Source organism: Mobula hypostoma, chromosome 29 (assembly GCF_963921235.1).
Source record: "Mobula hypostoma chromosome 29, sMobHyp1.1, whole genome shotgun sequence".
NCBI classification, from domain to species: Eukaryota; Metazoa; Chordata; class Chondrichthyes; order Myliobatiformes; family Myliobatidae; genus Mobula; species Mobula hypostoma.
Genome location: NC_086125.1, coordinates 29798726 through 29942904, shown reverse-complemented (window position 1 = coordinate 29942904; position 144179 = coordinate 29798726). Strand labels below are relative to the sequence as shown.

The following is a 144179-nucleotide window of genomic DNA, read 5'->3' as shown; positions in this document are numbered from 1 at the left end:
AACAGATAGAGTTCTTTGAGGAGGTGACCAGGCATATAGATGAGGGTAGTGCAGTGGATGTGATATATATGGATTTTAGTAAGGCATTTGACAAGGTTCCACACGGTAGGCCTATTCAGAAAGTCAGAAGGCATGGGATCCAGGAAAGTTTGGCCAGGTGGATTCAGAATTGGCTTGCCTGCAGAAGGCAGAGGGTCGGGGTGGAGGGAAAACATTCAGATTGGAGGATTGTGACTAATGGTGTCCCACAAGGACCTGTTCTGGGACCTCTACTTTTCGTGATTTTTATTAACGACCTGGATGTGGGGGTAGAAGGGTGGGTTGGCAAGTTTGCAGACGACACATAGGTTGGTGGTGTTGTAGGTAGTGTAGAGGATTGTCAAAGATTGCAGAGAGACATTGATAGGATGCATAAGTGGGCTGAGAAGTGGCAGATGGAGTTCAACCCGGAGAAGTGTGAGCTGGTACATTTTGGAAGGACAAACTCCAAGGCAGAGTACAAAGTAAATGGCAGGATCTTGGTAGTGTGGAGGAGCAGAGGGATCTGGGGGTACATGTCCACAGTTCCCTGAAAGTTGCCTCACAGGTGGATAGGGTAGTTAAGAAAGCTTATGGGGTGTTAGCTTTCATAAGTCGAGGGATAGAGTTTAAGAGTCGCAATGTAATGATGCAGCTCTATAAAACTCTGGTTAGGCCACACTTGGAGTACTGTGTCCAGTTCTGGTCGCCCCACTATAGGAAGGATGTGGAAGCATTGGAAAGGGTACAGAGGAGATTTACCAGGATGCTGCCTGGTTTAGAGAGTATGCATTATGATCAGAGATTAAGGGAGCTAGGGCTTTACTCTTTGGAGAGAAGGAGGATGAGAGGAGACATGATAGAGGTGTACAAGATAATAAGAGGAATAGATAGAGTGGATAGCCAGCGCCTCTTCCCCAGGGCACCACTGCTCAATACAAGAGGACATGGCTTTAAGGTAAGGGGTGGGAAGTTCAAGGGGGATATTAGAGGAAGGTTTTTTACTCAGAGAGTGGTTGGTGTGTGGAAAGCACTGCCTGAGTCAGTGTGGAGGCAGATACACTAGTGAAGTTTAAGAGACTACTAGACAGGTATATGGAGGAATTTAAGGTGGGGGGTTATATGGGAGGTAGGGTTTGAGGGTCGGCCACAACATTGTGGGCTGAAGGGCCTGTACTGTGCTGTACTATTCTATGTTCTATGTTCTATATTCTATTCCATTTCCAATTCCAATTTGGATTTTGATTCTCCCAGGTTGTTTTATCACTTTTGTTTGTTTATCCCTGTGAACCCTGCGTAATCACTTCTGTCTGGTGTTGCTGTCACCCTTGACATCAGAATGCTCCCTATATCATCTCTATCCCCATAAATATACGGTATAAGTCCTTGCCTTCTGCCTTCTGTTTCTTTGCCGCTCACAGAAAAACACTGGTAACACTGGTCAGTCGGTGATGAACCTCAGAAACACTGGGGTGGAACTGACGATGTTGTAAGTGAAAACCATTTGAAAGAAGCCTGGTGGGTTCACAGGGTTTGACAAGCCCCATTGATCTGGAGTGGGTCACATACAGAGAAATGCAGTGGGGTAGGAGAGAGGTGGAGCAGATACCTTGAGCTTGCTGCTGTCGCATGAGACATTTCAGAAGGAGGAACAGAGAGGGAATTGGAGGAGGAGGGGAAACGGACTGGGACAGTCACAGGAAATGGCACCCGTGCCCTCAGACTCACCAGCCACAGCAGGTCACTTTATTAGTCCAAGCAGCCAACCAGAGAGGGCTGCCAATCACTGTGGGCTCCCAGCAAGGTCCAATACTAATGAGACAGAACTTTCATCACTTCGCACAGGATTAGTTTGACTAAGTTAGCTATTCCCCTTGATGACTGAGATGAAAGAACTCAGTCCCTCAGGGATCCTGTGTGTGTGTGTGTGTGTCTGTGTGTGTATGAGAGAAAGAGGGAGGGAGGGTGCGAGATAAATATATATATATATATATATATATATGGTAATGAAAGAATTCAGTCCCTCAGGGATCCTGTGTGTGTGTGTGTGTGAGTGGAGAGAGACAGAGAAAGAGAGAGAGGTGGGGGGAGGAAGGGAGTGAGGTAAGGGCTGCATCCTGAATGGTTGCCTGGATTGTTTAAAGATTCCTAACACCTGGCACAGAGCAGAGTTTCACAGGACATTCCCAGTACATCCCGGTCCCAGCACTCTTACACCCATCTCTCTGCCAGATGCTTCAGGTGTTGATTACTGAGCAGCTATCCACCTTTATCAACTCTCCAGAGGGTGTCATATGTTATGAGGGTTCCCTGCCCATCAGGATGAAGCGTCCAAGGTTAATGTTTGGGTGGAGTAATGAGTCCAGATGACTGTGAATGGAACAGGATTCCAGGAATACTGAGCAGCAGGAGAGGGGAGCTAAACACATCAGGTTTTATGTACAGATCAACATTGAAAACAGGAGCAGGAAGAGGCAACTTGACCCCACTCTGCCTCCCTGGACAGAAGCTGCCATGCTTCAAGGAAGACACACCAGGAGTAGGAGGAGGCCACTTGGCCCTTTGAGCCATGCTGTTCAGCATGACGATGGCTAATCTGTCACAAGCTGCACCACCTGCCCTGTGTGCGTCCACAAAGCCCTCTTTCAGAAATATATTTACCACGTAAGACCATAAGACCATAAGATCTGGGAGCAGAAGTAAGCCACTCGGCCCATCGAGTCTGCTCCGCCATTCAATCTTGGGCCGATCCAATTCTTCCAGTCATCCTCACTCCTTTGCCTTCTTCCCATACCCTTTCATGCCTCGCTAATCAAGAAACTATCTACCTCTGCCTTAAATGCACCCAATGACTTGACCACCACAGCCACTCATGGCAACAATTTCCACAGATTTACCACCCTCTGACAAAACTAATTTCTCCGCATCTCTGTTCTAAATGGACATCCTTCAATCCTGAAGTCGTACCCTCTTGTCCTAGACTCCCCTACCATGGGAAATAACTTTGCAAAATCTAATCTGTTCAGGCCTTTTAACATTTGGAATGCTGCTGTGATACCCCCCTCATTCTCCTGAACTCCAGGGAATACAGCCCAAGAGTTGCTGGACGTTCCTCATACAGTAACCCTTTCATTCCTCGAATCATTCTTGTGAATCTTCTCTGAACCCTCTCCAATGTCAGTATATCCTTTATAAAATAAGGAGCCTAAAACTGCACACAATACTCCAAGTGTGGTCTCATGAGTGCCTTACAGAGCCTCAACATCACATCCCTGCTCTTATATTCTATACCTCTAGAAATGAATGCCAATATGGCATTTGCCTTCTTCACCACTGACTCAACCTGCAGGTTAACCTTTAGGGTATCCTGTACAAGGTCTCCCAAGTCCCTTTGCATCTCTGCATTTTGAATTTTCTCCCCATCTAACTAATAGTCTGCCCGTTTATTTCTTCCACCAAAGTGCTTGACCATACACTTTCCAACAATGTATTTCATTTGCCACTTCTTTGCCCATTCCCCTAAACTATCTAAGTCTCTCTACAGGACCTCTATTTCCTCAACACTAACTGCTCCTGCACCTTTATTTGTATCATCGGTAAATTTAGCCACAAATCCATTAATCCCATAGTTCAAATCGTTGACATACATAGTACAAAGCAGCGGTTCCAACACCGACACCCGTGGAACTCCACTGGTAACTGGCAGCCAGCCAGAAAAGGATCCCTTTATTTCCACTCTCTGTTTTCTGCCAATCAGCCAATGCTCCACTCATGCAAGTAACTTCCCCTGTAATTCCAGGAGCTCTTATCGCGCTAAGCAGCCTCATGTGCGGCTCCTTGTCAAAGACCTTCTGAAAATACAAGTACACCACATCTACAGCATCTCCTTTGTCTATCCTGCCTGTAATTTCCTCAAAAAAATTGCAGTAGCTAACTCAGGCAGGATTTTGTCATATGCCTCCAGGTACACCGTAATCTCATCCCTAACAATTGATTCCAATAGTTTCCCAACCACTGATGTCAGCCTAACAGGTCTATAGTTTCCTTTCTGCTGCCTCCCACCCTTCTTAAATAGCGGAGTAACATTTGCAATTTTTCAGTTATCCGGTACAATGCCAGAATCTATCAATTCTTGAAAGATCATTGTTAATGCTTCCGCAATCTCTCCATCTACTTCTGAGGGCGCATTCCATCAGATCCAGGAGTTTGATCCACCCTCAGACCATCAAGCTTCCTGAGCACCTTCTCAGTCGTAATTTTCACTGCACATACTTCACTTCCCTGACACTCTTGATTGTCCGGTGTACTGCAGATGTCTTCCACTGTGAAAACTGATGCAAAATACACATTCAGTTTCTCTGCTATCTCTGTGTCTCTCATCATAATATCTCCAGAGTCATTTTCTACTCGTCCTATATCTACTCTCAACTGTCTTTTACCCTTTATATACTTAAAAAAACTTTGATATTAGTCATCAGCTTCCTTTCATAATTCATCTTTTCCTTCCTAATGACCTTCTTAATTTCCTTCTGTAAGTTTTTAAAAGCTTCCCAATCTTCTATCTTCCCATTATCTTTAGCTTCCTTGTCTGCCCTCTCTTTTGTTTTTACTTTGGCTTTGACTTCACTTGTCAGCCACCATAGTGTCCTTCATCCATTTAAAAATTTCTTCTTATTTGGAATATATCTGTCTTGCACTTCCCTCATTTTTTGCAGAAAGTCCAGCCATTGCTGCTCTGCTGTCCTTCCTGCAAATGTCCCTTTCCAGTCAATTTCGGCCAGTTCCCCTCTCATGCCATTGTAATTTCCTTTATTCCACTGAAATACTGACACATTGAATTTTAGTTTCTCCTTCTCAAGTTTCAAAGTGAACTCAATCATATTGTTATCACTGTTCCCTAAGGGTTCCTTAACCTTAAGCTCTCTTATCACCTTCGGTTTATTGCACAATACCCAATCCAGCACAGCCCATCCCCTAGTGGGCTCAACAACAAGCTGTTCTAAAAGCTATCCCTCAGACATTCTACAAATTCTCTCTTGTGGTCCAGTACTGACCTGTTTTTCCCAATCCTCTTTCATGTTAAAATCCCCAATGTTTATCATGACATTGCCCTTCTGACAGGATTTTTCTATCTCCTGTTGTAATTTGTAATCCACATCCCGGCTGCTGTTTGGAGGCCTGAATACAACTGCCATTAGGGTCCTTTTACCCTTGCCATTTCTTAACTCAACCCATAGAGACTCTACATCTTCTGATCCTATGTCATCCCTTTCTAATGATTTAATATTATTTCTTATACACAGGACCACACCACCCCCTTTGCCTGCTAACCTATCTTTATGATACACCGTATATCCTTGGACATTCAACTCCCAATGGCAGCCATCCTTTAACCAAGTTTCAGAGATGGCCACAACATCATACTTGCCAATCTGTAGCTGAATTTCAAGGTCGTCCATTTTATTTCTCATGCTGGGTGCATTCAAATACAACACTTTCAGTCCAGTATTTGTTGCTTATCTTTTAACTGCTGACACCTCTATTGCCCTGTAACTCATCCCACTAGCTGTGATTATGCCTCATCTCCTGCCTGTTCTTTCTATCATCTCTGATCCACGCTACCTTTGATTTATTTCTGTTTTCCCCTTCCTCAGCCCTATCACTCTGGTTCTCATCCCCCTGCCAAAGTAGTTCAAACCCTCCCAAACGGCTCTATTAAACCTCCCTGCTGGGATATTGGACCCCTTTGGGTTCAGGTGTAACCCATCCCTTTTTGAGCAGGTCATACCTCCCCCAGGAGATGCCCCAGTGATCCAGGAACCCAAAGCCCTGCCCCCTACACCAGTCTCTCAACCACACATTAACACTGTATGCCTGATCATGCTATTCTTGCACTCGTTGGCATGTGACACAGGCAGCAATCCTGAGATTACTATCCTAGAGGTCCTGTTTTTCAGCTTCCTACCCAACTCCCTGAATTCTCTCTTCAGGATCTCTTCCCTATTTCTACCTATGTCATTGGTACCAATGTGTACCAAGACTTCTGGCTGTTCACCCTCTCCCTCCAGAATACTCTGCACCCTATCCGAGACATCCCGTACCCTGGCACCTGGGAGGCAACACACCATGTGGGTATCTCTATCAGGCTGACAGAACCTCCTGTCTGTACCCATCATTATGGAATCCCCTATGATTACCGCATTCCTCATCTTCCTCTTTCCCTTCTGCACCATGGAACCAGGCTCAGTGCCAAAGATCCGATCGCCATGGTCATCCTCTGTCAGGCTACTCCCCTCAACAGCATCCAAAACGAGATAACGATTACTGAGGGGGATGGCCACAGGAGTGCTCTCTACCATCTGAGCTCTTCCCTTCCCTTCCCTTCCCTTCCCTGACAGTAACATCTAAAACTCCTTCTCAGATCGAGCCTCCAGCACCCTCTGGGCAAGAGGATTCTAGAGATTCAACCCCTCTTTAAGAAGTTTGCCTTGTAAATAATTGTGCTCTTAGCTTGTATCTGTGCCTGCATTCAAGACTCTCCCACAGGGTGGAAACATTTCAACATTTCTGCTGTCATGTTCCCCTAGTTTCTTACACAGGTTAATAAACTCACCCCTCATTCTTCTAAGCTGCAAAGAATACAGCTCCAACTTTTTTAAGTCCTTCATAGTTGATCAACCCTCTCTTTCCAGGAATTAGCTGAGTGAATCTCTTCTGGACATTCTCTAATGCCGTTTCCCTTTTTTCAAAATGGGCTTCCAACATGCATTCATACTCCAGGTGTAGCCTCACCAGTACCTCGTACAGTACCAACATTACTTCCCAACTTCTAAACATGCGATAAAGGCCTACATGCCACCTGTCACTATACCTGCTGGCAAACTCTCTGTAATTAATGTTCAAGGACAGCTGGATGCCCTGATCTCCACTCATTTTCATTCTCTCCATTCAGCCACAAACTTTTCAATTTCTCCAAATTCTTCAACTAGTTAATACTTCCTCAACGTGTGCTAGACATACACTGATATAATTTACAATAGTCCATAAGGCTCATATGTCTAAGGATGAATTAGCTTGTTTTTACTGACATATAAATCCTGTGTGTGACAGATGTAATTCTGAGGTGGCCTCTCTGACACCTATGTTTTGCTCTTTTAGATAAATATTGGAAAGATATTTTTGATATTATTCCAACAGTTTTGCATATTAATTTAAAACCTCACCCTATTACTGCAATTTTTGGATTACCAGTGATAGATGCTGGTCATTTATCCCTTTCAGCTTGCCGTCTGATTGCATTTGTTACACTAATAGCTAAAAGATCCATCTTACTTAAATGGAAAGATTCTGATCTTCCAACTACTTTTCAATGGTTTTCTCAAACTATATTATGTTTAAACCTGGAAAAAATTAGGTGTGGTATGGGTGATTCTTCAGTTAAATTTGAAGAAACCTGGAGACCGTTTATTCAACTTTTCATATGATGTACATTGTCCGTTTCAGAAACCTTTTTAAAAAATAATCTTTTGTTTATGGAGGAGCGGAGTTAATGACAAATAATGTTATTATCCCAAGGAATAGGACATCCCAGTTTTGTTTTGTTTTGTGTTTTTTTTTAGTTTAGGGGGTTCTTTACAAAATACTTTTTTCATGTTCAATTACTTAGAGATTGGGAGGCTTGAATTATATATTTTACTCGAATTATGCTTGTATATGTTAACCATTATCAATGTTATACTGATCTCTTTGTATCATTAATATTGTTATGTATATTAATCTGAAACTTAATAAAAAGGTTGAAAAAGAACTTTTCAATTTCTCCAGCTGAAGTTCATGACGTCACACATTCTTGTGTTGAACTTAATTTTTGCCGTTCAATCTCCCTACCTCAATCCCAGTGCATAGTCCAATCTGCTCATCACAACAAGCCTTCCCCCCAATGTCATGTCATCAGCAGTCTTGGGTACCCTACACTCTGACACCTCACAAAATGCAGGGAAAATATTTCACTTAAATCAGCAACACAAGAGATTCTGCAGATGCTGGAAATCCAGAGCAACATGCATAAAATCCTGGAGGAACTCAGCAGGTCAGGCAGCATCGATGTAGAGGAATAAGCAATTGGCATTTTGGGCCAAGACCCTTCATCAGTACTCAGCCCAAAATGCAGACTATTTATTCCCTTCTGTGGATGCTGCCTGACCTGTTGAGTTCCTCCAGCATTTTGTGTGTATTCTAAAGAATAATAACCTTTCAGAAAAAGAAATTGCTATTGACTGGGTCCAACTCTAACACTGAGATGATAGGTTGATAAAATAGGAAATTGCCAACATCTCAGGACAACTACTCAGGGAGTGTGCACACCAACTCACTGACATCTTCAATACTTCACTCATCCAGGCTGCTGTCCCCACACGCTTCAAATCAGCCATTATCATCTCTGTACCAAAGAACTCTACACCTTCAGAACTAAATGACTACTGCCCGGTGGTACTATTGACAATCATCATAAAGTGCTTGACACAGCTCAGAAGTTCCATTCCTGCCACATTGGGCATGTAGGGTAGTGTAATGGGTGGCAGATGACACATATTTCTCATAACAGAAATTCTTCTACATAATTTACATCACCGTCATTGAGTTGTGCTCTCTTTAAGAGACAGGGTCTGACGGAATGGCGTCAGTGTAAGGAGACGGCTTTTGGGTTTGTTCGTAATGGAAGTGAAGGGCTGCGGCTTTCGTTAAGCACATAAAAAGGTCCTCGCACGTTTTATTCAGAAAATCCTACATCGGTGACCCCGACGCCCTCAGACAATTCCACAGTTACTCAACGACACGTCGACCAATGTAGTCGCTTTGAGGCTGCTGGAGTTTTGGGAGCAGCACGCTCCTGCAAGGTTTGTACAGGCGGAAGCCCAGTTCGCGCTGTGAGAAATCACTGCCTCACACATCCCGATCCCTTTAGCCACAAGGGTCATATCTAACTCCCTCTTAAATATAGCCAATGAACTGGCCTCAACTGTTTCCTGTGGCAGAGAATTCCACAGATTCACCACTCTCTGTGTGAAGAAGTTTTTCCTAATCTCGGTCCTAAAAGGCTTCCCCTTTATCCTCAAACTGTGACCCCTCGTTCTGGACTTCCCCAACATCGGGAACAATCTTCTTGCATCTAGCCTGTCCAATCCCATTAGGATTTTATACGTTTCAATGAGATCCCCCCTCAATCTTCTAAATTCCAACGAGTATAAGCCTAGTTCATTCAGTCTTTCATCATATGAAAGTCCTGCCATCCCAGGAATCAATCTGGTGAACCTTCTTTGTACTCCCTCTATGGCAAAGATGTCTTTCCTCAGATTAGGGGACCAAAACTGCACACAATACTCCAGGTGTGGTCTCACCAAGGCCTTGTACAACTGCAGTAGTACCTCCCTGCTCCTGTACTTGAACCCTCTTGCTATAAATGCCAGCATACCATTCGCCTTTTTCACTGCCTGCTGTGCCTGCATGCCCACTTTCAATGACTGGTGTATAATGACACCCAGGTCTCGTTGCACCTCCCCTTTTCCTAATCGGCCACCATTCAGATAATAATCTGTTTTCTTGCTTTTGCCACCAAAGTGGATAACCTCACATTTATCCACATTAAATTGCATCTGCCATGAATTTGCCCATTCGCCTAACCTATCCAAGTTACCCTGCATCCTCTTAGCATCCTCCTCACAGTTAACACTGCCGCCCAGCTTCGTGTCATCCGCAGACTTGGAGATGCTGCATTTAATTCCCTAATTCCCTCATCTAAGTCATTAATGTATATTGTAAACAACTGGGGTCCCAGCACTGAGCCTTGCGGTACCCCACTAGTCACTGCCTGCCATTCTGAAAAGGTCCCGTTTATTCCCACTCTTTGCTTCCTGTCTGCCAAACAATTCTCTATCCACATCAATACCTTACCCCCAATACCGCGTGCTTTAAGTTTGCACACTAATCTCCTGTGTGAGACCTTGTCAAAAGCCTTTTGAAAATCCAAATATACCACATCCACTGGTTCTCCCCTATCCACTCTACTAGTTACATCCTCAAAAAATTCTATGAGATTCGTCAGACATGATTTTCCTTTCACAAATCCATGCTGATTTTGTCCGATGATTTCACCACTTTCCAAATGTGCTGTTATCACATCTTTGATAACTGACTCCAGCAGTTTCCCCACCACCGATGTTAGGCTAACCGGTCTATAATTCCCCGGTTTCTCTCTCCCTCCTTTTTTAAAAGTGGGGTTGCATTAGCCACCCTCCAATCCTCAGGAACTAGTCCAGAATCTAAAGAGTTTTGAAAAATTATCACTAATGCATCCATTATTTCTTGGGCTACTTCCTTAAGCACTCTGGGATGCAGACCATCTGGCCCTGGGGATTTATCTGCCTTTAATCCCTTCAATTTATCTAACACCACTTCCCTACTAACATGTATTTCCCTCAGTTCCTCCATCTCACTGGACCTCTGTCCCCTACTATTTCCGGAAGATTATTTATGTCCTTCTTAGTGAAGACAGAACCAAAGTAATTATTCAATTGGTCTGCCATGTCCTTGCTCCCCATAATCAGTTCACCTGTTTCTGTCTGTAGGGGACCTACATTTGTCTTAACCAATCTTTTTCTTTTCACATATCTTTAAAAGCTTTTACAGTCAGTTTTTATGTTCCCTGCCAGTTTTCTCTCATAATATTTTTTCTCCTTCCTAATTAAGCCCTTTGTCCTCCTCTGCTGAACTCTGAATTTCTCCCAGTCCTCAGGTGAGCCACTTTTTCTGGCTAATTTGTATGCCTCTTCTTTGGAATTGATACTATCGCTAATTTCCCTTGTCAGCCATGGGTGCACTACCTTCCCTGGTTTATTCTTTTGCCAAACTGGGATGAACAATTGTTGTAGTTCATCCATGCGACCTTTAAATGCTTGCCATTGCATATCCACTGTCAACCCTTTAAGTGTAATTTGCCAGTCTATCTTAGCTAATTCACGTCTCATACCTTCAAAGTTACCCTTCTTTAAGTTCAGAACCTTTATTTCTGAATTAACAATGTCACTCTCCATCTTAATGAAGAATTCCACCATATTATGGTCACTCTTACCCAAGGGGCCTTGATGCCTCTGAATATGCTGTGGGTTCTGTGCACAAACAATTAGCCGGAGATGTGTGGTAGGTTGCCTTCTGTCATCATGAGGTTCTGTCGGTAAGCATATTGAGGAGAGATCAATGTGGCAGGAATGGAATTTTTTACACGTGCCTTTTAAAGCATTTCATGATTATTGGTGTCAGTACCACCAGTGATAGAGGTTGAATGTGGTAGAGCTAGAGGTCCAAGGTTAGGGTGAAAGGTGAAATATTTAAGGAGAATCCAGAGGGAACTTCTTCACTTAGAGGGTGGTGAGATCTTGGAATGAGCTGACAGCAAAAGTGGTGGATTTGGGTCTCAACGTTGAAGAGAATTTTGGATAAGTACATGGACAGGAGGGATATGGAGGGTTTTGGCCCAGGTGCAGTCGATGGGATCAGGCAGAATGACAAATGGGGTTTGGACACCATGGTAGTACAGCAGTTAGTATGATGCTGTTACAACTCGGTGTCGGAGTTCAGAGATCTGTGATGTCTGTAAGGAGATTGTACGTTCTTCCCGTGGCCACTTGGATTTCCTCCAGGTGCTCTGGTTTCTTCCCACAGTCCAAAGACATACAGGTTAGTAGGTTAATTAGTCATTGCCAATTGTCCTGTGATTAGGCTGGGGTTAAATATGTGGGTTGCTGGGGAGTGTGGCTCATTGGGTTGGAAGGGCCTGTTCTACGTTGTATCTCTAAATAAATAAATAGTTTGACATGGACTAGATGGGCCAAAGGACCTGTTTCTGTGCTTAGTGCTCTATGACTCTGTGAGACAATGCTTCTCAGTCTCGACTCTGCAGCAGGTTAAAGGAGACTGGACCATGCGTTGTACACATTTCAGTGAGGCTGCCTCTTGCACTTCTCAATTTAGGAGAATATATGTAGATCCGTGAACTGACTTAAAGTATGTAGCCTTCTTCTATAAACTGAGGAAAGCAGGGATCTCTCAACAACAACAGAAGCTGCTTTAATCTTTGCTCTCTTCCAATTACAGCCTTGTGCAGTTGAGTGGTTGTGGTGGGGTTAATAGGGGGTTGGAGCGGCCTGCAGCTTTATCTTTGCTTTGTGACCACACTGTGCTGCTAATCGGACTGGACACAGAGGCCAGGTGCATCTGACCAGCCTGCGATGACTTCAGTCATCCCTGCCAGTTTCCATGTCAACACCCATAATTATCTTTGGTTACACAACAGCTTCACAGCTGCTCAGAGTGTGTGAAATGCTTTGGGGTGTTTCTGAAGAAGGGGAGATTTCACACCATAAACACAAAACACAAGTCATTCACAGCCCGCTAGCAAGGAGAAAGATCACAGGGGGAGGCACACTATTCAATTAGACCTGACTGATTGGTATCTTAACACTAGCAACTTCCCTTAGTTCCCAAGTACCCCAACTGGACAACTTCACATCTACAACTTCCCACAAGTTTATTGCAAGAGAGTTTCTGGAAGACACGTGGTGCGAAGAGGTATTACCTGACACTAACCCTAAGCTTCTGTTGTTGAGACCATGCCCACCTGTTCAGGGTCCTTTGAATCTCACTTTCTATCCAGTGAGATTGTGTCAGCTGTAGCCATGTTGCAGTGCCAGGTAAATTGCGCAGGTCCAGGCCCTTGCTCAGGTAGGAGTTAATTCTTGCTATGACCAGCTCTCAAAGCACTTCATCACAGTAGATATGATTGCCACCGGGTGATGCAACAGACGGGGTCTTCTGTTTAGCCAGTCCATGCTGTCCTTCTCTCAGCTCCCACCAAATCATATTCACCCCCTTAACTTGTAATCAATTTCTGGTGAAGAATCCTTGTTAAGTTTTGTCATTCAAGCCCCTACATGGTCTCAGCATCTCTGCAATCCTCTCCAGCCTATAACCCCAGAGTCCTTTTAATCTTGGCCACTTGGTCAACCCCAGTGAAAGTCCATCAGAGGCAGCAACTGCTGAAGCCTCGAGTTTCGTACTCCTTCTCTGAACCTTTCTGTTTCTCTGTGTCTGTCTCCCTATCTCTCTGTCTCCGTCTCCGTCTCTCTCTGTCTTGTCCCTCTGTCTCTGTCTCTCTCTCTGTCTGCCTCTTTGTCTCCCTGTCTCTTGCTACTTTTGTCTCTGTCCCTCTGTCTTTGCTCTCTCTCTCTTTGTCTATCTGTTCTCTGACTCTGACTTCCTGTCCCTGTCTCACTCATTTTCTCTCTGTGTCTCTCTCTGTTCCTCTCTCTCTCATCCCTCTGTCTCCACTCCTTTGAGTCTCTCTGTCTCAAGATTCAAAATGCATTTAATATCAAAGAATGATAAATTATACATCTTGAGATCTGTTTGCTTACAGGCGGCCACAAAGCAAGAAACCCAAAGAACCCATTTAAAAAAATAGAAAGACCCCAACCACTGCACCGAGAAAGAGGGAAAAACACACACATCGTGCAAACAATTGGAGCAAATAACAGCATTCCGAATCAGAGTGAATCCATAGATCTGCTTCCCAGAGCAGCGGGAGTAGGCCCAAGCCTCACATCAGCGGGGGAAAATACCATGAAACTTGCAGAGATGGCAGCCTCGACACCGCAGAGTGAGAAATGAACATCGCGGGAGAGAGATCTAAATTAGCCCGACCCTCACCTCCAGTCCTGGCACTCCAGTATAGTCTATCTGGAGCAGTGTTTAAACTGTTCAGGCACCAGGTAGTGCCTCGCTCCAGGACCTGGATCCTGGTGCATTGACACATGGAGCAATCTCTGTCTCCATCCCCCTGTCTCCCTATCTGTCTTTTTAGCTGTCTGTGTCTCTGTTTCCCCCCCTCTCTCTCTATCTCCCTGTCTGTCTCGCTCTCTCTATCTGTTCTCTGTCCCTCTCACTCACTCTCGCTCTCTCTATCTGTTCTCTATCTGTCTGTCTGTCTAATTGATTACCAACCAGTACATCTTTGAGAAGTGGAGGAAACCAGAGCACCTAGGGGAAACCCACGCAGTCACGGGGAGAAACCGCACACAGACAGTTCTGGAGGTCAGGATCGAACTTGTGTCTCTGGAACTGTGAAAAAGCACTGCACCGCCTGGACCTGGTGTACTGTGACCAGAGCTCCTGAGATCGGGCCTTCCATCTCCAGCTTGTTACCAGAACACTACACTATGATCACTCGAAAACTTACTATCTGCCGGGAGCTTGAGCGGGACACTTGAGCCCGAACTTCTACCTCACACTCCAGTGGAGGGCTGAGGGACAACAGCACAGTCAGAGGGACTGTCCTTAACCTGAGGTCCCCATCCTCAGAGGGACAAGTAAAAGGACAGGGAGGTTTCCCTGGTGTCCAGGCTGCTCTTTAATATGATTCAGTCCCTGAAACTCACAGGATTCAAAGTTCCCATCTCATTCCTTCTGCTCCAGTAACAGATCTGCTTGCTGCTGGAAGTTTTGGGATGTCTCAGAGTCGTGGGAACTGAAACCATCCATTCTGCCCATCTGTCATCTAATATTGGAACTGATCTCACCGCTCTGGATCCATAACTTCTCCAACCAAAGAAGGATTGACTCAATAGTTTGGGCATAAATATTTTGAAAGATGAACAAAAGCAAAATCTACTGTTGTGCCAGCCAGCTGGTTCAAATCCACCAGTCAACTAGTGTGAGGAAGTGAGCAATAACCTGATCACTGATATAATGATTAAGATTTAAAGATTAGCTTTATTTGTCACATACATCAAAACATGCGTACAGTGAAATGCCTCATTTGCGTCAATAACCTTTTACTGGTTATCCAAGGATATCCTGGGCTATGCAAGTGTCACTACGTTTCCGGTGCCAACATAACAAAAACTCACTAGCCATAACCCAAACATTTTTGGAATGTAGGAGGAAACTGGAACACCCAGAGGAAACCCACGCAGTCTCAGGGAACAGAAACAAACTCCTTACAAGCAGCGGCGAGAATCAAAACCCAATCAGTGATATTGCAAAGCATGATGTTAACTGCTACTCTACCATGGGAATTTTATCCTGGACATTTCATCGGGAGGTCAGATGATGCCTGTTCTCTAGAGAGAACGTTTAATGTTAAATAATATAACCTTGGGTCTGTCATAATGGGGGGCACTGGGAGCAGACCCAAATGCAAGACACAGACACTGACGTACTAGGAACAGGACCAGGACTAGAGTTAAGCAAGCAAGGGAAGTGGGGAAGTGGGGAAGAAAGGACGCTGGACATGACACAGGCCCTGGACGAGACAAGGATTCAGGGCCTCGGCTAGGACTTGACTAGGATAACAGAACCAGGACATGGAACTGGGAACAAGGAGCCCGGGCTTGGACTCCGAGCCAGAGACTGGACAAGGACCCGAAACCTGGATCTTGACTCGTGCTCAGACTCCAGATCTAGGGGAGGACATGACGTGGCTACAAGACTGGATGAGGCTTGGGTTCCTCGAGGCGAAGACGTGACAAGGCTTGGGTTCCTCGAGGCGAGGACATGACGAGGCTTGGGTTCGGACTCCGAGCCAGAGACTGGGCAAGGACCCAGAACCTGGGTCTTGACTCAGGCTCGGACTCTAGAACTAGACGAAGTCATGGGAAACAGGAACCTTGGAACACAAAGCCGGAAGCCTTGACTTGGTCGAGGGAGAGACAGGAACGCAGAGACATGGAGCACAGAGCCGGGACCCCTCCTTGGGAACAGGACGTAGGGTCGGGACTCATACACAGAATGCTGAACGTGACGAGACAGTTCCCTACACTAGGTAGCGGCAAACAGCCGGACCTACCTAGCAAAGGCGTGGACACAGAGAATGATAGACAGTGCCTTATCTTGCTCCAGTGGTTGAACTTGACAGCAGTGCAGGCAAGGCAAGGCTCCAGGCAGGGGGATGGGGATGGGGATGGGGATGGGGATGGGGATAGGGATAAGGATAGGGATAGGGATTCAGACAGGGGGTTTTAACGGGAACACTCCAGCAGCCAAGCCCTGGTCTCCAGAGGTATTTATGTGTCTAGCCAAACAAGAATCATGTGCCTCAATTCGAGCACCCAACAGAAACGGGGAAAACAGGAAAACCTGGAATACAGATTGATGGACCTGACCGTGGACCTGAATGCAGACTTCACGGACCAGACCATGACAGGGTCAGTCAGAGTGAAGTGTTGCAATTCGCCGGTCAGTTGACTGGTGATGATTTTGATGATGATTTTGTTTCTGATGTTCATGAAATGTGACCCCTGATGTGCACCACAGCTAAGAGAAAGTAGGATAACTTCTCTGCCTGCTCTTCATCTTGTTTTGATCAGTTTGGCCTTCTTCATGATCATATCAGTTTGTCGGCCAGGACAGATCCTCTGAGATGTTGACAGCAGAGTTCATAATTAAACATTTTTTTGCCAGGATGGCAGGGAAGAGAATTAGAAGATCAGGGCAGATTCCCCTCACGTCATCTTCCTGCCCTTTGTTCTTACGGACATGCTGAGATGTTCTGTGCCTTTGGAAATGTTGTTGACCTTACAATCCTTTTTTGAAGTTTAAAACGAAGACATCATTTTCTGCCTCTATTTCCCTCCATTTCTCCCTTCCCCACTCTTTAACCCCATCTCATCACCAGCTCACATTTATGTTCATGTATTGAAATCTGTGGACTGTGTCCTTGTTTCATTCGTGGATGCACGGCCTTCCCTCAGTGCCCTTTGCCACAAGGACAAGTTACCAAGGCAGTGGGAGTGAGAGGGAAATATCAAAACCCGCATCACTTGCAAACACTATCGCTAAACACTCACTCTGTGTACAGGCAATCAAACGGCACTTTGTTATGTCACAGAAAAACAAATTATGGAAACAAATTCCATGTTTAGTCAAAATATCTATGACATGTCACTTCTCCCTGTCAGAGGAACAAGAGCAGTAGTTCAGTGGGTAAACTAAAGAAACTCTGATCCTCCGTGCTCGATCTAATTGGTGAAGCCTTTGTGCTGGTAAATGAGTATCAACATGCACAATTAGTGTCAGAACTGTTACTGTGAGCTGAAAGAATTAAACATCTGTGGACTATCTTAAATAGTGGGCTCGCATTTACTACTTTCTAACTGTAGGGACCGCTCCATGGTCTTTAAAACTTTGGAAGAAGATTGTCACTCCTTCCTCTGCACTCCAAATTCCACTGCATGTTAACCTACACTGCTAAGTGCGGAAAGTGGTGGACACAGCCCAGTCCTTCCCAGGCAAAGCCCTCCACACCACTGAGTACATCTACAATGAGCACTGCTACAAGAAAGCAGCATCCATCATCAAGGACCTCCGCCATCCAGGCTATGCTGTCATCTTGCTAAAACCATCAGGCCTTCAGTCCCACACCGTAAGATTCAAGAATGGTTATTACCCTTCAACCATCAGGCTCTTGAATGATAACTACTTAGCACAGCACTGAATGGATTCCACAACCTACTTTCAAGGTCTCACTTTTGTGGCCGTTCCCCTCAATAATAAGTAATACTAATTTGGATTCTATTGAGGGGGATGACCTGCCATGGGGTCTGGGGTCTCTGACACTGTGGCTCAGAAGGAAAGGGAGGAGAAGTGATAAGGGATTGCATAGTTGGTGAAGTAGACATGAGATTCTGTAGATGCGATATAGACAACCGGATGGTATGTTGCCTCCTAGGTGTCAGGATTAGGGACATCTCAGATGGAGTACATAACATTCTAAGGAGGAGGGTGAGCAATTTTGGTACATATTGGTACCAATGACATAGGTAGGAAAAGTGAGGGGGCCCTGAAGAGAGAATTCAGGGAGCTAGGTAGAAAGCTGAAAAACAAGACCTCCTGGTTGGCAATCTCTGAATGCCATCTGTGTCATATGCCAATGAGGGTAAGAATAGGAAGATTTGGCAGATGAATGCATGGCTAGGAAACTGGTGCAGGGGGCAGGGTTTCAGATTTCTACATCATTGGGATCTCTTCTGGGGAAGGCATGACCTATACAAAAGTGACAGGTTACACCTGAACCCAAGAGCGACCAGTATCCATGTGGACAGGTTTGCCAGAACTATCGGAGAGGATTTAAACTAATTTGTCAGGAGGATGGGAGCCAAACTGATAGGGCTGAGGATATCAGGGTTGGTTTACAAGCAGAGGCCATCTGTATTGACAGCGTCAGGAAGGGCAAGCACATGGTAGGGCAAAGCTGCAGTCAGTGGAATGAGTTGCAGTGTAAAAGGGAGACAAAACTGAAAAGGGTGATGGACACAGGACTGAAGGTGCTATATATGGAATAATGTAGATGATCTTGTAGCGCAGTTAGTGATTAGCAGGTATGACACTAAACAAGGCTAAAAGAAAATTATATTTGGGAGTTGGATGTCCAATGATACACATTGCAATGACAGGTAGGCAGAGAGGGTGGTGTCGTTTAGTTAGTAGAAATGAAATCACATCCTTAGAAAGAGGTGACGTGCAGTAGGTTCAGAGATATAGAAACCGTGTGAGTGAAGTTAAGAAACTGCAAAGGTAAAAAGACCCTGATGGGAGTTATATAACTCTGTGAACAGTAGCCAGCTTGTGGACTACAAATTACAACTGGGACAGAAAAGGCATATCAAAAGTCAATGGTACGATACTCATGGGGGATTTCAATATACAGATAGATTGGGAAAATCAGGTTTGAACTGGATCCCAAGGGAGAGAATTTGTAGAATGCCTTCCAGATGACTTTTTAGAGAAGCTTGTGGTTGAGCCCGTTAGAGGTTAGCTATTCTGGATTGGGTGTTGTGTAATGAACCTGATTTGATTAGGCAGCTTAAGTTATAGGAACCCTTAGGAGGCAGTGATCACAATATGATAGAACTCACCCTGCACTTTGAAATGGAGAGGCTAAAATCAGATGTATCAGTATTATAGTGAAGTAAGGAGAATTACAGAGCATGAGATAGGAGCTGGCCTAAGTTGATTGGAAGGGGACACGAGCAGAGATGATGGCAGATCAGCAATGACTGGGGTTTGTGGGAGCAATTTGGAAGGCAGAGGATAGATACATCCCAAAGAAAAAGTATTCTAAAGGGAGAATGACTCAACCATGGCTGACAAGGGATGTCAAAGCCAACATAAAAGCAAAAGAGAGAGCATACAATACAAGCAAAATGAGGAAGAAGTTAGAGGATTAGAAAACTTTTAAAAACCAACAGAAGAGACCCATCAAAGAGGAGAAGATGAAATATGAAAATTAAGCAAGCCAACAATATCAAAGAATATACCAAAGTTCATTCGGATATATAAAGAGTAAAGAAGAGGTGAGAGTAGATATTGGACTACTGGAAAATGATGCTGGAAATGGCGGACAAACTGAATAAGTATTTTGCCTTAGTCTTCACTGTGGAAAACACTAGTGGTGTGCTGGAAGTTTGACAGTGCCAGTGGGCAGAAGTAAACACAGTTGCTATGACGAGGGAGATGGTGCTTGGAAAACTGAAAGGTCTGATGGTAGATAAGTCACATGGACCAGATGGACTACACCACAGGTTACTGAAAGGGGTAGCAGAAGAGTTTGTGGAAGCATTAGTAATGATCTTTCAAAAATCAATAGATTCTGGAATGGTTCCAGAGGACCAGAAAATTGCAAATGTCACTCCACTCATCAAGAAGGGAGGGAGGCAGAAGAAAGGAAATTATTGTTAGCCTGACCTCAGGTGGTTGGGAAGATGTTGGAAGATATTAAGGATGAGGTTCTGGGGTATGGAGGCACATGATAAAATAGACCATAGTCAGTATGCATTCCTCAAGGAAAAATCTTGCCTGATAAATCTATTAGAATTAATTGAGGAAATAACAAGCAGGATAGACAAAGAATAATTGGTGGAAAGTATGTGCTTGGATTTTTGGGTGGCCTTTGATAACATGCCCCACATGAGCCTGCTTAACAAGATAAGAGCCTATGGTATTACAGAAAGATACGAACGTGGTTAGAGCATTGGCTTATTGGTAGGAGGCAAAAAGTGGGAATAAAGGGAGCCTTTTCTGATTGGCTGGCAGTGATGAGTGATGTTCCACAGGGGGCAGTGTTGGGACTGATTCTTTTTACATTCTGTGTCAATGATTTTGATGACAAATTGGTAGCTTGTGGCCAAGTTTGTGGACAATATGAAGATAGGTGGAGGGACAAGTGGTGTTGAAGAAGGGAGGCTGCAGGAATTGGACAGATCAGGAGAATGAGCAAAGAAGTGGCTAATGAAATAATATTGGGACGTCATAGTCACACTTTATTAATCCCGGGGGAAATTGGTTTTTGTTACAGTTGCACCATAAATAATAAATAGTAATAAAACCATAAATAGTAATATGTAAATTATGCCAGGAAATAAGTCCAGGACCAGCCTATCGGCTCAGGGTGTCTGACCCTCCAAGGGAGGAGTTGTAAAGTTTGATGGCCACAGGCAGGAATGACTTCCTATGACGCTCTGTGTTGCATCTCAGTGGATGGGAGACGTTGTCCAAGATGGCATGCAGCTTGGACAGCATCCTCTTTTCAGACACCACCATCAGAGAGTCCAGTTCCATCCCCACAACATCAGTGGCCTTATGAATGAGTTTGTTGATTCTGTTGGTGTCTGCTACCCTCAGCCTGCTGCCCCAGCACACAACAGCAAACATGATAGCACTGGCCACCACAGACTCGTAGAACATCCTCAGCATCGTCCGGCAGATGTTAAAGGACTTCAGTCTCCTCAGGAAGTAGAGACGACTCTGACCCTTCTTGTAGACAGCCTTAGTGTTCTTAGACCAGTCCAGTTTATTGTCAATTCGTATCCCCAGGTATTTGTAATCCTCCACCATGTCCACACTGACCCCCTGGATGGAAACAGGGGTTACCGGTGCCTTAGCCCTCCTCAGGTCCACCACCAGCATCTTAGTCTTTTTCACATTAAGCTGCAGATAATTCTGCTCACACCATGTGACAAAGTTTCCCACCGTAGCCCTGCACTCAGCCTCATCTCCCTTGCTGATGCATTCAATTGTGGCAGAGTCATCAGAAATCTTCTGAAGATGGCAAGACTCTGTGCAGTAGTTGAAGTCCGAGGTGTAAATGGTGAAGAGAAAGGGAGACAAGACAGTCCCCTGTGGAGCCCCAGTGTTGCTGATCACTCTGTCGGACACACACTGTTGCAAGCACACGTACTGTGGTCTGTCAGTCAGGTAATCAAGAATCCCTGACACCAGGAAGGCATCCACCTGCATCACTGTCAGCTTCTCCCCCAGCAGAGCAGGGCGGATGGTGTTGAACGCACTGGAGAAGTCAAAAAACATTACGCTCACAGTGCTCGCTGGCTTGTCCAGGTATGATTATACATTTTGGTAGCAGGAATAAAAGCATGGGCTATTTTCTAAATGGGGAGAAATTTAAAAATCCGAGGTGTAAAGGGACTGGGGAGTCCTCATGCGGGATTCCATGAAGGGTAATTTGCAGCTCAAGTCAAATGTGAGGGTGGCAAATGCAATGTTAGCATACATTTTGAGAGGACTAGAATACAAAAGCAAGAATGTAATGCTGAGGCTTTATAAGGCACTGGTGAGGCCTCACTTTGAATGTCTAATTACTTCAAACTTCAAGTTCAAAGTAAATCTATTATTAAAATGTTGGTATATACTAACTTGAGATTCATTTACTTGCAGGTATTTACAGGAAAAATAAAGAAATACAATAGAATTTACAAAAAAAACAAAGACTGACTAACAAGCAATGTACAAATAAAGACAAACTGTGCAATAAAAATAATCCTGAGAACATGAATTGTAAAGAGTGCATAAGACCATTAGATATTTTGGAATCTATTAGTAAGGATGAGGTTTCGGGGTACTTAGAGCTACATGATAAAATAGGCCAAAGTCAGCATGGTTTCCATGAGGGGAAATCTTGCCTGACAAATCTGTTGGAATCCTTTGAGGCAGTAACAAACAGGATAGACAAAGGTGAGTCAGTGGATGTTGTTTACTTGGACTTACAAAAGGTCTTTGACAACATGAAACCCAAGAGGCCGCTTAACAACAGCCCATGGTATCACAGGAAAGATACTAGCATTTTCTAGAAGATTGGCTGACTGGCAGGAAGTAACGAATGGGAGTAAAGGGGGCCTTTTTTGGTTGGCTGCTGGTGGCTAACGGTGCTCCACTGGGGTCGGTATTGGAATTGCTTCCTTTCACGTTATACATTAACGATTTGGATGACAAAATAGATAACTTTTGGCCAAGTTTGTGGATGATATGAAGATTGGTGGAGGGGCAGGTACTGTTGAGGAAGCAGGGAGTCTTCAGAAGGACTTGAAATAATGGGCAGTGAAGTGGCAGACGGAATATAGTATAGGAAAGTGTATGGTCATGTACTTCGGTAAAAGGGATAAAGGCATAGATTATTTTCTAAATGCAGAGAAAAATCAGAGGTGCAAAGTTACTTGGGAATTCTCGTGCAGGATTCCCATAAAGGTTAACTTGCAGGTTGAGTTGGTGCGAAGGAAGGCAAATACAATGTTAGCATTAATTTCAAGAGGACTAGAATATAAAAAGCATATAATGCTGAGGCTTTGTAAGGCATTAGTCAGACTGTACTTGGAGTATTATAAGCAGTTTTCAGCTCCTTATCTATGAATAGATGTGCTACCATTAGAGAGGATATAGAGGAGATCCATGAGAAAGATTCCAGGAATGAAAGGAAAAATTTATTAGGAGTGTTTGATGGCTCTGGGCTATCAAAACTCATTGGTGTTTAAAAAAAAATGAGGGGGAATCTCATTGAAACATCAAATATTGTAGATGTGGAGAGGATGTTTCCAGTAGGAGTGTAGGATCAGAGGGCCCAGCCTCAGAACAGAGGGACATCCATTTAGAACTGAGATGAGGAATTTCAGGGGAGTGAATCTGTGGAATTCATTGCCACAACTGACTGTGGAGGCCAAGTGATTTGGGTATATTTAAAGTGGAAGCTGATTTGTGATTAGCAAGGGTGTCAAAGGTTATGGGAAGGAGGCAGGAGAATAGAGTTGAGAGGGATAATAAATGGGCCAAGATGGAATGGTGGTGCAGAGTCAATCTGCCAAATGGCCCTATGTCTTATAGTCTTTTCTGGAATGTACCAAAAGCCAGTATAGTTCCACACACACAGGGTGATTGGTGAACAGTAGGATTTCAGAGAAGCTGAGAAAGCAGTGCCTGGAGATGTGCCTGTTGCTCCAACCCTGGTATAGTTGTTTGACCTTCAGTAGAACAAGCATGTAACACCACACAGGGGAGGTGTACACTGTCATCAGGTTGAGCTGTGTTAAGTACAAATAAGAGGTGAGATGAGTTCTGGCCAGGGGAAAGATTGAGGTGGTACGTTTCCATGTATAATCATTGCTAAGCAACACAGAGTTCCCAAAATATTGCTTGTTGATTAGGGATTATTACTCAGTGCTTTAGAATAAAAAGTCGACACAAAGAATCTCTCCCCACCACTTGGAGTACTGTGCTCAGCTCTGGTCGCCTCACTATAGGAAGGATGTGGAAACCGCAGAAAGGGTGCAGAGGAGGTTTACAAGGATGTTGCCTGGATTGGGGAGTATAGAGAATAGGTTGAGTGAACTAGGCCTTTTCTCCTTGGAGCGACAGAGGATGGGAGGTGACCTGAGGTGCACAAGATAATGAGAGGCATTGATCGAGTGGATAGTCAGAGGCTTTTTCCCAGGGCTGAAATGGTTAGCACGAAAGGGCTTAGTTTTAAGGTGCTTAGAAGCAGGTACAGAGGAGATGTCAGGGGTAAATTTTTTACGCAGAGAGTGGTGAGTGCGTGGAATGGGCTGCTAGCAGCAGTGGTAGAGGCAGAAACAATAGGGTATTTTAAGAAAATCCTGGGTGGATACATAGAGCTTAGAAAAATAGAGGGCAATGGGTAAGCCTAAGTAGTTCTAAGGTATGATACTTGGTAGTGTGGAGGAGCAGAAGGGATCTCGGGGTACATGTCCACAGATCCCTGAAAGTTGCCTCACAGGTGGATAGGGTAGTTAAGAAAGCTTATGGAGTGTTAGCTTTCATTAGTCAAGGGATAGAGTATAAGAGTCGCGAGGTAATGATGCAGCTCTATAAAACTCTGGTTAGGCCACACTTGGAGTACTGTGTCCAGTTCTGGTCGCCTTACTATAGGAAGGATGTGGAAGCATTGGAAAGGGAACAGAGGAGATTTACCAGGATGCTGCCTGGTTTAGAGAGTATGCATTATGATCAGAGATTAAGGGAGCTAGGGCTTTACTCTTTGGAGAGGAGGAGGATGAGAGGAGACATGATAGAGGTATACAAGATATTAAGAGGAATAGATAGAGTGGATAGCCAGCGCCTCTTCCCCAGGGCACCACTGCTGAATACAAGAGGACATGGCTTTAAGGTAAGGGGTGGTAAGTTCAAGGGGGATATTAGAGGACGGTTTTTTACTCAGAGAGTGGTTGGTGCGTGGAATGCACTGCCTGAGTCAGTGGTGGAGGCAGATACACTGGTGAAGTTTAAGAGACTACTTGACAGGTATATGGAGGAATTTAAGGTGGGGGATTATATGGGAGGCAGGGTTTGAGAGTCGGCACAACATTGTGGGCTGAAGGGCCTGTACTGTGCTGTACTATTCTATGTTCTATGTAAGGACATGTTCGGCACAGCTTTGTGGGCCGAAGGGCCTGTATTGTGCTGTAGGTTTTCTATGTTTCTATGTTCATGGGGGAGAGCTGACATTGACTCCTGCAGCTTTTCGGGTGATAGCCTCACTAACATCCCATCTACACAAACATAAAAACTAGGGGTGGGAGGAGGTCATTTGGCCATTTAGAGTCTCTTCCGTTTAGGAAGATCAAGGTTGGTCTGATTATAACCTCAGTTCTGTGTTCCCATCCATGTTCAGGACCAGTTTACCCCCTCCCCACCAATCAATTATCTTCCCATTCAAGAACACTCAGACTCTGCCATTCAAGGGAGAGAGTTTCAAAGACTCAAAAAATAACACCCCATCTCTGTCCAAAATCAGAATCAAGTTTGATATCACTGGCATAGGTAATGAAATTTGGTGTTTTGCAGTAGCAGTACATTGCAATACATCATAATAATAAAATCTATAAATTACAATAAGAAATATACATATGAAATTAAATTGTCGTGCTAAAACAGAGCAAAAAAAATATAGTGAGGTCATGTTCATGGGTTCATTGTCCATTCAGAAAACTGCTGGAGGAGGGGAAGGAGTTGTTCCTGAAGTGCTGAGTGTGTCTGTCTTTAGGCTCCTGAATCTCCTCATTGATAGTAGCAATGAAAAGAGGGCACGACCTGAGTGATGGGGATCAATGCTGGATGCCACTTATTGAGGTGCCACCTTTTGGAGATTGTCCTTGATGCTGGTGAGGCTCATGCCCATTGCTGCCTGAGTTCACAACTTTCTGCAGCTTTTTCCGATCCTGTTGAGTAGCTCCTCCATACCAGATGGTGATGCAGCCTGTCAGATTGCCCTCCAAGGTGACTACTTCTTTTTTATATATAGTTATCCTTAGCTTTGGATTCTCCAAATAGAAGAAACATCCTTTCCATACCCACCCTTGTCAACCACTCAGTACTTTAGGTTTCAGTAAGTCCCCTTTCACTGTTTTAAACTCCAGTACATACAAAAAAACAAACAGCTGGAGAAAGTCAGGTCAGACAGCATCTGTGGAAGGAAATGGATGGTTGACATTCCAGGCTGAGGGCCTCCATCTGGGTGATTGCCAGTGTAAAGAGCGGAGCAAGAGTTGACAGGTGGGGGGGGGGAGCAGCCCTTTGTTGTCTCCGCCTATCACATCTCAGCCCCGTCACTATTTCCACTCTTTTTTTTTTAATTTTATTTTTATTTGGATAAGGAGTTCACAATTATCATGTACTTTTTTCACACATATAACCTTTTCCATTTTTTATATGTATAAAACTACAATTATTTACAAGTACACATTGAGATGATATAAAAGCAAAATAAACATTTAAATAGATAATTATGTACTGTGGTAAATCTAACCTATTAGGCTAAGTAATGAAATTAGTTGTTAAGAAAAATGGTAATAATAGTTTCCATACAACCCTTCTGGACCATTTCCACTGGTCCAAAATGTTGCATACAAGCCTATATACCAACCATTGTAGGTGTTTATATCCCAATTTGTTCATGCTTGTTCCTGCCCACAGACATAATTATCCAATCCCTATGTACTTATTTACTTAATTTTTTCATTTTTTTTATCCCTTTCCCAAATCTTTCCCTTTACTTGTGTTAATTCTCTATTTTCCAAAAAAAAACAACAACAAACATTTAGACTAGGGGTGCTTACGTTAGCAATATTACTGTGTTGATGAGAAGAGCAATATAAATCATTAGGAGAGTCATCTAAAGTCTGCTCGCATTGGGGTTATATATTCAATCCATTTATTCCAGATTTGATAAAATGTTTCTTTTTGAGTTCTCAGGGAGTAGGTCAACTTTTCCATTTTAAATATTTCCAAGATAATTTCGTACCAATCTTCTAATGTAGGTGGTATTGGATTTAGCCATTTTCTAGTGATTGATTTCTTACTTGCCGCTAAGAGGGCCTGCAGCAACTTTATATCTTCCTTCTGTTCAAGGAACAATACATGCCCCAAATAGAGCGTCTCAAAGTTCAGAGGTATCTGGGACCTAAGTACCTTAACTAATGTTCTATGAATACCTTCCCAAAATAGACTTAATTTAGGGCAATCCCAGAATATATGAAAATGATTTGCCTCCTTGGAGCCGCACCTTCTCCAACACATCACTTTTGTATCTTTATATTTTTCCTGATATGGGGTCTTGAAGTATCTCATAATGTTTTTCCAACAATGTTCTCTCCAAGTCAAAGAATTAGTCGAGGACCATTGAAAGCTGCAGATTTTCCCCCAAGCTTCCTCTGAAAGTACCAACCCCGCTTCTTTCTCCCACTTCTCTTTAATATACAGTGTATTTACATTTTTAGCATGGGAGAGTGCATTATATAGGCGAGAAACTGATTTACTAGGTATTGAACTGCAAGCCGAATTCAGAATCTTGGAAAATTCTAATTCTACTGTTGATAGATCTGTATATCTACAACTCTGGTTAACATAGTTTCGTATTTGAAGGTACCTAAAAAAGTCATTATGTTCTAGGCCATGTTTGTCCTGCAGGATTTGGAAACTTTGTAATACTCTTTTATCTATAAATGAGAGGTAGGTTGTAAGACCTCTCTTTATCCATAGCTCAAATCTTTTATCTCCTCTGTTGGGAAGGAATTCGGTATCATATGCACACCATCTAAAGAGTTTTAGCATGTTATTAATTCCACATGAATTAACCACCTTCTGCCATACTTTTAATGTAAGATTTATCCAAGCATTATTAAATTTTTCCAACTGGGCCATCAATCCTTTGTCAGCTATTGAGGCCTGAAGAGGAAAACTGTCAACTAATCCAAATTCTATTTCCTTCCATCTAGCCTTATATTCCCTATTACACCAATATAACAGAGGGGTTATCTGTGAGGCATAAAAATAATTTCTCAGGCAAGGAAGAACCATACCTCCTCTTTCCTTCCCTAACTGTAAGGTGTTATATCGAATTCTAGGTTTCCTTCCTTGCCAAATGAAGCCGGAAATCCATTTGTCCCATTCCCTGAATTGATTATCATCCACCTCCACTGGTAAAGTACGGAAAAGATATAATAACCGAGGAAGAATATTCATTTTTATAGTATTTATCCTTGAATTTAAACTTAAAAAGGGGATAAGATTCCATCTATGCATATCTGCTTTTATCTCTGAGATCAATGGCCCATAATTTACCTGTGACAGTGTTGAAAGATCCTTCGGCAGGGTTATTCCTAAATATTTTAATGATTTAGCTTCCCACTTAAGATCGTATGTATCCTGCAATTTTTTGGATGGTGTATAATTTAGGGACATAACCTGCGTTTTCTTTACATTTATTTTATAACCTGATATTTTCCCAAAGTCATCCAACAGTGTAAACAATCCTATAAATGATTTTTCTGGTTCACTCAGATAGACCAAAACATCATCTGCGAATAACGCCACTTTCTGTTCAATCCCTGCCACCTTGATACCTTTTACGATTTCGCTCTGTCTTATTAGTTGGGCAAGTGGTTCAATATATAGCGCAAAAAGGAGAGGAGAAATTGGGCATCCCTGTCTAGTGCTTCTCTCTAAAATGAAGGAGTCAGAGAGGTCCCCATTTATCTTAATTCGGGCTGTTGGGCTGTCATACAGAGTCTGAATTACTTTAATAAACCTTTCTTGAAAGCCGAATCTTCCTAACGCTCTGTATAGGAATGCCCAACTAACCGAATCAAAAGCTTTCTCAGCGTCCAATCCTACTACCATTGTCTCTGTCTCGTTCTTATTAACCTGTTCTAATATGTGCAGAGTTCTCCTTATGTTGTCCTGTGTTTGTCTTTGTTGAATAAATCCAGTCTGGTCTATATGGATTAGGCCAGGTAAAAGCTTTTCCAATCTGCGCGCTAATATAGATGTAAATAGTTTGTAATCTAAATTAAGAACACTAATTGGCCGATAATTGCCACATTCTAGTTTATCTTTACCCTCTTTAGGAATAACTGAAATAATCGCTTTTCTCCAGGAAGGTGGAGTTTCTCCTCTCTGCAAGATCCAATTAAAGGTGTTAAGTAGTAAGGGGGCTAACTGTGTCTTCAGGGACTTGTACCACTCTGAGGTAAACCCATCAGAACCCGGGGACTTTCCAGCCTTTAACCTAGAGATGGCCACGTTCAGTTCCACTATTTCCACTCTTGCATCAACAGTCCCCACACCAACAGACTCTGTCTGACCCACTGAGTTCCCCCAGAAGTTTGTTTTTGTCTCAGATTCCAACATTTGCGGTCCACTGTGTCTCCAGTAGATAAGAACGAAGTCTGTCCAACCTTTCTCATTTGTCAACCCTCCCATTCCATGTGAGCTTCTACTAGACAATGTTCAGCATGTTCACACCTTTCCTTAAAAATGGAACCCAGTGCTTCAGATATGGACAGGGCAGCTTTCAGTTTTGACATTACACTCCATGTTTAATCGCTTGGAGTTAGAATTACAACAGCATTACTCATGAGTTTTGGACACCAGGGAAAGTAAATTAAATCAGCCACTGTTTCCAAGTTTTGTTTGCTCTATTGTTTGGCCTTAGGTAAGTTTCAGAGAGAAAGCAGCTAATCATTCGATCCCACATTCAGCATCCATCATCCAGGCAATGCTCTCTTTTCGCTGCTGCCATCAGGAAGGAAGTACACTACCAGATCCAGGATCAGTTATTACCCTTCAACCACCAGGCTCCTGAGAACTTCACTCACCTCAACACTGAACTGATTCCACAACCTACGTTCTCACCCTACAACTCATTATGTCCATTTGTTTTATTTTGTATTTGTAGTTTGTCTTCTATTGCATAGGTTGTTTGCCAGTCTTTGTGTGCAGTTTTTTATTGATTCTAATGGATTTCACTATTCTACTGTGAATGCCTGAAAGAAAATGAATCTCAGATCAGTATATGGTGACATATGGTACTCTGATAATAAATTTACTTTGACTTTGAATTTGAATGTGGGACCTTTGCAGACCCAACACATGCTAAACCCCCTGCAAGAAGACAACAGCCCAATGTAAATTAGCGGAATAAATGGGTTGTTCCTCTCCCACTGCTTAAATCAATTCCAGAGGACAGTAAACAAACATAAAGTGCAGTAACTGTGGTGAGAGTTAATGTTTCGGATCAGAGACATTCATAATTGGATGACACTGGGATGAATCTGAAGTCTTCCTTGGTGAGGAAGATCATCGTCATTTTTCTCATGGACATTTGTCGGGTTAAAACTGAATTAATTCCATCTTCATACTTTGATGAAGATTTTACCTCCCCAGGAGTAAATTCCCGATAGCAGCACTGTAGCAAATGTATATGAAACCCTGCTCATGGTCTCTCCCAGTCTTCTGAGATCTCTTGAGATGCACTAGTTCAACACAGCTCTCTTGGTTGATATGTTCATATTAGTTATTGAGGTAGTTAAAAAGTGAAAGAATGGTTAATTATAGGCACATTTTCACAGCGTAAATCTGTTAATAAATTAAATCCCATCAGGTCAATAAAATGAGTACAGATGTTAATCAGGAAGCCCTGCAACCCTGCACCCTCTTAAGCTTGAAGGTGATATTGCAAAGTGCTGGGATTTTTGGCTAAGCATACCAGTTTGGAATTTGTTGGCATTTGTTGGACGTTGTGCACAGAACTAGAGTTTATACATTCTCCCCATGACCACATGGGTTTCCTCCGGGTGCTCCAGCTTCCTCCCACAGTCCAGATGTACAGGGTAGTAGGTTAATAGGTCCCATGGGTGTAATAGCATGGCATGGGCTTGTTGTGCCAGAAGGGAGTGTTATGTGTTGCATCTCTAAACATTCCATCCTTCTTCCAGATCGATTGCAGCGTGCTCAGACACCGTAACTTTCCTGGGTTCAACCAAAGGTGATACTGGCTTTTTTAAACTTTTTTTTACAATTGCAAGCCTGCTGGATATTAAGAATTTCAACTACTGCAGGTCTATCCCATCAGTGGAGGAGCTGATCTTGGTCTGGGCTGCATTGCTGCCTGCTTACAGGAAGACATTGGAGTCCGCGCCCAAAGGTGGTGTAAGGCCTAACAGCGAGTGATTGTCTTGGATGTTTTTCAATGTTCAAAGTGCATATATGTCACCATATACAACCCTGAGATTCATCTTCTTGTAGGCATACACAATAAATCTAAGAAACAAAGCAATCAATGAAAGACCACACACAAGATGGACAACCAACCAACCAAGGTGCATACAGCAACAAAATGTGCAAATACAAAAGAGAACATAATAAATAAATAAATAAATAAATAAGCAATAATTATCGAGAACATGACATGAAGAGTCCTTGAAAGCGAGTCAATAGCGCGTGGGAACAGTTCGGTGATGAGGCGAGTGACATAGAGTGAAGTCATTCCCTCTGGTTCAAGAGCCAGGAGTACTAACTGATCCTGAACCTGGTGGTGTGAGTCCCAAGGCTCCTGTACCTTCTTCCTGATGGTAGCAGCGAGAAGAGAGCATGACCTGGGTGGTGGGGTTCTACATTCCTGTGACAGCGCTCTATGCAGATGTGCTCAATGGCAGGGAGGGCTTTATCCATTACTTTTTGTAGGATTTTCTGGTCAAGGGCATTGGTGCTTCCAAACCATGCAACCAGTCAATAAACTCCCACCACACATCCACAGAAGTTTGATAAAGTTTTAGGTGTTATGCCAAATCTTTGCAAACTTAAGTAGAGGTGCTGCCATGCTTTCTTCATAATTGCACTTAAGTGCTTGGCTCAAGACAGATCCTTTGAAATTATAACACCAAGGAATTTACAGTTGCTGACCCTCTCCAACTCTGATCTCCTGATGAGGACTGGCTCATGGATTTCCAGTTTCCTCCTCCTGAAGACAACAATCAGCACCTTGGTCTTGCAGACACTGAGTAAGACTGTTGTTTTGATACCACTCAGCCAGATTATCATTCGCACTCATAGACTATAATATATAGGAGCAGAATTACTTTACTTTATTAGATCATTGGTCCATCAACTCTGCTCCAACATTTCAACATGGCTGATCCATTTCCCTGAGAGGGGATCTGATTGAAACATTTAAGATTATTAAGGAATTGGACATGCTGGAGGAAGGAAGAATGTTCCCGCTGATGGGTGAGTCCAGAACCAGCGGCCACAGCTTAAGAATAAAGGGTAGGCCATTTAGAACGGATTTGAGGAAAAACCTTTTCACCCAGAGAGTGGTGGATATGTGGAATGCTCTGCCCCAGAAGGCAGTGGAGGCCAAGTCTCTGGATGCCTTCAAGAAAGAGATGGATAGAGCTCTTAAAGATAGCGGAATTAAAGGTAATGGGATAAGGCAGGAACTGGATACTGATTGTGGACGATCAGCCATGATCACAGTGAATGGCGGTGCTGGCTCGAAGGGCCGAATGGCCTACTCCTGCACCTGTTGTCTATTGTCTCACAGCCCCAATCTCTGCCTTGCCCTTGTGTTCCTTCATGCTCTGACCAATCAAGAATCTATCAACCTGTACCTTAAATATACATAAAGATTTGGCCTACACAGCTGCCTGTGGCAACAAATTCCACAGAATCAGCACCCTCTGGCTAATGAAATTCCTCCTCTTATCTGTTCTAAAGAATGCCCCTTGATTCTGAGGCTATCCCCTCTGGTCTTAGACTCTCCTACCAGAGGAAACATCCTCTCCACATCCACTCTATCAAGGCCGTTTACCATTCAATAGGTTTCAATTAGATTACCTCTCATTCTTCTGAATTCCAGTGAAAACAGGCCCAAAGCCATCAAGCACTCTTACATAGAAACATAGAAATTAGGTGCAGGAGTAGGCCATTCAGCCCTTCGAGCCTGCACCGTCATTTATTATGATCATGGCTGATCATCCAACTCAGAACCCTGCACCAGCCTTCCCTCCATACCCTCTGATCCCCCTAGCCACAAGGGCCATATCTAACTCCCTCTTAAATACAGCCAATGAACTGGCCTCAACTGTTTCCTGTGGCTGAGAATTCCACAGATTCACCACTCTCTGTGTGAAGAAGTTTTTCCTAATCTCAGTCCTAATAGGCTTCGCCTTTATCCTCAAACTGTGACCCCTCGTTCTGGACTTCCCCAACATCGGGAACAATCTTCCTGCATCTAGCCTGTCCAATCCCATTAGGATTTTATACGTTTCAATCAGATCCCCCCTTAATCTTCTAAATTCCAACGAGTACAAGCCTAGTTCATCCAGTCCTTCTTCATATGAAAGTCCTGCCATCCCAGGAATCAATCTGGTGAACCTTCTTTGTACTCCCTCTATGGCAAGGATGTCTTTCCTCAGATTAGGGGACCAAAACTGCACACAACACTCCAGGTGTACAAGGCCTTGTACAACTGAAGTAGTACCTCCCTGCTCCTGTACTCGAATCCTCTTGCTATAAATGCCAGCATACCATTCGCCTTTTTCACTGCCTGCTGTACCTGCATGCCCACTTTCAATGACTGGTGTATAATGACACCCAGGTCTCGTTGCACCTCCCCTTTTCCTAATCGGCCACCATTCAGATAATAATCTGTTTTCCTATTTTTGCCACCAAAGTGGATAACTTCACATTTATGCACATTAAATTGCATCTGCCATGAATTTGCCCACTCACCCAACCTATCCAAGTCACCCTGCATCCTCTTAGCATCCTCCTCACAGCTAACACTGCCGCCCAGCTTCGTGTCATCCGCAAACTTGGAGATGCTGCATTTAATTCCCTCATCCAAGTCATTAATATATATTGTAAACAACTGGGGTCCCAGCACTGAGCCTTGCGGTACCCCACTAGTCACTGCCTGCCATTCTGAAAAGGTCCCGTTTATTCCCACTTCATATGACAAGCCATTCAATCCTGGAATCATTTGTGTGAACCTCCTTTAAAACTTCTCCTGTTTCAGCACATTCTTTATAAGGCACCCAAAACATTTCACAATACTCCGGGAGGCCTCACCAGTGCTTTATAAAGTATCACCATTACATTTTTGCTTTTATATTCTACTCCTCTTGAAATAAATGTTAACATTACATTTGCCTTCCTCACCACAGTGGAACACCACTAGTCTTATATGCTGATTCGTTACATCCTTTGACTCAGCCAACTACAGTGGTGTCATCAGTAAATTTAAATATGGCATTGGAGCTGTGCTGAGCCTCATAAAGTGAGTAGAGCAAGGGGTTAAGCACATAGGCTTGTGGTGCACTCGTGCTGATGGAAATTGTGGAAATGTTGTTGTGAATTCAAACTGACTGGAGTCTGTGAGGAAATTGAGGAAGCAACTTCACAAGGAGATATCCGAGTTTGCTGTCCAGATGTTCCAGGGATGAGTGAAGGGCCAATGAAATGGCATCTACTGTGGACTGTTGTGCTGGTAGGCACAGTAAATTGAAGTGGATGCAAGTCACTTCTCACCTAGGGGTTGATATTGTTTCATCACCGACCTCTCAAAGCATGTTATTATTTCATCAATGGATCAGAATCAGGTTTCGTATCACTGGCATATGTCATGAAATTTGTTGTTACGTGGCAGCAGTACATTGCAAATACATATATAACAAAAAACTGTAAATTACAGTAAGTATATATATTTTTTAAAAAGATACATTTGTTACCGGGGAGCTGGAAGAAACACTGTCCAATCGCTACGTTATTCATGTGTGCAAGCGTGGCAATAGCCATGACCCGCACAATGGAGGGGGGTAGTGTTGTGTATCTTTTCATTCACAACATTAGTGGGGGGGTATTTTGTTTTTTTCTTTTTTTGTATCTTATCTAACTTTTTTTTTCTTTTTGCCTGGATGATTGGGAGGGAAACACATAGCAACATGGTGAGGTTCAAAGAGATTCCCCAGGGAACTATGAGAGTTGAGAAGCTAAATAAAAATGTTTTCGATTTTAAGAGATAAATATGTAACATTTTTGAATATTTGGAGCCCTTATTTATAGCTCCGATGATGAAGATCTGGGTTCCTTGGGGGAAAGTAACAAATATATATAAAATTTATTTTTAATCCCATGGAGCATGTGCAAACCTTCCAATGTTCAGGCGGTTCCTTTTTTTTCCTTTTCTTTTTAGGTAGGAGTATATATCGGGGGGGGGGGAGGGTTAAGGGGAGGGGGGGAGGGTAGATTTTTTTTCCCTCATGTATCACTTGAAAACTCAATAAAAATTATATTAAAAAAAGATACATTTAATTAGTGCAAAAAGAGAGGGGAAAAAAGAATAAATAGTGAGGTAGTGTTCACAGGTTCTATCTACATGCTACTGGATGACAGTGATTGAGAGAGCTTAACAACATTCTTTCTTGGTAACAGTATAGAGTAATTGAAGCCTGCTTGAAGCAGGTGGGTACCTCAGATAGCCAAAGCGAGAGGATAAAGATGTTAGTGAACACTCCAGCCAGTTTATTAGCACAGGTCTTTAGAACTTGGCCAGGTACCCCATCTGAGTCACATGCTTTCTGTGCGTTCATCCTTTTGAAGGAAGCTTTGACGTCAGCCTCAGACAGAAATCACAGGGTCATCAGGGGCTGTGGGTTTCCCTGTAGGTTTTTCATGTTTTGACGATCAAAATAGGCAGAGAAAGCATTGAGCTCATCTGGGAGCGCAGCCTGTTTGTCAGCTATTTCACTTGATTCTACTTTAGAAGAGGTAATAGCATTCAAGCCCTAGCACAGCTCTTCAGCACCCCCCACTGACTCGAGTTTGGTCTGGAATTGTCACTTGACACACAAATAGCTTTCTGGAGATGGTACTGGACCTGTTGTTATCTTACTTGGTCACCAGACCTGAATGCCACTGATCTGGCAAACAGATTGAGGTTCTCAAATTTATCCATGGGATTGATGGGATTTCTCTCACAATGACAGGTGACAGGTTGCAGCTGAGCCAATATTGGGGGACCAATATTGTCACAGGCAGGATTGTTAAAGAGCTGATGTGGAGGGATTAAACTAATTGGGCAAGGCGTTCAGAACTGGAGTGAAGAGACTCAGGATAGGACAAATGGTAAAAAAGCAAAGATAGCATGCAGACTGTCAGGAAGGGCAGGCAGATGATAGGACAAAATTGCAGCATTCAGGGTGAGCATCAGTGCATTAGGGATGCAGAATCAAAAAGGGTAGCAAATACAGTACTCAAAGTGTAATATCTCAATGCACAGAGTATAAGAAATAAGGTTTATGATCTTGTTGCACTATTACAGATTGTCAAGTATGATGTTGTGGGCATCACCGAATCATGGCTGAAGGATGGTTGTAGTTGGGAGCTGAATGTCCAAGGTTACACATTGTATTGGAGGGATAGGAAGGTAGGCAGAGGGGGAGGCGTGGCTCTACTGGTAAAGAATGGCATCAAATCAGTAGAAAGATGTGACATGGGGTTGAAAGATGTTGAATCCTTGTGGGTTGAGTTAAGAAACTTCAAGTGTAACTGATGGCAGTTACATACAGGACTCGCAATAGTTGCTGGGATGTGGACCAACCATTACAACCGGAAATAGAAAAGATGTGCCAAAAGGGCTATGTTATGATAGTCACAGGAGATTTCAACATGCAGGGGCGATTGGGAAAATTAGGTTGGTAATGGATCTCAAGAGAGTGAGTTTGTTGAATGCCTAGGAGATGGCTTTTTAGAGCAGTTTGTTGTTGAGTCTACTAGGGGATCAGCTATACTGGATTGGGTGTTACATAATGAACTGCAGGTGATTAGGGAAAAAACCCTTTTGAAGCAGTGATCACAATATGATTGAGTTCAACTTGAAATTTGATAGGGAGAAGGTAAATGTGAGGTGCTACATTTTGGTAGGACTTATGCTGTAGAACAGAGGGATCTAGGAATAATGATGCATAGTTCCCTGAAGGTGGAATCTCATATGGATAGGGTGGTGAAGAAAGCTTTTGGTGTGCTGGCCTTATTAATCAGAGCATTAAGTATAGGAGTTGAATGTTGTAATGTTGAAATTGTATAAGGCATTGGTAAGGCCAAATTTGGAGTATTGTGTACATTCTGGTCACCGAATTATAGCAAAGATGTCAATAAAATTGAGGGAGTACAGAGGAGGTTTACTAAAATGTTGCCTGGGTTTCATCTCCTAAGTTACAGAGAAAGGTTGAACAAGTTAGGTCTTCATTCTTTGGAGCATAGAAGGTTGAGAGGGGACTTGATAGAGATGTTTAAAATTATGAGGGGGATTGATAGAGTTGACGTGGATAGGCTTTTTCCATTGAGAATGGGTAGATTCAAACAAGAGGACATGAGTTGAGAGTTAAAGGGCAAAAGTTCAGGGGTAACATGACGGGGAACTTCTTTACTCAGCGAGTAGTAGCTGTGTGGGACGAGCTTCCAGCAGAAGTGGTTGAGGCAGGTTCGATGTTGTTGTTTAAAGTTAAATTGGATAGATATATGGACAGGAAGGGAATGGAGGGTTCTGGACCAAGGGCAGATCGGTGGGACTAGGTGTGATTAGGAGTTTGGCAGGGACTAGAAGTGCCGAGATGGCCTGTTTCCGTGCTGTAATTGTTATATGGTTATATGGTTAAAGTCTGACTAACAGTATTTCAGTGGAGTAAGGGAAATTACAATGGTATGAGAGAGAAGATGGCCAAAGTAAATTGAAAGGAGATGACAGCAGAGCAGCAATGGCATGAGTTTCTGGGGAAAATGAGGAAGTGCAGGATAGATGTATTTCAAAAAACAAAAAAAAATACTCAAATAGCAAAATAGTACAACTGTGGCTGACAAGAAAAGTCAAAGCTAATGTCAAAGCAAAAGCGAGGGCATAAAACAAAGCAAAAATTAGCAGGAAGATAGAGGATTGGGAAGCTTTTAAAAACCTACAGAGAGCAACTATAAAAATCATTAGGAGGGAAAAATGAAATACAAAAGCAAGCTACCAAACAATATCAAAGTGGATAGTCAAAGCTTCTTGAAGTATAAAAAAAAGATGAGTGGATATAGGACTGCTAGAAAATGAGGCCAGAGAAATAACAACATGGGTCATGGAGATGGCAGATGAACTAAATGAATATTTTACATCAGTCTTCACTGTGGAATACACCTGCAGTGTGCCAGATTTTGAAGGGCGCAACAGAAGAGAAGTGAATACAGTTACAAATACAAAGGAGAAGGTGCTCAAAAAGCTGAAAGACCTAAGGGTAGATAAGTCACCTGGATCTGATGAACTGCACCCTAGGATTCTGAAAGAGGTAGCAGTGGAGATATGGAGGCATTGGTAATGATCTTTCAAAAATCTTTGGGTGGACTCTGGCATGGTGTCAGAGGATTGGAAAATTGTAAATGTTTTATGAAAGGAGGAAGGCAGCAGAAAGGAAATTATAGACCAGTTAGCCTGACCTCAGTGTTGGAAGATGTTGGAGTCACTGTTAAGGATGAGGTTACGGAGTACTTGGGGACAAGGACAAGATAGAACAAAGTCATCATGGTTTCCTTACGGGAAAATCTTGCCTAACAAACCTGTTGGAATTCTTTGAGATGACAAGTAGGATAGGTAAAGGGAATGCAGTGAATGTTGTATATTTAGACTTCCAGAAAGCCTTTGACAAGGTGCTACACATAAGGCTGCTTACCAAGTTAAAATCCCATGGTAATCACTCTGAGCACAGGTGCCCCACAAGGCTGTGCACTCTGCCCCCTGCTGTACTCACTGTACACCCAAGATTGTGTAGCCAAGTTTCCATCGAACTCTATATATAAGTTTGCTGATGACACCACAATTATAGGCAGTATCTTGGGTAATGATGAGTTTGAGTACAGAGAGGAAATTAAGAACCTGGTGGCATGGTGCAAAGACAATAACCTATCCCTCAACGTCAGCAAGACGAAGGAATTGGTTATTGACTTCAGAAGGAGTAGCCGACCGCATGACCCCATTTACATCGGTGGTGTGCAAGTGGAACAGGTCAAAAGCTTTAAGTTCCTCAGGGTCAATATCACAAATGACCTGACTTGGTCCAACCAAGCAGAGTCCACTGCCAAGGCCCACCAGCACCTTTACTTCCTGAGGAAGCTAAGGAAATTTGGCCTGTCCCCCTAAAATCCTCACTAATTTTTATAGATGCACCGTAGAAAGCACTCTTCTGGGGTGCATCACAACCTGGTATGGAAGCTGTCCTGTCCAAGATCGGAAGAAGCTGCAGAAGATCGTGAACACAGCCCAGCACATCACACAAACCAATCTTCCATCCTTGGACTCACTTTACACCACACATTGTCAGAGCAGTGCTGCCAGGATAATCAAGGACATAACCCACCCAGCCAACAGACTTTTTGTCCCTCTTCCCTCTGGGAGAAGGCTGAGGAGCCTGAAGACTCGTACGGCCAGATTTGGGAACAGCTTCTTTCCAACTGTGATAAGACTGCTGAACGGATCCTGACCTGGAACTGGGCCATACCCTCCAAATATCCGGACCTGCCTCTCATTTTTTTTTGCACTACCTTACTTTCCCTTTTCTATTTATCAGTTATAATTTAAATTTTTAATATTTACTATCGATTTGTACTCCAGGGAGCACGAAGAGCAGAATCAAATATCGCTGTGATGATTGTACACTCTAGTATCAATTGTTTGGCGACAATAATGTATAAAGTATTAGAGGACAGTTACTGGCACAGTTAGAGCATTGGCTAATTGGTAGGAGGCAATGAGTTGGAATAAAAGGATCCTTTTCTGGTGACTAGTGGTGTTCTGCAGGGGTCGGTATAGGGTCTGTTTCTTTTTGTACTGTATATCATTGATATAGGTGGCTTTGTTGCCAAGTTTGCAGATGATACAAAGACTGGTGGAGGGACAGGTAGTGTTGAGGGAATAGGTAGGCTGCAGAAGGACTTAGACAGATTAAGAGAATAGGTGAGAAAGCAGCAAATGAAATGCAATGTTGTAAAATGCAGGGTCACGTGCAGACTGTTTTCTAAATGGGGAGAAATCCAAAAATCTGAGATACAAAAGGACTTGGGAGTCCCTGTGCAGAATACTCTAAAGGTTAACTTGCAGGTGATGAGGAAAGCAAATGCAACGTTAGCATTCATTTCAAGAAATCTAAAATACAAGAGCAGGGATGTGATGTTCAGGCTTTATATGGCACTGGAGAGGCTCCCATTGAGTATTGTGAACAGTTTTGGACTCCTCATCTACGAAAAGATGTGCTGGCATTGGAGAGGGTTCAGAGGAGGTTCACAAGGATGATTTTGGGAATGAAAGGATTATCATATGAGGAACATTTGATAGCTCTGGGTCTGCAGTTACTGGAATTTAGAAGTATGAGGGGACCTCATTGAAACCTTTCCAATATTGAAAGGCCTAAACAGAATAGATGTGGAAAGAATAATTCCTGTGCCTGGGTAGAGTTGGTGCGTTCCCTCCACGAGAGTACAGGTTTCCTCCAAGTCTGCAGTTTCTAGGGCAAGAGGGCACAGACTCAAGATTGAGGGGCATCCATTTAAATCAGAGCTGCAGAGAAATTTCTTTTGCCAGAGGGTGGTGAATTTGTGGAATTTGTTACCACAGGCAGCTATGGAGGCCAGGTCATTGGGTGTATTTAAGGCAGAACTTCATAGGGTATTGATTGGACACAATATCAAAGCTTATGGGGAGAAGACTGGGGAGCAGGGCTGAGGAGGGCAAAAAGGATCAGCCATGATTGAATGACACAGCAGACACGAGGACCAAATGGCCTAATTCTGTTCCTATGCTTTATGCCTTAGAAGTAGCATGGCTTCTCTTGTGATCGCAAGATCCTGTTGGACATCAGTAATGTAGAATACTACAAATCTGTTTCATCAGTTTATTGGTGGGACAACAGTGGGGATGGCCTCAGTTGTAGTGCAGACTAAACCTCATGCTGCAGGATTGCCAATGACAGCCTCCCAGGAGAGGAGACACTGGAGGTGGCATGGCATGGGTCCAATCTGGGTTGGGGATTGGCCCTCCCAGTTGTGCTGCCGTCCAGTGCTCACTCAGTGGAAGACAAGCTTGATCGCGTTAGTCTGCAGACTTGTTCTTGCCAACAACATCCAAGTATCATCAATCTACAGGACATGATACTCGGACTTGGGTTATAGTTTTTTTTGTAAAACTGGATATTTACTGATACCTTATACGTGCCTCATGCTGTATATGGCAGTTGGTACTGTGTTTTGCACCATGTATTCATGTATGGTTGAATGACAATTAAACTTGAACTTGAAAATAAAACTACTGGCATTTAAAATCGTAAGCACCAAGCCTCACAGCCCAGCAAGTTGGGTTTGATCCTGAACTCTGGTGCTGCCTGTGTAGAGTTGGCACATTCCCTCTGTGAGAGTACAGGTTTTCTCCAAGTATAGTTTTCCCTCCACATCCCAGAAACATCCTGGTACATTAGTTGGCTGCTGTAAATCACTTCCTATTGTAAGTGGATGGCAGAAGAGTTGGTGGGTACATGAGAGAGATAAAGGTGAAGGAGGATTGCAGAAAAATAGAGGATTTGGGATTGATGTGATTACTTTCATAATAGGTAGCACCTGCAAATCTGGGCTCAAACTAGCTGGCCAAGTTTCACTGATGATCTCCAGAAGACATAAAAGTAGAATTAGGCTATTTGGCCCATTCAGCCTGCTCTGCCATTCCATCATTGCTAACTTACAATCCCTCTTAACCTCATTTACGTGCTTTCTCCCCATAACTCTACTAATCAAGCTAGAATGGATTTTTCATTTAGTGGGTGAGTCTAGGACCAGGGGCACAGCCTTAAAATACAAGGACATCCCTTTAAAACAGGGATACAAGGGGGAATTTTTTTCAGCAAGAGGTGTGGTGAATCTGTGGAATTCAATGCTACAGACAGCTGCGGAGGCCAAGTCATTGGGTTTATTTAAAGGGGAGTTTGATTTGTTCTTGATTAGTAAGGGGTCAAGGGTTATAGTCTAATACTCTGAAAAAGTGTAGAGAATGACAGAGTATCCTGAAGGGGACATGAACCAAAACATAAGGTGACCACACCCTGAAACTTTTTATTTTGTTTAAAACTGCTGTGAAGCAAATCCAAAATGCTGCTCAACACAATCATTTTTGTAGCAATAGAGCTTGGAAAGAGAAAATTATTAATTTGAATCTTTAGAAATAACTAATTCCTAGAAATCAACTACAACATGCAACAGCCCTTCGATGTGACATTCAGTTCCACAGGGGCCACCAACCTCACAGCAGGCCATGTACTTAGTCCCCTGCTCTAGTCACTTTACACCTTTGACTGTGAGGCCAAGTATTTAACACTGTATTTAAGTCTGCTGGTGACACCACCGTTGTTGGCCAAATCAAAGATGGTGACAAATCAGCAAAAGTTTGGGCACCCCTGGTCAAGATTTCTGTTACTGTGAACAGCTAAGCAAGTAAAAGATGACCTGATTTCCAAAAGGCATAATGTTAAAGATAACACATTTCTTTAATAGTTTAAGCAAAATTACTTTTTTTATTTCCATCTTTTACAGTTTCAAAATAACAAAAAAGGAAAAGGGCCCGAAGCAAAAGTTTGGGCACCCTGCGTGGTCAGTACATATTAAAACCCCCTTTGGCAAGTATCACAGCTTGTAAACGCTTTCAGTAGCCAGCTAAGAGTCTTTCAATTCTTGTTTGGTGGAATTTTTGCCCATTCTTCCTTGCAAAAGGCTTCTAGTTCTGTAGAATTCTTGGGCCTTTTTGCATGCACTGCTCCTTTGAGGTCTATCCACAGATTTTCGATGATGCTTAGGTCAGGGGACTGTGAGGGCCATGGCAAAACCTTCAGCTTTTGCCTCTTGAGGTAATCCATTGTGGACTTTGAAGGGTGTTTAGGATCATTATTCTGTTGTAGAAGCCATCCTCTTTTCATCTTCAGCTTTTACAAAAAAAACAGACGGTGTGATGTTTTGCTTCCAGAATTTGCTGGTATTTAATTGAATTCATTCTTCCCTCTACCAGTGAAATGTTCCCCATGCCATTGGCTGCAACACAAGCCCAAAGCATGATCGACCTACACCCCCCCCCACCCCCGTGTTTAACAGTTGGAGAGGTGTTCTTTTCATGAAATTCTGCACCCTTTTTTCTCCAAACACACCTTTGCTCATTGCGGCCAAAAAGTTCTATTTTAACTTCAATCCACAGGACTTGTTTCCAAAATGCATCAGGCTTGTTTCGATGTTCCTTTGAAAATTTCTGATGCTGAATTTTGTGGTGAAGACGCAGGAAAGGGTTTCTTCTGATGACTCTTCCATGAAGGTCATATTTGTGCAGGTATCGCTGCACAGTAGAACAGTGCACCACCACTCCAGAGTCTGCTAAATCTTCCTAAGGTCTTTTGCAGTTAAATGGGGGTTTTGATTTGCCTTTCTAGCAATCCTACAAGCAGTTCTCTCAGAAAGTTTTCTTGGTCTTCCAGACCTCAACATGACCTCCACCGTTCCTGTTAACTGCCATTTCTTAATTACATTACAAACAGAGGAAACAGCTACCTGAAAACACTTTGCTATCTTCTTATAGCCTTCTCCTGCTTTGTGGGCATCATTTATTTTAATTTTCAGAGTGCTAGGCAGCTGCTTAGAGGAGCCCATGGCTGCTGATTGTTGGGACAAGGTTTGAGGAGTCAGGGTATTTATAAAGCTTTGAAATTTGCATCACCTGGCCTTTCCTAACGATGACTGTGAACAAGCCATAGCCCTAACAAGCTAATTAAGGTCTGAGACCTTGGTAAAAGTTATCTGAGAGTTCAAATCTCTTGAGGTGCCCAAACTTTTGCATAGTGCTCCTTTCCTTTATTTCACTCTAAAATTGTACAAAACAAAAATAATACTAATCTTGCTTAAAATGTTGAAGAATGTTTCATCTTTAACTTTATGACTCTTGGAGATCAATTCATCTTCTACTCACTTAACTATTCACAGTAACAGAAATTTTGACCGGGGTTCCCAAACTTTTGCATGCCACTGTATTGTAGGATGGAGATTGAAAATCTGGTTGAACAACCACCTCGTCAGCAAAACCAATGAGCTGATTATTAACTATAGGAGGAAGCTGGAGGTCCACAAGCCAGTCTTCAGCAAGGGATCTGAGTTGGAGGGGGCTTTAAATTCTTTGGCATTATCATATCAGAGCATCAGGCATTTCTGTTCCAGGGCATTGGTGTTTCTATACCAGGCAATGTTGCAACCAGTTAGGACACTCTGCATACACAGAAATGCACGAGAGTATCCCAACAGGTTGCATCACTACCTGGTATAGACAGAAAAGGCTACAGGAAACAGTTTACAGTCCCGCCCATCATAGGCTAAGATCTCCCCACCACTGAGCACATCTATAATGGCACCAATATCCATCATCAAGGCCATACTCTCTTCGCACTACTCCCATTAGGCAGGAGATACAGAAGCCTTAGATCCTACACCACTAGGTCAGGAACAGTTACCACCCTCCAACAATCAGGCTCCTGATCCAGTGCAAATAACTTCATCTCACCACAACCTACAGACTCACTTTCAAGGACTCTACAATGCATGTTCTCAGGATTTTCTTTTTATTTGCACTATTTGTCTTTTTCACATTGGTTGTTTCTCAGTCTTTGTGTATAGTTTTTCATATATTCTATTGTATTTATTCTTCTGTGAATGGCTACAGAAAATGAACCTCAAGATCGTAATTTATGTACTTTAACAACAATTTACTTTTACTTGAATCCACAAGCATCTCACACTACATCTGCACTTGCAGAAAGGGGATGTTAAGGGAAATTCGGCCATGGATGGTCCCAAGCCTGGTTGCAAGAGGAGGGTTGGACATGAGGATAGCAACCCCCATCCCATAAAAACTCAGCTATAGAAACTCCAAAAGAAGCTTCAGAGACCTCATTCCTGGGAGGAGGAGGATAGAAGACGGCTACACCTGGGAATAACCTGAAGGCTGGTCCAGGTCAAAAAATCCTGGCGAGCTGTTGTTGGCCCGGTAGGGGTAAAGGGCTTAACTGGCAAGATTTAACCGACCATTAGCTATTGCTAACAGATCACTTGGAGCCTTTCTGGTGATGCCACAGTGTTAGATACCTTTTGTTAAGTCTCATGGAATAAATTAACTCTGCTCCATTAGTATTTAATACAAAACAAATAATAAATGCTATTAAAAGCTTTATTGAACTGCATCTTGCAGTGGTTGTCATTCAGATGTTTTTTTTGTTAAAAGCACATCCACAAAATTAAGACAATTAAAAGGAAAATTTCAAACAGATAGAAACCTTTTGATAATGTAAGGCTGCCCAGGAAACTTTACTTAAAAATAATAAAAACCATTGTCCAGCGTTTAGAGTACACGGTTTATTGGTGTGAAATTGTTGGGCAGCATTCAGAGCTCTCTGCATTACACTAATTTATAATTCCAATTGCAACTGGGTTACTACACATCAAATTTGACGTTATGGATTTTCAAAATCTCTCAATAGATTGTGATCTTCATCACAGGGCATCTGTAAAATGCTGAGGATATAACCTTGTAAAACAGTGAATTGAACCAGCATGAGAAATGCTGAATTACTCAGCATTTTGTGTGTGTTGAGTTGAACCAGCAAGCTCTTTCAACTGGAAGGCTGAGGTTTGAAGCCTTGGTACAGATTCAAGAACAACTAACTGAACATGACAGAAACCATGGCTCAAGTTTATAAATAAAAGATTTAATGTACAGCAATCTATAAAGGATTCTACGGTACTGGGAATGGATAAGGGAAATTTACTAAACCTCCTGGCCAATGCTGGTCAACACTGACTAAAATAAAATGATTTGGTCACGATTCATTCACTTGGACCTTTCCACCAGCTGAACTTTGGGCTCACTAGCAGTAAGATTACAAAGGAACGTCAATAAGTGGATGCAAGAGATTCTGGAAATGTGTTATTTAAAAATAAGTTCACATGGTTCTCGAATATCTTCTGGCAAATGATAATTCTTGCTGGTGTTTGTATTCCATGGGAATAACTAAGTCCACTTTGCTCAACAAATCTTGCTGAATGGCAGCAAATCATTCAAATAGCACAGTCAACCCAGCTCAACTCTTACAAGTGAAGCAGTAACTGCCGGCCACTGGGAAAAGGATGGAGCATTCCCCCTCCTGGCCCTGCAGTTAACGTGAGATGCTACATTCCCTTTGACTACTAGCCTGGCTCAGCTCAAACTGAACTAGAAGCTCTCATGATGACTACGGCTAAACCAATGTGCTGCATTTCTCCACGAACATGCCAGCCCAGTTTTAAAAATAATTTAAGCACATTGACCAAAGCAGCAGAGAAAGGAACTTCTCACACCTACTCAGTGCCCAAGTGGGAGTGAATCTCAAATGCCTTAGAGAGGCGATGACTGTGTTAGGGTCCCTCCTTGGAAAAGAATAGACTTACACTGAGCACTACTAAAATCATCACCTGTGCCACTAGGTGAAGAACAGGGTTAGCTGTACATCGTTGTTTGAATGGATCAGAATTAAGTCAGGAAGCAGAATGATTTCCATTTATTAGGGAAGCAATAAGATGAGAGCAGAAACTTTACTGAAAGATTGAAGAGATGTATCACATTCTCCTCCTAAAGAGGTTTTTAGAACGTTAAAGAACGTGAAGTACATGTTCTGAACTGTCTCAGAAGTTAAGAGGATAAAAACAGTGAGGGCAGAGGAATTGAGCATCAGCTCTGCTATTGCAGAACGGAGTAATGGGCCAGAGCCTCCTGCCTGCTGAGCGATAAGTCTGTTCTCCCCACCAAGCATTGTGGCCAGGAAACTTCCCTTCAGGAGGCACCGACTCACATCTCACTTCAGATCTCACTTTTAATCCTCAGTTTACATTAGTGCTGCTACGATTACAACATTGAGATGGGGCTTTTTACAGGGCAGGTCCAAGCAGGTCCAGTAGGAGTCTTACATCATTTTAGAAAAAAAGAGCAAAAAGTGCTAAACGCAAATTCTTGACTTAAGACTTCTCTTAGTATGAGGGAAGATCCCAAACCCTTAACTCCAGAGCTTAGAGAAACAGCCATTACTTATCAAACATGCACTTTAACTGTGATCTGTAAATACAAAAAAAAATCCAATACACTTAGTTTTTTGACCATCTTTCTTTCTTCCCGTCTTCTCCACACTGGAATTTAGTATAGGCAAAACAAAATAAATAATTCAGCTCGTGTAGTAATACAAGCTTTCTAATTTGCAAATATTTAACCTTAAATATTTAAGTGCTTAGTGTCATGAGTTAAGATTAAGTTAACCCTCATTTCTCTCAGCACTAGGACAAATCCTTGGATAAGAAGCTCTTAAGAGTATTAAATAAGGATGAGAACAATTCTTTAGCCAACCCAGAAGGCTCATATTTAAGACCTTCTTCATCCCTTGATTTTACTCCTCCTTAGGACACACACCTGAAAACAGTTTAATTGAATTAGCAAATTTACCATTGAAGATTTACTTACCAAAATGCATTTAACACATTCTAGCATTCACTCCAGGGCTGCTTGGAGAACAGCAGAAGGTCACCAACTTTTACTTTTTACCTTCCTCTGCTCAACCCAGCAGCGAGGCACAGAAAAAGCCTAATTTTCTGCACCCCTAATGTAGATGATCTCCTCTATAACCAAACGGCAATAAGTGCACAAATACAGAAAAAGAACCTTGGTGTGTGCATAAATGTAGCACCAGGACAGTGAAAAAGGTCACTCATTATCAAAGAATATCCAGTGCAGATGAAAAATTTATTCTAGGTTTCATTATAAATTTTAGATGCCAGATATTTGTCATTTGTAGCTCAAGTACAGATGTTTGTAAAATAGCCAACTGTTCCTCCATCTGTAGCTTCTCCATCTCATTTGGTCGATTGAAACACATGACACTATGCCCAAAGATTTGTTGTCCCACTAGTCAGAATACTTGACTAAAACAATTGAAAGTGAACAAGCAGCAGAGGGCGGTTAACCTAGTGCTTTATTGGATCAGATTGGGTGACTTTTTGTTAACCTCACCTCCAAGACTGAAACAAAATCCCATTCCACCTTGAGCAGTTGCTGATCCCCGTTTGGGAAATCAGACTGCAGAGACAATACTCAATGTCCACTTCCTGGTCCTTAAATGAAACCAAATGCAATGAGTTTAATTGCTGACAATCTGTTTTACCAGCCCTGTGGTGTTTCATTTGCTGTAGGATTTGTCTTTTCCCTCAGAATTACTGACCATAGGCTTCACCAACCTCTATAAAAATACTGATGCATTTGTGGAGAAAACGATTCACTATGTTTACTAAATTTAATAATAAAATTAATAATTTATTATTAGCCTTCCCCCCCCCACCTTCTGGATTCAGACACCATTAGGTGGCACCATCAGACATTCACCACATCCCTACAGCTTACTTGTGTGTCACTGCTCATGTACCAGACTAAATTTTGAGTATTAACATCTGAGCCCAAAGTCGTTCATATCCATCATCTATTTTCCAGAGTAGACAAGAACCACTTAGGATTGGTAGCTAAATTTTCGCGTTCCCTACTGTATGCATCTTCACCACCACGACTATAGCAGAGATCCAAATGTTCTTGCAAAGCCCAGGGATCATTCTTATGATCCATCTGATTGTTTTCCATTGCACAGGGCGAAATGACGTTCAACCAGCTCCCCTTCCCCAAACTCAGTATCTGCAATGAGGACATGAACAACTTAAAACACACAAATCTGGATGTCCAATGCAGTAAAATAAACATTCTGAAGTGCCATTCTGGTAAGAGGTTTTTAACAAGTTTCTTCATTACAATTTAACAAGTCAGGAAAATATGATTCTATAAAGCCCGGGCAGCATGTCTACAAGGATATTCAGGTGTACCAAACTAAAGTCCTGAAACTTCATAACAATGGTGGCTAAAAGGTGAAACCCAATAATGACAGAGCAATTAGGTTTTCCACTGTAACGCATGGTCTCTGCTAGACCAAGATACCACATCGAGGTCAGTGTAACCTAAAATAAAAAATGGTCATTGGAAACATTATTAAATTTAGAGTCTATGGCCATATTCAAGGCAGAAGCTCCGATAGACATCTTTAACTGCTACTGACATGTAACAAAGTAATATGTAAAATGTTGCTAGCGTTAAAGTGTTTAACAGACTAGCTTTACAACGTTAAGACCACAAATTCTCCAAACATGTCACAACTGCTTTGTAGTAGAATCGCTACTTTGATTTGAACTATACACTTCCTGTTGAAGACCATTATGTTAGAAGTGAAAGCTGACCCTCCACTGGAAGAGACTCCAGCTGGCACAAGGCAGCTGTGGGTCAAGTCTCAGGTCAATGGCTTATTTTAGAGGGTATAGGTAAACAAGAAGGGAAGGAAGACAAGTCAAAGTTGAAAAGCAATTGTGTAAAGGTTGCAATAGCAAGGATTTAGATTCAAATAGTTTGCTCCACAAACCCAGCTTTGATACAAGGACTGTGTAGTCAGTATAACTCAAAATGACATCAACAAAATAATCCACACCTGGCCCAACACAATAAATAACATCCACACATCCCCTCCCCATGCTCGTTCCTACAAACATAGTGTTAATAAATTACAAATCCTGGGTTTTCTTGCATCAGTATTGAAACAGAATGAAGAAAGTCTGTTCATTTACTGGGTGGCATGTAAGGCTCAAGTAAGAGCTTGGAGAAGGTGTTGACTTTGTCAGTGCCCCTTACTTCATGAGGTAACAGAGGGAGCTTCACAATGTGGAAATCTTCGTAGAGATCCTCCATCTGGTAAGAAAGGCAAAGTTAAAAATCACCAAATCCAAAGCACATAGCACAAAACCAGTTTCAACAGGGTGGTGAAAATAGCATTCAGTACGCTTCCTTCACCAGTCAGGGCATTTAGTAAAGGGCTTGGGTCATTATGTTGCAGTTCTACCAGTCACTGGTAAAACCACTTGGAGTACTGTGTACAGTTTTGGTCATTCTGTTATACGAAAGATATGACTAAACTGGTCAAGAGTGCAAAGAACATCTATCAAGATGTTGCTAGGTCTAGAGGACCTGAGTTATAGTTGGCCTTTATTCTTCAGAACATAGGAGAATGAGAGGTGAAATTAAAGAAGTGTTTAAAGTTATAGCAGACATAGATAAGGTGGACAGTAAAAGTCTTTTCCCCAAGGTAGAAAAGCCCAAAACTAGGTTTAGGGTGAGAGGTGAAAGGTTTAAAAGGGACCCGAGGGGCAACTTTTTTTCATGCGGAGGGTGTATATGGAACAAGCCGCCAGGGGAAGTGGTTGAAGCAGGTACAATAGCATTATTTGTACATGGATGAGCGGGCTTTGAGATATGGACCGAGTAAGCATAGTTTCACTGAAGAACCTGTATCCATGCTGCATTACTCGATGACCACTTTATAAAATGCAGGATTGCAAACACTGACCAATTCCCCAATGCCAGAGGGCCACAGAAAGAGTGACACGCTTGATGGACTACAATCACACACCTTGCTCAGAGCCTCAAGCCACCAGGTACTAAAGTACAATGGGACCCATAAATTGAAGCACAAAACTAAATTAAAATGGAATTCCGCACCTTAAGGGCGGAGCAAAGTCAAGATGGCGCTAAATGGCGACTCCTTTGCTTACATCTTTGGAAACAGCTCTATTTCTATCTTTGATACCCCTTTTTCTCCCCCCTTTTCAAGGTTCTTTTGAAGACCCTGATCTGGAGTTGCACTCTGATTTTGGTTCTTCTCTGGAATGGGACCTGCTCTCAGGGCCTCACGACTGACCACTTTTTGACATTCCAAGGACACAGCCTAGAAGACCAGCGAGGCTTCAGGGTGCCAGATTTTCATGGCACTGGAGATGGGCTGAACCAAGGCCGATGCCACTGACTGAGGCATCGCGGGAGAACATGGAACATCAGGTTAGCTGCTAGCTGTGTGTCCAGACCCCTGAGCCTTTCTGGGGCCAATTCTCTGGGCGTACAGCTAGGAAACAATGGCGCAACAGATTTTTTACATCTTAAATTAGTGAATTGTTTGTTATGTCGCCCCTCTCACTATGAAATGGGGCAACTTCGTTCTGGGAGGGGGAGGGGGAGAGACAGATAGACAGACACTGTGGTTTGTCAAATTACCAAGTGAATGAGTAGTCTTTGGGGTACTGCAAGTCTGTGCCTTTACTGATGCTTCGCGGCAGGCTTGAGTGCTCGAAGGAGGGTGCCGATGCTTTTTTACTGGTGGTGGTAAGGTCATTGTTTTGCTGCTGCTTGTGTGTGGGAGGGGGAGCTGGGGGGGCTTTGGGGTTCTAACTGTCATTCATTCCTTGGGGCACTCTTCTGTTTTCGTGGATGCTTGCGAAGAAAAAGAACTTCAGGATGTATATTGTATACAATGTACCTATTGAAACTATTGAAATTCACTCTATCAGAGCCATTTAGATGTATCGCACAGTCTGTACATTACTGACACGTAACCTATCACAAACTGACCAACTAACTTCAAAGAAAACAGAAAAAAACTTCATTTCAAAATCCTTCCTCATCAATTCATGGGAATCAAACTCAAGATTACTCGGATGGGTCAAGGAACATCTGGGATTGCACAGATACATTAAGAGGACCTTGGTTGAGAGGCAAAGTGCAAACAGTATTTGGAGGGTAGAACAATACAGGCATCACACCCACTCACTCTGTCAAGCAGAATCTATAGCTCAGTCTGCAGATCTTGGATTGGATTCAGTCATCCAAGAGGTGGGGTGAGAATCAGTCAACCTCAACCCCGAGGATAAAGGGCGCTGGATTTCCGTGGTAGTCTACAAGGTAAGCTTCAGCCCTGCCACTAAATACGTGTCATTGTGCAAACACACTTCAGTTCTACTGAAGTTGACAGAAACAAAAGTAATGGAGCAGAGTATTAAAAGCAACCAATACCTATTCACAAATCACTTTGCCCAGGTCAAGGCTTCCTAGAGGTTTTCATCTGATAGAGCATTACAGCACAGCCTCTTCAGCCCACAATGTTGTTCCGACCTTTTCACCGACTCTAAGATCAATCTAATCCTTCCCTGCCACACAGGCCCTCCATTCTTCTTTCATCCATGTGTCTATCTAAGAGCCTGTTACAAGTCCTAAATGTATCTGCCTCTACCACCACCCCTGGCAGCACATTTCACGTACTTACCACTCTGTAAAATAAAATACCTGACATCCCCCCTTTAACTTTCCTCCAATCACCTTAAAGTTATGCCTCTTGGTATTAGCCATTTCCACCCAAGGAAAAAGGTCAATGGCTGCCCACTCCATCTACGTCTCTCATCGTATACATCTCTATCACGTCACTTCTCATCTTCCTTCGCTCCAAAGACAAAATCCCTAGGTCACCCAACCTTTCATCATAAGACATGCTCTCTAATCCAGGCAGCATCCTTTTAAATCTCGTCTGCATGCTCTCTAAAGCTTCCACATCTTTCCTACACAGAAACAACCAGTTTGAACACAATACTTCATGCGTGGTCTAGCCAACCTTTCACAGAGCCTCATTACCTCAAGAATACTGAACTCAAACCCCCAACTAATGAAGGCCAAAACACCATTCACCATACCAACTTGTGTGGCAACTTTGAAAGATCTATGGATGTGTACCCCAAGATCCCTCTGCTCTCCACACTGCCAAGAATCCTGATAGGGAAGGTAGAGAACAACAGCACACAATCATAAGATTACAGCAATTCCAGGAAGGAATTAAGGTTAATCTAAAAATGATTAGTTCCTATTAACAGCTTTCATATTTTGATTTTCACATTAAATGCAGTCAGTCTATAATAACCCAACTATTGGCCTCAATTTAAAAAATAGCTTTATCAAGAATTTAAACCAACTCAATCATGCAACCTAACAGTCGCAGTCTCCAATAATGTTTCCTTTACATTAGGGGTTCCCAACCTGGGGTCCATGGACCCCCTGCTTAATAGTATTGGTTCACGGCATAAAAAAGGTTGGGAACCCCATAATCTTCACCACAAGAAAATTCATGCCCGCTGTAGTGTACCTGGTCTAAGTATTTTGATTGGATTTTGTGCCGTGCCTCACACATCCGACAAGGCTTCTCCCCAGGCTCTGGGAACACCAGTTGGTTTACGATAATGTTGTGGGTGTCAATTTTGCACTTTGCCAACTCCTGGATTAGTCGCTCTGTTTCATACAAGGATAGAAACTCGGCAATGCACACACAGATAAATGTGGTCTGCTCCTGCAAGATACAAACACAAAGACTTCACAACAACTTATCAAATGATGAATTAATCATTACAATAAAGAGTCTCGCAGAAGATTTTGTTTCATAATGCAGTTTCTGTCACTTGGTCCCAACTTCCTTCCTGGATATCTGCGATAGTACTCCTAGAGGCAAAGGGGTTCAGATGATTGTGTGCCTAAGTCCCGGTGATTATTGGACAGGGGCTGCACTGGCACTCTCTAGGCTGCAGGCAGAGCCACTTTTGGAAGAGATATTATAACAAAGCTACTCTTGCTTTCTTAGGCAGTCACAAAACTACCTTGATTCTACAATTAGGGTCACCAAAACATTACCTAAGCAATACTGCATGTTTTTTTTTGTATTTAGTTAGCAACTTTTCAATGTAGAAAAGCTGCATGTCAAAAGTGCTCAGATGGTACAGAACCTCTGAGGCTATTCGATGTCTCATGATGTACAAATGCCATCTTCCTTAAACCAGATTTCATAGGAATCTGTAGCGTTAAACTATTCTGCATTAACTGAGCTACTGTGCCTTGTGTCAGTAATCTATAGTTCAGCCAAAGTGTAAAACAATTATACAGAATAAGCACAAAACACAGAACACATTCATATACATTATCTCTATTCAAGTCTCCTTTATCCCTGCTCGTACCTCTCTTCCTTCTGTGCTTCTTGTTTCTTAAGATGCACAATATCTAACTCATAAGAACTGTGGGGAAGTAAATTCCATGTGCTTAGTCTCCACAAAAATAAGTTTTATTCTAAATTCCCTATTTAGGCTTTAAAGAAACTTCTCCAACAATGGCCTCGCAACAGAAAGAAACAATCAAAGATTGAGAGAAAAAAAATGTGTTTATCCACCCCTGTTAGAATAACCTTGCGATTTCTGGTATCATCTTCACAGATCTGTTTTTCCCATCCACAGTGCATCTACACTCATTGGATGCACCTCCTGTACCAAATAAACTTCCCACTGCTGTAGCCCACCTTCCAGGTTTGATCTGTTGTGCATTCAGAGATGCTCTTTTGTACATCACTGTTGAAACACGTTGTTACTTGATTCCTGTTAGCTTGAACCAGTTTGGCCATTCTCCTCTGACCTCTCTCATTCACAAGACATTTTTGAACTGCCACTCACTGGATGTGGGTTTTTTTTTTGTTTCTCACACCATTCTCTGTAAACTCCAGAAAATCCCAAGAGATCAGCAGTTTCTGAGATACTCAAACCACCCTGTCTAGCGTCAACAATCTTTCTACAGTCAAAGTCACTTAGATCACATTTCGTCCCTATTCTGATGTTTGGTCTGAACAAAAACTGAACCTCCTGATGTCTACAAGCTTTTATGCATTGAGTAGCTGCCACACAACTGGCCAATTAGATTTTTGCATTAGCAAAGTATACAGGTATACCTAATAAATTGACCACTAAATGAATATCCCTTCACGGCAACCAGAACTGTATACTTTTGATGCAACAAAATCTGACACGTTTATCAAATTTTCTGGACTAGTCAATGATCTTCCTTTAGGTATGAATTCCTGCACTTGACCTGCTATATGCTATGGCATTGTTGACCCATAGCACCACTGTCTGTATTCCCAGTTCCCTTTGTTTCTCTACGCTATTTAGATTGATTTTATCAAAAATGTAAATACTGTACTTAACTTTGTTGAAATTTGTCAACATCATCTTTTCTGCAGTTGGTACAGTCTTCCTCAGTTTTAACCCTCCATCTTTACTGCAGGCATTTGCAAATCTTAAAGAAGAGCTGGGAAGTTGATTGGTGAAAGAGACAGAAGGCCATGGAAGAAAGAAAAGGGGGAGGAACACCAGAGGGAGGCGATGGGTGGGTAAGGAGACAAAGTGAGAGAGAGATAAGGGGATGGAAAATGGTGAAGGAGCATTACCAGAAGTATGAGAGCTTGATGTTCATGCCATCAGGTTGGAGGCTGCCCACACGGAATTCAAGGTGTGTTCCTCCAACTTAAGTATGGCCTCATCATGACAGTGGAGGAGGCCATGGATGGACATATTGGAATGGGAATGGGAGGTGGAACTAAAATGGGTGGCCAATGGGAGATCCCACCTTTTCTGGTGGATACAGGGTAGCTGCTCGGTGAAGCAGCATTCCAATCTATGTTGGGTCTCACTGCTGTACAGGAGGCTACACCAGGAGCACCGAACACAGTAAATAACTCCAAAAGACTCACAGGTGAAGTGTAGCCTCACCTGGAAGGACTGCTTAGGGCCCTGGATGGTAGTGAGGGAGGTGGTGTAAGGGCAGGTAGCACTTCTTCCACCTACAAGCATAAATACCAGGAAAGAGATCAGTGAGGAGGGAGTGAAAAGAGTCACGCAGGGAGCGATCCCTGCAGAAAGCAGAAAGTGGTGGTGGAATCCTGTTGGAAGCGGCGGAAGTTTCAGAGAATTATGCGCTGGACGTGGAAGCTGGTAGGGTGGCAGATGAGGACAAGAGGAACCCTATCCCTGGCAGGGTAGGGGGAGGATTAGGTAAGGACAGATGTGCGTCAATTGGAAGAGATGCAGTGGAGGGCAGTGTAATGGTGGAGTAAGGGAATCCCCTTTGTTTGTAAAAGGAGGACATCTCCTTCATTCTAGAATGAAAAGCCTCATTCTGAGAGCAGATGCGGCAGAGATGAAGAAATTGAGAAGAGGGGAAGACGTTTTTACAAGTAGTAAGGTGGGACATGGTGTAGTCTAGGTAGCTGTGAGAGTTGGTGGGTTTGTAATAGACATCGGTGGATAAACTGTTTCCAGAGATAGAGACAGTGAGATTGAGAAAGGGGAGGGAGATGTCAGAAATGGACCAGGTGAATCTGAAAGCAAGGTGGAAGCTGGAGGCAAAGTGGATGAAGTCAACGAGTTCAGCACGGGTGCAGGAAGCAGCACCAATGCAGCCGTCAATGTAGCGTAGGTAAAGTGCAGGACTGTCACCGGTGTAGGTTTGGAACATAGTCTGTTCCATGTAGCCGACAAACAGGCAGGCACAGCTGAGACCCATGCGAGTGCCCATGATTACCCATTTTGTTTGAAGGAAGTGGGATGAGCCAAAGGAGAAATTATTGAGAGTGGGAACAAGTTCTGCTATTCAGAGTTGACTGGTGGTGGAGGGGAACTGGTTAGGTCTGGTGTCCAGAAAAAAAACTGGAAACTTTGAGGCCTTCCTAGTGGGGGGATGGAGATTATATAGGGACTGCACATCCATAGTAAAACTGAGATGATGGGGGCCAGGGAACATGAAATACCTGAAAAGATCAGGAGTGTTTGAGGTATCACGGATGTAGATAGGAAGAGACTGAAATAGGAGGGATAAAACAGTCAAGGTAAGCCAATGAGTTTAGTGGGGCAGGAACAAGATGAAACAATGGGTCTACATGGACATGCGGGTGTGTGGATCTTGGGTAGAAGGTAGAAAAGGGAGGTGTGGGATGCAGGAACTATGAGGAATGCGGTGGTGGCTGGGAGATCCCCATCGCCCCTAAGAAAATTGACTGGTAGGTTGTTCCAAGTATCTTAAAGAACTTGCCAATGTTCTTCTGCAGACTTTGGCTATCTCGTTTGCTTCTGTCTCTCCCTGTAATTCCAGATGGTTTTGATATTAATATAAGGGCTCTGTGGATGCCATACTATCTGTTGCAGAAGTTTTTGTTCTTCTTTTCACTGAAGATAGTTCTTTAAGACCTTGGCCGTGTGATTGAGGTCATTGTCTCCCTACAGAATGAAGTTGGAACCAACCAGTCGCCTCCCTGATGGTATTGTGTGATGGATGAGAACCTGCTTGTATCTCTGAGCATTAAGGCTCCATTCATTCTGACCAGATCACCAACTTCATTTGCAGAAACATAGCCTCAAATCTGCAAGGAACCTCTGCGTGCTTCACTGTTGGTTGAAAACAGATTATTATCTGAATGGTGGCCGATTAGGAAAAGGGGAGGTGCAACGAGACCTGGGTGTCATTATACACCAGTCATTGAAAGTGGGCATGCAGGTACAGCAGGCGGTGAAAAAGGCGAACGGTATGCTGGCATTTATAGCGAGAGGATTCGAGTACAGGAGCAGGGAAGTACTACTGCAGTTGTACAAGGCCTTGGTGAGACCACACCTGGAGTATTGTGTGCAGTTTTGGTCCCCTAATCTGAGGAAAGACATCTTTGCCATAGAGGGAGTACAAAGAAGGTTCACCAGATTGATTCCTGGGATGGCAGGTCTTTCATATGAAGAAAGACTGGATGAACTGGGCTTGTACTCGTTGGAATTTAGAAGATTGAGGGGGGATCTGATTGAAACGTATAAGATCCTAAAGCGATTGGACAGGCTAGATGCGGGAAGATTGTTCCCGATGTTGGGGAGGTCTAGAACGAGGGGTCACAGTTTGAGGATAGAGGGGCAGTCTTTTAGGACCGAGGTTAGGAAAAACTTCTTCACACAGAGAGTGGTGAATCTGTGGAATTCTCTGCCACAGCAAACTGTTGAGGCCAGTTCATTAGCTATGTTTAAAAGGAAGTTAGATATGGCCCTTGTGGCTACAGGGGTCAGGGGGTATGGAGGGAAGGCTGGGTTCTGAGTTGGATGATCAGCCATGATCATAATAAATGGCGGTGCAGGCTCGAAGGGCCGAATGGCCTACTCCTGCACCTATTTTCTATGTTTCTATGTAGCACTCTCCAGCTCTATGGACAAACTGCCTCCTGTTTGAACCAACATTTTCATTTTTTAAGTTGTCAGTCCAGAGCACTTGCTGCCATTGTTCAGCATCCCAATCCTTGTGTTATTGTGTGTAGGTGAGACTCATGGCTTTGTTTTCATCATTTTGGAGGAATGGCTTTTTACTAGCAACTTTTCCGTGAAGACCGCTTCTGACAAGACTCTAGAGGTTGGGTTCCAATGGTTTCTGTGAAATCACAGCTGATAGCAGTGCCAGACCTCTTCTGATTTAGAAGGGATGACTGTTTGATGCATCTCTCATCTGTTGCACTCTTTCCATGGCCATCCATTGCATTTCTGGTCCTCAAACTTTCCTGTTTCTTTGTGTTTCTTCAGAAGAGTTTGGACAGCACATCTTAAAACTCTTGTCTGTTGCAAAATTTCTGCTCGGGAGAGACCGTGCTGATGCAGGATGACCACCTTGTGTTTTGTTGCTATATTCACTCTTTCTATGGTGTAAGAATTGATGATTTGAAGGATAAACTGTCACATCTGCCACACCCTCACATTTTAGTTTGGTTGCCTTCACTCAGCTTGATTCCTTCTACATCCACTTCTGTTTCAGTTAATAAGTTTAGTTCATTCAACTTATTATGTCATTGATCATCAGCATCTGGTTGTTATCTTTGTTTAATCGTGCACTGGGCTACCTATAAACCTACAAAATCATCAAGTTTTTATTTGACTAGTGGTCTATTACTTAATATGTTACTTTCTTTAACAAAATACAAAAATTTCTCTAACATTTAATTTTTTGGAAGATGAATATTGGGACATCTGAAATTTGTTCTTTTGTACTGACATATTAATGCAGAAGATAAAAAATAAACATCTAAAACAAAATTTATATAAGAAATCTCGGGTGCTCAATACTTTTGGACAGTATAGTATGATTTTTAGATGATTTTCTAGGTTTCAGAATTCCATTAGTTCTCTCACCTGAGTACTTAGCATCCGTTAGTCTTGCGAGACCATGGATCTGCACCTGGAAAGTCTTCATGGAAGACCGGCAGTTGCCCATGCTGCAAGTCTCCCCTCTCCACGACACCAATGTTGCCCAAGGGAAGGGCAAGGGCTGATACAGCTTGCCACCAGTGTCGTCAGAGCACTGTGTGGTTAAGTGCCTTGTTCAAGACCACGACATGCGGCCTTGGCTGGGGCTCGAACTCACGACCTTCAGGTCGCTAGTCCAATGCCTTAACCACTTGGCCACGTACCCACTCAGCAGTGCCCTGCATATGTATTTAACTGATTAAATATTGGCACAAGTGAATTCAGCAGTACACTTTGACCTGCCACTTCTCTTTATTATCCTCTAGATAGCTATATACTGAAAGAAACCAACAAGGATATCACAACAGAAGGGAGAAAGCCCAGCAGTGTATCCACCACTCAAGATTAACAAGGTCAATTGTAATATCTCATTCATTTCCCCAGACAAAATAAGCACAGCAAAGGTTAAAGATTTCAACACAAACATATGGCTTAATGTGACTATTTCTTTTAGAAGAATATAGCCTGGGATCATTCAGTGAAAAATAATGTTTTGGATAGTGAAAAAGTGAAATTGTTTGGACCTGTTCATATGTTGTGCAATCTGTTGATATCCAATTTGTCAAAGTCCAATTAAACTCTCTTCTGCTGCACATCTCTGCCAAATTTGTACTGCATTCTGACTTAAATTGCAGTCCATTCACTAGTATTATCAGATGTATAAAAGAGGCCAGAGCCCTACAGGGAACTGAACATATCTAGCTGCTATAAACACACAATGTGCTAAAGCTAAAGAGTAGTTTACAACTATAACATTTTGGATGACTAGTCATCCTAACAGATTTCACACCATGTACTTTAATCTGATCAACCTTGCAGTAACAAACGCAGACTTCCCACTATCACCCAAATATTTGTAGCTACAATCTTATATTTTGGCACCATTTATTTTTGTAATATAAGTTCTAGGTCTTGCACAGTAGTTACAACACTACAAATTTCACAACACATCAGTGACGATAACCCTCAGAGTACAGCACAGAAAAAGGCCCTTTGACCCATCTAGTCCATGCCGAACTATTATTCTGTCTAGTTCCATCAACCTGGATCATAACCTCCCATCCATGTACTTATCCAAACTACTCATAAATTCTATAATCGAATCTGCAACCACCACTTCTGCTGGCACCTTGTTCTACACTGCTACACTCTGAGTGAAGAAGTTTCCCGTCAGGTTCCCCTTAAACATTTCACCTTTCACCCTTATCCCATGATCTCTAGTTCTAATCTCCTACAACCTCAGTGCTAGCATTTACTTTAAACATACACCTCAATTTTGTATACCTCTATCAAATCTCCCCTATGCTCTAGGGAATAGTCCCAATCTGTTTAATATTTCCCCTATAACTCTGGTCCTCATGTCCCGGCAATATCCTTGTAAATTTCCTTTGTACTCCTTCAATCTTATTGACATCTTTCCTGGCTAATATCAAGTGATGCTGATATTCAAAGGACCAAAATCTACTGGCTGACTGATATGTATATACTTTTGTTTGAAGACACTGGCAGGAAGGAATGAGCGCTAAAGAATCGTTATTGCTGAGATCTGTGTGTTAAGGGTTTAAACAGAAAATCCACGGCGTAGCTCAGATAAAGAGATAACTTCAGTTCAATTATTAAAACTCGCCAACATTGATTTGATGTTAAATTACACGACAGTTACCGGGTCTTTAAATTGCTCACTGACTGAACGAATGACAGGCAAGGTCTCTTCCAGCTTTGATGCCAGTTGATCTGCATTCATATCACCGAGTCCAAGCATACTGCACATCTGAAATGCAGGCATTGATTAAGCACACTGACTCTACAGCCAAATGTTACAGAATTCACCGACTATGCAAGTGACAGTTATTCAGAGAAGGTTATAGACTACAGTCATGTTAATTCTTTTAACTGAAGTGACTGTGATATTTTAAGAGTTGGACTGCAAAGAATTCTAGTTACTTTCATTTTAAAATGTCATTGTTAAATGATGAAAATTAAATTCAGTCTTTCAAAGCAGGTTTTTCCCCATACAAGTACACAAGGCACACACATCCCCAAAACCAACAAGCTCAGAAGGGAAATCCGAGCCATTGAGGTGTAATGATTTTAAAAGACAAAAGAAAAGCATCAGCTAACACTACAGAAAGTACACAAGACCATAAGACATAAGAGCAGAATTGGGCCATTCAGCCTATCAATCATGGCTGATATATTTTCCCTCAACCCCATTCTCTTGCCTTCTTTCTTCCTGTAACCACTGATGCCTTTATTAATCAAGAACCTATCAACCTCTACTTTAAATGTCTTGGCCTACACAGATGTTTGTAGCAATAAATTCCAGATTCATCACCCTCTGGCTAAAGAAATTCCTCATCTCTCTTCTAAAGAGAATTCCTATTCTGAGGTTGTGCCCTCTGGTCCTAAACTCTCCCACTACTAGAACCATCTTTTGGGCGCCCGCTCTATCTAGATACTGAGGTATGAAACTGGTAGCACGCCAATTATGTGCAGATTAAGGTGGAAGATAAATTGCATGGATGCCATCATTTATCATTTGTCATCCACTCCATTATATCACCCGATTCTCAAAGTTTTCTTTTTGGACATGGAGACACTCAGGACATCCCTTAAAAAACAACACTCATAAAATGGCACAAAGTCAGCAGTGTATTAACTGTTCGAGGACAACAGCCCACAGGTTTAAATGTGATTCAGCTCTGCCTACGTACAGCAGAATGATTTATCATTTGCATAACATCGGAGGTGTTCTGACTGCAAGAACTAGAAGGGTCATCATGGTGTTGCAACGACTTAACCTAAAGTTTTACATCGTCTTTAGGAGCCATTGGGTAGAATGCCTCAGATTAGATTAGATTATGAGGACACGCAGTCCTCTTTTATTGTCATTTAGTAATGCATGCATGCATTAAGAAATGATACAATATGCCTCAGGAACAGCATACAAAGTGAATTTGACACAGAAAAATCTAGTTTCTAAAATCAAACATCCATAAAGTGGTACATTCTTAGAAAGGCACATGTATGAAAGAAAAGAGGAGGGCTGTGGAAGGGAAGGATTAGATTGATCTTAGTGTAGATTAAAAGTATGGCAGAACATTATACTCTTTTAAGCTCCCTGTTAGAAAAGTGTCATAGCTGACTTCAACTTCCCTAATATTGATTAGCACCTAACATTAAGGCACAACAATCTAAGTTTTAAATTTAATGTTTAATCTTGTCTCATCTAATGCTTTTTCCTCCTCCCAGTGGAGAACTCTTGGTGAAATAAGGCTTCCACTGGACCTGAGTCTTATGACAATGCTATCCACCTACAGACAAACTCACGAGCTGATGAATGGCACCAGGAGCAAGAATCTTGTTGGATTTCATTTCCAGCCATTTCCTAACCATGGACATCTAACCCTGCTGTAGCACTCCCAAAAGCAGTGTGATTATATTAATGCCCTGGACCAACCCTAACCAGCAACCACCACCACACCATCCCCCCTCGCCCCACACACAACCTTACAACTCCTTTCAGAGACCTTTTTGTGTACAGGCATACACCAGAAAACTCTGCCTTATAGTCATAGAGAACTACAGGACAGAAACAGGCCCTTTGGCCCATCAACTTTCTCCTGGACCACACCCCATCAATATTCTTATCCAAGCTTGCCTTAAATATTGAAATCGAACCCACATCCATCACTTCTGCTAGCAGCTTGTTCCTCACTCACAACCCTCTGCGTGAAGTAGTTTCCCTTCATGTTCCCCTTAAACATTTCACCTTTAACCCATGGCCTCTAGTTCTAGTCTCACCCAACCTCAGTGGAAAAAGTCTGTTTGCATTTAACCTAGCTATATCCCTCATAAAGAAAATTAAACAATTTTTTTTAACAACCATTAATAGTTATTTAGCTTAACTAATTTCAAACACAAGTTTAGTCTACCTGAGAGATGAAAGGACTGATCTGATTCTTAATCTGCATCAGCCTCCCGAGACCCCTCTCAACAATTGTTGGGAAGTTCAAAAGTCGCAGTGTGTGTCCTGTTGGCGCTGTATCAAACACCACCACTGAGAAATTCATTCCTTTCACCAGCCTGTAAATTAGATGCAAACAGTTATTAAACCCAGAAAACCCTTCCAAAGGAACATACACTATATAATGGAGAAACTCAATAGGTTAGGCAACATCTATGGAGGGGAACATATAGTCAACGTTTCGGGCTGAGACACTTCATCAGGATTGAAAAGGAACAGGAAGAAGCCAGACTAATTAATGTTAATTAATTTGTGTTTATCAGCCTGTAGCCCTGCATGTTATTTGTAGCTTTATTCTGCAGGCACATACTGTCTGATATATGCGGAGGGAATCTGTCACAATTAATTACTCTTAAAGAGCAAGGCAGAGCATAATCTTTCACAATTGATGAAAATAGTATTGAACAAAAGGTGTGCTAAACCAGGAGACTGTTGCAAAGGAACATAAGGCATTGGAGGAACTCAGCAGGCCAGACAACATCAATGGAGGGAAATAAAGTCAACGTTTCAGACCAAGACCCTTCATCATGACCGGAAAGGAAGGAGAAAGAAGCCAAAAGGGCCTTGGCGCAAAACACCGACTGTTAATTCCTCTCCATAGATGCTGCCTGACCTGCTGAATTCCTCCAGCATTTTGTGTGATCTTCTGGATTTCCAGCATCTGCAGAATCTCATACTTGACTCTTCCAAAGCTGCTTTCTGCATCGAGTTGGAAACCCTTGCACATAGATTTTACACTGCCAGTCCAAAAAAAAAAATCTACCTATCTCGTAACTCAGACTCTCAAATACATTTCACGGAATAAGCAGTGGGATGGCAGTCATGCTGCTAGGGCTTCTCTCTTTGGCGTGAAGGAGAATCAGAGGTGACTTGACAGACCTGTACATGATAAGGGGCATAGATACAGTGGGCAGCCAGAGACCTTTTCCCAGGGCAGAATTGGTTAATACCCAGGTGGGGGGGGGGGGGCAGCCATAACAGCATAACTTTAATGTGTTTGGAGGAAAGTATCGGGGGGGGGGGGGAAAGAGGTTTATCGGAGAGCAGTAAGTGTGCTAGGAGTGGTAGGGCAGATACATTAGTAGCATTTAACACTCTTTAAATAGGTACATGAAAGAAAAATGGAGGGTTAGATAACAGGGTTAGATTGGAGTAGGTTTAAAACATCAGTACAACATTGTGGTCTGAAGGGCCTGTACTGTGCTGTATGCTCTAAAATCTCAAAGGGTTGTGATATAGTGTGCAGCAATGAAACCCACATATTCATGCCACTGTTAATGTTGGGGTGTATGGGATATCCTAGGAGGGGTAACAGCTCCAGTGAAGGGGGTTTCACGTCCAGTCTGGGGCAATTCACTCACCTTTGGTCTCCACCCTACACTCAGTTCTCATCGATGGCTCTAAGTAGCTGTTTGCATACAACAGCCACATCCCAACAAACCACCTTGACAGGCAGGCCTCATACCTTGGGACACAGGGGTATGAGCACATGCCCATCCTGGCATACAAAGTCAGCTCCGGTGGACTGGTGGATGAGATGTACAATGAGATCAAATGACCAGAAAGGCAGCTCCACAACGCTCCATAAAGAACGAAGGGCATGACGAGGTGCAGAAGGAGTCATGGTCATTCACTGCAACCAAGGAAGATCCCATTTGTGATGACTACTCGTACCACTGGATCCGGACTTCCAAGGACAAGAGAGTGGAACTGCCCCAGTGCAACTGCTTTTCCTTTTTAAAACCTCTCCTGCACAGGTTTCCTGTCATTATCAGATATGACGGACAGCCACCAATGCTCTACTTGCAACTCCCTCCACCTTAGTTCATCTCAAACTAATGTATGCACATCCTATTCTCATTTCTCAATTTGAAATGTCCTGAACTGGACATTCACCTCACCTACTTATTGTGCTTGCAAGCTGCACATTAAAGAGCTTCATTTTTAGCTTATGCGCCCAAAAACCTTGGACAGGTTCTCCTTCCACCATTTCCCATTCCCCAACACCCCTCTCCCAGTATGCCCTCCTGCAGATCTTCAAGTGGCTTAGAAGGATTTCCACTACTGCTTGATCATAAATCCGATCACAAATCCATTTCAATCACTGACTACTCTTTTGCCTTCACACTTTGCTGAAATAAGTTTTTTCTTGTAATATGAACTTCACATAAATTAAGAGTGAGACCACTCATGAATATTCTTATTATATCCCACAGAAATTTCAAGGCCCAAAACTAACAGAAAGACCCTTCTCAACACTTCACTATATAGAAAGGATTAACTGAGCAGTTCCTGAAGCAACAATCCTATTAAGAGGCAAAGCTTTCAGCAGTGACTGGGCAAATTGCACATGGCCAAGTTAGAAAACTGCCCCTACTCCCCAGCGCATTACCTCATAACTTCAGCATAGCTCATTGCTTCATCGATGCCTGGGAATGCACTCATCGCCTCCTGCATCATCTTCTTGCCCATGCTCAACATATTGTCTTCTTCAAAAAATTCATCTGGTAATTCAGCTACACCCAGGCTTGGATCAATTTCCTGCTCAATGCAACAGAAAAACAACCAAGCTTGAAGTTTTCATCATGGAAACCAAACTCATACATGATTTGAAATGCCACAAATTGGATTTCTTCAAATAGGTAAGAGAAGTCCTGTTGAGTATTAGGAGTTCCTAGATCTCACACCTGCATACGGAGTTAATTGAAGCAGGGTATTCTAATTGGCCTCAACACCAGACACTGCATTTGGTAATGTTGATAATTCTCAACTAGAGTGACGATGACTAGATAACACATGTTCATGACTACACGACTGTTATGGCTCAGATTTCAAGCACACAACTTGTTTGCATCCATGCTGGAGAAACTCAGCAGGTCAGACACCATCATTGGAAGGGAATAAACAGTGGACACTTCAGGCCGAGATCATATATCAGGACTCAGCTCGAAACGTTATTCCCCTCCATAAATAATGCCTGACCTGCTGAGTTCCTCCAGCATTTTGTGTGTGTTGGTCTAGATTTCCAACTGTTATTGTTTGCATCCATGAACTCATATCATTTCTTTCTGGAGAAGCTATACCACTTTTATAGAAGATGCAGCAGATCCTACCATAAACTTTGATCCTCTTAGGACAATTATTTGCTTAGCAAATTAACTGTATGGTATACAGTAGTTTGGTTGAAAATCAAGAGCTGTATCCCAACCCGTTCCTAAATCACTGGCTGACTTAATAGCTGTTTTTGAACCACTTGCTCTGCCCTTTAACAAGGTTATAGTGGGCATAACTAACTTCAGCCCAGCAGCCCCATCTACCCACTTCAACTCGTTTACCAAGTAACGCAAATGTCACTTGAAGATTTATTGAGTTAAGTCATCCCTCAATCTTCTAAGTTCAATGAACAAAGCCAAATTCATGCAATCTAAACCCACATTTTAAAGAATACTAGCCATGTGTATTGCTCTTGAAGTCAAAAGCTCCAGTAAATCCTCATATTAATAAGAGTTTTATCTGAAGATGCAGACCAAACCAAAATGAAGACAAAAGAGCATTCAAGGCAAGTCAGGGAAATGAAAACAGAGAAGCATAAATCTGGGGAATGTACCTCAGAGCTCAGTGCAGTCCATCGTGAAAAAGTGGAAAAAATATGAAACCACAGCAACACTGCATAGGTCAGGCTGCCCCAACAAATTTAGTCTCCGCAGAATTGCATTTGTAAGAAAGGCTACTGTAATGCCAACACTCACTGTAAGCACACTGCAGAAGTCAGTGGCTACAACCGGAGATGAAGTTTAAGTCTGCACAACTTCTAAGGGCTTGCACAAAAAGAGTATTTATGGAAGAGTGGCAAGGAAAAGGCCCTGGCTTAAAAAAAATCCTTGCCGATAAAGACTTTGCAAAGAGCAACTTAGAAGATACTGTAAAGATGTGGAAGAAGGTTTTGTGGTCGGATGAGACTAAATGGAGCATTTCAGCCTCAACAGTCAGTGGTAAGTGCGGCATAAATCCAATATTGCGTATCAGCCAGGTAACACCATCCCTACCGTTAAAGTATGGTGGAGGTAGCATCATGCTGAGGGGATGCTTTTCAGCAGCAGGGTTTGGACATTTGGTCAGGATGGTTAGGAAGGTGAATGTTGCTAAATGCAGAGATCCTGGATAAAACCTGCTAACCTCAGCCAGAAAGCTTAAACTGGAGAGTAAGTTCATCTTTCAGCAGGACAATGACCCAAAGCACACTTCCAGAGCAACCACGGAGCTACAATTGAAGAAGATTGATGTCCTTCGGTGGCCCAGTAAGAGTCCTGACAACCCAATCAGCAAGACCTCAAGACTGCTGTCCACTTTTGCTTCCCAACTAATCGAGCACAGCTTGAGCAATTTTACGAGGAATGGACAAACACTGCACCATCACATTATGCAAAGCTAATAGAGACTGATCCAAAATATCTGCAAAAGGTGATTTAACCAAGTACTGAGCAAAGGGGGAATGAATACTTTTGAACTGCTGACTTTCCAGTTTTTTAACTTTTGGTTTTTCATGCTTTACATTTTCCCTGATTTTTGGGCTGTACTGTGAAAACAGAGTATGTTCAAAATAAATTCAAGTACATTATTAAATTTGAAATAAATTTATTATCAAAGTACCTATACAGCTGCAAGAAAAAGTTTGTGAACCCTTTGCAATTGCCTGGTTTTCCCGCATTAATTACTCATAAAATGAGGTCTGATCTTCATCTAAGTCACAATTATAGGCAAACACAATCTGCCTAAACTATTAACACACACTTGTACTACTTGTCAATACTGAGTACACCATTTAAACAATCTCAGTCTAGGTTCAAAAAAGTATGTGAACCTCTGGGGTAATGCCTTCTACAAAAGCTTATTTGGAGCCAGGTGTTCCAAGCAGCGAGATGAGATTGGAGGTGTTGGTTGTAGAGGTATCCTGCCCAATAAAAAAAAAGGCACACAAAGTCATGTTACTGACAGAGCCTGTTCTTCTCAACAAAGATCTGTTTATGTGCACCATGCCTCGATCAAAACAACTTTCAGAGGACTTTTAGAAGAATTGTAAAGATGCATGAAGCTGGAAAAAGCTATAAAAGCCTTTCTAAAGACCCGAGTGTTCATCAGTCCATAGTAAAAGAAAACGTCTACAAATGGAGGAACAGCAAAAGACCTGCAGAAATCTCTAGACCTGTTCTTGTTCAGCAGAATTTTATAAATCATTTTCTTCACTGATTTTGTCTCAATTATTTTTAGTTCTATCCGATTCGTTTAAGCATGGTAAACTGCCTGCATCATTTAACGAGGTATGTATCATTCTTTTAGCCAAAAAAGGTGAAGATCCGACAGAGTGTTCTTCGTACAGGCCGATTTCTTTATTAAATGTTCGACGTTAAAATTTTGGCTAAAGTTTTGGCTCGTAGATTAGAAAACATTATACCCTCTATTACTTCTGAAGATCAAACCGGTATTATCAAAAATCATCTTCTCTTTTTTAATATACGGCACTTATTTAATATCTTATATTCACCCTCTATTGGGATTCCTGAATGTGTTATTTCTCTTGATGCGGAGAAAACTTCCGATCATGTCGAGCGGAATTACCTTTTCACGGTTTTAGGAAAATTTGATTTTGGACCTAGTTTTACTACATGGATTAAATTGCTATATTCATGTCCCACCGCTTCTGTTTTGACCAATTCTCAGCGATCCCAGTCTTTCAGCCTTAAACGCGGCACTCGTCAAGGTTGCCCTTAAAGTCCATTACTCTTCCATTTGGCTATAGAGCCACTTGCCATTGTGTTTCGTTGCTGTGCTGAAGTGATGGGGACTTGGAGGGGAGGTGTTGAGCATAAAGTTTCCCCTTATGATGACGATCTTCTACTTTTTATGTCAAACCCGACTACCTCCTTACTCTCAATGTTTTCACTTCTTAATAAATTTAGTCAACTTTCTGGTTATAAACTTAATTTACATAAGAGTGAACTCTTTCCAATCAAAAGAGAAGCACAAGCTTTAGTATTCCTGACCTCCCTTTTAAAGTAGTTAACAATCAATTCACTTATCTTGGTATTACAGTAACAAGGAACTTTAAGAGTTTTTTTTCAAGAAAATTTTACCCATCTTCTAAACTCCACAAAACAGAGTTTGACACAGTGGTCACCCTTGTCTATGTCTCTTGTAGGTCGTATTAATGTTATTAAAATGTACATCCTTCCTAAATTTTTGTACCTATTTCAGTCTTTACCAATTTTTATTTCTAAAGCTTTTATCGATGGGTTAGATTCTATTATTTCATCTAATCTATGGAAGGGTAAACGCCCTAGACTTAATAAAGCTCACCTTCAAAAATCTAAAAAGGAAGGTGGCCTAATTAGCCTTGCCTAATTTTCGTTTATATTATTGGGCAGCCAATATTCATTGTCTTATTTTTTGGTCTTTCTTCCATAATAAGTCTGACTGCCCAAAATGGGTGGCAATGGAGTTGAACTCTACTAAGAGTTCAATTTCTGCACTTCTCGGTTCTGCACTTCCTTGTCATTTGCCTAGACTTATTGTGAATCCTCTTATCAGAAATACTTTAACAATTTAGGCTCGGTTCAGAAAATGTAATGGTCTTCATGGTTTCTCCCTCTAGCCCTATTTGACACAATCAACTTTTCCTACCTTCTATGTGGGATTCAACATTTTACGACTGGCATAGAAGATTAGGCGCTTTGAAGATCTTTTCATAGATAATCGTTTTGCAACTTTTCAACAATTGTCTGTAAAGTTTAATCTACCTAATACTCATTTCTTTAGATATCTTCAAGTTAGGCATTTCATTAACCCTTTGATATCAAACTTTCCTAGATGCCTGAGCAAAATGTTCTGGACTTGTTCCTTTGTATCAATCCACTGGGTAAAGGTTTAATATCTGCTATTCAGGATAAGTTAGTGATTTTGAGGCATGCCCCTTTCGATAAAATCAGAACTGCCTGGGAACAAGACCTAAATATCTCCTTATCTGATGCAGTTCGGGATTTAATTCTTAAGAAGGTCAACTCAACCTCTCTATGTGTTCGCCACTGCCTTTTGCAGTTTAAGGCTGTACACAGGGCTCTTAAGTCTAAAACTAAGTTATCGCGGTTTTATCCTGACATTAGTCCTGTCTATGATAAGTGTAAAGGAGCTGAGGCTTCCCTTATTCATATGCATTGGATCTGTCCTAGTCTACAGAAATTCTGGAGAGAAGTTTTTTCAACCCTAACTCAGATTCTTAATTGCCATTTAGAACCTAACCCTCTGGTTGCTCTTTTTGGCACCTTGGGTGAAGTAAATATGCACTTGAGTCCGACTAAATGTCGAACATTATCTTTTGCCTCTCTCTTGGCTAGACGGTTGGTTCTTCTTAGGTGGAAAGATGCTGCCCCACCCACTCACGCTCAATGGCTTAGTGATATTATGGCCTGTTTAAGATCTTGAAAAAATTATTCACTTCTTAATTCGGACATAAAGTTTCATAAGGAGTGGGGAGCTTTTCTTGAATATTTTCATAATTCTTCTTTAGGGTAAGTTTATCCTTTTTCTGTATGCTACAATCCCTTACTTTCAGTTTTTTTTTGTAAGTTATATGGTTTTTCGTTGTGAATTACATTATACTTCTGGTAGTCGGCATTATACTTTCGTTTTTCCTATATATATTTACAGTTGAATGCTCAGATTGATTTTTTTTTCTTTCATATGTAGAAATGGTTGGCCTGGGTTTTTCTTTTCAGTGGGAGGTTGGGGTAGATACTAATTTTACATAATTCTCTTTTGGGTACTTTTTCCTTATTGTTATGAATTACATATTGGATTTGTTTGTTTTGCACTGTATAAATCTCCATTTTGTTGTTGAGTTTTCTCTGTAGTTTCGCTGTAGAAATGCATAAAAAATTAATTTAAAAACTGTTCTGTGTCCACTATGAGAAAAAAACTGAACAACAATGGTGTTCATGGAAGGTGATCATGGAGGAAACCACTGCTCTCCAAACAAAAACATTGCTGCATGCCTCAAGTTTCCAAAAGACCACCTGGATGTTCTGTGGACAGATGAGACAAAAGTTAAACTGCACACCACTATGCTTAGAGGTAAAAGGACACTGCACACTAAAAACAAAACCTCATCAACTGTGCAGCACGGTGAAAGGAGAAATAGGTTTGGGGCTGTTTTGCCGCCGCAGGGCCTAGACAGCTTGCAATCGTTGGGGAACAACAAATTCAAAATTGTACTAAAACAGTTTACAAGTGTGTCAGGGTAGTGGTCCATCACCTGAAGCTTAATAGAAATTGGATGATGCAACGAGAAAATGATCCAAAACACAAGTATGTCAACAACAGAACGGTTTACAAAGAAGAAATTTTGTGTTTTGAAATGGCCAAGTCAGAGTCCAGACTTTAACCCAATTGAGATGTTGTGGCATGACCTAAAAAGGGCAGTTCATGCAAGGTATCACAAAAAACAGTGATGAACTGAAACTGTTTTGCATGGAGGAATGGTCTAAAATTCCTCCTTGCCATTGTCTAAGTCTGATCAACAGCTACAGGAAACATTTGGTGGAGGATTATTGCTGCTAAAGAAGATTCTACCAGTTATTAAATACAAGGGTTCACATATTTTTTTCAGCCTGGACTGTGAATGATTAAACAATGTAGCCATGGAAAGTACAATTGTTTGTGTGTTATTAGTTTAGGCAGATTATCCTTGACCCTGGCACCCAGAAGGCAACATACATACCATCTGGGAATCTCATTCCCGTCCACAGAAACTTTCTGTTGCCCTAACTAATGAATCCCCATATCACCACAGCTCGCTTTGTCTTTCCTTCCCCATCTGAGTTACAGAGCCAGACTCAAGGACAGATACCTGACCACTATGACTTTCCTCTGGTATCCAAAGTGGTATACCTGTTGTTGAGGGGAATAACCACAGGGTACTCTGCACAATCTGTTTAATCCATTTTCCCTTCCATACTGTCATCACCTTGGGTCTAACTACCTTGCTCAATGTTCTAATACTCCCTCTGCCCTCCGTATGATCTGGATTTCATCCAGTTCCAGCTCCTTAACATGGAGGGTAAGAAGCTGCAGGTGGATGCACCTTCCCTCAGGTGATGTTGTCAGGGACAATGGAGGTCTCCCTGCCTTTCCCACATCCTGCAAGAGGAGCATTCAACTATCCTCCCTGGCAACCCTACTGTTCTAACTGGAAATATAAAGAAAGCCTCCGGAATCATTCTGGAATACAGTGATTCTTGAAAGATCATTACAAATGCCACTGCAATCTCTTCAGTCACAACTGTCAGAACCCTGAGGTGTAGTCCATCTGGTCCACGCAACTATCTACCTTCAGACTTTTTAGTTTCCAAAGTAACTTCTCCTTAATAAGAGCAACTACACTCACTTATGTCTCCTGACACTCTCACAAATTTCTGGCATAGTGCTGGTGTCTTCCATGCAAAATATTTAGGACCATAGCCCTCCTCATCCTTACCATTCATGAACCTATCCAAACCTCTCTTAAACATTGAAATCGATCTTGCATGCACCACTTGCATTGGCTGCTCATTCCACAATCTCATGACCCTCTGAATGAAGAAGTTTCCTCTCATGTTCTCCTTAAACTTTTCAGCTTACATCCTTAACCCCATATGCCTGCCATTTTCTTTGTTCCCTATTACTGCCTCTCATGTCATTTTCCAGTGGACCGATGTCCACTCTTGTCTCTCTTTTACTCTGTATAAAAAAAGAAGCTTCTGGTATCCTCTTTTCTATTACTGGCTAGCTTGCCTTCATATTTCAACTTTTCTCTCCTTATTGTTTTTTAGTTGCCTTCTGTTGGTTTTTAAGAGCTTCCAAATCTTCCAGCTTCTCACCAACTTTTGCTATATTGTATGCCCTCTCTTTTGCTCTTATGCTGTCTGACATCCCTTGTCAGCCACAGTTGTCTCATGCTCCCTTTAGAATGCTTCTTCTTCGCAATGAACCAATCCTGTGCCTTTCAAAAAACTCAAACTCCAGACATTGCTGCTCTACTGTCAGTCCTCCTAGTGTCCCTTTGCAATCAACTTTGGCCAGTTCCTCTCTCATGCCTCTTGCAGCATGCCTCAGGATCAGGACACCAGGTCAAGACCTGTTGCATTTGTCAGCCGGAGTCTGTTGCCCTCCAAGAAAAACTATCCCATGCACAAGTTGGAATTTCTGGCATTGAAATGGTTGGTGGTGGATAAACTGAGTGACTACCTCTAAGGGGCCAAGTTTGAGGTGAGGTGAGGATGGACAACAACCCCCTAACTTATATTCTGACCTCAGTGAAACTGGATGCCACAGGCCATTGGTGGTTGGCAGCATTGTCTGCCTACGATTTCAGCCTGAAGTACCGGCAGGGAAGCCGGAACATTTATTAACGACCTGGATGTGGGGGTAGAAGGGTGGTTGGCAAGTTTGCAGATGACACAAAGGTTGGTGGTGTTGTAGATAGTGTAGAGGATTGTCAAAGATTGCAGAGAGATATTGATAGGATGCTTAAGTGGGCTGAGAAGTGGCAGATGGCATTCAACCCGGAGAAGTGTGAGCTGGTACACTTTGGAAGGACAAACTCCAAGGCAGAGTATGAAGTAAATGGCAGGATACTTGGTAGTGTGGAGGAGCAGAGGGATCTCGAGGTACATGTCCACAGATCCCTGAAAGTTGCCTCACAGGTGGATAGGGTAGTTAAGAAAGCTTATGGGGTGTTAGCTTTCATAAATCGAGGGATATAGTTTAAGAGTCACGATGTAATGATGCAGCTCTATAAAACTCTGGTTAGGTCACACTTGGAGTATTGTGCCCAGTTCTGGTCACCTCACTATAGGAAGGATGTGGAAGCATTGGAAAGGGTACAGAGGAGTTTTACCAGGATGCTGCCTGGTTTAGAGAGTATGGATTATGATCAGAGATTAAGGGAGCTAGGGCTTTACTCTTTGGAGAGGAGGAGGATGAGAGGAGACATGATAGAGGTGTACAAGATAATAAGAGGAATAGATAGAGTGGATAGCCAGCGCCTCTTCCCCAGGGCACCACTGCTCAATACAAGAGGACATGGCTTTAAGGAAAGGGGTGGGAAGTTCAAGGGGGATATTAGAGGAAGGTTTTTTACTCAGAGAGTGGTTGGTGCGTGGAATGCACTGCCTGAGTCAGTGGTGGAGGCAGATACACTAGTGAAGTTTAAGAGACTACTAGACAGGTATACGGAGGAATCTAAGGTGGGGGCTTATATGGGAGGCAGGGTTTGAGGGTCGGCACAACATTGTGGACCGAAGGGCCTGTACTGTGCTGTACTATTCTATGATCTATGTTATTGATGCTGATGCTTTGTCCCGACAGGTGCACAAGGGACTGGACAGGGACACAGAGTGGGGGAGCGTTCCTGCACCGTGGATGAAGGCCATGTGTCAGTTTTCCATCACTGTGAAGGCAGAGGAAAAGGAGGGGCAGGATTGAGCGGTAGATCACTTGGGAGCTTCTGATGACACCATTCCCCAAGTTTACTGTATAACCTAACTGCTCTGAAGACAAATCAGCTGCCGGAATTGAGTTCTGGAGAAGTGGCAGCTGCTCAGTGAGACAACCCGGGAATCGGTATCATTTGGTCAGCAGCTGAAAACAGAGACATGGCTCAGGCAGAGAAGACAGTGCCTCCATTACTGAGAGAATGGCCTCAGTTGGAGTTACAGAACCAGATCCTATACCGGGTCACGTCACCCCCTCGACCAACCTCAGCGCTGCCAACTGGTTCTGTCAGAGAAGTATCGGAGGATGCGTTAAGTCGCTTCGTGATGATTCTGGACATCCGGGGGTCAAAAAGACCTATAGGTTGCTCAGAGACAGGTGTTACCGGCCCTGAATGAAGTCAGAGGTCAAAGACTACTGCAAGTCATGCATTCGATGCATACAGCAGAAGACAATGCCTATGCGGGCAGCTCCCTTGTCCCACTTGCAGAGTGCGGGGCCCCTGGACCTGGTGTGTATGGATTTCCTGTCAACAGAACCCGATGCCGGCAACACGTGAATGTCTTAGTCATCATGGATCACTACACCAGATATGCATGGGCTTTTCCTACCAAGGACCAGAGGGAATCTATGGTGGCCAAAGTGTTATGGAAGAAGTACTTCATTTATTATGGCCTCCCCGGGCGGATACATAGTGATCAGGGAAGGGATTTCGAGAGCAGACTCATTCACGAGTTACTGGGCATGCTTGGAGTCGAGGACCAGGTCCTATCACCCACAGCCAGAGAGGTTTAATCGGACCTTGCTCCGGACCCTGGAGATCAGCAAGAGGTGCAGGTGGAGTCAACGTATTGTGTGTGGAATGGGCTGCCGGCGACAGCAGTGGAGGCTGATACGACAGGGTCCTTTAAGAGACTCCTGGACAGGTACATGGGGCTTAGAAAAGGGCTATGGGTAACCCTAGGTAATTTCTAAGGGTAAGGACATGTTCGGCACAGCTTTGTGGGCCAAAGAACCTGTATAGTGCTGTAGGTTTTCTATATTGAACATCTGTACTCGAAATGAAGCTACTGGGTACTTGCCATATTATCTGATGTTTGGGCATGAGGCGAGGTTGCCCACTGACCTTTATTTTGGGACTGACGGGTGTCACGCAGGTGAGAAACTGCTAGAAAGTTCAGCAGTCTAATGAACAAGGAGGCAATTAAAAGAGAGAGACAATACGGCGCGAGCTGGGAAGTCACCATGGTAACAGCTCAGAATGGTTGAGCTAACGGACGCTGGAATTTTGGAGGGATTATAAAAGGTTGATCCTTCGGTCTGATAACAGCAGAGGAGACACGACACGAGAGAACTGCGGAAGCTACCCGAGAAACCACTGGTAGAGTTTAAGACCACCACGAAGGTGGAGGCGACGGACCAATTAATTTCGACCCGTGATTACCAGTGCGGGTAAGAGTTTGCCTGTGGGGGGTCTGCTGTTGGTGAACCCGTGCCGTGGGTTGGCAGACCGTTCCCTAGAAGGGGCTCTGTTCATCTGTGTCTGTGTGGGGGTCACACGAAGTGACTCTGAAGACTTCCCACAGAACATCTGTCCAGGTGACTTATCCACCTTAAGACCTTTCAGTTTGCCTAGCACTTTTTCCTTTGTAATAGCAATGGCCCTTACTCCTTCTCCCTGACACTCACAGACCTCTGGCACACTGCTTGTGGCTTCCACAGTGCTCATTAAGTTCATCTGCCATTTCTTTGTCCCCGATTACTACCTCACTAGCATAATTTTCCAGTGGTCCAATATCAACTCTCAACTCCCTTTGTATAACTGAAAAAACTTCTAGTATCTTGCTTTACATTATTGACTAGTTTGCCTTCATGTTTCATAGAAACATAGAAAATAGGTGCAGGAGTAGGCCATTCGGCCCTTCAAGCCTGCACCGCCATTTATTATGATCATGGCTGATCATCCAACTCAGAACCCCGCCCCAGCCTTCCCTCCATACCCCCTGATCCCCGTAGCCACAAGGGCCATATCTAACTCCCTCTTAAATATAGCCAATGAACTGGCCTCAACTGTTTCCTGTGGCTGAGAATTCCACAGATTCACCTCTCTCTGTGTGAAGAAGTTTTTCCTAATCTCAGTCCTAAAAGGCTTCCCCTTTATCCTCAAACTGTGACCCCTTGTTCTGGACTTCCCCAAAATCGGGAACAATCTTCCTGCATCTAGCCTGTCCAATCCCCTTAGGATTTTGTACGTTTCAATCAGATCCCCCCTCAATCTTCTAAATCCCAACGAGTACAAGCCCAGTTCATCCAGTCTTTCTTCATATGAAAGTCCTGCCATCCCAGGAATCAATCTGGTGAACCTTCTTTGTACTCCCTCTATGGCAAGGATGTCTTTCCTCAGATTAGGGGACCAAAACTGCACACAATACTCCAGGTGTGGTCTCACCAAGGCCTTGTACAACTGCAGTAGTACCTCCCTGCTCCTGTACTCGAATCCTCTTGCTATAAATGCCAGCATACCATTCGCCTTTTTCACCGCCTGCTGTACCTGCATGCCCACTTTCAATGACTGGTGTATAATGACACCCAGGTCTCATTGCACCTCCCCTTTTCCTAATCGGCCACCATTCAGATAATAATGTTTTCCTATTTTTGCCACCAAAGTGGATAACCTCACATTTATCCACATTAAATTGCATCTGCCATGAATTTGCCCACTCACCCAACCTATCCAAGTCACTCTGCATCCTCTTAGCACCCTCCTCACAGCTAACACTGCCACCCAGCTTCGTGTCATCTGCAAACTTGGAGATGCTGCATTTAATTCCCTCATCCAAGACATTAATGTATATTGTAAACAACTGGGGTCCCAGCACTGAGCCGTGCGGTACCCCACCAGTCACCACCTGTCATTCTGAAAAGGTCCCGTTTATTCCCACTCTTTGCTTCCTGTCTGCTAACCAATTCTCTATCCACATCAATACCTTACCCCCAATACCGCGTGCTTTAAGTTTGCACACTAATCTCCTGTGTGGGACCTTGTCAAAAGCCTTTTGAAAATCCAAATATACCACATCCACTGGTTCTCCCCTATCCACTCTACTGGTTACATCCTCAAAAAATTCTATGAGATTCGTCAGACATGATTTTCCTTTCACAAATCCATGCTGACTTTGTCCGATGATTTCACCGTTTTCTAAATGTGCTGTTATCACATCTTTGATAACTGACTCTAGCAGTTTCCCCACCACCGATGTTAGGCTAACCGGTCTATAATTCCCCGGTTTCTCTCTCCCTCCTTTTTTAAAAGTGGGGTTACATTAGCCACCCTCCAATCCTCAGGAACTAGTCCAGAATCTAAAGAGTTTTGAAAAATTATCACTAATGCATCCACTATTTCTTGGGCTACTTCCTTAAGCACTCTGGGATGCAGACCATCTGGCCCTGGGGATTTATCTGCCTTTAATCCCTTCAATTTACCTAACACCACTTCCCTACTAACATGTATTTCACTCAGTTCCTCCATCTCACTGGACCCTCTGTCCCCTACTATTTCTGGAAGATTATTTATGTCCTCCTTAGTGAAGACAGAACCAAAGTAATTATTCAATTGGTCTGCTATGTCCTTGCTCCCCATAATCATCTTTTCTCTTCTTATAGCTTTGGATGCTGAGTTCCCAGTCCCAGGGATCTTTCAGCCATGACCTCAGTGAGGCCCACAACATAATATCTGCCAATTTCTAACTGTCTTATATTGTATACCAAGTACATTCAAATATATCACCTTCAGTTCTGTATTCACTACCGTTCTTTCAAATTTTGTCTCCATGTTACCTGAAATTAAATTGTTTCTTTCTAAACTTTTGTCATTTTTTTCTTTATTCCACAGACTTCTGCAGCCTCTCCTGCACTCTTTCCATTTACTTTATTTATACTTTCCCCACATTGTTCAACCCACCCTCTGATTATCAAGTTTAAAGCCCTATCCACAGTCCTAGTTATGAAATTTGCCAGGACCTTGGTCAAGCATGATTCAGATGGATCCCAGCCCATCAAAATAGCTCTCACCTTCCCCAACAGCAGTGCCAATGTCCCACAAATTCAAACCCACTTCTCCCACACCATTTTTAAGTCACATATTTAACTTTAATTTTGTTAAGTCTGTGCTACTCTTTATAGTAAAAGATGGTTTAGGATGGAGAGTGAAAACTTATTAAATTCTAACAACACTTTTTCTCTCATGATCCTTCAACCAGAATCACGCTTTTTGCACGTCAAAACTGCAATACTTTCAGAAGTCTTTGAAATATAATAAATTAATCATCAGAAAACACTTCTAGTATAAAATAGCTGCAATGTTTCTTGCATATTTTAAATTATTGAATAAACTATGGAACATTATCCTGTACTGCTTACATTTTACTTACCATAGCATAGAGGTTGTCATAACCTTTCACTTTAGTTGGCACTTTGGAGAATTTCTGATCAAATGCATCAGAAATGTTATGGGCTGGATCCGTTGAAATAATCAGCACAGTCTCTCGGACCTCTGACAACTGCACAGCCAAGCTGCAACTGTTTGGTAGAAATAGGTTTCTAATTACACAGCTGTATTCACTGAGTGAAGTAATTTTTCAACAAATGGAAAACATCACAATTTAAACATTGTTAAGGAGCTGCCTTTATTGTGTTTTTTTAAAAATTGTAAGCTCCAACAATCTGCAAAATGATCATGACATTTTAGAAACGTTAATTGAGTTTAAAATTGTTGATTGCATGTCAGGAATAACTTCTCCACTCTTCAGCAGGATGCAGCAAGATCATTAATGATCAAAAGAAGCAGATACCTTGGTTTAGTAACACATAAGAGACCACATAGAACATTACAGTACAGTACACATCCTTCTTCGACCATTTAAGATCAATTTAAGCTACTCTAAAATCAACTTAACCCTGCCCTCCCACACAGTGCTTCATTTTTCTATCATCCATATGGCTATCTAAGATTTTCTTAAACATCCCTAGTACACCTGCCTGTATCATCATCCCAGCAATGTGATCTACATAATTAACATTCTGTAAAAAAAAAAATTACTTGTGACATTATCCCTTCTCTTTCCTCCATTCACTTTAAAATTATGCTCACTCATATATGTCATATCCACCCAGGGAAACATTCTCTCACTGTCTACTGAATTTATGCTTCTTATTATCTTGTGCACCTGTCAAGTCACCCCTCATCTTCACTGTAAAGAGAAAAGCCCTCACTTGCTCAACTTACCTTCTTAAGACATGCTCTCTAAGCCAAACAGGATACCACACATCCTGGTACATCTTTCTGCATTGTCTCTAAAGCTTCCACATCTAATGACGCAATCAGAACTGACACAACATTAGCACCTGTGTCTTTAAAACAAAGCTTTTTAAAAGACTCAGATACGACTGCTACCAATTGAATTTTAGCTGGCAAACTTACAAGTAGACCCAACTATGAAACAAAGGTAATATTATGGCAAGATTTAAGTCATTGTTGCTCCCAATCACTCCCAATTCACACAATTTATTCTACGAGAAGGATCAATGTCCTATACTCAAGAAAATATTCTGCAAAAATGGTCAGGGAAGAAAAGAGCTAGACATAACTGTCAACAGATTACTTAAGCTTGTATTTTCCTTAACCTTATGCTTGGCTTAGAAGTAGTCATTGTAAAGGCTTCAAAAACTATTCGTACCTCAGCTAAATTCTCATGTAAGTGGCAAATGCAATTATTATTTCTGACACAAAGTCAATTTCTACTACACCACAGTAACAATCAATTTAAAATCCTAATGGAAATATTCCATCAATACCTATCTGCTTTTAGGAATGTTAATGAAGACAAAAAGAATGACAGAAATATTCAGATCAGGCAACACCTCAGAGAGAAAAATTGATTTAACAAGTGAGGTCACTGAAGGATTATTGAACTTGAAAATATTTCCTTTCCACAGACGCTGACAGACAGCTCACAGACATTTCCTCCATTTCATTTTCATTTCAGATATCCAGTATTTGCTTTTTCTTCAGTTTTTTTTAAATAAGAAAGCCATTACAAATGCCTTCAACCTGTTTGTGACATTAAAATCTATTGGAAGATTAAGTTTTGATTTTCATTTGAATGGTGATTCAGAACCTCCAAGAACATAATAATTAGGTGTAAGAGTAGATCATCAAGATCATGGTTAATCAACCTCAATTCTTGCACAATCCGCACATTCCTTAACACCAAAGTAATTGATTTTGAAAGAACAATGACAGAACCTCTAAAACTTCCAAGTACAGAATAGCAAAAATTCACCACCGCTAAGTGACAAAATTTCTCACCATCCCTTATTCTGAAACTGTGATTGCTGATTTTAAATCCCATGGCCAAGGGAAGCATTCTCCCCACATTCACTCTGTTGAACATTTCGGTTTCACTGAGATCTTGTCCATCTGAACACGAAGACTACAGAACTAGTTGATTTAATCTGATCCCAATGACAAACCATCACTAAGATGATTCTTTGCTAAACTACATGACAAATACCACACACAAAATGCTGGAATCAAAATCAGATTTATTATCTCCAGCATGTATCGTGAAATTTGTTAACTTAGCAGCAGCAGTTCAATGCAATGCACAATCTAGAAGAAAAAAATACTAATAAATAAGTAAACAACAGGAATTCTGCAGATGCTGGAAATTCAAGCAACATACATCAAAGTTGCTGGTGAACGCAGCAGGCCAGGCAGCATCTATAGGAAGAAGCGCAGTCGACGTTTCAGGCCGAGACCCTTCGTCAGGACGAAGGGTCTTGGCCTGAAACATCGACTGCGCTTCTTCCTATAGATGCTGCCTGGCCTGCTGCGTTCACCAGCAACTCTAATAAATAAGTAAATCAATTACAGTATACGTATATTGAATAGATTAAAAATCCTACAAAAAACAGAAATAATATATATTAAAAAAGTGAGGTGGTGTTCAAGGGTTCAATGTCCATTTAGGGATCAGATGGCAGAGGGGAAGAAGCTGTTCCTGAATCACTGAGTGTGTGCCTTCAGTCTTCTATACCTCCTACCTGATGGTAACATTGAGAAAATGGCATGCCCTGGGTGCTGGAGGTCCTTAATGGATGCTGCCTTTCTGAGACACCATTCCTTAAAGATGTCCTGGGTATTTGTAGGCTAGTACCCAAGATGGCTACAACCATCTGCAGCTTCTTTTAGTCCTGTGCAGTAGCCCCCCACCATACCAGACAGTGATGCAGCCTGTCAGAATGCTCCCCACGGTATGTCTATAGAAGTTTTTGAGTGTATTTGTTGACATACCAAATCTCTTCAAACTCCTAATGAAATATAGCCGCTGTCTTGCCTTCCTTATAACTGCATTGATATGTTGAAACCAGGTTAGATCCTCAGAGATCTTGACACCCAGGAACTGAAAACTGCTCACTTTCTCCGCTTCTGATCCCTCTGTGAGGATTGGTATGTGTTCCTTCGCCTTACCCTTCTGAAGTCCACAATCAGCTCGTTTGTCTTACTGACTTTGAGTGCCAGATTGTTGCTGCGACACCACTCCACAAGATGGCATATCTCGCTCCTGTCCGAACTCAGCGGGTCAGACAGCATCTATGGAGAAAGAGTTTTTAAAAAATGGTTTGCTGTTTTCCATAAAAGCTGCCTGACCTGCTCAGTTCCTCTAGTATTTTGTTTGTTTCCTGGATTTCCAGCATTTGCAGATTTTGTTGTATTCGTGGTTATATGGCAAATACACTCAGAGGCCACTTTATTCGGTATACCTGCTCATTAATGCAAACATTTAATCAGTCTATCATGTGGCAGCAACTCAATTCAAAAAAGCATGCAGAAATGGTCAAGAGGTTCAGTTGTCGTGCAGACCAAACACAGAGTGGGAAAGATAACTAAGTGACTTTGACCATGGATAATTATTGGTGCCTGATGGGGTGGTTTGTGTATCCCAGAAACCTGTTCAACAAGTATATATATATGTATGTACTCTGATAATAAATTTTACTTTGAACTTTGAATATTGAAATATTGAAAGACAAAGATAGAGTGGATGTGGAGTGGATGTTCCTATATTTGGGGAGTCGAGGACCAGAAGGCACAACCTCAGAATAGAGGGATGTCTGTTTAAAACAGAGATGGAAGGGGAATTTCTTTAGCCAGAGGGTGGTTGTGGAGATAGCTGTGGAGGCCAAGTCATTTAGTATATTTAATGCAGGGGTTGACTGGTTCTTGGTTAGTCAAGGTGTCAAAGGTTACAGGGAGAAGGCAGGAGAATGGAGCTGAGAGGGCTAATAAATCAGCCATGATGGAATTACAGAGCAGACTCGATAGGTCAAGTGGCCTCTCCTGCTCCCATGTCTTATGTACTCCAGGTGCAGAATCATAAGACATCTTAACTCCTAAACTTAAATAAGTCTATAAAAGGCTAATATATTAGAATCAGTATTAATATTACTGTCATATGTTGTGAAATTTGTTGACTTACAATGACAGAACATTGCAATTCTCAATATCTATAAATGACAATAATATAAATATAATTTAATTTTAATATAAAAAATTAAGTAGTACAAAAAGAGAAAAACTAAAAGAAAACAGTAAGCTAATTTACATGGCTTCATTGTCCATTGATGACAGAGAGGAAGAAGCTATTCCTAAAATTTATCGAGTGTCTTCAGGCTCCTGTACCTCCTCCTTGATGGTAGCGATGAGAAGAGGGCATGTCCTGGGTGATGGGGGGCCTTAATGATGGAAGCCGCCTTTTTGAGACATCACCTTTCGAAGATGTTCTTGATGCTAGAGGGGTCACTGCCCATGATGGAGCTGGCTGAGTTTGCAACTTTCTACAGCTTTTTCCAATCTTATCTGTGGCCTCTCCATACCAGAGAGTGATGCAACCAGTTAGAATGCTCTCCACAGTAGATCTGTAGAAATTTGCAATAGTTTTTGGTGACACACTAAGTCTCTTCAAACTTCTAATGAAATATAACCACCGTAGAGCCTTCTTTGTAATTGCAGCGACATGTTGGGCCAAGGACAGGTCTTCAGAGATGTTGACACCTAGGAACATGAAACTGCTCACCCTTTCCTCTGCTGATCACTCGATGAGGACTGGTGTGTTTTCCCTCAACTTCCCCTTCCTGAAGTCCACATTTGCTTTCTTGGGAAAAATCTAACGAACAACCAAGGTATTTTATTAAATAAAAGAATGTGAGGGCAGTACTTTCTTAAGAGTCAGAATTATACACCATGAGTTGCTGCCACATAATTGGCTTAATATATATATATATACTTTAATGAGCAGATATACCTAATAAAGTGGCCACTTTATTTGTCATATAACCACGAATACAAGAAAATCTGCAAATGCTGGAAATCCAAGAAACACACAAAATACTGGAGGAACTAAGCAGGTCAGGCAGCTTTTATGGAAAACAGTAAACCATTTTTTTAACAGATTCAACCCTCCCAATCACCAAGGATACCCTCAGAGGCACACTTTCTTCTCATTACTATCATTAGAGAGGAGGGACAGGAGCCCGAAAACCCACATTGAATGATGAAGGAACAACTTCAACACTATCAGATTTCAGAACGGTTCATAAATCCTCATTATACCTTTTCTGTTAAAATATCCCAACCGACACTCCAACTGTCTACAGACATTATCTAGCCCACTGAATGCCTACAGTATTGTGTGTGCGTTGTACAATTTTATATCGTTGCACTACACTGCTGCGACAAACAATAAATTTCATATTATACAAGTCAGTGACAATAAATGGCGATTCTGATTTATTAAAACACTCTGCCCGTAGACCGTTTATGATCAGGGTTCCCGCCTGCCTCGGACAGAAGGCCGGGATCCAGGAGACGCACATTCTGTGCGGGGCTTCAGCCAGTTACCTGCAGGTGGTTTTCCCTACTCCTCCTTTGCCGCCCACAAAGATCCATTTAAGCGACTTCTGCTCAATAATGTTGGTCAGGGTGGGCTCCAACGGCTCCACGTCGATAGCGTCCTCAAACTCCTCATCCATGCCCGCCATCTTCTGCCGTCACATGATCATTCTTCTCCTCTCAGCAGCGTTAATTGGTGCAGTACATGCCTCCTCGCTAAAATACCTCTTAATTTTAACGTAGTTCTTTATCAACATACAATTGAACATTCAAGTATTTCAAATTTCTGGATCAGTATTCTGAAATGCATTTTTATAATAAAATACATTCCGTCACTGTTTCACGACCCATTATCCTTTGCGGGTTCTGTTTGGCCAACTTTTCCCTTTACAAATTGGTTCTGCAGGATTCATTATGTTGTAAAATACACAATTATGCGTGTGGATAGTGTCTGAGCGGTTATTTTGTTCATTTAACATTTATTCCTTTCAGAACTATCAGTGCTCCCAGCAGGCATAGCGGCCGGGGTAGCCAAGATGGCGGAGCGGAGACGGGGCCGCGAAGCTTCTGGAAGTGCGGGGCGGCGGGAAGCTGGTGGTAGCCCGGGTGGAGGGTCGGCAGCAGCAGCCTCGGGCAGCCCAGCCCGCACCCCCGGCGTTAATGCCTTCGCCAACGACGGCAGCTTCATGGAGCTCTTCAAGAAGATGGAGGAGGAGAAGCAGAGGCGGGAAGCGAGCGGCACTGACGCGGAGAACGGCGGCAAGCGCGGCCCCGAGGCTGGGAGCGACGGCCATTCCAGCAGGAAACCCACGCTGAATATTGTAAGAGCGAGAGATTTGGCTCTGATTTGCCTCGGTAATGAGTGGGGCTGGGGTGAAGATGCCAGTGATAACCGTGCCCACAGGTTGACCTCCCTGGTGTTGGAGTCACAGAGGAGACACCGCCTGCCTTTACAGAAAAACCTGGAAAACTTACCCCTACCACCTCTCCTCCCACCGCACACAGACACACACTGTTGGTCGTCAAATGTGTAAATCCAAAGCCGGTCCCCTCTCACTAAAGCGAGTCGCTGTCAAAATGGTGATGTATAAGTGAACCAAGGTGTTGGAATTAGCCACAATTGTCAGGAACTGACATACAGAGGAGCAACAACCTGCTGGAGGAACTCCACAAAGGCGCTGCATCTGTGGTCTCTTGTGTCTTCATTTTGCTGGGGGAGCTCAGCATGCTGAGCAGCATAAGTGTCTCATTACTTTCTCCCCCCTCCCTGTCCGCCCAAATGATGCCTGATCTGCTGAGTTCCTCCAGCAGGCTGTTTATTGCTCCAGATTACAGCATCTGCAGTCTCTTGGGGTCAGTTATCGTGGAAAGCCATTTGAATATTTCCTAGTGAGTGAAGGATGGGCATTGTGTTAATTGTAGCTCCCAGCAGGAGCTGGGAAGTTATGTAATATGTGATCCAGACTGGCATTCAGTTCTGTGCTGCTGGAGATTTTGTTATATACATTCAAATAGATTTAGAAAAGATGAAAGTATATACAGTACTTCAACCAAAGTGGTGTGAATGGAGAATACTCGGACTTCACCTGCACAAACCAGAATGATCCCAGGACAAGTTGATTTATGTTTTTGAAGAATACTGCAGGTGTTAATCAAAATGCTGGAAATACTTGTATCAGACATTGTAGAGTGAAATATTATGTGTTAGATTAGTGATCTATTATCAGAACATTTTTAAATTTTCTATTAGTTATATTAATAGTATAATGTAAAAAAAAATAGTAAACCCCAGCTAAAGTGTTCTGTAGTTCCAAGTACTGGGATGGTAAAGGTAAGATATATCAATTAGGCAGAAGAGTTGTGCAGATTGTTTTCTTTTCAAGCCAAGGTTCAGGGGACATTTAATAGAAATGTTCAAAATTATGAAGGATATAGATAGAACAGTGAAGGAGACACAAAACTGCAGATGCTGGAATCTGAAACAAAAATTAAACAACTGGAGAACTCAATAGGTCAGACAGTATCTGTGGGGGCAAATGAATAGTCACTATTTTAAGTGGGGCTCCAGCAACAGGAGTGAGCATATTGAAGGAAAATAGCAAGAGTTATGGAAATGAGGGGTGGAACAGAGGCTGGAGAGTAGAGCCAGATGAGAAGCAGGTACTGGGCAGATGGAATTGGGTGGGGAGGAATGTTGAGTGCCAATCAATTTCAACTACCTCCCACCTGCAAACTTTTTCTAGATCTATCTGCACCTACCTGTCTCTCTTGCCTATAGTGTTTCCAGTGTTTTATGGTTTTATATAATTGTGAAGTTTGAAGAGCTATGGGAAGAAAGCTGGATGGGTGTTTCGAAGAGTTGACATATACATGATGGAATAAATGGTACTCGAGTGAAAAGGTTGTAAGTGATATAAAACTGACAATGAGGGGAGTATTTGGCATCTCTGGAGAGAGCACTAATCAATATTTCAGATCAGTAACCTTTTGTCAGATCAGACATTAATTTAGAAGTTGGTGACCTTATTAGGATAGTTGCAGTTTTGTGGTTTCTTAATATTTGCCCTTTAGGCAATGTTACTAAATCAAATTAGCTCACTTGTGGTTTGAGGGGGCTTGCTGTATGCAAATTGACTTCTGTGTCTTCTACTTTGCAATGGTTACTGCGTTTTCAAAAGAATTCTAAAGTGTTTTGAGATGTCCCAAAATGGAGAGCAACAGCTGTGGCACCCTGTGTACGGTCAGAAAATAGATAAGTAATGCATCAATCAGAGTTTCCTAATGGAAAGAATAGGCATAAGTACTTTTTATGAAAAAAGAACAAAGGAAAACCTTAAGAGTTTTGAGCTGGCTTGTATGTTTCTTTCCTATTCTTAAGTTTTAAACTGAGGTAATCCCTTGGAGTTTGAGGACTCTCTGCAGGAGTTTTTTTATTGCCCTGAATTGTTCATGTCTTGTCCATTGTTTTACAGCTGCTATATTTTTAGAAAAACAAATGCCTTGAAACCCTTACTCTTTAACCCAAATACTTGACAGATATTTGTAGAAATGGTTTTGAGGAGATCATTTGAGTTGTTTGGGGAATAAATTGAAGAATTTGATTTGTTTTCTAAATTTCACTCTCTTGATAGCCTAGACCTAATTATACCCAGTTATCCTGAATTTTGTCACCAGAGAAACTAGTTTTCTGACTATCAAGTTTGATATACAGTGGATTCTAGTTAATTAGGACACATAAGGGCTGGTATGTTTTGGCCTAATTAAGTGGCTGCTCCAATTAGCATAAGTCTTATGGAAATAGTTAAAAAGGTATTTAAAAAAAAGACAAACTATCGTTGAACTGAGTAACAAATAATGTATTTAAATGAAAAGCAGAACACTAATAATATTACTGCAGTACTATATAAAACTATTAGTTCCTTATAGTTATCGACGGAGGAATTAATTCAGTGCATGCTGCTGTGTTTTAATTGACTATAAATGAACAAAATCAGCGTAGACATGTAATGTAGATAATGGATTGCCTTTAATTTATACAATCCTTTCGAAGATTGCATCCTCCAAATCCACTTTTTCATTGTAACATTCAGGATGATTGCTGATATCCTCAAATTCTTCGTGGTTCTTGCTGAAGCGGTGAAATTGTTTCATTTTCGGTCCTGGTTGTTTCTGGCATCTCTAAACCTGAATGCTTAAAAATGCAGTGAGCAAAACAGTTATGAATTATCTTGCTGCTTAGTTCTCACCAACTATTAGTAACAAAAATCACTGCTTTTTGAACACACACATGCAACTGAAACTATTTAAAACCTGTTCGCTCTAAGCATGGTGTAGTGTCTAATGGCCACGCAAGTGCGTGCTACTGACATGAGTTAGAAACTGATCGGCAACAGTCTCCTGCCCCAATTGTTGCATAGTGTCCAAATGAATGAAGGGAATCCCAGCTATTTTCTCAATTTTTGTTCTTTAAAAGTTAATCCCCCAGTCAACCATTGGGCCAATTAACTGGAATCCACTGTATGTGATTTTTAAAGGCCTTAACTAGATTACTCATTAGATTTCTAACGTTAAGGGAATAGAGTTCAACTTTATACAACCTCTCTACACAAGCCCAGTGTCATTCTGCTGAATCTTCAATACTCTCTAAATGCCTTTACCTCTTGTCTCCAGTGTGATGCCTGAAGCTGAGTGTAGTTTTTCAGAAGGTGTCAGTCAAAACTTTGTACAAATGAATCCTAACACTTAAATTTGAGTTTCAGTGCTGTTGAAGGTCTTCATCCCCTTGGTTAACTTGTTGCACTTATCTGTACCATCCTTTATATTAATTTGCATGTAGTAATTTATGTACATGATTAGCTGAATCCCCCATCACTGATTTGCATTTGAGAAATATTGTAAGACTCTGTGAGGAGGCTGTCGCTCACTATGGGAAGTATAACTTCTGCATAGTGTTAAATTTTGCCTTGAAGGGCCTGCCTTTCTGATGTACATAATGTGTGAGCATTTGTATGTTAATTACTGGAAAAGAACTAGCAAGTACTGTGTGTGGTGGCTCTGACACTTTGAGTGAAATGGTTGTCAGGTTGGAACCTAGAAATATGGCCTCAAAACTGATCATAGACATGGAGTATCTCACTTACAAACCTGAATTTTTAGTTTCTACTATGACTATTTGGTATCTTTTACAGTTTAGATAGTACATTCATAGATGTAGACATTGTCTAGGTGCAGGGGATAAGTTTGATTGGCCATTTGGTTACTCACTTAATCGGTTTGGTACAACACTGGACTAAAGGGCCTGTGCTGTACTGTTGTATCACTCTGCCAAAAATATCATTTTTGTATTAAGTGTATTGTTATAACTAATATCCCATGGTATAAATAGAAGTAAGCAACACCTCCAAATTTACCTCTGCTGTAGAAAAGTGATAGTTTTAGGTGTTTGAGGATGTTGGTGTTTAGGTGTGATCTTTCTTTTCAGAGCATTTAGTCAACTGGTTGTTGGTCTAATGTTATTTCATTAAAAATATAAACTTTGGGCAAATTATTCTTCCCAGTGGTTACTTTGAATGGAACAGAGTCCGGGCTGCTGCTGATGCAGTATATCTCCAGGAGTTCCTGCTTCAGTTAAGCCTTTGGTTGATTCTTCACAGACTAAGCGACTTTTTGGGTTGTCTGTATATAATTATCTTCAGTTTGAATAACCATACCATTTTTGGGTCTTTTTACATTGCATGCTGTTTCAAGGCTGTGTGGCCTCTACGTGCTGTCCCAGTTAGTAAAGCCTACCCTAGAAGCCAAATCACCTATCCAGGAACATAAACATTCCAGACTGGGAGATTAATATTGATCTAGATCAGAACAATGGAAATAGAGTATTCTAAGTGGGCAGTCCCATAAAACTTTGCTTTACAGCTTCAAAAGAATTGTGCTCTGATATGAATGTTGAAGTTTTTCAGCTGTTGGGTTAAGTAAGCCAAGTGATGTGATTTAGCATCATATGCCACTGCCTAGAACACACCAGAACAATAACAAATCATTGTCCAGATTAGTGTCAAAATTTCATTTAATGATTAGACTTCTGAGAATATTTTAGGCTAAAATTAAATTGTTCAACAATTTGGATGGGGCACAAATATCCATTGTTTACATTGACTAAAAAGTAAAGTCATGTATTTATCAAAAGCTACAGTTATCACGTATGGTTTGCATACTGTTTTAAATACCTGTATTATGGTTACCCTTTGAGGGTGTTGGTTTCAGTAGTAGCTATTAATTATCTTTAATACAAATGTAGTGCAGCTGGGTGATTTGCTCTTCGAACATTGAACAATGGTATGAATGCAGCCCGGTTAGAGTCCCATGTTCAAATGTATTCATTTTACAGTACACAGATTTCATGAGTATTAATGGGGCATGAAAAAGTTGTGGGAAAAGAACATTTATTGTATGTAATATTGAACCAATAACAATGTTGTATTTTGTCTATAAGTGTGCTGCTCACTTAATCTTTATCAGTTACTCACACTACAAGTTGGCCGGCTGGTGGTGCAATGGTATCAGCACTGGACTCTGGAGCGAAGGTTCCCGAGTTCGAATCCAAGCCGGGCCGCTCCCCGAGCACGCTTTCCATCCGTGCTGGGTTGAGCGTCGAGCTAGCCACTCGGTCTCGTTTTTAAAAAAAAAAGGGTCGAGTCAGGAACGTTCATATCGTGACCCGGTTAATCTGAAAGGAGACCAATCCTGACACCACGTGCCAGACAAGAATGGCTGACTGTCTGGTGCGACACGCTTAATAAAAAAAAAACACAAGTTTAGCATAACTTCATTTTTTTTCTGCTAGATGGGGAGTAAAAAGCCAGTTAAAGTGATCATCACAAAAGCTAATTGAAACTATGAAAAATATTTGAAAATGACCCTTCATATTGATTTATAGCATTTGTTGCCTCTAACAGAAGTTTAGCAAAAAACCTTAACAAACATCTAGCTGTGTTCAATTGAATCTACTTGGCAGTGATTTTAAATAATTGGTCATTTTGGATGCTGGCCCGTTAGTTCCGGAAATTTAAAAGCTATGGGGGGTTGGGGGGTTGCCTTGAACAGAATTGAAACTCCTGTGTTTTCCTTTGTTTTCTGTGGCCTGTATTTTGAGCCCATGATTGGTCAGTACGAGGATGTGATCATACCAGCCACTGGTATTGTGGTTGATTAGCTAATCAATTTTCCAGTTGTTCTGCTTGTTTATGTTCATGTGTAGATTTTCACATCTCTCTGGCTTAAAGTATTTTTTTTAACCAGAACTTCTAAAACCACTCCTTGGAAGGAAGTGTGGAAAACAAATGATAAATCCTTCGAAACATTCTGATTGTATTTTTAATAAGCAGAATAAATACTGAGAACACCTACAAGTACCAATATTAGCACTGGGTAAGCAGTCACTTGATTGTTCCATAGGATAAACTTGTTCAATTTATACACTCTTTGCAGGTTTGCTATTCTATTTATTTTATTTAGAGATACAGCATGGAATAAGTCCTTCAAGCCGTGCCTCCCAACAACTTGATTTAACCCTAGCCTAATTCACAATGACCAATTAACATTCTAACTATTATGCCTTTGGCTCATGGGAGGAAACGGAAATAGGAGCACCCGGAGAAATCCCACGCATTCCATGGGGAGGACATACAGGCTCCTTACAGATGACGTTGGAATTGTACTCCAAACTCTGCCCTGAGTTGTAATAATCTCTCGCTAACTACTATGTTACTGTAGACATTTAAAGAGCTGGCTAGAGAGTAAACTGGAGGCTGACGTCTTGAAATGTGCATATTCTCATTTCAGTTTTAATTGTGTTTTTAAATCAGGTGGTCATTCAGAAACTATAACAAGCTATAACAATAATTGCAAATCAAAGGAGTAGCAAAGACCAGAAAAAAGAAACATTCTCAAGGATTCATTTGTGCTGAAACAAGTTATTTGCTTTTTTAAGCTTTCTTAACTTGCAAACATGAAGTTGGGGTTAACATTTTAAGAAAGGGGGAGCAGGGGCCAAGCCATTTGATTGAAGCATTGCTTATTTAACAGGCTAGTTCCACAAATCTGCTTTAACTTTTGCAAGAAAGATCGAATTCAATTTATAACTTTTAAGGAGAACTTACAAACATTGATGGAATTACAAATATTCATGTTACATGTCTGGCTGATTTACCATTGAACATTTAAAGAGCTGTTGGTGGTCTTTAAAATGGTAACACCTGCACTGTTACTTTTGCTTTATAGGGGAGTGTAAAGAATGGCCTACCTCCGCTCACAGTAACTTGTATACTGTATGTTAGAAGTGCGTTGAGACGTTGTCGTGGGAGATGCATTCTGTGTGGAATGAGGTCTAATTTCAGGAGCCCTGTTTAATTACATTGTGGGCAGCATTGACATTGCAGCTTCAAGCGCTCGTGTAATGGTTGCAGTCTTCTGTCCCTTACACCAGGTGGGAAAGCGGCGAGGTGGGGCAAAGCTAGCCCTCAAGACGGGAATGGTAGCCAAGAAACACAAGGCTGATGAGGAGGTAAGAATCTGAAGCTTTTAGAGAGTAATTGTGCTTGTGACAAACTATCTACTGACTTAAATTATTTTACTTCATAGAAAGATGCAGTGCAGGGGCCAGTCTGCTCATTGTGCCTGTACCAGCTTTTTAATGGTTCTACAAACTTTTATGCTCTGTCACAGTGGCCCGCAGCAGGATTTCCTTCAAATATTTAACCAATTTTCTTTTAAAATTCTAACAGCTTATAAGGCAGAACAGTCCTGTTTGCAGTAACTGTTTATATATACTTAGGGGGAAAAAATGCTTCATATCACCCCTGGTGACAAAGTAATTTTGGGTAATCAATAGGAAGTTCAGAGGGAAAATGGGAATTTTCCATTGTGGTGAGGGAGGTGGGGATCTGTCTGAAAGGCTGGTGGAGGGAGCAGCTACTGTATTTCTGAAGTATTTGAAGATTCACTCAAAGTGTCCTCTTGTGTACAGAGCTAGGACTGGGTGCTGGGTAATGGGAATACACTGGAGAATTATTTTAGCTTACAAGGACAAAATGGTGCAAATGGCATTATTTTGCTATATATTTGTGATTCTAGAGATTTGCTAATCAGCTGAAATCTTCCTACCTTTTAACCTCTGGAACCGATTAATTTACAATTTTGACTACCTCTGTCAAATCTCTTGGCCTGTGCTGTGGGGAAAAACAAGTCTCCATGTAAAAGTCTTCCTATTAACATTCCCTTTGACATTTAAATTTATCTGGGAAGTCTTAACTTCCTAAAATGTAGTGCTCAGATTAAAGCTTTTGTTCATTTATGATTAAAATCTTAATTTTAAAAACCAAAGGAATTGCTGTGCTTTTGAACTGGTACAGGCTGTGGATTTTTGCCTGTTTTTGTTACTTGAGTTTGCAGCCATCTCAGGGCATAGACACTTCAACTGCTCTGGGTATACTCAGTAGGCACAAGAATGCCCTCCTGAATGAGGTATTGAAACCACGACTTGTGGAACCCTGACTGCAAAAATCAGTGCCTCAATAAAAGAGTGAAAAGAAGAATTGTTTTTAAATTGCCAATATTTTTCTGTTGAAGTTGGTACAAGGTTTGGATGTTGAATTCTTGTCTGTTATGCTCAAAGGTTATCCCTTCACCTGCCTCCATGCTGTTTGGTATCTAGCTTTGTGCAACATCGATGTTCAGTCTGCCTGTTTCTTTCCCTTCCCTTCCCAGGCTGAGGCACGTGGAGGAGATGCGTGGGCAAAATACATGGCAGAGGTGAAGAAGTACAAAGCACATCAGTGCAGTGATGACGACAAAACCCGGCCTCTTGTTAAATAGCCTCATCTGCAAGCCCACGCAGACAAGAACTGTATTATATTTTACACCGTTCAGATCAAGTCCTCAACCCATTGCCCTGACTGTACAGACAGTATGAGATTTTTGATGGCCTGAAATATGTATTTATTTGAATTTGTGGTTTGACAACAACACCTGCAAAACATCGAATGCATCGTTTAATTTTTATCATTATAATCCAATTTCAGTGATTATTAGTGTACAGCCCCTGTTGTAGCTATCCACATACTGGTTTCTCCATAGAACATGGTTTTCAGATACTTTTAATCTTTATTTTTTATAATATGCACGATTATAGCGCCAATTGTCAGTAAACAGAAAGCTCCATGCATATTTGATCTTCTGTGCCTGCAGTTATTAGCTATAGAACTGTAGACAATTTTTGAAATGTGTATATAATATTTCATACTTTGACCTCCCCTTGGCAAGTGTATTTACCAGGTTGGTGTCAGCAAATATTGGGACTATCTGGCTTGTTCTTGGTCTGGTTCTATGTTTTGTGCATTTCTTTGAAGAGCCTAGTGCCTGAGTGTTGCTGCTATATCTGTTTTCTTTTGGCCCCCAAGGGTAAGAGGCAATAGTAGGACGTGTTTCTTGTTTACGCTATTAGATCTACAGGAGACAGTGACCAAACTGGGTCTTGACTGGACTTCACGCCTTTTTATCCTGGGGGTGAGGTCTATCCAGTGAAGAAAGCTGAGGATGTGATTGCCAGTGTTCCAGTGGATCAGGCACAGCCATGAGTGAGTGACCCAGCATGGTTGGGGGGAGTAGTGTAAACACAGGAATTAGAGCAGGGTTAGCAAAGGTTCCTCAAGGTCACAAAACTACCTCAGATGTAACTAGTGGAACATTTTCACATAACCTCACTGAGTTTTCACCCGGGTGGTGGTCACCTTCCACAACTGCAAGTAGAAGACTTAGTTTTGCTTGATTGAATTTCCTTACCCATAAATACCCACTAAGCCTGTTACATTGTGGTGTTCAATGTCCCTGCCTGCTAAACCTGGAGTGCTCTGTGAGACTTCACTCAAAAATAATACCAAATGGTGAGTGGGGGGGGAGTGACTTCAGGGAATGGGTTTGGTGATTACATTATAGATGGAGTGTCAGGGAGAGAGAAGCAGTTTTCCTTTGCTTTTGGCTCATAGTGGAGATCAGGAAGAAACAACCGATCTTGCAATTGTATCAGTGTCTTGTAAGTTCCAAAGCTGCAAGCTATATGGTTAAATGCAGAGTGGGCAGTTGATATTTTTGATAGATGTTTGGTTGTAAACAACACAAGATTTCCTGAAATATGTGTGAGGGGTGGGAAGGAAAGCAGCCAGAATATTACAAGAGGTCTTCAGTTAAAACAATCAGTGTGAAGATTGTTTCTACTCCTCTGAATTTGATTTCCTACCACTCAATCTTTCTGGATTTGTATCCTTGTTTCACAATTTCTCTTTCATGCGTTAAATGTAAAGCATGTCCAGAAACAGTGTAGTTTCCCAGTCTTACCGCGCCTGGGGCATGTCATCTCCTCTCAGTAACAGAACAGCGTAGTGACTGATTCATCTTCCAGGTGCTTGCTTTGGTATTAAAAATGTGTACTGCGCCACACCGGGTACATCATTCATTCTGATCTCTGATCTCTCATTATGGCCCATGAAGGTGGAGAGTGTTCCTCAGAGCTCTTGACCACAGGAGCAGCAGCCTGTTGATTGTGTGTGGCTCTTTACTGTAATTGACACTTGCAGGACCTGCTGTGGACATGATATCCTGGAGTCTTTATATTTCTTACAGTGTACAGAAAAGCGACCATGGGGAACATGAGGACATTAGCATAATTTTCTTTCCAAAGTCATTTAATGAGTATTAATTCTAAGCTTCAATTCAAAATATTAAGAAGAAATCACTGTCAAAAGTGTCAACGATGAACAATGGGCTCATTATGTCATCAATTCTGGTTCTCTGTGCTAGTTGCCCTGTTCCCAGAGTCAGGATGGGAAATGATTACCACTGCATTGGGGTCACTTTGGTTGCCAGATGGCCTATGGCTTACTATTCTGTGTGTAACTGACAGGTGAGTTAAGGGCAGTGAGGGAAAGCCATTGTCTACCATGGATAGACCTTGAACATCAGTTTTGGTATTTGCCTCTGAGATGCCTTTTGATTTTAGCTCCATGCCTGCTTACAGAGATGAGGAGGCGTGGCTTTCTGCCAGCGATCAAGAGGCAAAGAGTGGGAATAAAGGGGGCCTTTTCTGATTAGCTGCCCGTGACTAGGTTGGAGTTAGGGCTGCTTCTTTTCATGTCATATATCAATGAATTGGATGTTGAAATTGATGGCTTTGTGGCCAACTATGTGGATAATATGAAGATGGGTGGAGAGTTGAGAAGGCAGGGAATCTGCAGAGGGACCGAGATGTGTTGGGAGAATGGGCAAAGAAGTAGCGGATTGAACATGGTGTGTGATCATGCACTTTGGTAGAAGGAATAAAAGTGTAGACTATCATTCTAAATGGGGATAAGTGCAAGGGGACTTGGGAGTCCTTGTGCAAGATTCCCTGAAGGTTAACTTGCAGGTTAAGTTGGTGGTAAGGAAGGCAAATGCAATGTTAGCATTAATTTCGAGAGGACTAGTATATAAAAACAAGGATGTAATGCTGAGGCTTTATAAGGCATTATTCAATCTGCACTTACAGCATTATGAGCAGCTTTGGGCTGCTTAAGATGTGCTGGCATTGTAGAGAATCTATCTGTTCAAGAAATAATTAGTCAGTATCCAGGTGGTGATCGCAGCACGGAGCAACAGCAAAGGGTTGACGTACAAGGAGCATTTAGCTCTGGGCCTGTACTGGTTGGAGTTCAGATTAACTGGAGAGGAATCTCATTAAATCTATCAAATTTGGAAGTTGGATGGTGAGAGGATGAATATATGTAAAGCGGAAAGAACATCAAAGGTTATGAGGACACGGCAGGAGAATGTGGTTGAGAGGGAAATAAATCAGCCTTGGGGTATGCAGACACGTGCACTGACATAGATACTGACAAGATTGTGCATACAAATACACGCACACAGTCATTGACATACTGACACAGTAACACTAGCAGTGTTTTGCATTTATAATTGGGTGAACTCCACCGTGGTGTCATAATACTGCTGTCTCAGCTTTGGAGTGAGACTGGGTGTGGGGGGAGCTGTTTTTGGACACATTTTGACACAGTGGAATACCATTAATCTAATGAATTATTATTAATATCTTGGGACAGGAGGTCTCTTTAAAAATTCCCCAGCTGTCTGGGTATAATTATTTGCCAGGTAACTATTGCTTCTGCCCTTTCTCGGTTAATGTTGGGCACAGTGGTCTTATTTTACCTGACAAACATCTATAAAATGATTATTTAACAGTGGTTGTCGGCCAAGGACCTCACACTGGAGCATTCTAACACCTCTACCATCTCTTATGCTGGGATGCGGCCGCCGCCTGCAGTCTCCAATTACCTGGATTTGCTGTGACTCTGTGAAATTACTCAGTTTGGATTGCAGTCAGGACTGTAACACTGAAACTCTACAGTTAAACATGTAAATGTAACATGTACTGTATATCATTTGTAAAGTATAGTCATTACTTTGTGTTTCCCGTACCCCAGGGAAGATCATCATGGATGGTGGTATTTGCAGAATTGAAACATATTAAAGAGCATAAGACATAGCAGAATTATGCCATTCAGCCCACCAAGTCTCCCTCAACCCCATGGGTTTTCTCCCTGTTTATAAAATAGTCTGTCTTTATTCCTTCTACCAAAGTGCATGGCTGTACATTATATTCCATATACACGATATTCTGTCTGCTAATTTACCCATTCTCCCAATCTAAGTCCTGCTGACTCCCTGCTTCCTCAACACTACTTGCCCCTCCACTTATCTTGTATCATCAGCAAACTTGGCCACAAAGCCATCAATTCTGTCATCCAAATCATTGACATATAATGTGAGAAGAAGCAGTCATGACGCTGACTCCTGTGAAACATTGGTAGTCATCAGCAGCCAACTAGAAAAGCTCCCTTTATTCCTAGTCTTTGCCTCCTGCCTGTCAGCCAATTGTCTTATCTATGCTAATATCTTTACTGTAAGATATGGGCTCTTACCTTGCTGAGCAGCCTCGTGTGACACCTATCAAAGGCCACCTGAAAATTCAAGTAAGTAACATCCTCTGACTCTCCTTTGTCTATCCTGCATGTTATTTCCTCAAAGAGTTCCATAAGTTTTGTTAGGCAAGATTTCTCTTTAAGGAAATCATGCTGATTTTGACTTATTTTATCCAAGTACCCTGAAAACTCATCCTTAGTAATGGACTCCAACATTTTCCCAACCACTGAAATCAGACAAACTAGCCTATAATTTCCTTTCTTCTGCCTCAAAGAGTAGAGTGACATTTGCAATTTTCCAGTCCTCCAAAACCATTCAGAATCTAGTAATTCTTGAAAGATCATTACTAATGTCTCCATGATCTCTTTAGCTCTTCTTACCTCTCATCTGGTCCATCGATATATCTACCTTCATACCTTTCAGCTTCCCAGGCACGTTCTTAGTAATAGCAACAACACTCACTTCTGCCCCCGACACTTGAATTTCTGGCATACTGCTAGAAGTCCATAGTGAAGACTGACACAAATACTTGTTTCTGTGCCATTTCTACCTCTCCGGTGTCATTTTCCAGCAGTCCAATATCAATATATATTTGAAAAAATGTTTGGTATCCCCTTTTTATATTACTGGCTAACTTCCCTTCATTTTCTATCTTTCTCTTGTTTGGCTTTGTTGGTTGCCTTCTGTTGCTTTATTTCCCTATACTCTTAACTTCTAATTTTTACTATATTGTATGCCCGCTCTTTTGACTTCCCTCGTCAGTCATGGTTGCTTCATCCTCCTTTTAGAATACTTCATCTTTGGGATGTTTCTATCTTGTGTTTTCTGAATAGTCTCCAGAAACTCCCACCATTGTGGTTCTGCTGTCATCGCTGCTTGTGTCTCCTTGTAATCAACTCTGTCTAGCTCCCCTCATGTCTCTGTAATTCCTTTACTCTATTGTAATACTGGTACATCTGACTTTCATCATCTTCTCAAGCTGCTGGGTGAATTCTATCATATCATGACCACTGTCTCCCAAGGAGATCTTGATCGGTTAGGGGGATTGGCTAAGGAATGGTAGTTCAACTTGGATAAGTATGAGGTGACTTATTTTGGACATCAAACCCGGGTAAGATTTACACAGTGAATGAAAAAGCACTGACATGTACTCCTGGGCTCCTTTGATCCACCAGTTCACAGGTCACTGTAAGTGGCTGCACAAATACACAGGACGTTTTTTTAGCATTCTGGCCGCCTTCAGTCAGGCATCGAGTTCAGGAATAGGACATTATGTTGCAGTTGCAAGTTGTTGGTGTACACTATTGGTCACCATTATAGGAAAGGCGTGTTTGAGCTGGTGAAATTGCAGAAGATGTATATGAAGATGGTTCTAGAGGACCTGAATTTTAGGGAGCATAGTACAACTAGTATCCTGAGCTGCATATATTTCAATGCAAGAAGTATTGTAGGAAAGGCAGATGAGCTCGGGGCATGGATCAACACCTGGATTTATGATGTTCTAGCCATTAGTGAGACTTGTTTGCAGGAGGGGCAGAACTGGCTGCTCAATATTCTGGGGTTCAGTTTTAGATCTGCCAGTGGGAGGAATTAGGAGGGGAAGACTGGAGAATATGACTAGTGAGGAGTTATGGGTGGAACTGAGAAATAAGAAAGGTATGACCACGTTGATGGAGCTATATTGCAGATCACCCACCAGTCAGAGGGAATTAGAGGATAAATTTGTAAAGAGCAGACTGGTGCAAGAAACATTAGTTTGTTATAGTAAGTGGTTTAAACTTTCCAGATATTGAAGGGAATCCAGTACTGTACTATGAAAGGACTAGACAGGATAGAGTTTGTTAAATATGTTAAGCAAAGCTTCCTTCATTAGTACATAGAAGACCCAACGAGAGCATATGCTAATGAGGCAGGGCGGGTGAGATTCTAAATTGGAGAAAGGCCAGTTTTGATGGTATCAGAAGATCTAGCAAGTGTGGATTGGGTCAGGCTGTTTTCTGGCAAAGGTATATTTGAAAAGAGGAGGGCTTCAAATTGAGTACAAATCTTGTATGTGCCTGTCAGCTTATAAAGGTAAAGATAACAAATGTAGGGAGCCTTAGTTTTCAAGAGATATTGAGGCCCTGCTTAAGAGAAAAGGAGGTGCACAGCAGGTATAGGCAGGAGGGAACAAATGAGGTGCTTATGGGGGACAAGAAATGCGAGAACACTTAAGAAAGAAATCAGGAGGACTAAAAGTCATGAGGTTGTCCTAGCAGAGAAGGTGAAATAGAATCATAAGGGATTTATACAGATGTGTTGAGAGCAAAAGGATTGCAAGGGATAAAGTTGGTCCTCTGGAAGATCGTAATGGTAATCTATGCATGGAGCCAAGAGATCTTAATTTTTTTTACATCCATTTGCTCAGGAAATGGACACAGTCTAGAAGTGAGGTAAAGCGAGGTCATGGACTCTAAATGGATCAGAGGAGGGGATGTTTGCTGTCTTGAGGCAAATTAGGGTGGATAAATCATCCAGTATAGTGTTACCAGCTAATGCTGTTCTGTGGTTTAAGAAAGGCACTGAAAAATAAACCAGGAAATTATTGTTAGGTGTTCTAAAGGTTTGGATATACAAGTATTTGTATAGTCACCATGGCTTTGTGCGTGATGGGTCATCTCTAACCAATCTTAGAGTCCTACCTAGTGGTTTTAGCCCGAAATGTTGACTATTTTTTTTCCCCACAGATGCTGCCTGGCCGGCTGAGTTCCTCTAGCATTTTGTGTGTGTGTGTTGCTTGTTTAGTCTTTTGAGGAAGTTACTAGGAAAGTGGATGAAGGCAAGGCAGTGAATGTTGTCTATATGGACTTTAGTAAGCATTTGACAAGGTTCCATATGGGAGGCTGGTTGAAGGTTCAGTCACTTGGCATTCAGGATGAGGAATTAATTGGATAAGACATTGGCTTTGTGGGAGAAGCCAGACAGTGGTAGTAGAGGGTTCCTCTCTAACTGGAGGCCTGTGACTAGCTATGTGCTTCAGGGACTGGTGCTGGGTCCTTTGTTTATCATCTATATCAATGATCTGGATGATAATGTGGTTAACTGGATCAGCAACTTTGCAGATGACAAAGATTTTTTTTGTTGGGGGTGTAGTGGACAGTGAGTAAGGCTATCATGGCTTACAGAGGGATGTGCATCAGCTGGAAAAAAAATAGCAGACGGAATTTAATGCAGACAAGTGCAAAGTGTTGCACTTTAGCAGCACCAACCAAGGTAGGTCTTGCACAGTGAACAGTAGGTTACTGAGGAGTATGATAGAACAAAGAGACCTGGGAATACAGGTACACTATTCATTATGTTACGTACCCCGTAACTGGGTTGCCAAACCAGCAGAAATGGATCACTCAGTTGGAGTCTGGATTACTAGAACTAAGAAAGGTTTATTAAAGAAACAAGCAACACAGTACTCTAATCAAAAGGATAATAAATGCAACAGTTCAGCACTAATAAACACACATGTACACAGAATTAAGATAACAGGATCAATCAAGCTCTATCGTTGTCTAGGGGTAAATGACCAGTTTCAAAGTGACGCAAAGTTCAGTTCAATTTAGTTCAGTTCAGTTCGCAGTAATCGCTGCCGTGGGAGATGGACAGTGGGGGGGGAAGGAGAGAGAGGGCAAAAACGAATGAATATTCAAACAGCGATGAATATTCATCGACATTCTTCGCAGTCTGCTTTCGGGTGAGCCCTTTGTGATGTCATCTGAGGTCACAGACCGTGACCCCCTCCGTTTCCAGATACGATCGTTTCTCTGCGGTGAACCTGGCACCCAGGCAAGGGTGGACACACACCAGGTTCCCGCCGATCGTGCCTTTCCACCCTGTGCATCTATGGCTTGATCCCGCGACCAGCTGTCCAAAACTCCCCACCGACTTGTGGGAAACGCACAGCTTCCAGGGTCCCATTACCTCGGGGTGTCGTGTGTGTCCTGCCTTAGCGAACCTGTCCCTTTTTATCCCCCTGCTGGGGTATCGCCTGTCCATCACTTCAAACAGTTCAGGGTTCAAAGGGGGAGCCGATCTTGACAGCTCTCCTTCCGTTAAACTCTCCCGTCCCTTCATTAACATCTCCAAATGCTGCTCCATTGTTTTCCTTATCTCTCTTTCTCCTGAAGACAGGTGGCAGACCAACTGCTGATCCCACTGGTGCCAGCACAGGACAGCTAACATCTTAATCTATGTGTGTTCTCATCACAATTGAAAGTAGAATGACAAGTAGATAGGGTCACAAAGAAAGCTTTTGGCACTCCATGTATTGAGTACAGAAGATGGGATGTTATGTTGGTGAGGCCTAATTTGGTGTATTGTGCGCAGTTGAGGTCACCTACCTACAGGAAAAATGTAAACAAGATTGAGAGTGCAGAGAAAATTATCAAGTATGTTGCCGGCTCTAGAGTACCTGAGTTAAGGAAAGATTGAATAAGTTAGGATTGTATTCTTTAGCATGTAAAAGATTGAGAGAAGATTTGATAGAGGTATACAAAATTGAGGGCTATAGTTAGGGCAAATGCAAGCAGCCTTTTCCCACCAAGCTTGGGTGGACTACAACCAGAGGTCATGGGTTAGGGGTATGAATATGGAGGGCTATGTCGACAGGAGTAGGCAGCTTAAATGGATTTGCCATTGACTAGATGGGCCAAAGGACCTGTTTCAGAGCTGTACTTTGAGAGGTCAGCCAGGCTATAACTTTCTTTCCTGGAGTGAAGGAGACTGAGCGGTGACCTCAATTTATAAAGTCATGAGGGGTATGGATATAATGGACAGTCAGTCCTTTCCCCAGGGTTGGTAAGTTCAAAACTAGACAAAAGACAAGATTTTTAAGAGAGGTCATTTCTTTCCTGGTCCTCTACCCTTAATGTAATAAGCTGCCAGAACAGTGGTTGAGTGGGATACAATTGCAACATTTAGGAGAAATTTGGGTGTGTACATGGAAGGGAAGGACTTGGAGGGTTAAGGGCTGAACACAGGCAACTGGTAGTGAAGATGCTGTGGACTAGATTGGTAGAAGTGCTTATTGTTTTGGAGCTTTTACTCTGATTACATTACTATTTAATTGGAGAGCATCTTTTTCTTGCTGACAAGGCTTTGTTCCACTTCAGTTCTTACACCCTCCTATTCCTTTACACTCTCATTTTGCTGCTCCTCTATAGGCCAATGGTTTGGGGACAGGCCTTTCTGTCCTTGCCTCCTGCACAGGTCAGCCAAACAAACATCTCCGAGGAGCAGCAACAGGCATCCAGACTGCCTCACCAATAAAACCATGGATACAAATCAGCCTGTAGGGTTCTTTATTTTTTAAAAATAGACATGTTTTACATCATTTATGTAGCCAGCAGCAACTGTAAACTATAAACTTGTAATGTATACACAAATCAAAGGACAGGCCTGGACTACACACTTGTGAAACATGTCTTACCCTGTTTGGGTTTTAAAGTGACTATGTTTGAGGCCTGAAGACTTTAAAATAGTGGTGGGGATCCTTGGTGCAGCAGATATGGAAGAACCACTGCTCAGAAGGATAATCTAAAGTCAAGTGTGCACCTGGAAATTGAGGTGCAGCCGATGAGAGTTGTGCAGATGAAAGATTTGCTTTGGCATGGCTGAAGGAACTGATAACACATCCTTGATATGGGAAGTTATGTGTAAATTAAACTGCCAATATAATGCAGTGACAATCTGCAGGAGTAAACACAGAAAGATTCCAGCACAGCACTATTTCAATGTTTTATATTTCTTGACTTGTACTTCCAACTGAACATTCAAGTTTATCTCTACATATCCACAATTACACTTCTAACTACAGGATACAAGCTTACATTGGCTAAGATTAGCATGCAAAATTTTCAAAAAGTGCAATTAATACTGATTTTCTTTATAGATTGTGTTGGCTATTTTTCTCTAGCAGTCAGTCAGATAGTGATGACCTTCTTAAGACTAGGCTCTCTATCAACATAGACTCAAATCTCACTGAGATTCCATTACCTGTTGGCAGAGAACCCTAGCCACACTGAAATAGGTCTCCTAACCCTGTCATTACAATTTTTTATATATAAAATGTATACGGTGAATAAAGTTGATCCTTGATTACTTTCATTATAAACTTCCCCATCCAATAAAGTAATGCTAAAATTACTTGCATTTTGTGTTCCTGCCTGGGCCATGTGCTTTCAATGTGCAGTCCTAGCACTGCCATTCCTCAAACAGTAGTCCATCTGATAGTGGAAGCTGTTTGTTAATGCCAAGTCTGCATGTAACAGTCCAAGATCTGTGATGTTATGGACCAAGTCTCCATAATGAGTAAGGGACACTGGCAGAAAACATAGTCCAGAGCCCAATTCAAAGTCACACTTTCCCTCATTACTTTTCATGTTTCCTTTCAAAATCCCTGTTTACAACATAATTGGACAGCCAGTTCTGTCATTCCTAAGAGCTTCTACACGTATTTTTGCAGTTTTTTGTTTCTGCATATGAATTCCTTTCCATCACAGAATGTGCAGGTTTACATTAAATCCACACCTGAATACAGTATATAAACTCACCAAAGCTTCATGTTCCATCAATGGGATCAACTCAGATCCATTTCAGGAACAGCACCAGGGCATCATAGATGCAAAAAGCAAGTCACCAAGACATGCTCTATGCAGCTGGGTGGAATCCCAGAGACATTTCAGTCTATAGGGTTCTGAGGCAGCATAAGGGCTAACAGGCACTTCTGAGGTTCCACCTGATGTTGTCAGGTAAAGGCAGCAGCTGGTATGGGAACGGAGACCAGGCATCACCAGATTGAGCAAGGGAGGTGGAAGTGAACTGGGAATAGACGCTAGACTGATGCCCTACACCTGTGGTCAAACAAGAGCCCCACAGTGAAACTCTGGGGTGAAACAACTGCAGTCACCAATTGGAACCAAACCCAGTCTAAATCATTTCCAAGAGGAAAACCATGACATCCCTGGTAAAACCAAAGTTCTTTACTACTGCAACTGGTTAACAACAAAGTGAAAAATAAAAAGCTCAACAACTGAGTGTCCTGGTGCAATGACACCATCTTATCTTAGATTATTTTAACTTCTTACATCAACACCTTACCTAGAAACAGGAGAATTTTATACAAATGCACATTTAACCTCCAGGTGTCACTTGTGGCCTAGTTCAGGGCACTGGGGGCATTAACTGAGAGGAGTGCTCAAGCTTGCTCAGAGAGACGCCAGCTGCAGGCCCTAGGATAGTCACTGTCAACTGATCTGAGACACACAGAACCTTCCAGAATTCTCCGTCAGTCTCCAGGAACTAAAACAGCTTCTTGGCAACTTTCACACCCCAGGTGAAAAAACATGAACATTTGAAAAACAAAGTCCTTCTTTGAACACTTTCAGTACGAAGTGTTGGATGTTGACCAGCAATGCACCCAAATTATTGGCCGCATGACAGCAGGGCTCGGAGAGAATAGGCAGGAGTCCAGGCCTGGAATGTATCCCTACAGAGCTGGCAGCTACCCACTGGGAAAAGCAGTAATAACAACCAGAATTGATTAACACTTCAGGATTCATAATCAAACCATGCCCAGTGAACCTTTGCTTTAAGGTACATGGCTGCCTATGACTCTGCCAGGTAGCAGGCTTCCCTCACAGGCCAGCTTAATACCTGATGGGAGAGAAAACATCCTTGCAGAGGCCAGCAAAGGGCAGCACACTCACAGCTGCCACTGACAGAATGGTGTAGCAGTCTATAAATATAGAAATAATTTACTTTAAAACCTTTACGTGATCTACTGAAACCATCTCCCTTACATGAGGGAGAACAGGAGAGGGGCATCTACCAACATCACTCAAGGGCAGTGAAAGAAGCTGGTTATTTGATGAATTAGTCTTCCTGCGCTTGTCACTTTCAGTACTAATATTCACATTTACTGCTAGTTAATGAGTACCAAGATTTAAAAAAAAAATCCTACATCAACTTGAGATCCCTGGAGCATACAAGCACCGTAAACTGGGCAAATCCCTCAGAGCTTGCAGGTAACTGTGGCGTTCCATGTGTCTGGAATGGGAGGTTTCTCCCAGGTCTCCAGTGTTAGAATCCAACTGCCAGAGACTTCCAAGCACGCCAATGCAACTCAGAGCCCTTTTCCCCCCACCGTGGTGGGAAGCACCCAGAGCCTGTTGGTCAGGATTAGGGGCAGATGCAACTGAAAAACACATTCCTACTCAGCACAGTCTGCAACGTGGTACAAGGCACAGCACAGCTTACATATTTGAATCTTTCCACTACGTTTCAAACAACCTGTCCCATCCTTGCAGTTAAGAGTTCTCAGCATTCAGGCAGGAAAGTCTAAGCTGGATCCCAACCCCTGTGGAACATAGGTAGGCTGCAGTAATGGGTTCTGAAGCCTTGGGCGAGAGGGCTACAATTAATTCACTGACTGGTGAGCAGCAGCTGGACACAGGAATGCCACGTGGCATCCAAACCCGGAAACAAGGCCACCCATGCAACACTGCTATGTTCAAAAGCAGCAACTTCTCCCACTCCAGCACTGTGGACAAGGCAAATGCATGCTTGACAACTCAGGTGTATGGACAGTTTGAGTTGCGCCTCTGTGTTTCCACCAAAATACCCCCAGGAAATTAGTCATCCCCTATGTGCTCTTCCATTGCACCTGGTTAAAGGTCAGGGACTTCCATGGGCCAGTGAAGTAACACCTGGAAGGAGGTCAATCCCTTGCTGGATAGAACACGGAGTGGACGAACCATTAGAAGATCTGGTGGTGACGTGTGTCCACAGTCTGGGTAGCAGAGCAGAATGAACACTGTACTTCTCAGTGTTAGCAATGCTTGCCTGGCAGAAGATGCAGGTTGGTTTACTAATGAATGGAGAGGATTCTGCAGAGTCAGCATTTGGTGAAACATTTCAGTGCTTTAAGGTACCGGTAATCCATGGTTCCAAAGCACAAGTTGTGTGCAGATCACTGCAGCCTGGCCAACAACAAGCCCGATGCTCAAAATCTCCTCTCCTCAGCTCGAGAGAGGGGGGGTAGGTAGAGAGAGGGAGGTGTAGGTAGAGAGAGGGAGGGGTAGGTAGAGCGAGGGAGGGGTAGGTAGAGAGAGGGTGTGTTTGTATGCATGTGCATGTGTTTGTGTTAGTTACATTGCATCAATACCTGCTTTCGCCAAGGCATACCTCTCAACATTGAGAGAGATCCACATATTTGAGTGCCGTAGTCACAGGATAGGCTGTGTGGCCAGGCCAGGTTGGTGAGGATGTTTAGTGAGGAGACATTCTCTCACGGACTGCGCTGAAAGGGCTCACACCGATTCCAAGCTCTACTCCAGGTGTATACAGAAACATTATCTGTGTACTGCAGTTCAGGGCTGGAATAGAGACAATGGAGATTCATGTGCTTCCCATTTGTCTGGAGGCTAGCTCCATCTCAGCAGCTGAAGCGCAGCCACACAGAGAAATGGCAATAACGCACCTTCCCTGTGCACATCGCCATAGACAGCACACCGCCATAGAAGCACACCGCCATAGACAGCACACCCTAGCCACATGTGACCATATCCGGAGTCTGACAAAGATACAATCAAGGTTCAGTGCCCCTCCATTCAAATGATTCTTCAACTCCACACTTTGAGTGGAATCATCCAGCTCCTCAGAGAGGGTTATTCAGGTGCCCCCTGTCTAAACTCAGCCCAAAGCTAATCACAACTGGGAGCAGCCTCCGAGGGAAGGACATCGTGGCAACTGCCCCCCACCCCCATGCCTGTGTGACAACAGGAAGAAAATTTCCTCTAAAAGACACAAAGCACAAGGTTGCGGCTTTGTCCCAGAGCATGCAAGGGCAATCAACATGAAGGCCATCAATACTGCATGTGCAAAGGAAAGCTAAAAAACCAAACGCCTTTGAGCTGTTCGAGCATAGCCTTCACTATGGTTTTAATCACCTCCCTTTTTGCTGGTCAGTATTAAGTAGAACATTTGGCCAAAATGCAGCATTGTCAACTAGGCAGATGCACTGTCTGGTATAAACAAAAGCAATGGTTGATTTTTGGCATGGGATGGGGAGGCGGGTGAGAGACAAGAGGAGAATTCTCTGCTCCAAGTGAGTTCAATGTTTCCCCCATTCTACTCCCTCCCCCCAGCCCTTTTTTTTTCCTCCTTTTCTTTTGGTGGCACAACATTCAAAGTGCAGTGAGGTTTAGCAAGTCAGGTCAGTTGGTCTTGTAGGAAGAGAGCAAGGCAGCATCCACAGGCTCCATACATGATGGGCAAGTGAAGGACCTCATGAGCCACTCATCGATGCATTCCACGTGGTAGATGTGCATACACGGCAGGAACCGGATCGGGTCGCCATACGCAAAGTCCATCATACAGATCACACACCTGGGAGGACAAACAGCACACCAAAATTATTTAACCAGCAGTTTGGCATGGACTAGATGGGCCAAAGGGCCTATTTCCATGCTATAATACTCTGTGACTTTAGCATATAAATGGAACAACAGAGAGCAGATGGCTGGTGTACACAAACAGGGAACAAACCAAATTATGTGCTTTATAAGCAGAGGCACAGGGTAGAAAGTTGGAAAACAGCGATTAGACCTTAGCTGGTGGGATGGAGTGTATAGCTCTGGGCACTGTGGGGAGGAGAATGAAGACTGAAGATCGACTACACCCCCCCCCCCCAATTGAGGAGAGTTCAATTATCCAGAGGGATCGCCCTCATTCTGCAGAAGAGAAAAACTCTTAAGAAAAGCCAAGAATAAATGTGGAGACCCTGTGCCCACCAGCAGGATGGTCGGCATCCCTAGAATACAAGGTTACGGTCATTAGTGAAACAGGGATTTACAGGCATTTGTACTTTGAGAATTAACCCACTGGGACCTGGAACAACAACAGCAGCAGAGATAGACCCCTGGGCCCCTTCCCTTATACCTCTCCTGTGTTTCCAAGTTATTTATATCTTCTTCGGTGCTTGGACTTTGCTGTAACGTTCTATGTTCTAACCCCAAGTTCAGAGGCTGAGCTCACTGGAGGCCTGCATGGGTCTGGATCAGGATAGGTACACGGAAGCCCCAACCAGACCAGGAAATGCTGTGCTCAGCTGGTTGGTTGCCTTCCCAAGCTTGGGAGGTATTTCTGTGGGCATCAGTTTTCTGTGTGCGTGAGTACCACAAACAGGCAATGACAACTACTCATTGCAGAGACAGCAAGTGACACTGCGAGGCGTGAATGTTCAGTGACTCAGGTCAGTTGTTGGACACAGTATAGTGTAAAAGCCTTAGGGTTGAGTCAGGTCACATCAGGGAATAGTTTAAAGCTGTTGAGGTTCAGTCTGGCCGAGGCTGGACCGGGTTTAGTTTTATATCTGACTACAGCCTGAAACATGTAGAGAAGCCAATTCAGAATTTATCATTCCAAATGCAAACAGCACAGAAACAGGTCATTCAGCCCATCTGATATACCTTAGAAAATATAACCATGTTCACTGATTTCATTTTATCCTCCCCACATTCTCATTAACTGCCCCCAGATTCTACCGCTCACCCACATACTAGGAGCCAATTAACCTACCAACCCACACAGAGTTTGGATGAGGGAGGAAACTAAAATATCCAGGATAAACCCACAAGGGAGAAAGAGCTCCACACTGAAGCAGCGGATGTGGGATTTGAAACCAGGTAAAAGTTCAAGTAAATTTATTATCAATGTTTATATTACCATATACCCCAAGATTATTTTTTTTTATTGCAGGCATTTACAGGAAAAATAACCTGCCACACAAGTTGATAGGGTTGATAAGAAAACATATGGTCTGTTAGTTGGGGAAATGAGTTCGAGTCGCAGGGAAATGCTGCAAATATAAACTCTGGTCAGACTTGGAATATTGTGTTCAATTCTGGTCATCTCATTACAGAAGGATGTGGGATCTTTAGAGAAGATTTACCAGGATTAGAGAGCATTTCTTACGAGCAACCTAGGGCTTTTCTCTTTGGAGCAGTGGAGGATGAGAGGTAACTTGATAGAGGTGTACAAGATGATAAAGAGGCATAATAAGAAGTACACAGCCGAAATCTTTTTCCCAGGATGGAAATGGCAAATACAAGGGAACATAATTTTTAAGGTGATAGGAGGAAAGTATTGGGGGCGGGGGAGAGAAGAGATATCAATGTTAAAAAGTTGGCATAACGAGATGGGCCTAAGGGCCTGTACTGTAATGTTCTATATTCTCTAAATACAATAGAATTTAACGAAAAACCATAAACAAAGACAACAACAACACAAAGACTGAGAAACAACTTTTATCAGGCACTGGAACTGAAGGGCAGCAACACTACCTGCTGCGTCAATGCACAGGAGACTGGATAAGCTATCCATGTCTGTAAGAATATCTTCTACCTACTACATCACAGCACCCTGGGAAGCTCCCTGCACACTCACACATGATGAAAACACTGCTACAAAACAGCAGTATTAATCAGTCATTCCCAACTGGTCTCCACAGCTGATGTATCACCAGTCCAGTCACCTGGGAGTTGCTGCTCAGTGCAGAGTTTGTATGCATGATCTCCATGTGACTACATGGGTTTCCTGCCACCACCCAGAGAGGTACTGATTGCTGGACTAATTGGCTAGTACACATTGCCCCTACTGAAGGTGGGTGTGGAAAACTAGGGGTGGGTGCATTAATGGGCATAAGAGAGAGAGAACAGGTGACAGGGAAATAAGTGATGGAAGGGTTAATTTGGAATTGCTCTGATGAGTGGGAATATCACTCTGAAGTGATTCCACAACCTATGGACACACTTTTAAGGACTCTACCACTCATGTTCTCAGTATTATTTACTTACTATTTATGTAAAATTGTTTGTAGGACCTGTATTTGCACAGTTTGTCTGTTTTTGCATAATGATTGCTTGTCAGTGTTTATGTATGGTTTCTCATAAATTCTATTGCATTTCTTCACTATACTGTGAATGCTTGAAAGTAAATGAATCTCAAGGTAGTATATCGTGACATATACATACCTGGATAATAAATTTACTTTGAACTTTGACAGCCTGAATGATCTCATGAGGGAGGATGAAGGGGAACCTGTCGACACAAGCAATCCTGACATGGAAACAAACCGTTCCTTCATTGTCAACGGACATTCCTCCTAACGGCCCAATGAGGCAGTATAAAGACAACAGTGATTCACCAGCTTCTCAAAAGGCAGCAAGAAATGTCTGCAGCCCAGAAACAAATTAAATTCAGGTAGCAGAGTGGTTAACACATTACAGTGCCAGCAGCTAAAGTTCAATTCCCACCATCATCTGTAAGGAACTTGTACATTCTCCCCCCGACTGCATGGTTTAATATCCTCCATCTACTTTTGTTTCCTCCATGGGTTAGTAGGTTACTTAGCCACAAAGGTGCGCTTAGACAGTGCAGGCCTGTTGGTCAGAAGGGCCTGTTATTTTTCTGTATCTGTAAATAAATATAAATATGGTAGGTCATGAGGGGTGAAAAGTGGAGAGGCTTGGTGACAGGTCATTAAGTATTAAATAAAAGTAACGCCCTGCCAGTGAACCAATCACAACCCAGTAATACCATGGTCAATGATAATTTGGTTAGTTAAAATTCCTGGAAACCACAGAACAATATAAACCCTGGGATCATGGTCTGAGTAATTTAACCACCAAGCTGTCGTTACCTGGACAGTCACTCCTTGTCCTCCCCTAGAATGCTCTGGGATAACAGTTTGAGTAATTTTTAACCACCAGGATACTCACTCCTTGATCTTCTTGCTCTGGGCTTCCCTGCCTCTGTCAAAGCTGCCCTTGGGAAGGTGCTGGATTAGGCCAAGCCTCTGCGCTATTCGGATTTGTTCATCCTCTGTCAGCTGTGTTGCCAGGCGGGTTTGACTCGGTGTCGGGTGATAAACTGGAACTCGTGGTTGCTCCTGAAACACGTGGAAATAATTTCTCGGGTAACCTGGAGTTTCACCGAACAACACACAAAAAGCTGAAGGAGCTCAGTAGGTCAGACAGCATCTATGGAGGGGAATAAACGGCTGACGTTTTGGGCCGAGACCCTTCATCAGGACTCTCCACAGATGCCCTCCACAGCTCCTACCTCGTTCGCTGCTGATAGCTCGAAGGAGTCAGTGCTAGGACCGCTTCTTTTCACATTATGTGTCAACGATCCGGATGATGGCATTGATGGCTTTGTTGCCAAGTTTGCAGATGATATGAAGATAGATAGACGGGCAAGCAGTGTTGTGGACGAGGGAGTCTGCAGAAGGACTTAGAGAGATTAAGAGAATGGGCAAAAAGTGAAATACAGTGTAGGGAAGTGTATGGTCATGCACTTTGGTAGATAAAGATGTATTTTCTAAAGGGGGAGAAAATTCAGAGATCAGAGCTGCAAGGTTCTTGGGGGTCTTCATACAGGATTGCCTAAAGGTTAACTTGCAAGTTGAGTCAGTGGTAAGGAAGGCAATTGCAACGCTAGCATTCATTTTGAGAGGAACAGAATATAAAATCAAAAATGTAATCCTGAAGCTTTATAAAGCATTGGTCAGACTGCAACTGGAGTACTGAGAGCAGTTTTGGGCCCTATTTCCAAGAAAGGATATACTGGCATTGGAGATGGTCCAGACAAGGTTCACAAAAATTATCCTGGGAATGAAAGGGTTAATGGACTAGGATTATTTGATGGCTCAGGACCTGTACTCACTGGAGTTTAGAATAAAGGGGGGATCTCATTGAAAACTATTAAATATTGAAAGGAGTCTGATATCAGCAGACAACCTCAGAATAGAGGGATGCCCCTTTAGAACGGAGATTAGAAAGGATTTCTTTAGCCACAGGGTGCTGACACTGTGGAATTCATTGCAACAGATGGCTGTAGAAGCCAAATCATTAGTATATTTAGCAGAGGTTGATAGGCTCATGGAGCAAAATATTGTTAAGGTATCACAGCAAATAGCAAACTCAGAAGCCAACATCAATTAACTGAGTTATCAAGACTTTAGCAACTAAACAATAAATATCATTAAGCTGGAGAATGTCAAATACGAATATGGTAAGCAGTCTTTAATGTTATTGTGGTAGAAACAGATATATTAGGAACATTTAAGAGACTCTTAGACAGGCACATGGATGGTAGAAAAGCGAAGCAATATGTGGGAGGGAAGGGTTTGACTGATCTTGGAGTGGGTAAAAGGTCAGCACAGCAACATGGGCCAGAGGGCCTATATGGTCTATGTCACACACTTCCACATCAGCATGGTATGTAACTTGGAGGAAAGCAGGTGCCCTTGATTTCTGATAGGAGCCGTGAATGAATCTGAAAGATGCTGAAATGCACTCAATGCATGGATTGGACCAGTACAGCGGAGGGCCAAGCTCTTTGCCAGTCTAAATATTTCCTAAATGGTGCATTTGCACCTGTTTCCACCACCAGCTCTGGCAGCGCATTCCAGGCACCCACCACTCCGTCTAAGAAACCCATCTCCGAAAATCCGCTTACACCATACACCTTATGCCTCCTCTTATTGGCAATTTCTGCCTTTAGAAGAAGTCTCTGACTGCCCATTCAATCTATGCCTCTCAGCATCTTGAACACTCTCATGCTCCTTTGTTCCAAACCAAACAAACCTAGCTCAGTCAACCTGTCCTCAAACAACATGTTCTCTGATCCAGGAAGCATACTAGTAAATCTCCCCTGCACTCTCTCAAAAGCTCCCACATATTTCTTAAAATAAAACAACCAGAACTGAACACAATACTTCAAGTGTGGTCTAACCAGTGTGTCATAAAACTGTTATATGCATCGTTACTTCAGAACCCTTGAACTCAATCCCCAACTAATGAAGGCCAACACACCATACACCTCAACTACTCCAACTTGCACAGCAACTTTGAGTGATCTATTGACATGAATTCCAAGAACCCTCTGTTCTTCTGCTGTTAAGAATCCTGTCATTACACCTGTCTTCTGCCTTCAAGTTCGACCTTCAAAAGTGAATTACTTCAAACTTTCTGGGTTGAATTCCATCTACCACTTCTCTGCCCAGCCCTGCGTCCAGTCAATGTCCTTTCACAATATCTAGAACACTAACACCCTCTGTTTCATCTGCAAACTTACTAACCTACCCGTCCCCTTCCTCATTCAATTCCATTATATATAAAAACAATCACAAACAACAAGGGTTCCAGAGCAGACCCCTGTGGACCACCACTGGTCACAGTTCTCCAAGCACAATACACTCCATTGACCACTCTCTGCCTTCTGTGTGCAAGCCAATTCTGAATCCACACAGCAAAGTTTCTCTGGATCTCATGCTTCCTGTCCTTCTGAATGATCCTACTATAAAGATCCTTGTCTAATGTCTTAATATAACCCATATACACCACATCTATCACTCTACCTTAATCAATTTGTTTTGTCACAGCCTCAGAGTACTCAGTCAGCCTTGTGAGGCACAACCTGCCCTCACAAAGCCATTTTGACTACAATCAGACTCTGCTTCTCTAAGTGCTCATAAACCTTGGGTTATCCTATTTACCACCCTCCGATCATCTGATACTACTCCTGTGGCCAGTGAGGACACAAAGAAGATCGCCAAAGGTGCACCAGTCGCTTCCCTCACTTTCTGTAGTAACAGGAGGTATACCCCATCTGCCCCCAGGACTTATTTACCCTAGTGTTTTTCCTCCAGATGCAGCAAATCCACTTTCTTAACATTGACATGTTCCAGTGTATGAACTTGTTCAACATTGTCCTCATATTCATTAAAGTCCCTGTGGTGAATACTGAATAAAAGTATTTATTAAACACCTTCCCTACCTCCTCCGACTCCAGGCACATTTTCTCTTCTCTGCCTGATCAGTCTTACCCTCACTCTAGTCATCTTAGTGCTCCTTTGCTGTGGAAGAGTCCAAACCCATGCACTCCCCGCACAAGATCACTGACGGAGCTCCCACCCCCGCTCCCCCCCAGACAGACAAGACGTTCAAGAAGGTGGCTACCATTCACTCTCCCTAGGGCAGCAAAAGCTGGCCCAAGAATACCCACTCCCAAAAGAATACACAAAAATACTTGATCACACAAGATTCTGTAGTTACTGGTAATCCAAAACAACACACACACACACACAAAATGATGGAGGAACTCGTGTCAGGCAGCATCTATGGAAATGAATAAACAGTTGATGTTGTGGGCCAAGACTCTTCATCAGGAAAAGGTAGGGGGAGGGGAAGCTAGAAGGTGACAGGTGAAGCCAAGTGGGTAGGAAAGGTAAAGGGCAGGAGAGGAAGGAATCTGACAGGAGAGGAGCGTAGAAAGAGAAAGGAAAAGAAGGAGGGAACCCAGTGGGAAGTGATAGGCAGATGAGCCATAGATGCTGCCTAACCTGCTGAGTTTCTCCAGCATTCTGTGCTGAGCAAAAATAGTTTGCAGGAACTTTCCCAGCGGTAATCCAGATTGTCCAATTGCCCTCTCCTTAGATATTCTTTCTCCTTCAATTATTTTTTTAGTTCCATGTTAACCCAATAACTCTAACAGCAACTTGTACCTTGACACACACCTACTCTTCCAATGGATCACGTGTACACCTCTCACCAAAGTCCATTCATTTCCCCCAACCAGCCAACACCAGTTATATTTACAACTTCTGATCCAACCGGTTCAACCGAACCCTGCCCTGGTACGCTTGGTCAGTCACTCATCCCCCGTGGGCCATTTGGCCCAATTGCTCGGTCATTTGTCCCCCATGGGCCAGTTGGCCCATTCAGTCAGTCATTCTTCCCCCGTGAGCCAGTTGGCCCAAGATCTCTTCCCTCATGATCCAGTCACTCAACAACCAACCCCCAACCCAGTAGGCCCTGTCACTCATGCCCACGACCAAGTACACTCTGACTCTCATCCTGAGCAGCCCTGAACCAGTACGTCCAATCACTCATTCCCCCATAACCTGGTCAGCGCAATCATTCATCCCACGTGACCCAGTACGAGTAGCCACTCAACATCTGTGACCCGGTATACCCAATAAATCAACCCCCTTCTGGTTTACCCAGTTATGCTTCCCCATAACCCCTGTCATTCCCCTGCTGTCACCACATCCAATTATATACCGCGCCCCCTCCGCTCATCCAATCACATGCCCGCGCCCCCTCCGCTCATCCAATCACATGCCCGCACCCCATCAGCTCATCCAATCACATGCCCGCGCCCCCTCCGCTCATCCAATCACATGCCCGCACCCCATCAGCTCACCCAAACACTTTGTCCCAAACTCCCACACCTGTGCACCCAGCAGCGCACCACTGCTTCTCACTTACAGCAGTCTGTTGTGTGTGAGCCCTTCTGTCTTTCGGCTCCTCCCAAATCCTGTTCCTGTCTTTTTTACTCTCAGCCATGGTGTACTGTTTTCCTGTCTCCCTGCAGCTTTTTCTGTCTCTCTGTTGGGTGCGTGTGATGTACATTAAGCTCTCTGTCCTGGTCTAGCTTTACTGCCTTGCCTTTTGGTCTTCTAAAGCCTGCTGCATTCAAACACAGATCGCTCCTTTCTGGAAAAGAAAATCCACAAAGAGTTCAACGGTAAGAACACCCATGTCTTCACACTTAAAATCTGATGGACAACATCGGGGGTCACAGTAGTATGTATGGTGTCACACGAGTCTGTGGTGGCCAGTGCTATCATGTTTGCTGTTGTGTGCTGGGGCAGCAGGCTGAGGGTAGCAGACACCAACAGAATCAACAAACACATTCCTACGGCCAGTGATGTTGTGGGGATGGAACTGGACTCTCTGACGGTGGTGTCTGAAAAGAGAGGATGCTGTCTAAGTTGCATGCCATCTTGGTCAATGTCTCCCATTCACTACATAATGTACTGGGTGGGCACAGGAGTACATTCAGCCAGAGACTCATTCCACCGAGATGCAACACAAAGTGTCATAGGAAGTCATTCCTGCCTGTGGCCATCAAACTTTACAACTCCTCCCTTGGAGGGTCAGACACCCTGAGCCAATAGGCTGGTCCTAGACTTATTTCATAATTTACTGGCATAATTTACATATTACTATTTAACTATTTATGGTTTTATTACTATTTATTATTTATGGTGCAACTGTAACGAAAACCAATTTCCCCCGGGATCAATAAAGTATGACTATGACTAGTGGTTAGCACAACGCTATTAAAGCTCAAGGCGTTCCGGATTTTGGAATTCAGTCCAGCACTGCTCTGTACATTTTCCCCATGGACTATATAAAATCACGAAGAGCAAGGGTTGCAGGACCCCTACACTGTGATTTTTATAAATGACCTGGATGAGGAAGTGGAGGGATGGGTTAGTAAATTTGCTGATAACACAAAGGTTGGGGGTGTTGTGGATAGTGTGGAGGGCTGTCAGAGATTACAGCGGGACATTGATAGGATGCAAAACTGGGCTGAGAAGTGGCAGATGGAGTTCAACCCAGATAAGTGTGAAGTGGTTCATTTTGGTAGGTCAAATACGATGGCAGAATATAGTACTAATGGTAAGGCTCTTGGCAGTGTGGAGGATCAGAGGGATCTTGGGGTCTGAGTCCATAGGACACTCAAAGCAGCTGGGCAGGTTGACTCTGTGGTTAAGAAAGCATACGGTGTATTGGCCTTCGTCAATCGTGAAATTGAATTTAGGAGCCGAGATGTAATGTTGCAGCTATATAGGACCCTGGTCAGACCCCACTTGGAGTACTCTGCTCAGTTCTGGTCGCCTCACTACAGGAAGGATGTGGAAGCCATAGAAAGGGTGCAGAGGAGATTTACAAGGATCAGTCCTGACGAAGGGTCTCGGCCCGAAACATCCACTGTACCTCTTCCTATAGATGCTGCCTGGCCTGCTGCGTTCACCAGCATTTTTTGTGTGTGTTACAAGGATGCTGCCTGGATTGGGGAACACGTCTTATGAGAATAGGTTGAATGAACTCGGCCTTTTCTCCTCGGAGCGACGGAGGATGAGAGGTGACCTGATAGAGGTGTATAAGATGATGAGAGGCATTGATCATGTGGATAGTCAGAGGCTTTTTCCCAGGGCTGAAATAGTTGCCACAAGAGGACACAGGTTTAAGGTGCTGGGGAGTAGGTACAGAGGAGATGTCAGGGGGTAAGTTTTTTACTCAGAGAGTGGTGAGCGCGTGGAATGGGCTGCCGGCAACGGTGGTGGAGGCGGATATAATAGGGTCTTTTAAGAGACTTTTAGATAGGTACATGGAGCTTAGTAAAATAGAGTGCTATAGGTAAGCCTAATAATTTCTAAGGTAGGGACATGTTCGGCACAACTCTGTGGGCCGAAGGGCCTGTATTGTACTGTAGGTTTTCTATGTTTCTATGTAATATGTGGGTTTCCCCCTGGGTGCTCCATTTTCTCCCACAAGCCAAAAAAAATCAGGAAGGTTAATTGATCATTGTAAATTGTCCTGTAATTAAGTTTGGGTTAATTGGGGTTGTGGGGTTACTGGGTTGGTGTGGCTCAAAGGGCCTTCTCCACAGTTTCGCTAAATATATAAACTAATTAAATCCTCTTATTGTATAAACACAGTTTATAGTCTTTCTCCTAGCAGAGCACTACATCTATGTTAAAGGTTATATCCATCCTCAACCCAGAACTGCTTCCCTAGGTCTGCTTACAGTCCAATGCTTCCCTGTGGTTAAACATTTATTTATATCTTCCTGATCTATACTTGCGGTCCTTCAGCTATTTACAAAGGTCACTCCCATATTTACGAAATACATCAAGCTGTTTCACCATGCCTCAAAAACCTCTTTTTATGGTCTGTCTGGCCACTTCCGGTTGAATAAGTGGCCATTTTGTGTTCCCAAGCTTTAAAAAAACAAGAAATACTATAGAGGTCACCTTTGAAAGGGAATCCTATTGAAGCCAAATGGTTGTTCTCTCTTCTTACAGGGAAGGACTACAGATACAGCCTTGACTGGCACTGGCACTGACGCTCTCCATCCCATTCCTGGAAAGTTCGTGAATCAGCCTGTGGTTGCAAGACCGACCACAGCAAACACCAGTTTGATAACAACGCCACAGCAATTCACATCATTACATTCCCAGGAGAAAAGTACATGAACATGGGCTTTTCACTTTGGAGCAAAGAATGAGAGGTGACTCGATAGAGGTGTAAAAGATGATAAGGGGCGTAGAGTGGACAGCCGGAGACTTTTGTCCAGGGCAGAAACGGCTAATACGAGGGGGCATATAAAGTGACTGGAGAAAAATACAAGGGTGATGTCAGAGGAAGGTTTCTTCCCTCCACAGAGAGAGGTGGCTGCATGGGAATGCATTGCCAGAAGTGGTGATAGAGGCAGATACATTAGGGACATTTGAGAAACTTAAATAGGCACAAATGAAGGGCAACGTAGGAGCAAAGAGTTAAGATTGATTGTAGAGTAGGTTCAGCCCTGTACTGTTCTATGAACGTGGTGAGAAGTTTTAGCAAATTATAATTTTAATAACCCCTCACATGGTGTCCAAAAGTCCAAATACATAACAACCGATTCCACTTATCTAATTCCAACCTCAAATGCATCTAACAGACTTGTTAAAAATGATTTTACTTTCATGAATCCACAAAGACTCTGCCCAGTTCTATAATTACTTTGCAACTGCCCAAACAATTATATTGCACCAGACGACTCTATAGAGTTACTCTGTCTAAGGTAATCCTAACCTCACTGCATCATTAAATGTTAAACCAGTGAAACTAAAATGTGTAGGTGGATTAGCACAACAGACTCGAGGCCAATGGCCTTCCCACACATTTTAATGAGGCTGTTCGCATTAAGAGTTCACATTGATAATGGAATCAAGACCAGACCATTGGCCCAGAAACATGCCCTTCAGCCCAATTCATCCATGCTGACTATGATTCCTAACTAGGGGGCACATTGGACAGTGAGATGCAAACAACGCATCTCACTGTATATTTCAATGTACATGTGACAAATAAAGCTAATCTTAAAATCTTAATCTTGATCCCATCTGCCTGTATCAGGCCCATATCGCTTTGCAATCCAAGCACCTGTCCCAAACACATTTTAAACTTAATTGTATCTGCAGCTTGTTTGAGATATTCACCAACCTCTGTGTGAAAAACCTGTCTTAAGTCTCCTTTGAATTTCTCTCTTCTCACCTCAAACCTGCGCCTACAGCTCTCCACTTCCCCAACTCATCTGTGCATCTCATTGTTTTATATATCTCTATAAGGTCAGCAGCTCATGTATTTCAGTGAGAATAAACCCAGTTTATCTCACCTTATACCTACAACCTTCCAGTCCAGGCTACATTCTGATCAATCTCTCCTGCACGCTTTCTGCTGCTACCACTTCCAGTCTGACCAGAACTGTACAACACACTCCAAATATGGCTGCAACATGACACCCTTATATTTGAAGCCTCCACCAAATATTACTAATTTACTTCTTTACTACGGTATCCACCCTTGTCAACTTGCACTCAGAGGTCTCTCTACAAATCCACACTTCTAAAGACTCCTTCATTTATTGTCCTGCATATAACTCCTCATGCCTCCTTTGCCATTAAACTGCTCAGACAATTCCATTGTACAAGATGAATCTGGAGATATTCTGTTTTAGGTAATCCTAACCCTGCTGTGTCAAATGTAAAGGCTGGTAGAAATAACTAAGGCACATAGGTGGATGAGCACATACCATAGTTAGCTCAACAAGCACAAGTTTCTACATCATTTAATATCTAAAACTCTCCCAATCCCCATCTTTAGTTTACTCTGTGAACGAGTCTCCACGGGCCTCTGAGGCAGGTAATTCCAAACTTCTCATCGCAGTCCTGAATGGCCATTCCCTTAATTTAAGACCCCAGTCCAATGCATCACCATCACACTTGCCTGGTCAAGATCCATTGGCATTTGATACATTTCAGTGAGATCACTTTTCATTTTTCTAAACTCCTTCCTCTAACCAATCCTTCTTTGTATAGCAAACTGAGGCATCCATGTTCAGAATGTTACACTTACGGACAGGGAGGCCAGGCCAGCAGGTCATGTTGCAGATATAGTCCCCATACATAATTCTGATCGCTCAAGTGCACTTTCGTTTTTCATCTATTCCATGGAAACACTGATACCACAGCTCACCATCTCTTTTACTTCACACAAACGATGTGCGTTCTGCTGATTATATCCCTAAAGCACTGACCCATAGCTCAGAACTATGCCCACCAACATTTCTGTGGTACATTTCCACTTTGCTCACGCACATCTTGAACCTGTAGAGGTATTTAAAAGGAATTGAGATAAACATGAAGGGACAAGGGAATAGATAATGTTGATGGAATAACAGAACAGGAAGAGCTTAATCTGGAGCACAAACCAGTAGATCAAAGTGACTGTTTCTACCATAATTTCTGGATTCCTCCTATCAAGAATACTTGTCTCCAATCCAAATCCTTTTAATCACCTACCAAACTTCCTTCCTATGACACAAGTGTGCTTAAATCACTACCTTAAAGCCACTCTAGATACCCATCACAAACCACCAGGTAAGAAGCAACAGCAAAAGAATTTCAAAAAGGTACTGTGTAAATATCTATGTGCTAACATCTGATAAAGACTTAAACCTGAGACACCTTAGCGTTAGGAAAAGTACTTCTCAAGATTGTGCAATTATCAGCACAATTCACCAGAAGTTTGCAAGGTAGTTTATATATACACAGAAGCCCTCAATATAGCTGAACCATTATCATCTCAGAAATCACTCTTGCACCTAGTCAAAGCCATCTCCACTAGTTCCATTTAGCCCCAGAATCATTACTGTTCAGCTGAATTCACTCCCTCCATTCAAGACTGCGGATCCCTGCAGGAATACCATGAGAACTGACGACATTGCAGGCACCTGCTCTGCCTGTATGCCAGCGTGCTGAGATTCATGAGGCTTTTCTCACCCCCCCCATGCACATTTTCAAGGATTCATTTCAAAGGCTCAGAAGTTCATTTATTGTCAACGTATACAACACTGAAATTGTTCTTCTCCAAATCGCCACAAAACCAAGAACGAACAGCAGCACAATCATTAACTCCCAAATCCCCCCTCCTGAACTAAAAAACAAAAACAGAACAGGCACATCAACACCCCTCCCCCAAATCCCCCTCCCCTGCACACAAAGAAATGAGAAAGATTGGGTGAAAAACACAATAAAAAAATTATAAGACTGAAAAAAACGTCCATCATCCAAGTCCATATCCAAAACGCAGAAAACCTGGGTAACATTCTCCAGGCACAGCGGCATGCCTTTCTCTCTCTGTCAGCAGAGCGATCCCACCATCAATCAAAAAGCAGTCTCCCCTCTCCGGCAGCAGAGCGATCCATCAGTGATCAAAAGACTGTCTCCCCGCTCTGTCAGCAGAGCAATTCCACCAGCAATCGAAAGGCTGACTCCCCTCTCTGGCAGCTGAGTGATCCATCAGTGATCAAACAGCTGGTAGCTGACATTCTGCATTCGCCTCAATATTTCAATCTCCCTCATCACTTTAACCAGCGAAATGGGGTTGAACCTCTTATCCTGTACAAATCTAACAAGTCACCTCTCAACCGCCTTTGTGCCAACTAGCCCTAGCTTGCTCAACTTATCTTCATAAGACGTACTCTCTAATGCAGACAGTATCCTGGTAAAACTCCTCCGCACCCTCTCTAAAGCTTCCACAACCTTTCTGTAATGAGGCAACCAGAACTGAACACAGTGCTCCAAGTGTGGTCTAACCAGGGTTTTAAAGAGGTGCAACATTAACTGATTCTGTAAGTGTCAAATATTCACAACTGTATGGGAGAAAACAAATCACCTCATCTTTACCTGAAATGGGCAACCCTTTAATTTCAGGATACTACCATAAAGAGATATCTTCATCCATCCTATCAAGAAACCCAGACTCATACACTTTCGACCAAATCCAGCAAATATGAGCCATACTTCACGTCTTTACTGTGACTTGGGGAGTTGCTGATGAAGCATAAAGCAGAAATACAAGTTCTTCATCTGGTGCTATCAATTACTTTCCCAAACCTCTTCTGGTATTACAAATAACTGGCTTATATTTTTGTACTTTAATCAGAATGTAGAAAGTCTACAGCTGGTGTCTTCAATAAATATTTGCGTCTATGGTCTTTCTGCTGAGAGCTGACAACACATTATCATGGTATGACAGACAGTTTCTCCAACAGTCAGCTCTCCCACCAACCTAACTCAGAGGCTTAAGATAATAAAGGTGCAAGTGTCTGCTACACTGTCAGAAGCCCTGTCTGTCACAGATGCCTGAAGATCCAGGGTACTACTTCATAGACGACAGTACCTAAATGTGACTGCCGTTGAGGTCATATAGCAGAGACACCGGCCTTCGGCCCACCACGTCCTTGCTGAACCTCCACACTGACCCCTTTTACTTGGCAATGATCACGACATTTATTATGGAATCATGCTGTGCAGACCGGTCCTGCGTGGCGACGGCCCCAGCCTAGGGCCGGTCTGCACAGCATGCGTGCGCCGAGAGGGACGTGCCCGGCGATATGTGAATGCACATCCCGTGAGTCTGCCCGACGGCACACCGACCTGCTCTGGTGGCGAGGCCGCCGGCGGCCTATGCAGGGCAGCCCCGGACCGAGACCCAGGCCCGGCGGCTTCGACGCCCGCTCCATCTCCGGCGTAACTCGCCGAGTCATTTAACAGCGAGACGTCGTCGCCCGTCTGCGACTTGAAACAGTTTCCCATCGTTAAATCGCCAAATAAGAGCTTTAATAATTAAAATTCCATTTAGTGTTGGACTGGCGCTCCCCATGACAGGGCATCACCAGCTCGACACCGTCGGCGCGCAACCCGTCAACATCGACATCTTGCCCGTCCCATTCGCACTAACCTGCTTCCCACTGGGCGAAGGCTTGGCTGATTGAAGGTCCGAATGACCATTCCCCGCGGTCTCCGCCGCTCAATCGAAGGAAGGGACCAATCACAAGGCAGAGGGGCACACCCGGAGCTGCTTCTTGTCTGATTGGTAGCTGGGAGGGAGGCGGGACCCCTCAGCGCCGGGGTCGGGGCATGTTGGTCGTCATGTGCAATGGATGACGTTGAATCGATGACGTCAGAGTAAATCGGGTTGAGTCGCGGGGCGGTACTTGTGCCCGTCATGGGCGTTAACTGCAATACTCTACTACTATGTCTAAATTTTGTTTACATCATTTTTCTCAAATTCTGTAAATTGGTTTGCAGATTTTGCCCAACACGTGCAGAATGCTGGAGGGACTCGGGAAGTCAGGCATTATCTATGATAATGAACAGTCGACGTTTCGGGCCGAAGCTCCTCATCGGACTGGAAAGGAAGGGAGCAAAAGCCAGACTAGGGAGAGCGGGGGGGGGGGGGGTACAAGCTCAGTAGGTGATAGGTGAGGGGCAAGGAGGATGACATAAAGCTGAGTGGGGTTCGGTGGAAGAGGTAAAGGGCTAAACAAAGAGTAATCTTAACAGGAGAGTGGACCAACAGAGAAGTGGAAGGTAGACAATCCACCGCCACAAGGCTGTATGCTTAGCCCCTTGCTGTATTCGCGTTACACATAATTGTGAGGCTAAGTACAGCTCCAGTGATGTACTTAAGTTCGCTGACAACACCACTGTTGTTGGCCGAATCAAAGGTAGTGACGAGTCAGCATAGAAGGGAGATTGAAAATCTGACTGAATGGTGCCATATCAACACCCTCAATGTCAGCAAAAGAGCTGGATTATTGGCTAGAGAATGAGGAAACCAGAGATCATAAGCCAGTCTTCATCAGGGGATCAGAGGTGGGCAGAGTCAGCAATTTTAAATTACTCGGTTGTATCATTTTAGAGGATCTGGTCTGGGTCCAGCACATAAGTGCCATTACAGAGAAGGCACAGCAGTGTCTCTACTTTCTGAGAAGTTTGGGAAGATTTGACAAGCTACTATCAATGTGCGGTGGAGAGTATACTGATTGGTTGAATCTTGGCTGGGTATGCAAACATTAATGCCCTTGAACAGAAAAGCTCCCAAAAAGTATTGGATACAACTCAGTCCATCACAGGTGAAGCCCTTGCATCATTGAGGACATCTACAGGGTGTGTTGTCACAAGAAAGCAGTATCGATCCTCAAGGAACCCTGCCATCTGAGTCATGCTCTCTTCTCACTGCTGTCATTGGGAAGGAGATAAAGCCTCAGGTCCCACACCACCAGATTCAGGAACAGTTATTACCCCTCAACCAGGCTCTTGAACCAGAGAGAATAACTCTACTTACTCACATCAACACTGAACTAATTCCACAACCACAATAAAGAAGGAGGGCGATGTTGAGCAACAATTAACTCAGAGTGGATCAATCATAAGTCTGTGATTTTACTTGCTGCAAGGGAAGACCATTACTGCACAAGAGCCGGTCATAGCTTTGAAAAAAAAACAGATAACATAGTCACTTTTTTACACATGTGTCGTCTACCCATGCCAGTTCAAGGACAGGGTGCATTCTATTGGTCTACTTAATTAGTGTACTTGGCATTCTTCCAGTAACCAAACCCAAATGACTTTCTGCAGTTTGTCATTCACTCAAGGACAATTTGGCAAAATGTTGCACGGACACTTAGCAAAGCACTCTGATAAAATACAGGTTCCATTTTGTTACTGCAAGTAAAATACATTTCCACAGGGAACAGCATCAAGTCACACAACCATGTCATGGGGGAGAAATTATTGGAAGTTAGAGGAATCAATGTTTTATTTAATTGGAGATACGACGCAGAACAGGTCCTTCTGGCACGACAAGTCGCAGTACCCAGGAACCCACATATCTAACACTAGCCTAATCACAGGACAATTTACAAAAAACAATTAACCTGCTAACAAATAAGTCTTTAGTCTGTGGGAGGAAACTGGAGCACCTGGAGAAATCCCACATGGTTCATTGGGAGTATGTACAAACTCCTTACGGACAATACTGGAATCGGGGGGATTTCAATATGGAGGTAGACTGAGAAAATCAAGTTGGTGCTGGATCCCAAGATAGAGAACTTGTAGAATGCCTATGCGATTGCTTTTTAGAGCAGCTTGTGGTTGAGTCCACTTGGGGATCAGCTATTGTGGATTGGGTGTTGTGTAATGAACCAGACTTGATTAGGGAGCTAAGATAAAGGAACCTTTAGGAGTCAGTGATCATAATATGATAGAATTCACCCTGCAGTTTGAGAGGGAGAAGCTAAAGTCAGATCTATCAGTATTACAGTGGAGTAAAGGGAATTACAGAGGCATGAGACAGGAACTGGCCAAAGTTAATTGGAAAGGGGCACTGGCAGGAATGATGGCAGAGCAGCAGGGGCTGGAGTTTCTGGGAGCGATTCAGAAGGCGCAGGATATATACATCCCAAAAAGGATGACGTATTCTAAAGGCAGGATGAAGCAACCATGTCTGACAAGGGAAGTCAAAGCCAACATAAAAGCTAAAGAGAGTGCATACAATAGAGCAAAGATTAGTGGGAAGTTAGAGGATTGAGAAACTTTAAAAAACTATTCAGGCAACTAAAAAAAGACATTAGGGGGGAAAAGGTGAAATACGAAGGTAAGCTAGCCAATAATATCAAAGAGGACATCGAAAGATTTTTTTTTCCAGAAAGATAAAGAGTAAAAGAGAGGCATGAATAGATATTGGACAGCTGGAAAATGATGCTGGAGAGATAGTAATGGGGGACAAGGAAATGGCAGATGAACTGAATAAGTATTTTGCATCAGCTTTCACTGTGGAAAAAAGTAACAGTATGCTGGAAGATTGAGATTGTCAGGGAGCACAAGTGAGTGCGATTGCAATTACAAGGGAGAAGGTGCTTGGGAAATGAAGGGCTTGAAGGTAGGTACCTGACCAGATGGTCTACACCCCAGCATTCTGAAAGAGTTAGCTGAAGAGATTGTGAAGGCATTTGTAATGATCTTTCAAGAATCAATAGATTCTGGTATGGTTCCAGAGGACTGAAAAATTGCAAATGTCACTCGTCAAGAAGAGAGAAAGGCAGAAGAAAGGAAATTATAGGCCAGTTAGCCTGACCTCAGTGGTTGGGAAGATGTTGGAGTAGATTGTTAAGGATGTGGTTTCAGGGAACTTGGAGGCACATGATAAAATAGGCTGAAGTCAGCATTGTTTCCTTGTCTAAAAAATCTGTTGGAATTCTTTGAGGAAGTTACAGGCTAGATAGACAAAGGAGAATTAATGGATTTTGTGCACTTGGATTTCCAGCAACCTTTGACAAGGTGCCACACATGAGACTGCTTACAAGATAAAAGTCCATGGTTTTACAGGAAAGATTCTAGCACGCATTGGCTGCTATGGCAGGAGGCAAAGAGTGGGAAGTGTTGGAACCGCTTCTTTTACGTGGTTTGTTGACAATTTGGGTGACAGAATTGATGGCTTTGTGGCCAAGTTTGTGGACAATACAAAGATAGGTGGAGGCCAAATAGTGTTGAGGAAGAAGGGAGGCTGCAGAAAGACATAGACAGATTAAGAGAGTGGACAAAGAAGTGGTAAATGGGAATATAGTGTCTGGAAGTGTATTGTCATGCACTTTGGTAGAAGGAATAAAAGCATCGATTATTTTCTAAACAGGACAAAAATTCAAAAATCCAAGGTACAAAGGGACTTGGGAGTCCTCATGCAAGATTCCATAAAGGTTAGATTACATGTTGAGTTGGTGTTAAGAACGGCAAACACAATGTTTGCATTCATTTTGAGAGAACTAAAATATAAAAGCAAGAATGTAATGCTGAGACTTTATAAGGCACTATGCCAACGTCCACTAACTCTCCTTGTCTTTCCTGTCTGTTATTCCCTTAAAGAATTCCAACTGTTTTGTCAGGCAAGATTTCCCCTTAACGAAATCATGCTGACATTGACTTATTTTATCATGTGCCTCCAAATACCTCGAAACATTCTTAATAATGGGATCTAACATATTCCCAACCACTGAAGTCAGGCTAACTGACCTATAATTTCCCTACTTTTACCTCCCTCCCTTCTTGCAGAATTGCAACTTTCCAATCCTCCGGAACTATTCTAGAATTTATTGATTCTTGATAGATAACTACTAATATTTCATTCAGCTACCTTCTTCAGGTCCCTGGGGTGTGGTCCATCTGACCTAGGTGACTGAACTACATTCACTCCTTTCAGCTTCCCCTTAGTATTAGCAACTATACTCACTGAACTTGCGGCATTCTGCTGTTGTCTTCCACAGTAAAGACTGATGCAAAAACCTATTAAGTCATCCACCATTTCTTTGTCCCCTGTTACTTCTTATTGTGCATCATTTCCCAGCAGCCCATTATCCACCCTTGACTCTACTTTACCCTTTATAAATCAGAAAAAAAAAGCTTTGGTGTCCTCCTTAATGTGATTGGCTAGTTTACCTTCATATGTCACCTTTTATCTCTTTATTGCTTTTTTTTACTGTCTTCTGTTGGTATTTAAAAGCTTCCAAATCCTCTAACTTCTCACTAATTTTTGCTCTATTATATGCTCACAAATCCCACAATCTCTCTCACAGCCTTTTCCCTTGCCCGCTCTTTCTCTTTAACTCTCTCGACATCCTTGACTCCATCTCCAGTGCTTAGCGCTAGCAGTACACATGGCCCAGCCTAAGAGAAGATTCTCCAAATTTCATTTCCAAGAGATAGCTCTAGTTCTCACCCAACTTAAGAGACAGATATTGCCCATTTTATGCCCTATAAGGCCCCTTTTTATCTCTTGAATCCTTCAGCCTACACACGCAAAACTCAAAAAATAGAGACAGCCGTACATAAAGGAGAAAATACTTTTCACCAGTATCCAATCATAATGATGTGTGTTCAGAAAAGAGACAAAACATTTGTCAGTAAGAGGGAAAACAGGCCAATATCACACACCAAACTGACACCAATAGGTCTTTTAAACTTTCATTTCATTTTGGTTCAATTCTTCCATACCAACCATGATGTCAATCTAAGCTAGTCCTATTTGCCTGCATTTGGCCAATATCTCTTTAGGGTCTTGTATCTTATTGTCTACCTGCACTGCACTTTCTCTGTAACTGTTACTCTTTATTCTGCATTTGGTTATTGCGTTTTCCTTGTTTTACCTGAATGCACAGATGCAATGAAATGATCTGTAAGAATGGCATGCAAAACAAAGCTTTTCACTGTATCACATACTTTTACTACAAGTATGTGAAGAGCAAAAGGATAAGTCGTGAGAGAATAGGACCAATCAAGTGTGACAGTGGGAAAGTGTGTCTGGAACCAGAGGAGATAGCAGAGGTACTTAATGAATACTTTGCTTCAGTACTCACTACGGAAAAGGATCTTGGTGATTGTAGTTTTGACTTGCAGCAGACTGAAAAGTTCGAGCATATAGACATTAAGAAAGAGGATGTGCTGGAGCTTTTGGAAAGCATCAAATTGGATAGGTCACCAGGACTGGATGAGATGTACCCCAGGCTACTGAGGATGGCGAGGGAGGAGATTGCTGAGACTGGCAATGATCTTTGCATCATCAATGGTGACGGGAGAGGTTCTGAAGGATTGGAGGTTTGCAGATGCTGTTCCCTTATTCAAGAAAGGGAATAGAGATAGCCCAGGATATTATAGACCGTGAGCCTTACTTCTGTGGGTGGTAAGTTGATGGAAAAGATCCTGAGAGGCAGGATTTATGAACATTTGGAGAGGTATAATATGATTAGGAATAGTCAGCATGGCTTTGTCAAAGGCCTTACGAGCCTAATTGAATTTTTTGAGGATGTGACTAAACAGATTGATGAAGGTAGAGCAGTAGGTGTAGTGTATATGGATTTCAGCAAGGCATTTGATAAGGTACCCCATGCAAGGCTTATTGAGAAAGTAAGGAGGCATGGGATCCAAGGGGACATTGTTTTGTGGATCTAGAACTGGCTTGCTCACAGAATGCAGAGTGGTTGTAGATAGGTCATATTCTGCATGAAGGTCGGTGACCAGTGGTGTGCCTCAGGGATCTGTTCTGTGATCCCTACTTTTTGTGATTTTTATAGATGACCTAGATGAGGAAGTGAAGGGATGGGTTAGTAAATTTGCGGATGAAACAAAGGTTGGGATGTTGTGGATAGTGTGGAGGGCTGTCAGAGGTTACAGCAGGACATCGATAGGATGCAAAACTGGGCTGAGAAGTGGCAGATGGAGTTTAACCCAGATACGTGTGAAGTGGTTCATTTTGGTAGGTCAAATATGATTGCAGAATTGCAGAATGGTAAGACTCTTGGCAGTGTGGAGGATCAGAGGGATCTTGGGGTCCGAGTCTATAGGACACTCAAAGCTGCTGCGCAGTTTGACTCTGTGGTTAAGAAGGCATACGGTGCATTGGCCTTCATCAACCGTGGGATTCGGTTTAAGAGCCAAGAGTTGATGTTACAGCTATATAGGACCCTAGTCCTCACTTGGAGTACTGTGCTCATTTCTGGTCACCTCACTACAGGAAAGATGTGGAAACTATAGAAAGGGTGCAGAGGACATTTATAAGGATGGTGCCTGGATTGGGGAGCATGCCTTATGAAAACAGGTTGAGTGAATTCGGCCTTTTCTCCTTGGAGTGACGGAGAATGAGAGGTGACCTGATAGAGGTGTGTAAGATGATGAGAGGCATTGATCGTGTGGATAGTCAGAGGCTTTTTCCCCAGGGCTGAAATGGCTAACACCAGAGGGCATAGTTTTAAAGTGTTTGGAAGTAGGCATAGAGGAGATGTTAGGGGTGAGTTTTTTATGCAGAGAGTGGTGAGTACGTGGAATGGGCTGCCGGTGACGGTGGTGGAGGTGGATATGATAGCGTATTTTAAGAGACTCCTGGATAGGTACATGGAGCTTAGAAAAATAGAGGGCTATGGGTAACCCTAGGTAATTTCAAAAGTAAGTACATGTTCGGCACAGCTTTGTGGGCCAAAAGGCCTGTATTGTGCTGTAGGTTTTCTATGTTTCTATCTCATTACAAACCAGCTTATCATTTGATCTTGCTGTGATCATCAATGCATTCGTGAAGAGAACCAAATACAGGTTGAAAAGGAACTTTCAAAAAGGAATTGTATAAATAATTGGGAGGAAATAATTACATTGTCATATCAAAAGTGTGTGCCTTTTGGTAATTCTCAGACTGATCGTGTGAAGGTCAATAAATGCTGGCACTGGTGGGTCTGGGGTGGTATTATGACCTCAACAGGGAGGGTGAAAAAGACTTTTCTCTGCAATGGACAGCATGGAACTAGATTCTATGACAGTCAAATACTTTTATAAATATTGCTGATTTTCTTAATTACTTGAATTTGCTCATCCAACTGTCACCTTCCTGTCAGCTACAATCAGTATGCACATTCTCCTCTGACCTCTCTCATTAGCAAGCGTTTTCACCCACACAACTACCGTTATTTGATGAGTTCTGTTTTTCATGCAATGCCCTGTAAACTCTAGAAATTGTTGTGCATGAAAATATAATGAGATCAACAGTTTCTGAAATACTCAAACCACCAGGTCTACCACAAACAATCATTTCACAGTCAAAATCATTCAGATCAAATTTCTTGCCCACTCTGAACAACAACCGAACCACTTGACTATGCCTGCATGCTTTTATGCATTGAGTTGCTGCCACATGATTGGCTGATTCGATTTTTGCATTAACGAGCAGGTGTACCAAATAAAGAGCCCACAAAGTGTTTAACATTACAGCACAGTACAGGCCCTTCAGCCCACAATGTTGTGAAGACCGCTTAAACTACTGTAACATCAATCTAACTTCTCTGTCCTATATAACCCTTTATTTTTTTCTATCATCCATGGGCCTATAGAGACTGATAGACTCTGGATTGGTAAGGGTTACGGAGAGAGACAGTAGAATGATACTGAAGGAAAACCAGCGTGATTGAGTGAGGGAAAGAACTGATGGGCTGAATGGCCTGCACCTTCCATGGTGGTGTATCTGTGGAATTCATGATCTCAAATGGTTGTGAAACCAAGTCATTGGGTATGTTTCAAGCAGAGAGTGATAGGTTCTTGATTAGTAAAGGGTAAAGGGTTAAGGGTTATGAAGGAGAAGGTGGGAATAATCAGGCATGATTGAGTGAAGGCAGGACCTGAAGGGATGAATGGCCTAATTCTGCTCTCATGGAATCAGGTTACCGGACCTGTTATTATACATGTGCCATTGAATAACCTCAACATCCAACACTGATCCAAAGTCAGGAATCCAAAACATACTCCTGAGAACTTAAAACTTTGAGACATCAGAAGAGAGAGAGAAGGGCTGAGGGACTGGCTTAGCCTGGGACCAGTGGTGAAGGCATATCTGCCAGCAGCTGAGAGATTAGATGGGAGGAAAGACTTAAATTGATCCTATAGTAGGTTAAAATTGAGGGCTGAAGGTCTGTACTGAGCTATACTGTTCTGTGTACTATGTACTTAAGACCTTAAGACAGTTAATAGACTTTACAGACTTATTTAAGTTCAGGGTTGAAGATGTATTACTCTATTTATGTCAAATGATTCTGCACCTAGAGTCCATAAGACATAGAGGCAGAATAGGCCACTTGCCCACCATTTCATCTTGGCTGATTTATCATTCCTCTCGACCCCATTCTCCTGCCTTCTCCTCATAACCTTTGATGCCTTTACTAATCAAGAGTCTATCCACATCTGCTTTAAATATACCCGATGACTTGGCTTCCACAGCTGTCTGCAGCAATGTCACCACCCTCCAGCTAATGAAATTCCTCCTCATCTTTGTTCTAAAGGGTCTTCCCTCTATTCTGAGGCTGTGCCCTCTGGGACTAAACTCCGCCGCTATAGGATACATCCACTCTATCTAGGCCTTTCAATATTCAATACATTTCATTGAGATTCCCCCCTCGTTCATCTAAACTACAGCAACTGCAGGCCCGGAGCCATCAAACGATCCTCTCATGTTAACCCTTTCATTCCTGGAATCATTCTCCTCAACTTCCTCTGGATTTCTCCAATGGCACCACATCTTTTCTTGGTCAGACTGGATTTGGTGTGTTGTGAGCAGTTTTGGGCCCCTTTTCTAATGCCTTATAAAGCCTCAGCATTACATCCTTGTTTTTTGTATTCTGTTTCTTTCAAAATGAATGCTAACGTTGCATTTGCCTTACCACCAATTCAACCTACAAATTAACTTTATGGAATCCTGCACAATGACTAAGTCCCTTTGCATATCTGATTTTTGTATTTTCTCCCCATTTAGAAAATAGTCTACACCTTTATTCCTTCTATCAAAGTGCTTTATCCCTACACCATATTCTATCTGCCACTTCTTTGCCCATTCAGCTAGTCTGTTTAAATTCTTCTGCTGACTCTCTGCTTCCTCCACACAACCTCCCCCTCCAAATATCTTCTTATTGTCTGCAAGCTTGGCCAGAAAGCCATTCTGTCATCCATTTCTAGGTTCAGAGATGCTGTTCTGCTGTTGTAACATATGGTTATTTGAGTTATTCTCATCATCCTGTCAGCTGGAACTGAACACAATATTCTAAGTGGGACAAATTCTCTAGCTGTCCACTCCATCTTTGCCTCTTATCATCTTGCACACCCCTATCAAGTCTCCTTGTAGTTTGATCTCAGAAATGATTAATCACGCAGTTTAACTGCTGTCCCGTCATTTGCTCACTGTGAAGGAATATGTGATCACAGCTTCGGTGATTCGGGCTTTGGGTCAGTGTACAGGAAAAGAGTTCAATAAGCACAGATCATTTATAGCGGCTCTGATGAAAACAAACTACACAGGCCTCACATCACAAGCAAGTTATGAAATATTAGATTTTTATTAGACTTGCACCATTGCAATGTGCTTCCGTAAGTAGGAAATGTTACTGGACACCTCTATAAGTCCATAAGATATAGGAGCAGAATTAGGCAATTTGGCCCATCGAGTCTGCTCTGCCATTTCATCATGGCGGATTCTTTTTCCTTTCAGCCCCATCTGCTCTGCTTTATCTGACAGTTCTCGCTTCATGAAATACCATTTTGGTGTATGTATGGATAAAAATAAAACAATATTAATTGAATGGGGGAGGGAGCAGAATCGATGGGCTGAGTGGAGTGGCCTAATTTGCCATAGTGGTGAATATGGAACTCATTGCCACATTGGGCAGAGGAGGCCAAGTCATTTGGTGTATTTTAAGCAGAGCCTGATCGCTTCTTGATTGGTAAAGGGGAGTTCTGATTCTGGGGAGAATGCAGGAGAATGGGGTTGAAGAAAAATTACAAACAGGAGAAAATCTACAGATGCCGGAAATCCAAGCAACACGCACAGAATTCTGGAGTAACTCAGCAGGCTGGGCATAGATGCTGACTGGCCTGCTGAGCTCTTCCAGCACTTTGTGTGTGTTGCTTGAAAAAAAATCAGCCATGCTTGAGTTAAGGAAAGACATGATGGCCAAATGCTAATTCTGCCCTAATGGAAACAGGTTACCGGAGCTGCTGCTGTACCTGTGCAACTGAATGTCCTCAAAATCTGATAATGCAGGAGAATGGGGTTGAAGAAAAATTACAAACAGGAGAAAATCTACAGATGCCGGAAATCCAAGCAACACGCACAGAATTCTGGAGTAACTCAGCAGGCTGGGCATAGATGCTGACTGGCCTGCTGAGCTCTTCCAGCACTTTGTGTGTGTTGCTTGAAAAAAAATCAGCCATGCTTGAGTTAAGGAAAGACATGATGGCCAAATGCTAATTCTGCCCTAATGGAAACAGGTTACCGGAGCTGCTGCTGTACCTGTGCAACTGAATGTCCTCAAAATCTGATACTGTACTGATCCAAAGATAGGGATCAAAAACCTCCTCCTTAAAGTTTAACACTTTGAGCCATCAGAAGGGAGTGAGAAGGGCTAAGGGACTGGCTTAGCTTGAGACCAGTGCTGAAAGTATCTGCCAGCAGATGAGGGATCATTTGGGAGGAAAGGGTTAGATTGATTTTAGACTAGGTTAAAAGGTTGGTACAATATTGTTAGCCAAAAGGCCTATACTGTTCTGTACTGTCCTATTTTTCCTCTTTTCTGTGTTGGTGCAGAGAACGTGCTGCCAGAGGCAGATACATTAGGTGCATTTAATAGGCTCTTAGATACGCACATGGATGATAGAAAAATGGAGGGCTATGTGGGAGGGAAAAGTTAGATTGATTTTGAAGTTGGTTAAAAGGTCAGCATAACATCGTGGACCGAAGGGCTGTACTCCACTGTACAGTTCTATGTTTAATGTTAATTTTGTGCTCATCGTATTTCTCTGGTAACAAATAAAACAGAGATATTAGACAATTTAAGCAGGAGCTATCAGCATCAGTTCCTTTGAATCAAATTTCTTTTGTTGTGTGGTAGAAATGAAGATATATTGCAATCTAGGCAGCAAAATGGTTAACAACACAAAGTTAATCAGCAAGTTTAAGTCCCACTGAATCAGTTCACCACTGAATTACCTTGTGAAATAAATGCATTAAGAATCGTAGATTCCAGCGTCCTTGCAGTGTAACACTCCTGTTTTTCAGGTGGATGATGTCATGCCAGGCTAAGTTTAACTATTTTCTAATGCACCCTGCTGTTTCTCTGAAGTTTGAATGCTTGTTTGTTGCATCAGTCTGTTGAAATACCCATACTCGGTGAGCAGAGGTGGTGATGTTGCCCGAAGTGGGCTGATATTTCGTTATTGTGCTGTGCCAATGCTGACCTTCCACCCCATTCACTGACTGTGTGACCAGCTGAGGAAGTTCACTGTAACACTGTTGTACAAGAACAGTTGATTCAAGTTAAGCAACAGTGCTGGAGGAACTCGGCAGGTCAGGCAGCATCAACGGAGGGGAATAAACTTGTCTCCACATGCATTTCATTGCTGGATTTGTACTAATTATGTGTTTGCATGATTAGAATATAAGAAATAGGAGTAAAAGTAGGCCATCTGGCCTTTCTATAGCCTGTTCTGTCATTGTTTATAAGACCAATAGATGGATGAGGGCCTCAGTTGAATGGGTTGACCATAGATGTTGCATCTATGTGATACACTAATCAGGGCTGTACGATATGGAGACAAGCTGTCGCCCATGTGGCAGGCTCCCCCTCTCTACACAGCTGATGAATCCTAAGGAACAGCAGAGACCAATACAATTTGGCACCTGCGGTGTCACAGGAGTTGACAGTCAGTGTGGAACTCAACATAGGACTGCTTTAGGGACTTCAGCTCTAGATATTTCTTTAGGGTTTGCTCCTGAGTGGGTATAGCCACAAGATAGTGCAGGTTTGAGATCAGAGTTTTCCTTCTTTTAGATGAGCTGCCAACTAGAGCTGATGAATCCCATCAGCCCGAAGTAAGTAGTTTTAAGGTGCTATTAACCGACCTTTGCCCGTTCTTCAGTCATTAGAGATGATTCCGCTGGGTTTAGTAGCTGAGCCACACGTAAAGGCCAGCGGCTTTTGAGATGCACGCATTTAATAGGTAGTGGGACGTTATCCCCACTCCTATTCCCGGCCATAACAACCTTAAGGAACTAGACTTTAAGCTATAGTAACAGAATCTGGTCGTTCAGCCCATCAAGTCTGTTCTATCATTCAGTCATGGCTAATTTTTAACCTCATTCTCACCATAACTCTAATCCCATTTAATCAATGATGTGGCTTCCACAGCTCTCTCTGGCAACAAATTTCACAGATTCAACACCCTCTGCCTAAAGAAATTCTTCCTCATCTTAGTTTTAAAGGGATGTCCCTTTATTCTGGGGCTGTGCCCCTGGTCCTAGATTTTCCAACTAATGGAAGTATCCTCTCTGTAGGCCTCTTAGTATCCAGGTTTCCATGAGATCTCCACTCATCCTTAAGAAAACTATTGCATACAGGCTCAGAGACATCAAACACTTCTCATTTCATTCCTGAGACTTTTCTTGTAAAACTTCCTCTGGACCCTCTCAAGGGCTTCCTTAGATATGGGGCCCAAAATCGTTCACAATATTCCAAATGCAGTTCGGCCAATACCTTGGATAACCTTACTAGCACATCTGAAGTCATTCACTAATTTTAGTTTGGATTCACTAAACTGAAACAAATTAAAGGAAATCTTCTGTGATGTGTTCACCTGAATGGCTCTTTTATCTCAAGAGCATTTCCCTGCACCACCCCCTGTTCCCCAAACCTCCTGCCCCCAGCCAGAAGCATTCTCCCTCATCCAGCCTGCCAAGCCCCATGAATTTCAATAAGATCTCATCTCAGTCTTCTAAACTCCAGAGACATTGAGAAGTATAGCACTCTGCAGGCCATTTGGCCCACAATGCTCTGCCAACTGCCCCATTCTGCCCACTCTGCCCTCATTGGCAAATCTGCCATTCCTGGAACTGGTCTAATGAGTCTTCACTGCGCTTTTATCGCAACGTGTTACATCCAGGAGATTAACGCTGAGCAGAACTCTCCAGGTGTGATTTCAGTAAGGTCCATATGTTTGCAGTAAGTCAAAGTCATTGTACTTTATTATCAGTATGTTATCCATATACTTGAGAGTCGATTTCTCACAGCATTTACAAGAAAATAAAGAAATACAATAGAATTAATGAATAAGTATACACAAGTAAGGACTGACAAATAACCAATGTGCAAAAGAAGACAAATTGTGCAAACAAAAAAATAAATAATATTGAAAACATGAGTTGTAGAGCCCTTGAAAGTGAGTCTGTAGGTTGTGGAATCAGTTCAGAGTTGTGTGAGTGAGGTTATCAATGTCAGTTCAGGAGCCTGAAAGTTGTAGGGTAATAATTGTTCCTGACCTGGTGCTATAGTACTTAGGGCTTCTGTACCTCCTGCCTGATGGGGAGGACTTTGCCTGTGATAGACTGGGTTGTATCCACCACTTTCTGTAGACCTTTCCGTTCCTGCACATTGGTGTTTCCATACCAGGCCGAGGTGCTACCAGTCAGGATATTCTCCACTATGTATCTCTAAAACTGTGTCCAAAGTTTCAAAGTTCAAAGCAAATTTATTCTGAAAGTGCATACCACCCTGAAATGTATTTTCTTGCAGGAATACTCACAATAATATCTATAACAGAATCAATGAAAGATTGCACCAACTTGGGCTTTGATGTGCTGAATCTACACTAACTTTTAAGAAGGTAGAGGTGCTGTTGTGCTTTATTTGTGACGGCAGTTACCTGCTGATCCTGGAACAGGTCCTGGGGGTGAGCCGGCGGGAGGGGGGGGTTGTATTCACATCTTCAGAGGTTCAGAGGTTTTGCTTCTTATTTACTTCACTTTGAGCTGCAGATCTGTGTCAAAACTAACCCTTAGGTTCTGCCAACCTTCACAAACTTGTGGACGGTTTCCTCCGTACAACTATAGAACGAGTCTGCGGTAGTCACTCTGAAGTAATCAATACGGGTGTCTGCAAATAGTGATCACGAAAATAAGTTTTTCCCCTCTCCATTGAGCATTGGATCAAATGTATTAGGAAAGTACACTTCACAGCACTGATGTACAGAGGGATCTTGGGGTCTTTATTACTATGTCTGGAAACTTCAAAACATTGAACTACTTCAAAAGAAAGCATGGCAGTCCAAAAAGGGGTCTAACTTCAAGTTTATTCTAAGTGAGGCGCACACATATCATGTGGTAATGTGCTGATGTATGCAATTCATGTATTTATACATACAACCTGTAATGAATTACTTTAAATGAACAAGAAAGTTTAATCAAATACATATACAGTGTATAAAAAGTATTCTGGAAGGTCCAACTGCTGGTGAGTCAGTATCCTGGTAAAAGCTACACCATGAAGACAAAAGAACACTCAAAGTAACTCCACAAAAAGCACAAGTCAGGAGATGGATACAAGAAAATTTCCAAGTCACTGAGTACCTGTTTGATAATTCAGTTAAGTCAATCATCAAGAAATGGAAAGAATATGGCACAGCTGTAAATCTGCCTAGAGCAGGCCATTCTCAAACACTGAGTGACCGTGCAAGAAGGGGACTAGGGAGGGAGGCCGCCAAGAGACCCATTGACAACTCTGGAGGAGTTACAAGTTTCAGTGGCTGAGATGGGAAAGACTGTGCGTACAACAACTGTTGCCCAGGTGCTTCATCAGTCACAGCTTTATGGAAAGCTGGTAAAGAGAAAACCACTGTTGGAAAAAACTCACATAAAATCTCGGCTGGAGTTTGCCAGAAGGCTTGTGGGAGATTTAATATGCAAGGAGATTGGGAAAATCAGGTTGGTGTCAATTTGCAAGAGAGGGAATGCCTTTCAGAGCAGCTTGTGCTTGAGGCTATCTTAGATTAGGTGTTATGTAATAACCCAGATTTTATTAGGGAGTTTAATATAAAGGAACCCTTAGGAGGCAGTGATCATAATATGATTGATTCATACTGCAGTTTGAGAGGGAGAAGCACAAGTCACATGTATGTGTATCGCAATGGAATAAAGGGAATTACAGAGGCATGAGAGAGGAGCTTGCCCAGATGGATTGGAGGAGAAAACTGGCAGGAGTGACAGCAGAGCCAAAATGGCTGAAGTTTCTGGGAATAGTTCACAAGGCGCAGGATAGATATGCTTCACAGAGGAAGAAGTTCTCAAATGGCTGGGGTAGGTAACTGTGGCTGACAAGGGAAGTTAAGGATTGCATAAAAGCCAAGGAAAGGGCAAATAAAGTAGCAAAAGTGAGTGGGAAGTTGGATGATTAGGAAGCTTTTAAAATCCAACAAAAGGCAAATAAAAAACTATAAGAAGGGAAAAGATGCAATACGAAGGCAAACTAGGCAATAACATAAAGCAGAATACTAGAAGTTTTTTTTCAGTTATATAAAGAATAAAAGGGAGGTGAGCGTTGATATTGGACCACTGAAAAATGATACTGGTGAGGTAGTAATGGGGACAAAGAAATGGCAGATGAAATTAATGTTTTTTTTTTATCTGTTTTCACTGTGGAAGATACTAGCAGCGTGCCAGAGGTCCCTGAGTGTCAGGGAGTAAGTTCCATTGCTATTACAAAGGAACAATGCTACACAAACTCAGAGGTCTTAAGGTGGATAAGTCACCTGGATCAGATTTGCTACACCCCAGAGTCCTGAGAGAGATTGCTGAAGAGATAACATCTGCATTGGTCATAATCTTTCAAGAACCACTTGATTCTGGCATGGTCCCAGAGGACTGGAAGATTGTAAATGTCACTCCACTCTTTAAGAAGGGAGGAAGGCAAAGGAAAGGAATTTTATAGGCCAATTAGCCTAACCTCAGTGGTTGGGAAAGTGGTGAAGTCTATTATTAAGCATGAGGTACTTAGAGACAAATGATAAAATATGTCAAAGTCAGCATGGTTTCTGTAAAGGGAAATACTGCCTGACAAATCTGTTAAGAGTTCTCTGAGGGCGAAACAAGCAGGGTGGACAACGGAGAGGCTGTGAGTGTCATTTACTTGGATTTTCAGAAGGTGTTTGATAAGATGGCACACGTGAGGCTGCTTAGCAAGATATCCTATGGTGTTACCGGAAAGATACTGGCAAGAATATAGCAATAGCTGGCAGGTAGGAGGCAGTGAGTGGGAATAAAGGGGGCCTTTTCTAGTTGGCTGCCAGTGACTAATGGTGTTCCTCAGGGGTCAGTATTGGGACTGCTACTTTTCACATTGTTATCATTGATTTAGTTAATGGAATTGATGGCTTTCTGGGAAAGCTTGCAGGTGATATGAAGATAGGTGGAGGGGTAGGTAGTGCTGAGGAAGCAATGCGATTGCAGCAGGACTTAGACAAATTGGAAGAATGGGCAAAAAGGTGGAAGATGGAATACAGTGTTGGGACAATGAATTTTTGTAAAAAGGAACAGAAGTACGGACTATTATCTAAATGGGGAGAAGGTTCAAACAACAGACGTGCAGAGGGACTTGGGAGTCCTTGTGTAAGACTCCCAGCAGGTTAATTTACAGGTTAAGATGTGGTAAGAAGGCAAATGCAATGTTGGCATTTATTTCAAGGGGAATAGAATATAAAAGCAAAAAGATAATGCTGAAGCTTTATAAGACATCAGTTAGGCTACATTTGGGAGTATTGTCAACAGTTTTGGGCCCTTTATCTCAGAAAGGAGATGTTGTCATTGAAGAGAATCCAAAGGAAGCTCATGAGGATGATTCAGGGAATGAAGGGGTTAACATGTGAGGAGCATTTGGCAGCTTTGGGCCTGTACTCACTGGCATTTAGAAGAATGCAGGGGATCTCATTGAAACCTATCAAATATTGAAAGGACTAGATAGGGTGGATGTGAAGAGGATGTTTCCTGTGGTGGGGGTATCCAGAACAGAGGTAAGGAGGACTTTTTTTTAAGCCAGAGAGTAGTGTATCTGTGGAATACTCTGCCACAGACTGCGGTGGAGGCCAAGTCCCGACTATATTTATGACAGAAGTTGACAGTGTCCTGATCGGTCAGGGCATCATAGAACATAGAAGATAGAATAGTACAGCACAGTACAGACCCTTCGGCCCACAATGTTGTGCCAACCATCAACCCCTGCCTCCCGTATAAGCCCCCAACTTAAATTCCTCCATATACCTGTCCAGTAGTCTCTTAAATTTCACTAGTGTATCTGCCCCCACCACTGACTCAGGCAGTGCATTCCACGCACCAACCACTCTCTGAGTAAAAAACCTTCCTCTAATATCCCCCTTGAACTTCCCACCCCTTACCTTAAAGCCATGTCCTCTTGTACCCACCCTTCTACCCCCACATCCAGGTCATTAATAAGAATCACGAAAAGTAGAGGTCCTAGAACAGATCCTTGTGGGACACCACTAGTCACAATCCTCCAATCTGAATGTACTCCCTCCACTACGACCCTCTGCCTTCTGCGGGCAAGCCAATTCTGAATCCACCTGGCCAAACTTTCCTGGATCCCATGCCTTCTGACTTTCTGAATAAGCCTACCGTGTGAGAGGGCAGGTATATGGGGTTGAGTGGGATCTGGGATCAGCCATGATGGAATGGCAAAAGAGACTTGATGGGCTTAGTTGAATATCTGCAGGCTTCAGTTCAGTATCTGAAATGCCATTCAAACTCATTTTGTGGAATGACTGAAACAGCCGAGCCAGTATCCAATTCCATTTTAATTAACTTACCGCTCATTTCTGGTGCAAGCCATATTGCTCATCTATTATTAGTTTTCAGTGTAAATCTCAAGGGTACCCAGATCTGTCTTTTTCTCATCATATTCAGATTTTTCAACAATAGCACGCAGATTAGTGCTCTTTTAGAAACTGCAACTTGACTTTCTAGCTTTTTCTCTTCGCCATGCAGTCCATTTTTTTGTCTGCCCAACATGCTCTTTGTGTCATTTGCTGCATTCTCTGCAGGTTTCACCTTTAAATCTGCATTTGTTTGATGTATGTAAGCCCCTGCCACACTGGTAACATAATTTGTTTGGTCAGGCTGATTTCTGTTTAGATGGTGCAATTTAGTTCATGCTCACTTTCATTCCTAACTGAAACTCAATTGTGGGTCCGTCTGCAATTTCCATTGAAACAATGATTCAATTGCTTTTAAATGTGATTCAATGTGCTTCATTAGGAGCTGTTTTAGAATGCTTTCTCGTAAGATGCCACAAACTGAATGATCTTAGTGTATCTCTAAGTTGATGCTCAGACAATCTCATCCGTTCAACCACATATGCTGAAATGGACTGCCTTTCTTTTGATTCCACTTATAGAAACAACGCCATTATTGACTGCAGAATGCTTTAGGTTTCATGTGTTCTTGCATTAGTTTTACAATTTCAACAAAGTTCATTTCTCAAACAAGAGAAAATCTGCAGACGCAGGAAATCCGAGCAACACACACAAAATGCTGGAAGAACTCAGCAGGCAAGGCAGCATCTATGGTAAAGTGTACAGTCGACATTTCGGGTCGAAACCCTTTGGCAGAACCCCGAAGCTCCGACTGTACTCTTTTCCATTGATGCTGCCTGGCCTGCAAATCTGATTCCTGTTGCTCTAGTTGGAGCAGTCAAACTCCAAAGCAAACTGAATGCCTTTAAACCCAATAAATTCAGTAAAATTGGCACTTGTTTCTGATTGGCTATTCCATTTGCTTCAAAATATTGCTGAATTAACTCTGTATACATATCCCAGTTATCTTTTGTGTAATCAAATGCATCAGTTTTCTTGACATAGTCAGAAATTTCTGCTTTTTTAAAATGATTATTATCACCTGGTACTCACTCCTTATGAACACTGATGAGGAGGTATTTTTAAAATAAACTCGACACCGCTACCGACCTGTTAAAGTGCAGAGAAATGTATGAAGTAAAATAAAATGCAGTGAGAAACTATTGAGTTACAAGAAGTACCTATTCTTTGTTGGGGAAGACACGATCAAGTCAAAAAAAGCTGAAAAATGGAAGAATTCGGGATTCATAGAAAGTGAGTACTGGGGTGATAATTGCAGAAATAGCTGTCTCTGTCAGAAACATTGACGAGTTTGATTACACAACGGGTAATTGGCTCATGTATACAGAGATACTGGAACAATATTTTGAAGCAAATGAAATAGCCAATGAGAAGCAAGAGCCAATTTTGTAGATTTAATGGGTTAAGAGGCATACGGTTTGCTTCGTAGTTTGGCTGCTCCAATCAAACCATCAGAAATTAGCTTTATTCCCATTGTGAAAGTAATGCAGGAACACCTAGAACTGATGTCATTGTTGATCATAGAAACCTTTGCGTTTCATAAGCAGAATCAAAAAGAAGGGGAGCAACACACATAAAAGTTGCTGGTGAATGCAGCAGGCCAGGCAGCATCTCTAGGAAGAGGTACAGTCGACGTTTCGGGCTGAGTCCCTTCCTGAGTCCTAACGAAGGGTCTCGGCCCGAAACGGCGACTGTACCTCTTCCTAGAGATGCTGCCTGGCCTGCTGCCTTCACCAGCAACTTTGATGTGTGTTGCTTGAAATTCCAGCATCTGCAGATTTCCTCATGTTTGCGTCAAAAAGAAGTGGACTCATTTTCAGCGTGCATTGAATTGAAGAGTTTGTCTGAACATTGTCAGTTCAGTGATGGGCTTAATGATGCACTGAGAGATCATTTAATTTGAGGAATCTTAAAATAAAACATTCAAAAACAGCTTCTAGCACAACTTACATTTAAAAGAGTAGTCAAAATTGCTGTATCAATGGAAACAGCAGAAATGCAATTTAGTTGCAGTCAGGAAT

The 144179-nt window shown here is 42.6% G+C and overlaps 3 protein-coding genes across 4 annotated transcripts; 1 reads left to right on the top strand and 2 right to left on the bottom strand.

Annotated features, from left to right (window-relative positions):
• Window positions 1-44475: 44475 nt before the first annotated feature.
• On the bottom strand, window positions 44476-84524 carry get3 (guided entry of tail-anchored proteins factor 3, ATPase). The gene is made up of 7 exons (XM_063035831.1): window positions 84363-84524; window positions 78832-78979; window positions 65271-65419; window positions 62787-62937; window positions 60515-60622; window positions 52866-53066; window positions 44476-49597 (listed from the first exon to the last, which is right to left on the bottom strand). Exons 1-7 carry the CDS (start codon window positions 84500-84502, stop codon window positions 49469-49471), a joined length of 1026 nt encoding a protein of 341 aa, XP_062891901.1. The 5' UTR covers window positions 84503-84524; the 3' UTR covers window positions 44476-49468.
• Window positions 84525-84881: 357 nt separating this feature from the next.
• On the top strand, window positions 84882-95341 carry trir (telomerase RNA component interacting RNase). 2 transcript variants are annotated; one of them, XM_063035833.1, is made up of 3 exons: window positions 84882-85174; window positions 92338-92415; window positions 93618-95341. In XM_063035833.1, the coding sequence occupies exons 1-3, from the start codon at window positions 84890-84892 to the stop codon at window positions 93723-93725; spliced, it is 471 nt and encodes a 156-aa protein (XP_062891903.1). In that variant the 5' UTR covers window positions 84882-84889; the 3' UTR covers window positions 93726-95341. The 2 variants fall into 2 exon arrangements, with proteins under 2 accessions (XP_062891903.1, XP_062891904.1); XM_063035834.1 differs by lacking the exons at window positions 92338-92415; window positions 93618-95341 and adding an exon at window positions 92133-92316.
• A 143-nt stretch (window positions 95342-95484) lies between these two features.
• LOC134339381 (RING finger protein 11-like) lies at window positions 95485-123814 on the bottom strand. Its single transcript, XM_063035832.1, has 3 exons — window positions 123529-123814; window positions 111686-111855; window positions 95485-108293 (listed from the first exon to the last, which is right to left on the bottom strand). Exons 1-3 carry the CDS (start codon window positions 123685-123687, stop codon window positions 108122-108124), a joined length of 501 nt encoding a protein of 166 aa, XP_062891902.1. The 5' UTR covers window positions 123688-123814; the 3' UTR covers window positions 95485-108121.
• Window positions 123815-144179: the final 20365 nt, after the last annotated feature.

Bases quoted from the DNA above. Each gene is read 5' to 3' on its own strand.
- get3 (XM_063035831.1), bottom strand. From the start codon at position 84,502: ATGGCGGGCATGGATGAGGAGTTTGAGGACGCTATCGACGTGGAGCCG. The intron at 65,420-78,831 runs GTAAGTAAAATG...TGCATTGAGCAG, and splicing joins ATGACAACCTCTATGCTATG to GAAATTGATCCAAGCCTGGG. The intron at 53,067-60,514 runs GTAACTGTCGTG...TGTATCTTGCAG, and splicing joins GTGAGCAATTTAAAGACCCG to GAGCAGACCACATTTATCTG.
- trir (XM_063035833.1), top strand. From the start codon at position 84,890: ATGGCGGAGCGGAGACGGGGCCGCGAAGCTTCTGGAAGTGCGGGGCGG. The intron at 85,175-92,337 runs GTAAGAGCGAGA...CCCTTACACCAG, and splicing joins GGAAACCCACGCTGAATATT to GTGGGAAAGCGGCGAGGTGG. The intron at 92,416-93,617 runs GTAAGAATCTGA...TTCCCTTCCCAG, and splicing joins AACACAAGGCTGATGAGGAG to GCTGAGGCACGTGGAGGAGA.
- LOC134339381 (XM_063035832.1), bottom strand. From the start codon at position 123,687: ATGGGAAACTGTTTCAAGTCGCAGACGGGCGACGACGTCTCGCTGTTA. The intron at 111,856-123,528 runs GTCGGTGTGCCG...CACGTGTTTCAG, and splicing joins CGGCCTCGCCACCAGAGCAG to GAGCAACCACGAGTTCCAGT. The intron at 108,294-111,685 runs GTGAGTATCCTG...TTGTCCTCCCAG, and splicing joins CAGAGCAAGAAGATCAAGGA to GTGTGTGATCTGTATGATGG.